The sequence below is a fragment of the Phyllobates terribilis genome, unplaced genomic scaffold (assembly GCF_046119375.1).
Source record: "Phyllobates terribilis strain yellow unplaced genomic scaffold, ASM4611937v1 Scaffold_5__5_contigs__length_657084704, whole genome shotgun sequence".
Taxonomy (NCBI): domain Eukaryota; kingdom Metazoa; phylum Chordata; class Amphibia; order Anura; family Dendrobatidae; genus Phyllobates; species Phyllobates terribilis.
The window spans coordinates 101581577-101725755 of record NW_027362765.1 but is presented as its reverse complement, the minus strand read 5'-3'; the positions used below and the strand labels follow the sequence as shown (position 1 = coordinate 101725755).

Here is a 144179-nt window from a genome sequence, read left to right as displayed (position 1 = left end):
TCAGGGGGACTATTTATTCAGTGTGAGGGGGGCTATTTATTCAGTGTGAGGGGGGGCTATTTATTCAGTGTGAGGGGGGGGCTATTTATTCAGTGTGAGGGGGGCTATTTATTCAGTGTGCAGGGGACTATTTATTCAGTGTGAGGGGGGCTATTTATTCAGTGTGAGGGGGGGGCTATTTATTCAGTGTGAGGGGGGCTATTTATTCAGTGTGCAGGGGACTATTTATTCAGTGTGAGGGGGGGCTATTTATTCAGTGTGCAGGGGGACTATTTATTCAGTGTGCAGGGGGGCTATTTATTCAGTGTGAGGGGGGGCTATTTATTCAGTGTGCAGGGGGACTATTTATTTAGTGTTCAGGGGGACTATTTATTCAGTGTGAGGGGGGGGGCTATTTATTCAGTGTGAGGGGGGCTATTTATTCAGTGTGCAGGGGACTATTTATTCAGTGTGAGGGGGGCTATTTATTCAGTGTGCAGGGGACTATTTATTCAGTGTGCAGGGGGACTATTTATTCAGTGTGCAGGGGACTATTTATTCAGTGTGAGGGGGGCTATTTATTCAGTGTGAGGGGGGGGGCTATTTATTCAGTGTGAGGGGGGCTATTTATTCAGTGTGCAGGGGACTATTTATTCAGTGTGAGGGGGGCTATTTATTCAGTGTGAGGGGGGGGCTATTTATTCAGTGTGAGGGGGGCTATTTATTCAGTGTGAGGGGGGGCTATTTATTCAGTGTGAGGGGGGGGCTATTTATTCAGTGTGAGGGGGGCTATTTATTCAGTGTGCAGGGGGAATATTTATTCAGTGTGAGGGGGGCTATTTATTCAGTGTGAGGGGGGGGCTATTTATTCAGTGTGAGGGGGGCTATTTATTTAGTGTTCAGGGGGACTTATTTATTCAGTGTGCAGGGGGACTATTTATTTAGTGTTCAGGGGGACTATTTATTCAGTGTGAGGGGGGGCTATTTATTCAGTGTGCAGGGGGACTATTTATTTAGTGTTCAGGGGGACTATTTATTCAGTGTGAGGGGGGCTATTTATTCAGTGTGAGGGGGGGCTATTTATTCAGTGTGAGGGGGGGCTATTTATTCAGTGTGAGGGGGGCTATTTATTCAGTGTGCAGGGGACTATTTATTCAGTGTGAGGGGGGCTATTTATTCAGTGTGAGGGGGGGCTATTTATTCAGTGTGAGGGGGGCTATTTATTCAGTGTGCAGGGGACTATTTATTCAGTGTGAGGGGGGCTATTTATTCAGTGTGAGGGGGGGGCTATTTATTCAGTGTGAGGGGGACTATTTATTTAGTGTTCAGGGGGACTATTTATTCAGTGTGAGGGGGGCTATTTATTCAGTGTGAGGGGGGGCTATTTATTCAGTGTGAGGGGGGGGCTATTTATTCAGTGTGAGGGGGGCTATTTATTCATTGTGCAGGGGGGCTATTTATTCAGTGTGCAGGGGGACTATTTATTTAGTGTTCAGGGGGACTATTTATTCAGTGTGAGGGGGGCTATTTATTTAGTGTTCAGGGGGGCTATTTATTCAGTGTGAGGGGGGGGCTATTTATTCAGTGTGAGGGGGGCTATTTATTTAGTGTTCAGGGGGACTTATTCATTCAGTGTGCAGTGGGACTATTTATTTAGTGTTCAGGGGGACTATTTATTCAGTGTGAGGGGGGCTATTTATTCAGTGTGAGGGGGGGCTATTTATTCAGTGTGCAGGGGGACTATTTATTTAGTGTTCAGGGGGACTATTTATTCAGTGTGAGGGGGGCTATTTATTCAGTGTGAGGGGGGGCTATTTATTCAGTGTGAGGGGGGGGCTATTTATTCAGTGTGAGGGGGGCTATTTATTCATTGTGCAGGGGGGCTATTTATTCAGTGTGAGGGGGGCTATTTATTCAGTGTGAGGGGGGGCTATTTATTCAGTGTGAGGGGGGCTATTTATTCAGTGTGAGGGGGGCTATTTATTCATTGTGCAGGGGGGCTATTTATTCAGTGTGAGGGGGGCTATTTATTCATTGTGCAGGGGGGCTATTTATTCAGTGTGAGGGGGGCTATTTATTCAGTGTGAGGGGGGCTATTTATTCATTGTGCAGGGGGGCTATTTATTCAGTGTGAGGGGGGCTATTTATTCAGTGTGAGGGGGGGGCTATTTATTCAATGTGCAGGGGGGCTATTTATTCATTGTGCAGGGGGGATTTATTTATTCAGTGTGCAGGGGGGACTTATTTATTCATTGTGCAGGGGGGCTATTTATTCAGTGTGAGGGGGGGCTATTTATTCAGTGTGCAGGGGGACTATTTATTTAGTGTTCAGGGGGACTATTTATTCAGTGTGAGGGGGGCTATTTATTCAGTGTGAGGGGGGGCTATTTATTCAGTGTGAGGGGGGGGCTATTTATTCAGTGTGAGGGGGGCTATTTATTCAGTGTGCAGGGGACTATTTATTCAGTGTGAGGGGGGCTATTTATTCAGTGTGAGGGGGGGGCTATTTATTCAGTGTGAGGGGGGCTATTTATTCAGTGTGCAGGGGACTATTTATTCAGTGTGAGGGGGGCTATTTATTCAGTGTGAGGGGGGGGCTATTTATTCAGTGTGAGGGGGGCTATTTATTTAGTGTTCAGGGGGACTATTTATTCAGTGTGAGGGGGGCTATTTATTCAGTGTGAGGGGGGGCTATTTATTCAGTGTGCAGGGGGACTATTTATTTAGTGTTCAGGGGGACTATTTATTCAGTGTGAGGGGGGCTATTTATTCAGTGTGAGGGGGGCTATTTATTCAGTGTGAGGGGGGGGCTATTTATTCAGTGTGAGGGGGGCTATTTATTCATTGTGCAGGGGGGCTATTTATTCAGTGTGCAGGGGGACTATTTATTTAGTGTTCAGGGGGACTATTTATTCAGTGTGAGGGGGGCTATTTATTCAGTGTGAAGGGGGGGCTATTTATTCAGTGTGAGGGGGGCTATTTATTTAGTGTTCAGGGGGACTTATTTATTCAGTGTGCAGGGGGACTATTTATTTAGTGTTCAGGGGGACTATTTATTCAGTGTGAGGGGGGCTATTTATTCAGTGTGAGGGGGGGGGCTATTTATTCAGTGTGCAGGGGGACTATTTATTTAGTGTTCAGGGGGACTATTTATTCAGTGTGAGGGGGGGCTATTTATTCAGTGTGAGGGGGGGGCTATTTATTCAGTGTGAGGGGGGCTATTTATTCATTGTGCAGGGGGGCTATTTATTCAGTGTGAGGGGGGCTATTTATTCAGTGTGAGGGGGGGCTATTTATTCAGTGTGAGGGGGGCTATTTATTCAGTGTGAGGGGGGCTATTTATTCAGTGTGAGGGGGGCTATTTATTCATTGTGCAGGGGGGCTATTTATTCAGTGTGAGGGGGGCTATTTATTCAGTGTGAGGGGGGCTATTTATTCATTGTGCAGGGGGGCTATTTTATCAGTGTGAGGGGGGCTATTTATTCAGTGTGAGGGGGGGCTATTTATTCAATGTGCAGGGGGGCTATTTATTCATTGTGCAGGGGGGACTTATTTATTCAGTGTGCAGGGGGGACTTATTTATTCATTGTGCAGGGGGGACTATTTATTCATTGTGCAGGGGGGACTATTTATTCAGTGTGCAGGGGGGCTATTTATTCATTGTGCAGGGGGGACTTATTTATTCATTGTGCAGGGGGGACTATTTATTCAGTGTGCAGGGGGGTATTTATTCAGTGTGCAGGGGGACTATTTATTCAGTGTGCAGGGGGGATTATTTATTCATTGTGCAGGGGACTATTTATTCAGTGTGAGGGGGGCTATTTATTCATTGAGCAGGGGGGCTATTTATTCATTGTGCAGGGGAGCTATTTATTCAGTGTGAGGGGGGGCTATTTATTCAGTGTGCAGGGGGACTATTTATTCAGTGTGCAGGGGGGCTATTTATTCAGTGTGAGGGGGGGCTATTTATTCAGTGTGCAGGGGGACTATTTATTCAGTGTGCAGGGGGGCTACTTATTCAGTGTGAGGGGGGCTATTTATTCATTGTGCAGGGGGGCTATTTATTCAGTGTGAGGGGGGCTATTTATTCAGTGTGAGGGGGGCTATTTATTCAATGTGCAGGGGGGACTTATTTATTCAGTGTGCAGGGGGACTATTTATTCAGTGTGCAGGGGGGGTATTTATTCAGTGTGCAGGGGGACTATTTATTCAGTGTGCAGGGGGGACTATTTATTCATTGTGCAGGGGACTATTTATTCAGTGTGAGGGGGGCTATTTATTCATTGAGCAGGGGGGCTATTTATTCATTGTGCAGGGGGCTATTTATTCAGTGTTCAGGGGGACTATTTATTCATTGTGCAGGGGAGCTATTTATTCAGTGTGCAGGGGGCTATTTATTCAGTGTGAGGGGGGCTATTTATTCATTGTGCAGGGGGGCTATTTATTCATTGTGCATGGGAGCTATTTATTCATTGTGCAGTGGGCTATTTATTCATTGTGCAGGGGGGCTATTTATTCAGTGTGCAGGGGGGCTATTTATTCAGTGTGCAGGGGACTATTTATTCATTGAGCAGGGGACTATTTATTCATTGTGCAGGGGACTATTTATTCAGTGTGCAGGGGGCTATTTATTCAGTGTGAGGGGGGCTATTTATTCAGTGTGCAGGGGACTATTTATTCAGTGTGAGGGGGGCTATTTATTCATTGAGCAGGGGGGCTATTTATTCATTGTGCAGGGGGCTATTTATTCAGTGTTCAGGGGGACTATTTATTCATTGTGCAGGGGGCTATTTATTCATTGTGCAGGGGGGCTATTTATTCATTGTGCAGGGGAGCTATTTATTCATTGTGCAGGGGGCTATTTATTCATTGTGCAGGGGGGCTATTTATTCAGTGTGAGGGGGGCTATTTATTCATTGAGCAGGGGGGCTATTTATTCATTGTGCAGGGGGCTATTTATTCAGTGTTCAGGGGGACTATTTATTCATTGTGCAGGGGAGCTATTTATTCAGTGTGCAGGGGGCTATTTATTCAGTGTGAGGGGGGCTATTTATTCATTGTGCAGGGGGGCTATTTATTCATTGTGCAGGGGAGCTATTTATTCAGTGTGAGGGGGGCTATTTATTCATTGTGCAGGGGGGCTATTTATTCATTGTGCAGGGGGGCTATTTATTCAGTGTTCAGGGGGACTATTTATTCATTGTGCAGGGGAGCTATTTATTCATTGTGCAGGGGGCTATTTATTCATTGTGCAGGGGGGCTATTTATTCAGTGTGCAGGGGACTATTTATTCAGTGTGAGGGGGGCTATTTATTCATTGAGCAGGGGGGCTATTTATTCATTGTGCAGGGGGCTATTTATTCAGTGTTCAGGGGGACTATTTATTCATTGTGCAGGGGGCTATTTATTCATTGTGCAGGGGGGCTATTTATTCATTGTGCAGGGGAGCTATTTATTCATTGTGCAGGGGGCTATTTATTCATTGTGCAGGGGGGCTATTTATTCATTGAGCAGGGGGGCTATTTATTCATTGTGCAGGGGGCTATTTATTCATTGTGCAGGGGGGCTATTTATTCATTGTGCAGGGGAGCTATTTATTCATTGTGCAGGGGAGCTATTTATTCAGTGTGCAGGGGGGGCTATTTATTCAGTGTGCAGGGGACTTATTTATTCAGTGTGCAGGGGACTATTTATTCAGTGTGCAGGGGGGGCTATTTATTCAGTGTGAGGGGGGGGCTATTTATTCAGTGTGCAGGGGGCTATTTATTCAGTGTGCAGGGGGACTATTTATTCAGTGTGCAGGGGACTATTTATTCAGTGTGCAGGGGGGGCTATTTATTCAGTGTGCAGGGGACTATTTATTCAGTGAGCAGGGGGGGCTATTTATTCAGTGTGCAGGGGACTTATTTATTCAGTGTGCAGGGGACTATTTATTCAGTGTGCAGGGGGGGCTATTTATTCAGTGTGAGGGGGGGCTATTTATTCAGTGTGCAGGGGAGATATTTATTCAGTGTGCAGGGGGGGTATTTATTCAGTGTGCAGGGGGACTATTTATTCAGTGTGAGGGGGGGCTATTTATTCAGTGTGCAGGGGGGGCTATTTATTCATTGAGCAGGGGGGCTATTTATTCAGTGTGAGGGGGGGCTATTTATTCAGTGTGCAGGGGGGGTATTTATTCAGTATGCAGGGGGGCTATTTATTCAGTGTGCAGGGGGGGCTATTTATTCATTGAGCAGGGGGGCTATTTATTCATTGAGCAGGGGGGCTATTTATTCATTGTGCAGGGGGGCTATTTATTCATTGAGCAGGGGGGCTATTTATTCAGTGTGCAGGGGGGCTATTTATTCATTGAGCAGGGGGGCTATTTATTCAGTGTGCAGGGGGGCTATTTATTCATTGAGCAGGGGGGCTATTTATTCAGTGTGCAGGGGGGCTATTTATTCATTGTGCAGGGGGGCTATTTATTCATTGAGCAGGGGGGCTATTTATTCAGTGTGCAGGGGGGCTATTTATTCATTGAGCAGGGGGGCTATTTATTCAGTGTGCAGGGGGGCTATTTATTCATTGAGCAGGGGGGCTATTTATTCATTGTGCAGGGGGCTATTTATTCATTGTGCAGGGGGGGCTATTTATTCATTGTGCAGGGGAGCTATTTATTCATTGTGCAGGGGGGGCTATTTATTCAGTGTGAGGGGGGGCTATTTATTCAGTGTGCAGGGGAGATATTTATTCAGTGTGCAGGGGGACTATTTATTCAGTGTTCAGGGGGACTTATTTATTCAGTGTGCAGTGGGGGCTATTTATTCAGTGTGAGGGGGGGCTATTTATTCAGTGTGCAGGGGAGATATTTATTCAGTGTGCAGGGGGACTATTTATTCAGTGTGAGGGGGGGCTATTTATTCAGTGTGCAGGGGGGGCTATTTATTCATTGAGCAGGGGGGCTATTTATTCATTGAGCAGGGGGGCTATTTATTCAGTGTGCAGGGGGGGTATTTATTCAGTGTGCAGGGGGACTATTTATTCAGTGTGAGGGGGGGCTATTTATTCATTGAGCAGGGGGGCTATTTATTCATTGAGCAGGGGGGCTATTTATTCAGTGTGCAGGGGGGCTATTTATTCATTGTGCAGGGGGGCTATTTATTCATTGAGCAGGGGGGCTATTTATTCAGTGTGCAGGGGGGCTATTTATTCATTGAGCAGGGGGGCTATTTATTCATTGTGCAGGGGGCTATTTATTCATTGTGCAGGGGGGCTATTTATTCATTGTGCAGGGGACTATTTATTCAGTGTTCAGGGGGACTATTTATTCAGTGTGAGGGGGGGCTATTTATTCAGTGTGCAGGGGGGGCTATTTATTCATTGTGCAGGGGGGCTATTTATTCATTGAGCAGGGGGGCTATTTATTCAGTGTGCAGGGGGGCTATTTATTCATTGAGCAGGGGGGCTATTTATTCATTGTGCAGGGGGCTATTTATTCATTGTGCAGGGGGACTATTTATTCAGTGTGAGGGGGGCTATTTATTCAGTGTGAGGGGGGGCTATTTATTCAATGTGCAGGGGGGCTATTTATTCATTGTGCAGGGGGGACTTATTTATTCAGTGTGCAGGGGGGACTTATTTATTCATTGTGCAGGGGGGCTATTTATTCAGTGTGAGGGGGGGCTATTTATTCAGTGTGCAGGGGGACTATTTATTTAGTGTTCAGGGGGACTATTTATTCAGTGTGAGGGGGGCTATTTATTCAGTGTGAGGGGGGGCTATTTATTCAGTGTGAGGGGGGGGCTATTTATTCAGTGTGAGGGGGGCTATTTATTCAGTGTGCAGGGGACTATTTATTCAGTGTGAGGGGGGCTATTTATTCAGTGTGAGGGGGGGCTATTTATTCAGTGTGAGGGGGGCTATTTATTCAGTGTGCAGGGGACTATTTATTCAGTGTGAGGGGGGCTATTTATTCAGTGTGAGGGGGGGGCTATTTATTCAGTGTGAGGGGGGCTATTTATTTAGTGTTCAGGGGGACTATTTATTCAGTGTGAGGGGGGGCTATTTATTCAGTGTGAGGGGGGCTATTTATTCAGTGTGAGGGGGGGCTATTTATTCAGTGTGAGGGGGGGGCTATTTATTCAGTGTGAGGGGGGCTATTTATTCATTGTGCAGGGGGGCTATTTATTCAGTGTGCAGGGGGACTATTTATTTAGTGTTCAGGGGGACTATTTATTCAGTGTGAGGGGGGCTATTTATTCAGTGTGAGGGGGGGGCTATTTATTCAGTGTGAGGGGGGCTATTTATTTAGTGTTCAGGGGGACTTATTTATTCAGTGTGCAGGGGGACTATTTATTTAGTGTTCAGGGGGACTATTTATTCAGTGTGAGGGGGGCTATTTATTCAGTGTGAGGGGGGGCTATTTATTCAGTGTGCAGGGGGACTATTTATTTAGTGTTCAGGGGGACTATTTATTCAGTGTGAGGGGGGCTATTTATTCAGTGTGAGGGGGGGCTATTTATTCAGTGTGAGGGGGGGGCTATTTATTCAGTGTGAGGGGGGGCTATTTATTCAGTGTGAGGGGGGGGCTATTTATTCAGTGTGAGGGGGGCTATTTATTCATTGTGCAGGGGGGCTATTTATTCAGTGTGAGGGGGGCTATTTATTCAGTGTGAGGGGGGGCTATTTATTCAGTGTGAGGGGGGCTATTTATTCAGTGTGAGGGGGGCTATTTATTCATTGTGCAGGGGGGCTATTTATTCAGTGTGAGGGGGGCTATTTATTCATTGTGCAGGGGGGCTATTTATTCAGTGTGAGGGGGGCTATTTATTCAGTGTGAGGGGGGCTATTTATTCATTGTGCAGGGGGGCTATTTATTCAGTGTGAGGGGGGCTATTTATTCAGTGTGAGGGGGGGGCTATTTATTCAATGTGCAGGGGGGCTATTTATTCATTGTGCAGGGGGGACTTATTTATTCAGTGTGCAGGGGGGACTTATTTATTCATTGTGCAGGGGGGACTATTTATTCATTGTGCAGGGGGGACTATTTATTCAGTGTGCAGGGGGGCTATTTATTCATTGTGCAGGGGGGACTTATTTATTCATTGTGCAGGGGGGACTATTTATTCAGTGTGCAGGGGGGGTATTTATTCAGTGTGCAGGGGGACTATTTATTCAGTGTGCAGGGGGGACTATTTATTCATTGTGCAGGGGACTATTTATTCAGTGTGAGGGGGGCTATTTATTCATTGAGCAGGGGGGCTATTTATTCATTGTGAGGGGGGGCTATTTATTCAGTGTGCAGGGGGACTATTTATTTAGTGTTCAGGGGGACTATTTATTCAGTGTGAGGGGGGCTATTTATTCAGTGTGAGGGGGGGCTATTTATTCAGTGTGAGGGGGGGGCTATTTATTCAGTGTGAGGGGGGCTATTTATTCAGTGTGCAGGGGACTATTTATTCAGTGTGAGGGGGGCTATTTATTCAGTGTGAGGGGGGGGCTATTTATTCAGTGTGAGGGGGGCTATTTATTCAGTGTGCAGGGGACTATTTATTCAGTGTGAGGGGGGCTATTTATTCAGTGTGAGGGGGGGGCTATTTATTCAGTGTGAGGGGGGCTATTTATTTAGTGTTCAGGGGGACTATTTATTCAGTGTGAGGGGGGCTATTTATTCAGTGTGAGGGGGGGCTATTTATTCAGTGTGCAGGGGGACTATTTATTTAGTGTTCAGGGGGACTATTTATTCAGTGTGAGGGGGGCTATTTATTCAGTGTGAGGGGGGGCTATTTATTCAGTGTGAGGGGGGGGCTATTTATTCAGTGTGAGGGGGGCTATTTATTCATTGTGCAGGGGGGCTATTTATTCAGTGTGCAGGGGGACTATTTATTTAGTGTTCAGGGGGACTATTTATTCAGTGTGAGGGGGGCTATTTATTCAGTGTGAAGGGGGGGCTATTTATTCAGTGTGAGGGGGGCTATTTATTTAGTGTTCAGGGGGACTTATTTATTCAGTGTGCAGGGGGACTACTTATTTAGTGTTCAGGGGGACTATTTATTCAGTGTGAGGGGGGCTATTTATTCAGTGTGAGGGGGGGGCTATTTATTCAGTGTGCAGGGGGACTATTTATTTAGTGTTCAGGGGGACTATTTATTCAGTGTGAGGGGGGGCTATTTATTCAGTGTGAGGGGGGGGCTATTTATTCAGTGTGAGGGGGGCTATTTATTCATTGTGCAGGGGGGCTATTTATTCAGTGTGAGGGGGGCTATTTATTCAGTGTGAGGGGGGGGCTATTTATTCAGTGTGAGGGGGGCTATTTATTCAGTGTGAGGGGGGCTATTTATTCATTGTGCAGGGGGGCTATTTATTCAGTGTGAGGGGGGCTATTTATTCATTGTGCAGGGGGGCTATTTATTCAGTGTGAGGGGGGCTATTTATTCAGTGTGAGGGGGGCTATTTATTCATTGTGCAGGGGGGCTATTTATTCAGTGTGAGGGGGGCTATTTATTCAGTGTGAGGGGGGGGCTATTTATTCAATGTGCAGGGGGGCTATTTATTCATTGTGCAGGGGGGACTTATTTATTCAGTGTGCAGGGGGGACTTATTTATTCATTGTGCAGGGGGGACTATTTATTCATTGTGCAGGGGGGACTATTTATTCAGTGTGCAGGGGGGCTATTTATTCATTGTGCAGGGGGGACTTATTTATTCATTGTGCAGGGGGGACTATTTATTCAGTGTGCAGGGGGGGTATTTATTCAGTGTGCAGGGGGACTATTTATTCAGTGTGCAGGGGGGATTATTTATTCATTGTGCAGGGGACTATTTATTCAGTGTGAGGGGGGCTATTTATTCATTGAGCAGGGGGGCTATTTATTCATTGTGCAGGGGAGCTATTTATTCAGTGTGAGGGGGGGCTATTTATTCAGTGTGCAGGGGGACTATTTATTTAGTGTTCAGGGGGAATATTTATTCAGTGTGAGGGGGGCTATTTATTTAGTGTTCAGGGGGACTATTTATTCAGTGTGAGGGGGGCTATTTATTCAGTGTGAGGGGGGCTATTTATTCAGTGTGAGGGGGGGCTATTTATTCAGTGTGAGGGGGGGCTATTTATTCAGTGTGCAGGGGGACTATTTATTTAGTGTTCAGGGGGACTATTTATTCAGTGTGAGGGGGGCTATTTATTCAGTGTGAGGGGGGCTATTTATTCAGTGTGAGGGGGGGCTATTTATTCAGTGTGCAGGGGGGCTATTTATTTAGTGTTCAGGGGGACTATTTATTCAGTGTGCAGGGGGACTATTTATTCAGTGTGCAGGGGGGCTATTTATTCAGTGTGAGGGGGGCTATTTATTCAGTGTGAGGGGGGGCTATTTATTCAGTGTGCAGGGGGACTATTTATATAGTGTTCAGGGGGGCTATTTATTCAGTGTGCAGGGGGAATATTTATTCAGTGTGAGGGGGGCTATTTATTCAGTGTGAGGGGGGGGCTATTTATTCAGTGTGAGGGGGGCTATTTATTTAGTGTTCAGGGGGACTTATTTATTCAGTGTGCAGGGGGACTATTTATTTAGTGTTCAGGGGGACTATTTATTCAGTGTGAGGGGGGCTATTTATTCAGTGTGAGGGGGGGCTATTTATTCAGTGTGAGGGGGGGGCTATTTATTCAGTGTGAGGGGGGCTATTTATTCAGTGTGCAGGGGACTATTTATTCAGTGTGAGGGGGGCTATTTATTCAGTGTGAGGGGGGGGCTATTTATTCAGTGTGAGGGGGGCTATTTATTCAGTGTGCAGGGGACTATTTATTCAGTGTGAGGGGGGCTATTTATTCAGTGTGAGGGGGGGCTATTTATTCAGTGTGCAGGGGGACTATTTATTCAGTGTGCAGGGGGGCTATTTATTCAGTGTGAGGGGGGGCTATTTATTCAGTGTGCAGGGGGGACTATTTATTTAGTGTTCAGGGGGACTATTTATTCAGTGTGAGGGGGGCTATTTATTCAGTGTGAGGGGGGGCTATTTATTCAGTGTGAGGGGGGGGCTATTTATTCAGTGTGAGGGGGGCTATTTATTCAGTGTGCAGGGGACTATTTTTCAGTGTGAGGGGGGCTATTTATTCAGTGTGAGGGGGGGGGCTATTTATTCAGTGTGAGGGGGGCTATTTATTCAGTGTGCAGGGGACTATTTATTCAGTGTGAGGGGGGCTATTTATTCAGTGTGAGGGGGGGGCTATTTATTCAGTGTGAGGGGGGCTATTTATTCAGTGTGAGGGGGGGCTATTTATTCAGTGTGAGGGGGGGGCTATTTATTCAGTGTGAGGGGGGCTATTTATTCAGTGTGCAGGGGGAATATTTATTCAGTGTGAGGGGGGCTATTTATTCAGTGTGAGGGGGGGGCTATTTATTCAGTGTGAGGGGGGCTATTTATTTAGTGTTCAGGGGGACTTATTTATTCAGTGTGCAGGGGGACTATTTATTTAGTGTTCAGGGGGACTATTTATTCAGTGTGAGGGGGGGCTATTTATTCAGTGTGCAGGGGGACTATTTATTTAGTGTTCAGGGGGACTATTTATTCAGTGTGAGGGGGGCTATTTATTCAGTGTGAGGGGGGGCTATTTATTCAGTGTGAGGGGGGCTATTTATTCAGTGTGAGGGGGGCTATTTATTCAGTGTGCAGGGGACTATTTATTCAGTGTGAGGGGGGCTATTTATTCAGTGTGAGGGGGGGGCTATTTATTCAGTGTGAGGGGGGCTATTTATTCAGTGTGCAGGGGACTATTTATTCAGTGTGAGGGGGGCTATTTATTCAGTGTGAGGGGGGGGCTATTTATTCAGTGTGAGGGGGGCTATTTATTTAGTGTTCAGGGGGACTATTTATTCAGTGTGAGGGGGGCTATTTATTCAGTGTGAGGGGGGGCTATTTATTCAGTGTGCAGGGGGACTATTTATTTAGTGTTCAGGGGGACTATTTATTCAGTGTGAGGGGGGCTATTTATTCAGTGTGAGGGGGGGATATTTATTCAGTGTGAGGGGGGGGCTATTTATTCAGTGTGAGGGGGGCTATTTATTCATTGTGCAGGGGGGCTATTTATTCAGTGTGCAGGGGGACTATTTATTTAGTGTTCAGGGGGACTATTTATTCAGTGTGAGGGGGGCTATTTATTTAGTGTTCAGGGGGGCTATTTATTCAGTGTGAGGGGGGGGCTATTTATTCAGTGTGAGGGGGGCTATTTATTTAGTGTTCAGGGGGACTTATTTATTCAGTGTGCAGTGGGACTATTTATTTAGTGTTCAGGGGGACTATTTATTCAGTGTGAGGGGGGCTATTTATTCAGTGTGAGGGGGGGCTATTTATTCAGTGTGCAGGGGGACTATTTATTTAGTGTTCAGGGGGACTATTTATTCAGTGTGAGGGGGGCTATTTATTCAGTGTGAGGGGGGGCTATTTATTCAGTGTGAGGGGGGCTATTTATTCAGTGTGAGGGGGGCTATTTATTCATTGTGCAGGGGGGCTATTTATTCAGTGTGAGGGGGGCTATTTATTCATTGTGCAGGGGGGCTATTTATTCAGTGTGAGGGGGGCTATTTATTCAGTGTGAGGGGGGCTATTTATTCATTGTGCAGGGGGGCTATTTATTCAGTGTGAGGGGGGCTATTTATTCAGTGTGAGGGGGGGGCTATTTATTCAATGTGCAGGGGGGCTATTTATTCATTGTGCAGGGGGGACTTATTTATTCAGTGTGCAGGGGGGACTTATTTATTCATTGTGCAGGGGGGCTATTTATTCAGTGTGAGGGGGGGCTATTTATTCAGTGTGCAGGGGGACTATTTATTTAGTGTTCAGGGGGACTATTTATTCAGTGTGAGGGGGGCTATTTATTCAGTGTGAGGGGGGCTATTTATTCAGTGTGAGGGGGGGCTATTTATTCAGTGTGCAGGGGGGCTATTTATTTAGTGTTCAGGGGGACTATTTATTCAGTGTGCAGGGGGACTATTTATTTAGTGTTCAGGGGGACTATTTATTCAGTGTGAGGGGGGCTATTTATTCAGTGTGAGGGGGGGCTATTTATTCAGTGTGAGGGGGGGGCTATTTATTCAGTGTGAGGGGGGCTATTTATTCAGTGTGCAGGGGACTATTTATTCAGTGTGAGGGGGGCTATTTATTCAGTGTGAGGGGGGGGCTATTTATTCAGTGTGAGGGGGGCTATTTATTCAGTGTGCAGGGGACTATTTATTCAGTGTGAGGGGGGCTATTTATTCAGTGTGAGGGGGGGGCTATTTATTCAGTGTGAGGGGGGCTATTTATTTAGTGTTCAGGGGGACTATTTATTCAGTGTGAGGGGGGCTATTTATTCAGTGTGAGGGGGGGCTATTTATTCAGTGTGCAGGGGGACTATTTATTTAGTGTTCAGGGGGACTATTTATTCAGTGTGAGGGGGGCTATTTATTCAGTGTGAGGGGGGCTATTTATTCAGTGTGAGGGGGGGGCTATTTATTCAGTGTGAGGGGGGCTATTTATTCATTGTGCAGGGGGGCTATTTATTCAGTGTGCAGGGGGACTATTTATTTAGTGTTCAGGGGGACTATTTATTCAGTGTGAGGGGGGCTATTTATTCAGTGTGAAGGGGGGGCTATTTATTCAGTGTGAGGGGGGCTATTTATTTAGTGTTCAGGTGGACTTATTTATTCAGTGTGCAGGGGGACTATTTATTTAGTGTTCAGGGGGACTATTTATTCAGTGTGAGGGGGGCTATTTATTCAGTGTGAGGGGGGGGCTATTTATTCAGTGTGCAGGGGGACTATTTATTTAGTGTTCAGGGGGACTATTTATTCAGTGTGAGGGGGGGCTATTTATTCAGTGTGAGGGGGGGGCTATTTATTCAGTGTGAGGGGGGCTATTTATTCATTGTGCAGGGGGGCTATTTATTCAGTGTGAGGGGGGCTATTTATTCAGTGTGAGGGGGGGGCTATTTATTCAGTGTGAGGGGGGCTATTTATTCAGTGTGAGGGGGGCTATTTATTCATTGTGCAGGGGGGCTATTTATTCAGTGTGAGGGGGGCTATTTATTCATTGTGCAGGGGGGCTATTTATTCAGTGTGAGGGGGGCTATTTATTCAGTGTGAGGGGGGCTATTTATTCATTGTGCAGGGGGGCTATTTATTCAGTGTGAGGGGGGCTATTTATTCAGTGTGAGGGGGGGGCTATTTATTCAATGTGCAGGGGGGCTATTTATTCATTGTGCAGGGGGGACTTATTTATTCAGTGTGCAGGGGGGACTTATTTATTCATTGTGCAGGGGGGACTATTTATTCATTGTGCAGGGGGGACTATTTATTCAGTGTGCAGGGGGGCTATTTATTCATTGTGCAGGGGGGACTTATTTATTCATTGTGCAGGGGGGACTATTTATTCAGTGTGCAGGGGGGTATTTATTCAGTGTGCAGGGGGACTATTTATTCAGTGTGCAGGGGGGATTATTTATTCATTGTGCAGGGGACTATTTATTCAGTGTGAGGGGGGCTATTTATTCATTGAGCAGGGGGGCTATTTATTCATTGTGCAGGGGAGCTATTTATTCAGTGTGAGGGGGGGCTATTTATTCAGTGTGCAGGGGGACTATTTATTCAGTGTGCAGGGGGGCTATTTATTCAGTGTGACGGGGGGCTATTTATTCAGTGTGCAGGGGGACTATTTATTCAGTGTGCAGGGGGGCTACTTATTCAGTGTGAGGGGGGCTATTTATTCATTGTGCAGGGGGGCTATTTATTCAGTGTGAGGGGGGCTATTTATTCAGTGTGAGGGGGGCTATTTATTCAATGTGCAGGGGGGACTTATTTATTCAGTGTGCAGGGGGACTATTTATTCAGTGTGCAGGGGGGGTATTTATTCAGTGTGCAGGGGGACTATTTATTCAGTGTGCAGGGGGGACTATTTATTCATTGTGCAGGGGACTATTTATTCAGTGTGAGGGGGGCTATTTATTCATTGAGCAGGGGGGCTATTTATTCATTGTGCAGGGGGCTATTTATTCAGTGTTCAGGGGGACTATTTATTCATTGTGCAGGGGAGCTATTTATTCAGTGTGCAGGGGGCTATTTATTCAGTGTGAGGGGGGCTATTTATTCATTGTGCAGGGGGGCTATTTATTCATTGTGCAGGGGAGCTATTAATTCAGTGTGAGGGGGGCTATTTATTCATTGTGCAGGGGGGCTATTTATTCATTGTGCAGGGGAGCTATTTATTCATTGTGCAGGGGGCTATTTATTCATTGTGCAGGGGGGCTATTTATTCAGTGTGCAGGGGGGCTATTTATTCAGTGTGCAGGGGACTATTTATTCATTGAGCAGGGGACTATTTATTCATTGTGCAGGGGACTATTTATTCAGTGTGCAGGGGGCTATTTATTCAGTGTGAGGGGGGCTATTTATTCAGTGTGCAGGGGACTATTTATTCAGTGTGAGGGGGGCTATTTATTCATTGAGCAGGGGGGCTATTTATTCATTGTGCAGGGGGCTATTTATTCAGTGTTCAGGGGGACTATTTATTCATTGTGCAGGGGGCTATTTATTCATTGTGCAGGGGGGCTATTTATTCATTGTGCAGGGGAGCTATTTATTCATTGTGCAGGGGGCTATTTATTCATTGTGCAGGGGGGCTATTTATTCAGTGTGAGGGGGGCTATTTATTCATTGAGCAGGGGGGCTATTTATTCATTGTGCAGGGGGCTATTTATTCAGTGTTCAGGGGGACTATTTATTCATTGTGCAGGGGAGCTATTTATTCAGTGTGCAGGGGGCTATTTATTCAGTGTGAGGGGGGCTATTTATTCATTGTGCAGGGGGGCTATTTATTCATTGTGCAGGGGAGCTATTTATTCAGTGTGAGGGGGGCTATTTATTCATTGTGCAGGGGGGCTATTTATTCATTGTGCAGGGGGGCTATTTATTCAGTGTTCAGGGGGACTATTTATTCATTGTGCAGGGGAGCTATTTATTCATTGTGCAGGGGGCTATTTATTCATTGTGCAGGGGGGCTATTTATTCAGTGTGCAGGGGACTATTTATTCAGTGTGAGGGGGGCTATTTATTCATTGAGCAGGGGGGCTATTTATTCATTGTGCAGGGGGCTATTTATTCAGTGTTCAGGGGGACTATTTATTCATTGTGCAGGGGGCTATTTATTCATTGTGCAGGGGGGCTATTTATTCATTGTGCAGGGGAGCTATTTATTCATTGTGCAGGGGGCTATTTATTCATTGTGCAGGGGGGCTATTTATTCATTGAGCAGGGGGGCTATTTATTCATTGTGCAGGGGGCTATTTATTCATTGTGCAGGGGGGCTATTTATTCATTGTGCAGGGGAGCTATTTATTCATTGTGCAGGGGAGCTATTTATTCAGTGTGCAGGGGGGGCTATTTATTCAGTGTGCAGGGGACTTATTTATTCAGTGTGCAGGGGACTATTTATTCAGTGTGCAGGGGGGGCTATTTATTCAGTGTGAGGGGGGGGCTATTTATTCAGTGTGCAGGGGGCTATTTATTCAGTGTGCAGGGGGACTATTTATTCAGTGTGCAGGGGACTATTTATTCAGTGTGCAGGGGGGGCTATTTATTCAGTGTGCAGGGGACTATTTATTCAGTGAGCAGGGGGGGCTATTTATTCAGTGTGCAGGGGACTTATTTATTCAGTGTGCAGGGGACTATTTATTCAGTGTGCAGGGGGGGCTATTTATTCAGTGTGAGGGGGGGCTATTTATTCAGTGTGCAGGGGAGATATTTATTCAGTGTGCAGGGGGGGTATTTATTCAGTGTGCAGGGGGACTATTTATTCAGTGTGAGGGGGGGCTATTTATTCAGTGTGCAGGGGGGGCTATTTATTCATTGAGCAGGGGGGCTATTTATTCAGTGTGAGGGGGGGCTATTTATTCAGTGTGCAGGGGGGGTATTTATTCAGTGTGCAGGGGGGCTATTTATTCAGTGTGCAGGGGGGGCTATTTATTCATTGAGCAGGGGGGCTATTTATTCATTGAGCAGGGGGGCTATTTATTCATTGTGCAGGGGGGCTATTTATTCATTGAGCAGGGGGGCTATTTATTCAGTGTGCAGGGGGGCTATTTATTCATTGAGCAGGGGGGCTATTTATTCAGTGTGCAGGGGGGCTATTTATTCATTGAGCAGGGGGGCTATTTATTCAGTGTGCAGGGGGGCTATTTATTCATTGTGCAGGGGGGCTATTTATTCATTGAGCAGGGGGGCTATTTATTCAGTGTGCAGGGGGGCTATTTATTCATTGAGCAGGGGGGCTATTTATTCAGTGTGCAGGGGGGCTATTTATTCATTGAGCAGGGGGGCTATTTATTCATTGTGCAGGGGGCTATTTATTCATTGTGCAGGGGGGGCTATTTATTCATTGTGCAGGGGAGCTATTTATTCATTGTGCAGGGGGGGCTATTTATTCAGTGTGAGGGGGGGCTATTTATTCAGTGTGCAGGGGAGATATTTATTCAGTGTGCAGGGGGACTATTTATTCAGTGTTCAGGGGGACTTATTTATTCAGTGTGCAGTGGGGGCTATTTATTCAGTGTGAGGGGGGGCTATTTATTCAGTGTGCAGGGGAGATATTTATTCAGTGTGCAGGGGGACTATTTATTCAGTGTGAGGGGGGGCTATTTATTCAGTGTGCAGGGGGGGCTATTTATTCATTGAGCAGGGGGGCTATTTATTCATTGAGCAGGGGGGCTATTTATTCAGTGTGCAGGGGGGGTATTTATTCAGTGTGCAGGGGGAGTATTTATTCAGTGTGAGGGGGGGCTATTTATTCATTGAGCAGGGGGGCTATTTATTCATTGAGCAGGGGGGCTATTTATTCAGTGTGCAGGGGGGCTATTTATTCATTGTGCAGGGGGGCTATTTATTCATTGAGCAGGGGGGCTATTTATTCAGTGTGCAGGGGGGCTATTTATTCATTGAGCAGGGGGGCTATTTATTCATTGTGCAGGGGGCTATTTATTCATTGTGCAGGGGGGCTATTTATTCATTGTGCAGGGGACTATTTATTCAGTGTTCAGGGGGACTATTTATTCAGTGTGAGGGGGGGCTATTTATTCAGTGTGCAGGGGGGGCTATTTATTCATTGTGCAGGGGGGCTATTTATTCATTGAGCAGGGGGGCTATTTATTCAGTGTGCAGGGGGGCTATTTATTCATTGAGCAGGGGGGCTATTTATTCATTGTGCAGGGGGCTATTTATTCATTGTGCAGGGGGACTATTTATTCAGTGTGAGGGGGGCTATTTATTCAGTGTGAGGGGGGGGCTATTTATTCAATGTGCAGGGGGGCTATTTATTCATTGTGCAGGGGGGACTTATTTATTCAGTGTGCAGGGGGGACTTATTTATTCATTGTGCAGGGGGGCTATTTATTCAGTGTGAGGGGGGGCTATTTATTCAGTGTGCAGGGGGACTATTTATTTAGTGTTCAGGGGGACTATTTATTCAGTGTGAGGGGGGCTATTTATTCAGTGTGAGGGGGGGCTATTTATTCAGTGTGAGGGGGGGGCTATTTATTCAGTGTGAGGGGGGCTATTTATTCAGTGTGCAGGGGACTATTTATTCAGTGTGAGGGGGGCTATTTATTCAGTGTGAGGGGGGGGCTATTTATTCAGTGTGAGGGGGGCTATTTATTCAGTGTGCAGGGGACTATTTATTCAGTGTGAGGGGGGCTATTTATTCAGTGTGAGGGGGGGGCTATTTATTCAGTGTGAGGGGGGCTATTTATTTAGTGTTCAGGGGGACTATTTATTCAGTGTGAGGGGGGGCTATTTATTCAGTGTGAGGGGGGGCTATTTATTCAGTGTGAGGGGGGGCTATTTATTCAGTGTGAGGGGGGGGCTATTTATTCAGTGTGAGGGGGGCTATTTATTCATTGTGCAGGGGGGCTATTTATTCATTGTGCAGGGGGACTATTTATTTAGTGTTCAGGGGGACTATTTATTCAGTGTGAGGGGGGCTATTTATTCAGTGTGAGGGGGGGCTATTTATTCAGTGTGCAGGGGGACTATTTATTTAGTGTTCAGGGGGACTATTTATTCAGTGTGAGGGGGGCTATTTATTCAGTGTGAGGGGGGGCTATTTATTCAGTGTGAGGGGGGGGCTATTTATTCAGTGTGAGGGGGGCTATTTATTCATTGTGCAGGGGGGCTATTTATTCAGTGTGAGGGGGGCTATTTATTCAGTGTGAGGGGGGGGCTATTTATTCAGTGTGAGGGGGGCTATTTATTCAGTGTGAGGGGGGCTATTTATTCATTGTGCAGGGGGGCTATTTATTCAGTGTGAGGGGGGCTATTTATTCATTGTGCAGGGGGGCTATTTATTCAGTGTGAGGGGGGCTATTTATTCAGTGTGAGGGGGGCTATTTATTCATTGTGCAGGGGGGCTATTTATTCAGTGTGAGGGGGGCTATTTATTCAGTGTGAGGGGGGGGCTATTTATTCAATGTGCAGGGGGGCTATTTATTCATTGTGCAGGGGGGACTTATTTATTCAGTGTGCAGGGGGGACTTATTTATTCATTGTGCAGGGGGGACTATTTATTCATTGTGCAGGGGGGACTATTTATTCAGTGTGCAGGGGGGCTATTTATTCATTGTGCAGGGGGGACTTATTTATTCATTGTGCAGGGGGGACTATTTATTCAGTGTGCAGGGGGGGTATTTATTCAGTGTGCAGGGGGACTATTTATTCAGTGTGCAGGGGGGACTATTTATTCATTGTGCAGGGGACTATTTATTCAGTGTGAGGGGGGCTATTTATTCAGTGTGAGGGGGGACTATTTATTCATTGTGCAGGGGGACTATTTATTCAGTGTGCAGGGGGGCTATTTATTCAGTGTGAGGGGGGGCTATTTATTCAGTGTGCAGGGGGACTATTTATTCAGTGTGCAGGGGGGCTACTTATTCAGTGTGAGGGGGGCTATTTATTCATTGTGCAGGGGGGCTATTTATTCAGTGTGAGGGGGGCTATTTATTCAGTGTGAGGGGGGGCTATTTATTCAATGTGCAGGGGGGACTTATTTATTCAGTGTGCAGGGGGACTATTTATTCAGTGTGCAGGGGGGGTATTTATTCAGTGTGCAGGGGACTATTTATTCAGTGTGAGGGGGGCTATTTATTCATTGAGCAGGGGGGCTATTTATTCATTGTGCAGGGGGCTATTTATTCAGTGTTCAGGGGGACTATTTATTCATTGTGCAGGGGAGCTATTTATTCAGTGTGCAGGGGGCTATTTATTCAGTGTGAGGGGGGCTATTTATTCATTGTGCAGGGGGGCTATTTATTCATTGTGCAGGGGAGCTATTAATTCAGTGTGAGGGGGGCTATTTATTCATTGTGCAGGGGGGCTATTTATTCATTGTGCAGGGGAGCTATTTATTCATTGTGCAGGGGGCTATTTATTCATTGTGCAGGGGGGCTATTTATTCAGTGTGCAGGGGACTATTTATTCAGTGTGCAGGGGACTATTTATTCATTGAGCAGGGGGGCTATTTATTCATTGTGCAGGGGACTATTTATTCAGTGTGCAGGGGGCTATTTATTCAGTGTGAGGGGGGCTATTTATTCAGTGTGCAGGGGACTATTTATTCAGTGTGAGGGGGGCTATTTATTCATTGAGCAGGGGGGCTATTTATTCATTGTGCAGGGGGCTATTTATTCAGTGTTCAGGGGGACTATTTATTCATTGTGCAGGGGGCTATTTATTCATTGTGCAGGGGGGCTATTTATTCATTGTGCAGGGGAGCTATTTATTCATTGTGCAGGGGGCTATTTATTCATTGTGCAGGGGGGCTATTTATTCAGTGTGAGGGGGGCTATTTATTCATTGAGCAGGGGGGCTATTTATTCATTGTGCAGGGGGCTATTTATTCAGTGTTCAGGGGGACTATTTATTCATTGTGCAGGGGAGCTATTTATTCAGTGTGCAGGGGGCTATTTATTCAGTGTGAGGGGGGCTATTTATTCATTGTGCAGGGGGGCTATTTATTCATTGTGCAGGGGAGCTATTTATTCAGTGTGAGGGGGGCTATTTATTCATTGTGCAGGGGGGCTATTTATTCATTGTGCAGGGGGGCTATTTATTCAGTGTTCAGGGGGACTATTTATTCATTGTGCAGGGGAGCTATTTATTCATTGTGCAGGGGGCTATTTATTCATTGTGCAGGGGGGCTATTTATTCAGTGTGCAGGGGACTATTTATTCAGTGTGAGGGGGGCTATTTATTCATTGAGCAGGGGGGCTATTTATTCATTGTGCAGGGGGCTATTTATTCAGTGTTCAGGGGGACTATTTATTCATTGTGCAGGGGGCTATTTATTCATTGTGCAGGGGGGCTATTTATTCATTGTGCAGGGGAGCTATTTATTCATTGTGCAGGGGGCTATTTATTCATTGTGCAGGGGGGCTATTTATTCATTGAGCAGGGGGGCTATTTATTCATTGAGCAGGGGGCTATTTATTCATTGTGCAGGGGGGCTATTTATTCATTGTGCAGGGGAGCTATTTATTCAGTGTGCAGGGGGGGCTATTTATTCAGTGTGCAGGGGACTTATTTATTCAGTGTGCAGGGGACTATTTATTCAGTGTGCAGGGGGGGCTATTTATTCAGTGTGAGGGGGGGCTATTTATTCAGTGTGCAGGGGGCTATTTATTCAGTGTGCAGGGGGACTATTTATTCAGTGTGCAGGGGACTATTTATTCAGTGTGCAGGGGGGGCTATTTATTCAGTGTGCAGGGGACTATTTATTCAGTGAGCAGGGGGGGCTATTTATTCAGTGTGCAGGGGACTTATTTATTCAGTGTGCAGGGGACTATTTATTCAGTGTGCAGGGGGGGCTATTTATTCAGTGTGAGGGGGGGGTATTTATTCAGTGTGCAGGGGAGATATTTATTCAGTGTGCAGGGGGGGTATTTATTCAGTGTGCAGGGGGACTATTTATTCAGTGTGAGGGGGGGCTATTTATTCAGTGTGCAGGGGGGGCTATTTATTCATTGAGCAGGGGGGCTATTTATTCAGTGTGAGGGGGGGCTATTTATTCAGTGTGCAGGGGAGATATTTATTCAGTGTGCAGGGGGGGTATTTATTCAGTGTGCAGGGGGGCTATTTATTCAGTGTGCAGGGGGGGCTATTTATTCATTGAGCAGGGGGGCTATTTATTCATTGAGCAGGGGGGCTATTTATTCATTGTGCAGGGGGGCTATTTATTCATTGAGCAGGGGGGCTATTTATTCAGTGTGCAGGGGGGCTATTTATTCATTGAGCAGGGGGGCTATTTATTCAGTGTGCAGGGGGGCTATTTATTCATTGAGCAGGGGGGCTATTTATTCAGTGTGCAGGGGGGTATTTATTCATTGTGCAGGGGGGCTATTTATTCATTGAGCAGGGGGGCTATTTATTCAGTGTGCAGGGGGGCTATTTATTCATTGAGCAGGGGGGCTATTTATTCAGTGTGCAGGGGGGCTATTTATTCATTGAGCAGGGGGGCTATTTATTCATTGTGCAGGGGGCTATTTATTCATTGTGCAGGGGGGGCTATTTATTCATTGTGCAGGGGAGCTATTTATTCATTGTGCAGGGGACTATTTATTCAGTGTTCAGGGGGACTTATTTATTCAGTGTGCAGTGGGGGCTATTTATTCAGTGTGAGGGGGGGCTATTTATTCAGTGTGCAGGGGAGATATTTATTCAGTGTGCAGGGGGACTATTTATTCAGTGTGAGGGGGGGCTATTTATTCAGTGTGCAGGGGGGGCTATTTATTCATTGAGCAGGGGGGCTATTTATTCATTGAGCAGGGGGGCTATTTATTCAGTGTGCAGGGGGGGTATTTATTCAGTGTGCAGGGGGACTATTTATTCAGTGTGAGGGGGGGCTATTTATTCATTGAGCAGGGGGGCTATTTATTCATTGAGCAGGGGGGCTATTTATTCAGTGTGCAGGGGGGCTATTTATTCATTGTGCAGGGGGGCTATTTATTCATTGAGCAGGGGGGCTATTTATTCAGTGTGCAGGGGGGCTATTTATTCATTGAGCAGGGGGGCTATTTATTCATTGTGCAGGGGGCTATTTATTCATTGTGCAGGGGGGCTATTTATTCATTGTGCAGGGGACTATTTATTCAGTGTTCAGGGGGACTATTTATTCAGTGTGAGGGGGGGCTATTTATTCAGTGTGCAGGGGGGGCTATTTATTCATTGTGCAGGGGGGCTATTTATTCATTGAGCAGGGGGGCTATTTGTTCAGTGTGCAGGGGGGCTATTTATTCATTGAGCAGGGGGGCTATTTATTCATTGTGCAGGGGGCTATTTATTCATTGTGCAGGGGGACTATTTATTCAGTGTGAGGGGGGGCTATTTATTCAGTGTGCAGGGGGGCTATTTATTCATTGTGCAGGGGTGCTATTTATTCATTGTGCAGGGGACTATTTATTCAGTGTTCAGGGGGACTATTTATTCAGTGTGCAGGGGGGGCTATTTATTCAGTGTGCAGGGGACTATTTATTCAGTGTGCAGGGGACTATTTATTCAGTGTGAGGGGGGGCTATTTATTCAGTGTGCAGGGGGGGCTATTTATTCAGTGTGCAGGGGGGGCTATTTATTCAGTGTGAGGGGGGGCTATTTATTCAGTGTGCAGGGGGGGCTATTTATTCATTGTGCAGGGGAGCTATTTATTCATTGTGCAGGGGACTATTTATTCAGTGTTCAGGGGGACTATTTATTCAGTGTGCAGGGGGCTATTTATTCAGTGTGCAGGGGACTATTTATTCAGTGTGCAGGGGGGCTATTTATTCAGTGTGCAGGGGACTATTTATTCAGTGTGCAGGGGACTATTTATTCAGTGTGCAGGGGGACTATTTATTCAGTGTGCAGGGGGGGCTATTTATTCAGTGTGCAGGGGGACTATTTATTCAGTGTGCAGGGGACTATTTATTCAGTGTGCAGGGGGACTATTTATTCAGTGTGCAGGGGGGGCTATTTATTCATTGTGCAGGGGACTATTTATTCAGTGTTCAGGGGGACTATTTATTCAGTGTGCAGGGGGGGCTATTTATTCAGTGTGCAGGGGACTATTTATTCAGTGTGCAGGGGACTATTTATTCAGTGTGCAGGGGGACTATTTATTCAGTGTGCAGGGGGGGCTATTTATTCAGTGTGCAGGGGGACTATTTATTCAGTGTGCAGGGGGGGCTATTTATTCAGTGTGCAGGGGGCTATTTATTCAGTGTGCAGGGGAGATATTTATTCAGTGTGCAGGGGGGGCTATTTATTCAGTGTGCAGGGGGGGCTATTTATTCAGTGTGCAGGGGGACTATTTATTCAGTGTGCAGGGGGGGCTATTTATTCATTGTGCAGGGGGGGCTATTTATTCAGTGTGCAGGGGGGGCTATTTATTCATTGTGCAGGGGGGCTATTTATTCAGTGTGCAGGGGGGCTATTTATTCAGTGTGCAGGGGACTATTTATTCAGTGTGCAGGGGGACTATTTATTCAGTGTGAGGGGGGGCTATTTATTCAGTGTGAGGGGGGGGCTATTTATTCAGTGTGCAGGGGAGATATTTATTCAGTGTGCAGGGGGGGTATTTATTCAGTGTGCAGGGGGACTATTTATTCAGTGTGCAGGGGGGCTATTTATTCAGTGTGCAGGGGGGCTATTTATTCAGTGTGCAGGGGGACTATTTATTCAGTGTGCAGGGGACTATTTATTCAGTGTGCAGGGGGGGCTATTTATTCAGTGTGCAGGGGACTATTTATTCAGTGTGCAGGGGGACTATTTATTCAGTGTGCAGGGGGCTATTTATTCAGTGTGCAGGGGGGGCTATTTATTCAGTGTGCAGGGGGACTATTTATTCAGTGTGCAGGGGACTATTTATTCAATGTGCAGGGGACTATTTATTCAGTGTGAGGGGGGGGCTATTTATTCATTGTGCAGGGGGGCTATTTATTCAATGTGCAGGGGGGCTATTTATTCATTGTGCAGGGGGACTATTTATTCAGTGTGCAGGGGGGACTTATTTATTCAGTGTGCAGGGGGGCTATTTATTCAATGTGCAGGGGGGCTATTTATTCAATGTGCAGGGGGACTATTTATTCAGTGTGCAGGGGGGACTTATTTATTCAGTGTGCAGGGGGGGCTATTTATTCAGTGTGGAGGGGGGCTATTTATTCATTGTGCAGGGGGGCTATTTATTCATTGTGCAGGGGGGACTTATTTATTCAGTGTGCAGGGGGGGCTATTTATTCAGTGTGGAGGGGGGCTATTTATTCAGTGTGAGGGGGGGCTATTTATTCATTGAGCAGGGGGGGCTATTTATTCAGTGTGCAGGGGGGACTTATTTATTCAGTGTGCAGGGGGGACTTATTTATTCAGTGTGCAGGGGGGACTTATTTATTCAGTGTGAGGGGGGGCTATTTATTCATTGCGCAGGGGGGCTATTTATTCATTGTGCAGGGGACTTATTTATTCAGTGTGCAGGGGGGCTATTTATTCAGTGTGGAGGGGGGCTATTTATTCAGTGTGAGGGGGGGCTATTTATTCATTGAGCAGGGGGGGCTATTTATTCATTGTGCAGGGGGACTATTTATTCAGTGTGCAGGGGACTATTTATTCAGTGTGCAGGGGGGGCTATTTATTCAGTGTGCAGGGGACTATTTATTCAGTGTGCAGGGGGACTATTTATTCAGTGTGCAGGGGGCTATTTATTCAGTGTGCAGGGGGGGCTATTTATTCAGTGTGCAGGGGGACTATTTATTCAGTGTGCAGGGGACTATTTATTCAATGTGCAGGGGACTATTTATTCAGTGTGAGGGGGGGCTATTTATTCATTGTGCAGGGGGGCTATTTATTCAATGTGCAGGGGGGCTATTTATTCAGTGTGCAGGGGGGCTATTTATTCAGTGTGGAGGGGGGCTATTTATTCAGTGTGAGGGGGGGCTATTTATTCATTGTGCAGGGGACTTATTTATTCAGTGTGGAGGGGGGCTATTTATTCAGTGTGGAGGGGGGCTATTTATTCAGTGTGCAGGGGGGACTTATTTATTCAGTGTGCAGGGGGACTATTTATTCATTGAGCAGGGGGGACTTATTTATTCAGTGTGCAGGGGGGGCTATTTATTCAATGTGCAGGGGGGCTATTTATTCAATGTGCAGGGGGACTATTTATTCAGTGTGCAGGGGGGACTTATTTATTCAGTGTGAGGGGGGGCTATTTATTCATTGTGCAGGGGGGCTATTTATTCATTGTGCAGGGGGACTATTTATTCAGTGTGGAGGGGGGCTATTTATTCATTGTGCAGGGGGGCTATTTATTCATTGTGCAGGGGGACTATTTATTCAGTGTGCAGGGGGGACTTATTTATTCAGTGTGAGGGGGGGCTATTTATTCATTGTGCAGGGGGGCTATTTATTCAGTGTGCAGGGGGGACTATTTATTCAGTGTGGAGGGGGGCTATTTATTCAGTGTGAGGGGGGGCTATTTATTCATTGAGCAGGGGGGGCTATTTATTCAGTGTGCAGGGGGACTTATTTATTCAGTGTGCAGGGGGGCTATTTATTCATTGAGCAGGGGGGGCTATTTATTCATTGAGCAGGGGGGGCTATTTATTCAGTGTGCAGGGGACTTATTTATTCATTGTGCAGGGGGACTATTTATTCATTGAGCAGGGGGGGCTATTTATTCAGTGTGCAGGGGACTTATTTATTCAGTGTGAGGGGGGGCTATTTATTCAGTGTGAGGGGGGGCTATTTATTCAATGAGCAGGGGGGGCTATTTATTCAATGTGCAAGGGGGACTTATTTATTCAGTGTGCAGGGGACTTATTTATTCAGTGTGAGGGGGGCTATTTATTCATTGTGCAGGGGAGCTATTTATTCATTATGCAGGGGGGCTATTTATTCAATGTGCAGGGGGGCTATTTATTCAGTGTGCAGGGGGACTATTTATTCAGTGTGCAGGGGGGGCTATTTATTCATTGTGCAGGGGGGACTTATTTATTCAGTGTGAGGGAGGCTATTTATTCATTGTGCAGGGGGGCTATTTATTCAATGTGCAGGGGGGCTATTTATTCAGTGTGCAGGGGGACTATTTATTCAGTGTCCAGGGGGGGCTATTTATTCATTGTGCAGGGGGGCTATTTATTCAATGTGCAGGGGGGGCTATTTATTCAGTGTGCAGGGGGACTATTTATTCATTGTGCAGGGGGGCTATTTATTCATTGTGCAGGGGGCTATTTATTCAGTGTGAGGGGGGGCTATTTATTCAGTGTGCAGGGGGACTATTCATTGTGCAGGGGGCTATTTATTCATTGTGCAGGGGGGCTATTTATTCAATGTGCAGGGGGGCTATTTATTCAGTGTGCAGGGGGACTATTTATTCAGTGTCCAGGGGGGGCTATTTATTCATTGTGCAGGGGGGCTATTTATTCAATGTGCAGGGGGGCTATTTATTCAGTGTGCAGGGGGACTATTTATTCATTGTGCAGGGGGGCTATTTATTCATTGTGCAGGGGGACTATTTATTCATTGTGCAGGGGGGACTTATTTATTCAGTGTGCAGGGGACTTATTTATTCAGTGTGAGGGGGGGCTATTTATTCATTGTGCAGGGGGACTATTTATTCAGTGTGAGGGGGGGCTATTTATTCATTGTGCAGGGGGGCTATTTATTCAGTGTGAGGTGGGGTATTTATTCAGTGTGCAGGGGGACTATTTATTCAGTGTGAGGGGGGGCTATTTATTCATTGTGCAGGGGGACTATTTATTCATTGTGCAGGGGGGACTTATTTATTCAGTGTGCAGGGGACTTATTTATTCAGTGTGAGGGGGGGCTATTTATTCATTGTGCAGGGGGACTATTTATTCAGTGTGAGGGGGGGCTATTTATTCATTGTGCAGGGGGGCTATTTATTCAGTGTGAGGGGGGGTATTTATTCAGTGTGCAGGGGGGCTATTTATTCAGTGTGAGGGGGGGCTATTTATTCATTGAGCAGGGGGGGCTATTTATTTATTGTGCAGGGGGGACTTATTTATTCAGTGTGAGGGGGGGCTATTTATTCATTGAGCAGGGGGGGGCTATTTATTCAATGTGCAGGGGGGACTTATTTATTCAGTGTGCAGGGGACTTATTTATTCAGTGTGAGGGGGACTATTTATTCATTGTGCAGGGGGGCTATTTATTCATTGTGCAGGGGGGCTATTTATTCAATGTGCAGGGGGGCTATTTATTCAGTGTGCAGGGGGACTATTTATTCAGTGTGCAGGGGGGGCTATTTATTCATTGTGCAGGGGGGACTTATTTATTCAGTGTGCAGGGGGGGCTATTTATTCAATGTGCAGGGGGGACTTATTTATTCAGTGTGCAGGGGACTTATTTATTCAGTGTGCAGGGGACTTATTTATTCAGTGTGAGGGGGGCTATTTATTCATTGTGCAGGGGGGCTATTTATTCATTGTGCAGGGGGGCTATTTATTCAGTGTGCAGGGGGGGCTATTTATTCAGTGTGCAGGGGGACTATTTATTCAGTGTGCAGGGGGGGCTATTTATTCATTGTGCAGGGGGGACTTATTTATTCATTGTGCAGGGGGGACTTATTCAGTGTGCAGGGGACTTATTTATTCAGTGTGAGGGGGGGCTATTTATTCATTGAGCAGGGGGGGCTATTTATTCATTGTGCAGGGGGACTATTAATTCAGTGTGAGGGGGGGCTATTTATTCATTGTGCAGGGGGGGCTATTTATTCAGTGTGCAGGGGGGACTTATTTATTCAGTGTGCAGGGGACTTATTTATTCAGTGTGAGGGGGGGCTATTTATTCAGTGTGAGGGGGGCTATTTATTCATTGTGCAGGGGGGGCTATTTATTCAGTGTGCAGGGGGGACTTATTTATTCAGTGTGCAGGGGACTTATTTATTCAGTGTGAGGGGGGGCTATTTATTCATTGAGCAGGGGGGGCTATTTATTCATTGTGCAGGGGGGACTTATTTGTTCAGTGTGCAGGGGACTTATTTATTCAGTGTGAGGGGGGGCTATTTATTCATTGAGCAGGGGGGGCTATTTATTCATTGAGCAGGGGGGGCTATTTATTCAGTGTGCAGGGGGGACTTATTTATTCAGTGTGCAGGGGACTTATTTATTCAGTGTGAGGGGGGCTATTTATTCATTGAGCAGGGGGGGCTATTTATTCAATGTGCAGGGGGGACTTATTTATTCAGTGTGCAGGGGACTTATTTATTCAGTGTGCAGGGGGGCTATTTATTCAATGTGCAGGGGGGCTATTTATTCAATGTGCAGGGGGACTATTTATTCAGTGTGAGGGGGGGCTATTTATTCATTGCGCAGGGGGGCTATTTATTCATTGTGCAGGGGGGCTATTTATTCATTGTGCAGGGGGACTATTTATTCAGTGTGCAGGGGGGACTTATTTATTCAGTGTGAGGGGGGGCTATTTATTCATTGTGCAGGGGGGCTATTTATTCAGTGTGCAGGGGGGACTATTTATTCAGTGTGGAGGGGGGCTATTTATTCAGTGTGAGGGGGGGCTATTTATTCATTGAGCAGGGGGGGCTATTTATTCAGTGTGCAGGGGGACTTATTTATTCAGTGTGCAGGGGGGCTATTTATTCATTGAGCAGGGGGGGCTATTTATTCATTGAGCAGGGGGGGCTATTTATTCAGTGTGCAGGGGACTTATTTATTCATTGTGCAGGGGGACTATTTATTCATTGAGCAGGGGGGGCTATTTATTCAGTGTGCAGGGGACTTATTTATTCAGTGTGAGGGGGGGCTATTTATTCAGTGTGAGGGGGGGCTATTTATTCATTGAGCAGGGGGGGCTATTTATTCAATGTGCAAGGGGGACTTATTTATTCAGTGTGCAGGGGACTTATTTATTCAGTGTGAGGGGGGCTATTTATTCATTGTGCAGGGGGGCTATTTATTCATTATGCAGGGGGGCTATTTATTCAGTGTGCAGGGGGGCTATTTATTCATTATGCAGGGGGGCTATTTATTCATTGTGCAGGGGGACTATTTATTCAGTGTGCAGGGGGGGCTATTTATTCATTGTGCAGGGGGGACTTATTTATTCAGTGTGAGGGAGGCTATTTATTCATTGTGCAGGGGGGCTATTTATTCAATGTGCAGGGGGGCTATTTATTCAGTGTGCAGGGGGACTATTTATTCAGTGTCCAGGGGGGGCTATTTATTCATTGTGCAGGGGGGCTATTTATTCAATGTGCAGGGGGGGCTATTTATTCAGTGTGCAGGGGGACTATTTATTCATTGTGCAGGGGGGCTATTTATTCATTGTGCAGGGGGCTATTTATTCAGTGTGAGGGGGGGCTATTTATTCAGTGTGCAGGGGGACTATTTATTCATTGTGCAGGGGGCTATTTATTCATTGTGCAGGGGGGCTATTTATTCAATGTGCAGGGGGGCTATTTATTCAGTGTGCAGGGGGACTATTTATTCAGTGTCCAGGGGGGGCTATTTATTCATTGTGCAGGGGGGCTATTTATTCAATGTGCAGGGGGGCTATTTATTCAGTGTGCAGGGGGACTATTTATTGATTGTGCAGGGGGGCTATTTATTCATTGTGCAGGGGGACTATTTATTCATTGTGCAGGGGGGACTTATTTATTCAGTGTGCAGGGGACTTATTTATTCAGTGTGAGGGGGGGCTATTTATTCATTGTGCAGGGGGACTATTTATTCAGTGTGAGGGGGGGCTATTTATTCATTGTGCAGGGGGGCTATTTATTCAGTGTGAGGGGGGCTATTTACCATTGTGCAGGGGGGCTATTTATTCAGTGTGCAGGGGGGACTTATTTATTCAGTGTGCAGGGGACTTATTTATTCAGTGTGAGGGGGGGCTATTTATTCATTGAGCAGGGGGGGCTATTTATTCATTGTGCAGGGGGGACTTATTTATTCAGTGTGCAGGGGACTTATTTATTCAGTGTGAGGGGGGGCTATTTATTCATTGTGCAGGGGGACTATTTATTCAGTGTGCAGGGGGACTATTTATTCAGTGTGCAGGGGGACTATTTATTCAGTGTGCAGGGGACTATTTATTCAGTGTGCAGGGGGGGTTATTTATTCAGTGTGCAGGGGGACTATTTATTCAGTGTGAGGGGGGGCTATTTATTCATTGTGCAGGGGGACTATTTATTCAGTGTGCAGGGGGACTATTTATTCAGTGTGAGGGGGGGCTATTTATTCAGTGTGCAGGGGGGCTATTTATTCAATGTGCAGGGGGACTATTTATTCAGTGTGCAGGTGGACTATTTATTCAGTGTGCAGGGGGCTATTTATTCAGTGTGCAGGGGGCTATTTATTCAGTGTGCAGGGGGACTATTTATTCAGTGTGCAGTGGGGCTATTTATTCAGTGTGCAGGGGGCTATTTATTCAGTGTGCAGGGGGACTATTTATTCAGTGTGCAGGGGGCTATTTATTCAGTGTGCAGGGGGGCTATTTATTCAGTGTGCAGGGGGCTATTTATTCAGTGTGCAGGGGGACTATTTATTCAGTGTGCAGGGGGGCTATTTATTCAGTGTGCAGGGGGGCTATTTATTCAGTGTGCAGGGGGACTATTTATTCAGTGTGCAGGGGGGCTATTTATTCAGTGTGCAGGGGGGCTATTTATTCAGTGTGCAGGTGGACTATTTATTCAGTGTGCAGGGGGCTATTTATTCAGTGTGCAGGGGGCTATTTATTCAGTGTGCAGGGGGACTATTTATTCAGTGTGCAGTGGGGCTATTTATTCAGTGTGCAGGGGGCTATTTATTCAGTGTGCAGGGGGACTATTTATTCAGTGTGCAGGGGGCTATTTATTCAGTGTGCAGGGGGGCTATGTATTCAGTGTGCAGGGGGCTATTTATTCAGTGTGCAGGGGGACTATTTATTCAGTGTGCAGGGGGGCTATTTATTCAGTGTGCAGGGGGGCTATTTATTCAGTGTGCAGGGGGGCTATTTATTCAGTGTGCAGGGGGGCTATTTATTCAGTGTGCAGGGGGGCTATTTATTCAGTGTGCAGGGAACTATTTATTCAGTGTGAGGGGGGGCTATTTATTCATTGTGCAGGGGGGCTATTTATTCAATGTGCAGGGGGACTATTTATTCAGTGTGCAGGGAGGCTATTTATTCAGTGTGCAGGGGGGACTATTTATTCAGTGTGCAGGGGGGCTATTTATTCAGTGTGCAGGGGGGACTTATTTATTCAGTGTGCAGGGGACTTATTTATTCAGTGTGAGGGGGGGCTATTTATTCATTGTGCAGGGGGGCTATTTATTCATTGTGCAGGGGGGACTTATTTATTCAGTGTGCAGGGGACTTATTTATTCAGTGTGAGGGGGGGCTATTTATTCATTGTGCAGGGGGGCTATTTATTCATTGTGCAGGGGGGACTTATTTATTCATTGTGCAGGGGGGGCTATTTATTCAGTGTGCAGGGGGGCTATTTATTCATTGTGCAGGGGGGACTTATTTATTCAATGTGCAGGGGGGCTATTTATTCAGTGTGAGGGGGGGCTATTTATTCATTGAGCAGGGGGGGCTATTTATTCATTGTGCAGGGGGGACTTATTTATTCAGTGTGAGGGGGGGCTATTTATTCATTGAGCAGGGGGGGGCTATTTATTCAATGTGCAGGGGGGACTTATTTATTCAGTGTGCAGGGGACTTATTTATTCAGTGTGAGGGGGACTATTTATTCATTGTGCAGGGGGGCTATTTATTCATTGTGCAGGGGGGCTATTTATTCAATGTGCAGGGGGGCTATTTATTCAGTGTGCAGGGGGACTATTTATTCAGTGTGCAGGGGGGGCTATTTATTCATTGTGCAGGGGGGACTTATTTATTCAGTGTGCAGGGGGGGCTATTTATTCAATGTGCAGGGGGGACTTATTTATTCAGTGTGCAGGGGACTTATTTATTCAGTGTGCAGGGGACTTATTTATTCAGTGTGAGGGGGGCTATTTATTCATTGTGCAGGGGGGCTATTTATTCATTGTGCAGGGGGGCTATTTATTCAGTGTGCAGGGGGGGCTATTTATTCAGTGTGCAGGGGGACTATTTATTCAGTGTGCAGGGGGGGGCTATTTATTCATTGTGCAGGGGGGACTTATTTATTCATTGTGCAGGGGGGACTTATTCAGTGTGCAGGGGACTTATTTATTCAGTGTGAGGGGGGGCTATTTATTCATTGAGCAGGGGGGGCTATTTATTCATTGTGCAGGGGGACTATTAATTCAGTGTGAGGGGGGGCTATTTATTCATTGTGCAGGGGGGGCTATTTATTCAGTGTGCAGGGGGGACTTATTTATTCAGTGTGCAGGGGACTTATTTATTCAGTGTGAGGGGGGGCTATTTATTCAGTGTGAGGGGGGCTATTTATTCATTGTGCAGGGGGGGCTATTTATTCAGTGTGCAGGGGGGACTTATTTATTCAGTGTGCAGGGGACTTATTTATTCAGTGTGAGGGGGGGCTATTTATTCATTGAGCAGGGGGGGCTATTTATTCATTGTGCAGGGGGGACTTATTTGTTCAGTGTGCAGGGGACTTATTTATTCAGTGTGAGGGGGGGCTATTTATTCATTGAGCAGGGGGGGCTATTTATTCATTGAGCAGGGGGGGCTATTTATTCAGTGTGCAGGGGGGACTTATTTATTCAGTGTGCAGGGGACTTATTTATTCAGTGTGAGGGGGGCTATTTATTCATTGAGCAGGGGGGGCTATTTATTCAATGTGCAGGGGGGACTTATTTATTCAGTGTGCAGGGGACTTATTTATTCAGTGTGCAGGGGGGCTATTTATTCAATGTGCAGGGGGGCTATTTATTCAATGTGCAGGGGGACTATTTATTCAGTGTGCAGGGGGGACTTATTTATTCAGTGTGCAGGGGGGGCTATTTATTCAGTGTGGAGGGGGGCTATTTATTCATTGTGCAGGGGGGCTATTTATTCATTGTGCAGGGGGGACTTATTTATTCAGTGTGCAGGGGGGGCTATTTATTCAGTGTGGAGGGGGGCTATTTATTCAGTGTGAGGGGGGGCTATTTATTCATTGAGCAGGGGGGGCTATTTATTCAGTGTGCAGGGGGGACTTATTTATTCAGTGTGCAGGGGGGACTTATTTATTCAGTGTGCAGGGGGGACTTATTTATTCAGTGTGAGGGGGGGCTATTTATTCATTGCGCAGGGGGGCTATTTATTCATTGTGCAGGGGGGGCTATTTATTCATTGTGCAGGGGACTTATTTATTCAGTGTGGAGGGGGGCTATTTATTCAGTGTGGAGGGGGGCTATTTATTCAGTGTGCAGGGGGGACTTATTTATTCAGTGTGCAGGGGGACTATTTATTCATTGAGCAGGGGGGACTTATTTATTCAGTGTGCAGGGGGGGCTATTTATTCAATGTGCAGGGGGGCTATTTATTCAATGTGCAGGGGGACTATTTATTCAGTGTGCAGGGGGGACTTATTTATTCAGTGTGAGGGGGGGCTATTTATTCATTGTGCAGGGGGGCTATTTATTCATTGTGCAGGGGGACTATTTATTCAGTGTGGAGGGGGGCTATTTATTCATTGTGCAGGGGGGCTATTTATTCATTGTGCAGGGGGACTATTTATTCAGTGTGCAGGGGGGACTTATTTATTCAGTGTGAGGGGGGGCTATTTATTCATTGTGCAGGGGGGCTATTTATTCAGTGTGCAGGGGGGACTATTTATTCAGTGTGGAGGGGGGCTATTTATTCAGTGTGAGGGGGGGCTATTTATTCATTGAGCAGGGGGGGCTATTTATTCAGTGTGCAGGGGGACTTATTTATTCAGTGTGCAGGGGGGCTATTTATTCATTGAGCAGGGGGGGCTATTTATTCATTGAGCAGGGGGGGCTATTTATTCAGTGTGCAGGGGACTTATTTATTCAGTGTGCAGGGGGGCTATTTATTCATTGAGCAGGGGGGGCTATTTATTCAATGTGCAGGGGGGACTTATTTATTCAGTGTGCAGGGGACTTATTTATTCAGTGTGAGGGGGGCTATTTATTCATTGTGCAGGGGGGCTATTTATTCATTATGCAGGGGGGCTATTTATTCAATGTGCAGGGGGGCTATTTATTCAGTGTGCAGGGGGACTATTTATTCAGTGTGCAGGGGGGGCTATTTATTCATTGTGCAGGGGGGACTTATTTATTCAGTGTGAGGGAGGCTATTTATTCATTGTGCAGGGGGGCTATTTATTCAATGTGCAGGGGGGCTATTTATTCAGTGTGCAGGGGGACTATTTATTCAGTGTCCAGGGGGGGCTATTTATTCATTGTGCAGGGGGGCTATTTATTCAATGTGCAGGGGGGGCTATTTATTCAGTGTGCAGGGGGACTATTTATTCATTGTGCAGGGGGGCTATTTATTCATTGTGCAGGGGGCTATTTATTCAGTGTGAGGGGGGGCTATTTATTCAGTGTGCAGGGGGACTATTCATTGTGCAGGGGGCTATTTATTCATTGTGCAGGGGGGCTATTTATTCAATGTGCAGGGGGGCTATTTATTCAGTGTGCAGGGGGACTATTTATTCAGTGTCCAGGGGGGGCTATTTATTCATTGTGCAGGGGGGCTATTTATTCAATGTGCAGGGAGGCTATTTATTCAGTGTGCAGGGGGACTATTTATTCATTGTGCAGGGGGGCTATTTATTCATTGTGCAGGGGGACTATTTATTCATTGTGCAGGGGGGACTTATTTATTCAGTGTGCAGGGGACTTATTTATTCAGTGTGAGGGGGGGCTATTTATTCATTGTGCAGGGGGACTATTTATTCAGTGTGAGGGGGGGCTATTTATTCATTGTGCAGGGGGGCTATTTATTCAGTGTGAGGGGGGCTATTTACCATTGTGCAGGGGGGCTATTTATTCAGTGTGCAGGGGGGACTTATTTATTCAGTGTGCAGGGGACTTATTTATTCAGTGTGAGGGGGGGCTATTTATTCATTGAGCAGGGGGGGCTATTTATTCATTGTGCAGGGGGGACTTATTTATTCAGTGTGCAGGGGACTTATTTATTCAGTGTGAGGGGGGGCTATTTATTCATTGTGCAGGGGGGGCTATTTATTCAGTGTGAGGGGGACTATTTATTCATTGTGCAGGGGGACTATTTATTCAGTGTGCAGGGGGACTATTTATTCAGTGTGCAGGGGACTATTTATTCAGTGTGCAGGGGGGGTTATTTATTCAGTGTGCAGGGGGACTATTTATTCAGTGTGAGGGGGGGCTATTTATTCATTGTGCAGGGGGACTATTTATTCAGTGTGCAGGGGGACTATTTATTCAGTGTGAGGGGGGGCTATTTATTCAGTGTGCAGGGGGGCTATTTATTCAATGTGCAGGGGGACTATTTATTCAGTGTGCAGGTGGACTATTTATTCAGTGTGCAGGGGGCTATTTATTCAGTGTGCAGGGGGCTATTTATTCAGTGTGCAGGGGGACTATTTATTCAGTGTGCAGTGGGGCTATTCAGTGTGCAGGGGGCTATTTATTCAGTGTGCAGGGGGACTATTTATTCAGTGTGCAGGGGGCTATTTATTCAGTGTGCAGGGGGGCTATTTATTCAGTGTGCAGGGGGCTATTTATTCAGTGTGCAGGGGGACTATTTATTCAGTGTGCAGGGGGGCTATTTATTCAGTGTGCAGGGGGGCTATTTATTCAGTGTGCAGGGGGACTATTTATTCAGTGTGCAGGGGGGCTATTTATTCAGTGTGCAGGGGGGCTATTTATTCAGTGTGCAGGTGGACTATTTATTCAGTGTGCAGGGGGCTATTTATTCAGTGTGCAGGGGGCTATTTATTCAGTGTGCAGGGGGACTATTTATTCAGTGTGCAGTGGGGCTATTTATTCAGTGTGCAGGGGGCTATTTATTCAGTGTGCAGGGGGACTATTTATTCAGTGTGCAGGGGGCTATTTATTCAGTGTGCAGGGGGGCTATTTATTCAGTGTGCAGGGGGCTATTTATTCAGTGTGCAGGGGGACTATTTATTCAGTGTGCAGGGGGGCTATTTATTCAGTGTGCAGGGGGGCTATTTATTCAGTGTGCAGGGGGGCTATTTATTCAGTGTGCAGGGGGGCTATTTATTCAGTGTGCAGGGAACTATTTATTCAGTGTGAGGGGGGGCTATTTATTCATTGTGCAGGGGGGCTATTTATTCAATGTGCAGGGGGACTATTTATTCAGTGTGCAGGGAGGCTATTTATTCAGTGTGCAGGGGGGACTATTTATTCAGTGTGCAGGGGGGCTATTTATTCAGTGTGCAGGGGGGACTTATTTATTCAGTGTGCAGGGGACCTATTTATTCAGTGTGAGGGGGGGCTATTTATTCATTGTGCAGGGGGGCTATTTATTCATTGTGCAGGGGGGACTTATTTATTCAGTGTGCAGGGGACTTATTTATTCAGTGTGAGGGGGGGCTATTTATTCATTGTGCAGGGGGGCTATTTATTCATTGTGCAGGGGGGACTTATTTATTCATTGTGCAGGGGGGGCTATTTATTCAGTGTGCAGGGGGGCTATTTATTCATTGTGCAGGGGGGACTTATTTATTCAATGTGCAGGGGGGCTATTTATTCAGTGTGAGGGGGGGCTATTTATTCATTGAGCAGGGGGGGCTATTTATTCATTGTGCAGGGGGGACTTATTTATTCAGTGTGAGGGGGGGCTATTTATTCATTGAGCAGGGGGGGGCTATTTATTCAATGTGCAGGGGGGACTTATTTATTCAGTGTGCAGGGGACTTATTTATTCAGTGTGAGGGGGACTATTTATTCATTGTGCAGGGGGGCTATTTATTCATTGTGCAGGGGGGCTATTTATTCAATGTGCAGGGGGGCTATTTATTCAGTGTGCAGGGGGACTATTTATTCAGTGTGCAGGGGGGGCTATTTATTCATTGTGCAGGGGGGACTTATTTATTCAGTGTGCAGGGGGGGCTATTTATTCAATGTGCAGGGGGGACTTATTTATTCAGTGTGCAGGGGACTTATTTATTCAGTGTGCAGGGGACTTATTTATTCAGTGTGAGGGGGGCTATTTATTCATTGTGCAGGGGGGCTATTTATTCAGTGTGCAGGGGGGGCTATTTATTCAGTGTGCAGGGGGACTATTTATTCAGTGTGCAGGGGGGGGCTATTTATTCATTGTGCAGGGGGGACTTATTTATTCATTGTGCAGGGGGGACTTATTCAGTGTGCAGGGGACTTATTTATTCAGTGTGAGGGGGGGCTATTTATTCATTGAGCAGGGGGGGCTATTTATTCATTGTGCAGGGGGACTATTAATTCAGTGTGAGGGGGGGCTATTTATTCATTGTGCAGGGGGGGCTATTTATTCAGTGTGCAGGGGGGACTTATTTATTCAGTGTGCAGGGGACTTATTTATTCAGTGTGAGGGGGGGCTATTTATTCAGTGTGAGGGGGGCTATTTATTCATTGTGCAGGGGGGGCTATTTATTCAGTGTGCAGGGGGGACTTATTTATTCAGTGTGCAGGGGACTTATTTATTCAGTGTGAGGGGGGGCTATTTATTCATTGAGCAGGGGGGGCTATTTATTCATTGTGCAGGGGGGACTTATTTATTCAGTGTGCAGGGGACTTATTTATTCAGTGTGAGGGGGGGCTATTTATTCATTGAGCAGGGGGGGCTATTTATTCAGTGTGCAGGGGGGACTTATTTATTCAGTGTGCAGGGGACTTATTTATTCAGTGTGAGGGGGGCTATTTATTCATTGAGCAGGGGGGGGCTATTTATTCATTGTGCAGGGGGGACTTATTTATTCAGTGTGAGGGGGGGCTATTTATTCATTGAGCAGGGGGGGCTATTTATTCAATGTGCAGGGGGGACTTATTTATTCAGTGTGCAGGGGACTTATTTATTCAGTGTGAGGGGGGCTATTTATTCATTGTGCAGGGGGGCTATTTATTCATTGTGCAGGGGGGCTATTTATTCAATGTGCAGGGGGGCTATTTATTCAGTGTGCAGGGGGACTATTTATTCAGTGTGCAGGGGGGGCTATTTATTCATTGTGCAGGGGGGACTTATTTATTCAATGTGCAGGGGGGCTATTTATTCAGTGTGCAGGGGGACTATTTATTCAGTGTGCAGGGGGGGCTATTTATTCAGTGTGAGGGGGGCTATTTATTCAATGTGCAGGGGGACTATTTATTCAGTGTGAGGGGGGGCTATTTATTCATTGTGCAGGGGGACTATTTATTCATTGTGCAGGGGGACTATTTATTCAATGTGCAGGGGGACTATTTATTCAGTGTGAGGGGGGGCTATTAATTCATTGAGAGGGGGGGGGCTATTTATTCATTGTGCAGGGGGGACTTATTTATTCAGTGTGCAGGGGGGACTTATTTATTCAGTGTGAGGGAGGCTATTTATTCATTGTGCAGGGGGGCTATTTATTCATTGTGCAGGGGGGGCTATTTATTCAGTGTGCAGGGGGGCTATTTATTCAATGTGCAGGGGGGCTATTTATTCAGTGTGAGGGGGGGCTATTTATTCATTGTGCAGGGGGGCTATTTATTCATTGTGCAGGGGGGCTATTTATTCAATGTGCAGGGGGGCTATTTATTCAGTGTGCAGGGGGACTATTTATTCAGTGTGCAGGGGGGGCTATTTATTCAGTGTGCAGGGGGGCTATTTATTCAATGTGCAGGGGGGCTATTTATTCAGTGTGAGGGGGGGCTATTTATTCATTGTGCAGGGGGGCTATTTATTCATTGTGCAGGGGGGCTATTTATTCAATGTGCAGGGGGGCTATTTATTCAGTGTGCAGGGGGACTATTTATTCAGTGTGCAGGGGGGGCTATTTATTCAGTGTTCAGGGGGACTATTTATTCAGTGTGCAGGGGGGGCTATTTATTCAGTGTGCAGGGGGACTATTTATTCAGTGTGAGGGGGGGCTATTTATTCATTGTGCAGGGGGGGCTATTTATCCATTGTGCAGGGGGGCTATTTATTCAATGTGCAGGGGGGACTTATTTATTCATTGTGCAGGGGGGCTATTTATTCAATGTGCAGGGGGGACTTATTTATTCAATGTGCAGGGGGGACTTATTTATTCAGTGTGCAGGGAGGCTATTTATTCATTGAGCAGGGGGGCTATTTATTCATTGTGCAGGGGGGCTATTTATTCAATGTGCAGGGGGGACTTATTTATTCAGTGTGAGGGGGGCTATTTATTCAGTGTGCAGGGGGGCTATTTATTCAGTGTGCAGGGGGGGCTATTTATTCATTGTGCAGGGGGCTATTTATTCATTGAGCAGGGGGGCTATTTATTCATTGTGCAGGGGGGGTATTTATTCAATGTGCAGGGGGGACTTATTTATTCAGTGTTCGGGGGGGTATTTATTCAGTGTGCAGGGGGGCTATTTATTCAGTGTTCGGGGGGGTATTTATTCATTGTGCAGGGGGACTATTTATTCAGTGTGCAGGGGGACTATTTATTCATTGTGCAGGGGGGCTATTTATTCATTGAGCAGGGGGGCTATTTATTCATTGTGCAGGGGGGCTATTTATTCATTGAGCAGGGGGGCTATTTATTCAGTGTGCAGGGGGGCTATTTATTCATTGTGGAGGCGGCTATTTATTCAGTGTTCAGGGGGACTATTTATTCAGTGTGCAGGGGGACTATTTATTCATTGTGGAGGCGGCTATTTATTCATTGTGGAGGCGGCTATTTATTCAGTGTTTAGGGGGGTTATTTATTCAGTGTGCAGAGGGGCTATTTATTCAGTGTTCAGGGGGGTTATTTATTCAGTGTGCAGGGGGGCTATTTATTCATTGTGGAGGCGGCTATTTATTCAGTGTTCAGGGGGGTTATTTATTCAGTGTGCAGAGGGGCTATTTATTCAGTGTTCAGGGGGACTATTTATTCATTGAGCAGGGGGGCTATTTATTCAGTGTGCAGGGAACTTATTTATTCAGTGTGGGGGGGGCTATTTATTCAGTGTGTAGGGTGATATTTATTCTGTGTGCAGGGGGACTATTTATTCATTGTGGAGGGGGCTATTTATTCAGTGTTCAGGGGGTTATTTATTCAATGTGCAGGGGGGGCATTTATTCAGTGTGCAGGGGGGGCTATTTAGTCAGTGTGCAGGGGGGTTATTTAGTGTGCAGGGGGATATTTATTCAGAGTGGAGGTGGGTTTATTCAGTGTGCAGGGGGATATTTGACGCGCCCCCTGGGCCGTGTGTGTAGGGGAATACCCGGAGCCGGGTCTCTGTGCAATGCTGGGGGTTGTAGTCTCCGTGGCGGCGACCCGGTCCCGTGGCTCAGGGTGGTCAAACCAGTGGCGGATCTGTTTCTTTGGTTTTGTAATGTTTAAATGTCCGACTACACCACCTGTGGATTGTGGTCACTGAGAACCGCCGCTGCGGGCAGACAGCTGAGGCTGATGTGTGCGCAGCAGAGGGTAGTATAACTCCCCACGGGAGGAGTATAGCCTCAGGGCAGTGCGTGCAGATGGTGGGGGTAATGGTGCGCGGGAGCAACAGTAATGACTCAGAGTCCAGTGATGCAGTCCAGGGTCTTTACTCACAGTTTTACACTCCAAGCCACTTCTGCAGGTAACGGTTGCCAACGTCGTGCTGTGCTCACCAGGTGAGGGGCTCGGTCAACTCCCAGGTACCTTTGGAACGCTTTTCAGGACCCCCTTCGTGTGTCCTTTCTCTGGCCTGTCTTACCCCACAATTGACCACGTTTCTGTCCAGCTGCCTCGGGCCTTGGCGGGCAAACGTATATTCCGTTTCCTTGGGTCCTATATGGTGCCTTCCTAACGGGTGTAGTGAGGGGCCGTGCACGTACAATGCCACGGTCTCCGGTTACTAGCTGAGGGTAGTTGCTCTCCTCCACTAGATGAGGGATTCGGTTCCCTTTCTTGGCCTGACCCCCCTACTCTGGTAGCGGCGGGCGTGCGGTGGCGGCTGGCCGGTAAGCACCCCTGCGGTCCCTTCACTCCACTCCTGGAGCCTCCTCCATTCCTCTCCTCTCCTTTCTTCTCCTCCAGGCTCAGGCCTTTAGACTTGGCCTGCCTGCGGAGCAGAGCCCATGCAGAGTCTCTGCTCCCAGCCTCCTTCTCTCTCTGCTCTCTCCCACTTTCTACCACTGACTCTAAGATGGTGCCCACCATATATACTCCCCTATACAGTGCACCCTGGATCTACTCTCCCCACCCACACGTTACCGGGTTCCCCCTTTCTAGGTGTTCCCTCCCCCCACTCCAGCCAGGGACAGGGGCAGTTGTGCTCACCCTTGGGAGCATTGTCGCCCTGTCCCCCGGAAATGTGGTGTAGTGCATATGGGTGTTAGGGTCCTGAGCCACACTGTAGCAACCGAACCCTCGGGGCGCTACATATTTATTCAGTGTAGGGGGGATTTATTCAGTGTGGAGGTGGGTTTATTCAGTGTGCAGGGGGGATATTTATTCAGTGTAGCCGGGATTTAAATATTCAGTGTGGATGGGGGTTTATTCAGTGTGCAGGGGGATATTTATTCAGTGTAGGGGGGATTTATTCAGTGTGGAGGGGGGTTTATTCAGTGTGGAGGTGGGTTTATTCAGTGTACAGGGGGATATTTATTCAGTTTGGAGGGGGGTTTATTCAGTGTGGGGGGATTCATTCAGTGTGGAGGGGGGATTTATTCTGTGTGGGGGGATTTAGTCTGTGTGTTTGGGTGAGATTTATTCTGTGTGGAGGGGGAGATTTAATCTGGGGAGTGGGTACAGACACATTATGGGGAGCGAGGGTGATGGGATGTGTGTGGACACTGTATCGGGAGCAAGGGTGATGTGTGCACAGTATGGGGAGCGAGGGTAATGGGATGTGTGTGGACACTGTATCGGGAGCAAGGGTGATGTGTGCACAGTATGGGGAGCGAGGGTGATGGGATGTGTGTGGACACTGTATGGGGAGCAAGGGTAATGGGATGTGTGCGGACTCAGTATGGGGAGCGAGGTTGATGGCATGTGTGCGAACACAGTATGGGGAGTTGGGGGGATGTCTGAGGATGAAATATGAGGAGGTAGGGGGAAACATGTAAGGAGACTATTGAGGGGAATAGTGGGAGGAGAGTATGGGGGAAGAAAAGTGTGAGTGGGCACAGAATAGAGAATGAGTAGTAGGTGGGGGTAGCATGAGGGGACAGTGTAAGGTCACAGCCAGGAGGGAACAGTATGCTAAGGGGGGGGGGGGGGAGTGTGCTGAGGGGGCACAATAAAGAGACTGGGCCCTATAGGGGGAACACAATGTGAGAGGATAGTGTGAAGAGGGGGCCCAGTATGGAAAGAAGGCAGTGTGAAGAGCATGTACCATAAGGGGGGTAGTGTGTGGGTCATATTTTGTGCAGGGAATATAGTCAGGCGCAATTATATATTCAAGGGCTCAGCGTAGGGCAGATATTTTTATTCAGGAGCATTATAATGACACTGCTATCTTTATAGGCATTGTGTGGGGATGTGCTGCAGAAGACCGGAAAAGATGGAAAAGATGGAAGTCTGCAGAGATGGGCTGTGGATGAGAAAAGTCATCATGGCGTCTGGACAAGAGGAAGAAAAGAAAAAGAACGACTCCAGAGACAACGTCATCTATAAGGTACCTGGATGTAAATGTTTTCTGTGATGCTGACATTTTTATTTATGTTAGGAGCATTAAAGTTGTTGTCCACGTTTGTGATAAGTTTGCAGTAGTGATGAGTGAGTATGTTCTGTTAACCCTTTCGCCGAGTATGCTCGGATGAGCACCGAGTATTTACAGCGTGCTCGGTGATATGTTTGAATCACTTCCGTGTGCATGATTTGCGACGATTTAACAGCTTTAATACATATGAAGAATGTGTAAGAAGCAGACATTCCTCACATGTATTAAAGCTGTCAAACCGTCGCAAATCATTCACACAGGAGTGATTCAAACATATCACCGAGCACGATGTAAATACTCGGAACTCGCCCGAGTATACTCGTCGAAAGGGTTAACAAAACATACTCGCTCATCACTAGCCTGCAGTCATTCTATGTGACTGCACACTTCTGAATTCTCACAGTGCGCACTGCATGCTGTCAGGATTCTCTGGTGCCGGCAATTTACATACATGCATTCACATGCTGACTAGACATGCGTGGTCTTACTCAATGAAAATGAATCGAGTGAGGCCGGACACATCTAGTATGAATGTGGCCAGAAGTATACAAATCTCATGCTTGTGCTAACATGACTGTCCACTCTTGCCACGGCAAGGGAGAATCCTAAAAGTGTGCAGTGCATGTGCTGTGAGAATTCAGAAGCCTGCAGTCACAGAGTAACTGCAGACTTTCATCTTAAACCTGGACAAGCCCTTTAATTATAAAATGAAGCCCTGTAGCATGCCAATTCTAACAGCGTGTAATATATTCACTGTCAGGATTCAGCTCTGCTTGCAAGTTACATCAGTCATCACATGGCCACTTCACTCACATGCGATTTTCATACTTACGGTCACGTGACAACAAGCTTTTCTTCCTGCTTCTCTCAGAGAGAATTAGGAAAAGCAGCTTGTTGGCATGTGACTAAGGCCATGGCCCCATTATCAGTATTTGGTCAGTAATTTTTCTCAGGAGTGGGAGCCAAAACCAGGTGAGGAACAATCAGAAAAAAGGTATAAGGCTGCGTGCCCACTATGCGTTTTTCAAGAGTTTTCGCCGCGGAATTTCCACAGCAAAAACGCTTAAAAAACGCTTGGTAATACGTGCACCATGGTCCCCAATGATAATTCGCATGTCCTGTGCACATGCTGCGGAAATTTCCGCTGCGGATTATCATTGCGGAAAAATCCACAGCACGTCCATTAATTTTGCAGAAACGTGGCGTAATTGCCACCATTAACTTGCATTGAGTCGCTTAATATCCGCATGACTACATGTGCACACGCGGATATTAAGCGATTCAATGCGCGGATGGTACCCGGGTCTGGAGAAGAGGAGACTCTCATCCAGACCCGGGTACCATAGTACCTGCAGTTAAAAAAGAATTAAAATATAAAAAAACAAACATTATACTCACCTTCTGATGGCCCCCGGTCTCCTGTAGGGTTGCATGGATTTATATAGTGTGACCAAGTTGTCAATCACTTTTCCAAGTGATGCTAAAATCGCTTGGAAAAGCGCTTTACAACCCACATGCGGAAAGGCATGCAAAAATGCTTGTGTTTTTCCTGCCAGGGAGATGCAGAAAAAATCCGGAGCATTTCTGCTTCGTGGGCACTTAGCCTAATAGAAACAAGTGCATCAATTCTGCATTTATTTTCTGCATTTATCACCCACTTCTAGTTTTGGCTCCCACTGCTGAGAAAAAATACTGACCGAATACTGATAGTGGGCCCTTGTCCTTAGTGTGCAAATCGCATATGTGCTGGGGAGGGGGGCGATTGTGTGCCAAACTGAATTCTTGCCCTGGGTGCTAGAAGACCTAGATACACCTCTGGCCTACATCTTAGCAGAGGCTGCTGTATTCTTTTGTTTGCACCTGTTAACACTTGTTTATTGTGTGAACGTGCTGTTCAGTTTTTTGCAGTTATACTATTGGAGGTGGTGATTGCCTCCATATTTGACTGAGCTTTGTAGGATTTTAGTCTAGGAAATGCATATTTGACAAATATTAGGTTTAGGGTCCCATTATAAATATATTGCTTTGTCATGGCTGGTGGGTTCTCATGGATTAATAATAATAATAATAATCTTTATTTTTATATAGCGCGAACATATTCCACAGGGCTTTACATATATAATCATTGCTGTCCCCATTGGGGCTCACAATCTAGATTCCTAATCAGTATGTCTTTGGAGTGTGGGAGGAAACCGGAGGAAATCCCGCAAACACAGGGAGAACACACAAACTTCTTAAGGATGTTGTCCTTGGTGGGATTTTAACCCAGGACCCCAGCGCTGCAAGGCTATAGAGCTAATCACTGAGCCACCGTGCTGCCCATGGATTGACCAAATTGTGAGGTAAGTACCTTCATTTTATTTATGTTCTATGTAGCAGTAATGCAGTCCAAATTTCAGATTTCAGCAGCAGATGGAAGGAAGGGAGACACAGTCATTACTAGTGGGTAGGCGGAGCCCACATAGGATAGAACACCTCAGATTAAAAAAGAGTGTTGTCCGGCCCCTCCAGCTTGGGCTCCTCCTACTCCAGCTCTCCAGTCTAAAATTTGAGGTCACAGAGGATGGTCGCTGCTGGAAGCAGCTCCTCAGAATTTTTTTTTATTTTTATCGGACAGAGACTTGGACCCCCGTGGTCTTGAGGTCTCAGGGGTCTCAGCGCTGCTGGACCCCCACCCCTCCCTTGGCGGATCTGCATTACCCTTTGAGAGAGGTCCCTGCAGAACCCTGCCGGCCCCGGGGGATGAGGGATGCTTCCCTGGCGGGGACGCAAACCGCGCATCTGGGGTCACTGCGTTCTCCGCCCTGGGGGGAAGCTTGGGCACAGCGCCACAAATCCCTGGGGGTCCCTGTGGCGCTCAGCTGGGTGAGTACTCAGCATGTTAATGTGTTTTGAGTGCTTTAGCGGCTGCTGCGGCAGCCGCTGCTACATGTATTCAGGTGGTGACTTGTGTTTTTTTGTCCGCAGGTGGATGCCTGCAGGACATGGAAGCGGGGCAGGAGCGGAGAGCGGAGGAGTCGCGCGCGCTTTTTTTGAAGCCGGCGGGGGGCGTGGCTTCGCGCCTTCCCGGTCTTTCGCGGGCAGGAAGCGCTCTGAGCGCGCGCTTTCTCCTGCCCCTCCTCTTCCGGCTTCTCTCTCCTCACAGCGCGGCGGCCATTACTGAACGGCTTCCATCGGGCTCCTCACTCTCCTCTCCTCCCGACAGACCGAAGGAACACTGCACCGCGGCCAGCTGGGTGAGTCGCTTCTGCCTATCAGGGCAGAAGCTTAACCCCTCACCCCCTCAGCGCAGGGCACCTTTCTGAGGCACAATAAGGTGGCAGACTGTGCTGTCCTGCAGCTATTACCTCATATAGAGGTTCCTTTTTTTGTCTGGGGCTCGCACATCCTTTTCATTTCACAGAGGTTGTGGGGAGTCTGCGACATTAACCCCTTATTAGGCGGTTATCCCTTAATTGGGGGTCAGCTGGGGTAGCTCTCTCTTTAAGAGCTTTAACCCTTCAGCTTTCTTTTAAGAAACCACACTGTCCTATTTACTGACAGGTTTAACCTGCCATATACTGTGTGAGGGCATGTCAGATCAGGGTCCAGGAGGTGCGGACCGTCTCCCAGGTCCGCTACAGGATCAGTCTCGCGTGTCTGACACGCAGGAGTCCTCGACGGCGTCAAGCACAGCGGTCGGGGGTTTCGGTGATGGGGCAGTGGTCAAAATGGAGGAACTCACTCGTTCTATTGATGGCCTGTCTGACCTTCTAGGTTATTGGGTGTCAGCTAGATCCTCTCATGGCAGGAAGCGCCACAGGCCGGTACTGCCCTCCCCGCGCAGCGACTCGGAGATCTCTGTTATGGAGGGTTCCCCTTCAAGCTCAGATGGGGAGATGTCCGATTCGGATAAGGAGGATCGGCAGGGGCACTCTGCCTCTTTTTTGGGCCGTGCAGAGGCTTTTATTGGAGCCATGAGAGAGGCGTTACAGTTTCCGGAGGAGGTAACTAGACGTCCTGGTAAGTCGGCCCGGATGTTTCAGGAGTCGCATAGGTCGCGCTTGGCATTACCATCTCTGGATGAGCTTAATGGGGCAGTGGAGAAGGAACGCCTGTGTCCAGATAAACGTTTTCAGGGGACACGGTTTTTTGAGGCACTGTATCCGTGTTCCACGGAGTTGATTGATAATTGGATTCCTTCTCCTGAAGTGGATGTCCCTTTATCCCAGCTGAGCAAATCCTCATTACTGCCTGTTAAAGGGAAGGCGAGTCTGCAGGATCCGCTGGACAGAAAAACGGAGATGGCGGCGAAATCCATCTACGAGGCCGCGGGTCATGGATTCAGAGCGGTGCTAGGATCCATGTGTGCTTGTAAAGCTTCCCTAAGCTGGTTGGACCATCTACAGACGGCGTGGCAGGATGGATCACCGCTATCCGAGGTAGATGGGCTTTTCAAGTTGTTGGAGGATGCGGCCCGATATGGCAGTGATGCAGGTTTGGATACCGCGTCACTGCTGTCCAGGGCGCAATCCTCGGCGGTCACAGTCAGAAGAGCACTGTGGCTCAGACAGTGGACCGGGGACGCGGTTTCCAAGCAAGGTTTGCTATCTTTAGCTTACAAGGGTGGTCAGTTATTTGGATCTGACCTCACGGAGCTGATTGTCAAGGCAAAGGCAAAAGAAGCGGCCTTACCACAGCGAAGAACTGTGGCTTCTGCGTCGGGCAGGCCTAGTGCTGGTAGTAGTCGGCGGCCCTTTCGGTCCAGGGGACGGTCCGGTCAGCCCTCTTGGGGATCGGGTCGTCCCTCTTTTTCAGGAAAAAAGGCTTCTCAGAAATCCCGCACTCCCTGGAAACAGAGCTTCCGTCAAGACAAGCGGGAAGCTGACAAAAAGCCCGCTAAGGCGGACTGACGCCAGGTTTTCTCTCGAGGGCTCTCGAGTGGGGGGTCGCCTGCTCCAATTCGAATCGACTTGGGCGTCCCGCGTTTCGGACGCCTGGGTGACGCGGGTTGTGTCAGCAGGCTACTTCATAGAGTTTCTTTCTCGACCCCCGGACAGGTTTTGCCGATCTCGCATTCCGTCAGAGCCCGAGCTAGTTGCCGCTCTACGGCAGGAGGTCGATTCCCTTCTGCAGAAGGGTGTGGTGGTACCGGTTCTGCCGGAGGACCGGGGAAGAGGGTTTTATTCAAACCTCTTTGTGGTCCCCAAAAAGGAGGACAAATTTCGCCCCATTCTGGATCTCAAAAGATTGAATCGGCATGTCCGCACCCGGAAATTCCGCATGGAGTCGCTTCGCTCGGTTGTGGCGGCCCTGTCGCAGAACGACTTTTTGGTGTCAATCGACATTCGCGACGCTTATTTGCATGTTCCCGTCGGAAGGGCCCACCAACGCTTCCTTCGTTTTGCCATAGGTCAGGACCATTTCCAGTTTGTGGCCCTACCATTCGTGTTGGCCTCGGCGCCCAGAGTTTTTACAAAAATTCTGGCACCTCTCATGGCGATCCTTCGAAGACAGGGGGTTACGGTTCTTCCCTACCTGGACGACCTTTTGATTGTGGCGTCCTCAAAGGAGGAGGCGGTGACGGCTCGCAATCTATCCCTTCAGCTCCTGGAGGACTTCGGGTGGCTGGTCAATTGGAAGAAGTCGTCTCTGGAACCGTCGCAGTCAATCCTGTTTTTGGGGATGCATTTCGACACGGTACGAGCAGTGGTGTCCCTGCCTCCAGACAAGCAAGCAAGTCTTCTTCGACATGTACAGGTTATGAAGTCTTCGACAGCAATGTCCCTTCGAAGGTGTATGCGCCTTTTGGGTTTGATGGTGGCGTCAATGGAGGCACTTCCGTTTGCCCAATTTCATTCCAGGACTCTCCAAATGCTCATTCTGAACCGTTGGGATCGATCACAGGCTTCGCTGGATCGCAGTGTCATCATCTCCCACAGGGTGCGAGAGTCTCTAGAATGGTGGTTACGTCCGGAAGCGTTATCCCTGGGGAAGTCCTTCCTCCTTCCGAGGTGGTCGGTCATAACCACCGATGCCAGCCTGTCAGGCTGGGGGGGTGTCTGGAACGATCTCTGGATTCAGGGAGTATGGTTGTCGGAAGAGTCTGTCCTGCCGATCAACATCCTGGAATTGAGGGCGATTTTCCTTTGCCTCCAACACTGGACGGTCCCTTTAAACGGTCTGCCAGTCCGAGTGCAGACAGACAACGCGACGGCGGTCGCGTATATCAACCATCAAGGTGGAACGAGGAGCTCCAGGCTCATGATGGAAGTGTCTCGGATCCTGGTATGGGCCGAGGCCAAGGTGCCAGCCATCTCTGCGATTCACATTCCGGGAGTTCAGAATATCACGGCGGACTTCCTCAGTCGCGAGAAGGTGGATCCCGGAGAATGGAGTCTTCACCCAGAAATTTTTTCACAGCTGTGCTCCCGTTGGGGAACTCCTCAAGTGGATTTGATGGCATCAAGGTTCAACACCAAGTTACCGACGTTCATGTCCAGGTACAAGGACCCGAAGGCTGTGGCGGTGGATGCTCTGGTGGCTCCGTGGGACCAATTCGAGCTAATCTATGTGTTCCCGCCGATATCCTTACTTCCTCTGGTGTTGCGTCGGATCAGACTGGAAAGAGTCCCGGCTATGTTAGTAGCCCCAGACTGGCCAAGGAGGACGTGGTTCTCGACGCTGGTGTCGCTTCTGGCTGCGCCTCCACTTCCTCTCCCTCTTCGCCCGGACCTGTTAACCCAAGGGCCCGTTCGTCATCCGGACCTGAAGTCTCTGCGTTTGACGGCGTGGCTCTTGAGACCGAAATCTTGACTCGTCAAGGTTTTTCAGCCGAAGTCATTGCCACTCTGCGAGCTGCCAGGGGTCCTGCCACTACTAGGATCTATCACAAGACTTGGGAGGCCTTCTTTTCATGGTGTTCGGGTTCTTCAAGGAACCCGAGGATTTTTTCCATTCCCAATTTGTTGGCCTTTTTGCAGTATGGCCTGGACAAGGGTTTGGCAGTTAGCACTCTGAGGGGTCAGGTTTCTGCTTTGTCCTTGCTGTTTCGGAAGGCTATCGCCTCGCGTAGGGACGTTCGTTCCTTTTTTCGCGGGGTAACCCGTCAGTTTCCGCCGCGGAAGGCGCTTGTGTCCCCTTGGCGGCTCAATCTGGTCTTGGAGGCTCTTCAACATGGGCCTTTTGAGCCTATGGACTCCGTTAGCCTTTCTTTGCTTTCTTGGAAGGTTGCCTTTTTAGTGGCAGTCACCTCTTTGAGAAGGGTTTCTGAACTGGCGGCTCTTTCTTGCTCGCCTCCTTTTCTGGAGTTTCTCCCGGATCGCGTGGTGCTTCGCACACGGGGCGACTTTCTACCTAAGGTGGTGTCACAATTTCATGTTAACCAGGATATTGTGTTGCCCTCGCTCTGTCCGGAACCGAGGAATGCGAAGGAACGGGCCTTGCACTCATTGGATTTAGTGCGGGCTTTGAAGTTCTATTTGTCTATTACTCAAGGTTTTCGGAAATCGGACTCTCTGTTTGTGATTCCAGCAGGTCGTCGGCGTGGTCAACGAGCTTCCAAGGACACTATAGCTCGATGGATTCGGTCGGCCATTTTAGAGGCTTACCGACTCAAGGGCGAATCTTGTCCAATTAAGATTCGAGCTCACTCCACGAGAGCTGTGGGTTCATCGTGGGCTTTTCATCAAGGGGCCTCGGCAGCTCAACTCTGCCGGGCGGCTACCTGGCGCTCCGTCCACACTTTTACAAAGTTTTATAAGGTGGACGTCAGTGCTTCCGCTGATGCAGCCTTAGGACGTAGGGTCCTGCAGGCGGCTGTAGTTTAAGTTATCGTTAACTTGTATTTAGCGCTAGTTGCGCATTTTTCTAGGTTGTTGGGATTCTGCCTCTGTTGGTTTTTTCCCACCCTTAATTTTTGGACTGCTTTGGGACGTCCCACTAGTAATGACTGTGTCTCCCTTCCTTCCATCTGCTGCTGAAAGACGGATTTTGGTAAGACCTTACCTGTAAAATCCTTTTCAGCGAGGGAAGGAAGGGAGACACAGCTCCCTCCCATGGCAGAAGTGTGTTGCTGTGTTTTCAGATGCAGCGTGACCCTTCTCTGATAGCGATTATCTGGGCTGAGGTCGGCGCGCTAAGGCTCTGTTCCAGCATTGCCAGCTCATCTCAGTGGTCAGGTCCAGTGAGTAGTACCTGGGACTGTGTGGTTTTTCTGTTATATGCATAACCTGTCTCTTGTTTTTTCTCTGAAGTTCTTCAGAAGGGGTTATGTTGCTCCGCTGGTGATATTTGCTCTTCCTTAGCTTGTGTACGGACTGGAGAGCTGGAGTAGGAGGAGCCCAAGCTGGAGGGGCCGGACAACACTCTTTTTTAATCTGAGGTGTTCTATCCTATGTGGGCTCCACCTACCCACTTATAATGACTGTGTCTCCCTTCCTTCCCTCGCTGAAAAGGATTTTACAGGTAAGGTCTTACCAAAATCCGTCTATTCAATGTTTGCATATATCTTACCACTTACAGAGATTGCTGTATTTTGTTTGTTTGTTTAATCATTTCAAGACGAGGCTATTTACTCCAATCACTGACCAGGTAAATTTTCGTTTTTTCTTATACATACAGTTTAAAGAACTGTAACATTTTTCTCGTCTTTTTTTCCCCGCAATACATGGGGCTTTATTTTTATGTCACTGTCAGATGTTCTCTTTTTTTTTTGCTGATATCTGGTAATATTGGTGGAAAAATAAGTGTCTGCTTTTCCCATTTTTTTTTTATTACCACACTGGACCAATAAAATATAGGTCACACTCAGGCTCAGTCACATCTTTCCTGCGGTTCTGTTTGGCCCAATGCCTGGAGAACACATCTGTGAAGTTCTGATAAGAGGCAGAAAATTTAGAGTCAGCAGATGCAGAGCATGAAAACAAGATGATCTCCATTAGGCGATCTGGTCGGACAATCAGTCAATGACCGGAGCACACAGCTGTAGACACGGAAGCACCGATGCATCAGGAAGTGGCAAAATTAAAAAAGAAATGTCCTCAACGTGTAGTGTGCCAAAATCAGGGCTGTGGAGTCGGTAAGTCAAACCTGCGACTCCGACATTTCCCTTACACCGACTCCAACTCCACGACTCCCACATATATTGCTTATATTTAAGTGAAAAAATTTATTGTAGTGCAATGTGAACATCATACATTTAATCATTTTTATGATACAATAATGAAGATATTTAGATAGAACATAATATATATTTATTGGAATACAACTTTAAAACACAAAAAACTGTAATAAATTGTAAATATGTAATGCACTATGTAATATCGATTACATTATATATATATATATATATATAAAAAACACTATGTAATAAACTATGTAAGTGGCAAAAAACAGTTTTCAACAAAAACATACTAAATAACATTTGTGCAGTCTATGAATTTGTTCTAAGAAATAGAATTGCCTCCCTCAGATCCTCCTTCATAGATTACCTCAAATCTGACCTAATAATTTTAAGGCTAGAGAACAACCTCTCTACACTAACTTGGGTTGGAGGCAAAGCCGTAACCACATGGGCAACATCTCTAACAATTTCCGGGTATAAAGGAATTGCCTCATGCACAATCAGTTTTGATGAACGGTTGAATTTTTCTATTTCTTTGAGAGCAAGTGAAACATTTTGCTGAAATATGGTCAATCTGCTTGCTATAGGAGATGGAGTGAAATCTTTATCCTTGCGGCAAAGCTTTGCCTGCTCCATGTCATCCAAATACTTGTCAAAGTCAAACTCCTCATCTGATGAGGATGAAGATATGGCAGCAGTAGCACTGTCAGGACCCAAGTCCTCTTGCGCCTGGCAGTCCTCCTGTAGGCCACTCACCCTAACTGCTACCTCAGTCAGAGCTTCTTTTCCTTTAGTAAGCTGTTGATCATCAAGCAGTATACGATGACTTGGGTCCACGTAAACAGCTGCCAGAAAAATTTTATTTTCCAATAGCTGTGTCTCTCTCTGTTTCATTGAAGCAGAAATGCCATCTGCGATTAAACCTCCTCTTTGGGACAGGCAAAATAGCAAGTTCTTCCACTCCCTTATGAAAATGCCAGGAGTTAAATCCTCAGCTTGTAATTTTTTAGTCACGGTAAATGGGTGATTAAGCAATTCCTTTAATTCAGCCACCTGTGTCCATTGACCTTCATTTAGGGTTACCTGAGGGTTCGCCATATCTATAAGAAACCGTTTTAGTTCAAGCAATCGCTCAATCATTAAATAAGTGCTGCCCCGCCGAGTGGCTTGATCGACAATTGCCCCTTTCCCAGCACGTCTCTTCAAGATGGAATCAATTTTAGGGGTTCTGGCGGCAATAACCAATTTCCTCACTTTTCCAATCAGATTTCCAGCATGTCCCTCTTGCAGACTATCTCTTATTGCCAGCTGAAGCGTGTGCACAACACAGCGCATGTGATGAATAGGAAAGTCTTTTGAAGCAGCTTCAACAAGATCATCTATTTCTAAAGTATAATTTTGCTGTTCTTCTGTTGTAATATCTGTTTGTTCCTCAGTTACATGAACAGCACTGTGGCCTTCCATCTTAAACATACTGAATCCTACATTTTCTTCTAGCTGTTGTTCATTCCTCTCATTCATCAGTTTAATTGAACTTATCATGTTTGAAGCATTGTCCGTTACAATAGCAAGAACCTGTTCTTTTTTTGAGTTCGTAATCTTGCAGAACTTTTTCCACTAAGGCCTTGAGAAACTGGCTGGTGTGATGAGCTTTAGTATCTTTTACTGCCAGTGTCTTGGTAACAATTTCTTTGTTGTCACAAACATATCGAACATTGATGGCAAAATAGTTCACTCTGTGACGCGTAAAGCATCCATTTTAAGAAACATGAAGCGTCTTTTGAGAGTCTTTTTAAGATCTTCCTTTTGTTTAAGGGCTTCTTCAATCACTAATTTTCTAATACTTTCTCTTTCCAGAGAAACACCAAGTTTGCGGGCCATTTCTCCATTAAGAGCTGTAAAAGCTGGTCGTGCAAATAATGATAATGGTACACCGTCCTTCACAACAAGCTGTATGAGCTGTCTTTTAAACATATCTGCTGTCATTACAAAATATCTTGTTAATGATGTTTGAGATGCTCTTTCCTCCTCCTTTGCCTGGCAGGAAGTGCTGGGCGCGGGTTTCTTGGTGCTGCTGTTATCTTTCTCAGTCACAGCTTTGAAAACTTCTGGGTGGAAGCGTTGTAAGGCTGTGTGCCCACGATGCAGAAATGCTGCAGATTTTTTCCGCATCTCCCTGGCAGGAAAAACGCATGCGGTTTTTACATGCGTTTTTCCCACCAGGTAGAAGTGTTTGTCAAGCATTTTTGCATGCATTTCTGCATGTGGGTTATCAAGCGCTTTTCCAAGCGATTTTAGCATCACTTGGAAAAGTGCTTGACAACTTGGTCACACTACATAAATCCATGCAACCGGCATGGATTTATATAGTGTGACCAAGTAATAGTTTAAAAAAAAAAAGAATAAGAATGGTAAAAAAATAAAGATTATACTTACCTTCTGATGGCCCTCGGTCTCCTTCTCCGGTCCGTTCGGTCTCCCCGGTGTCTCGCGGTGGTGTGAAGGACCTGCGATGACATCATTGAGTCATGTGACAGGTCACGCGACCGCCGACGTCAAGAACAGGGAACCAGTACAGTGGGGAAAATAAGAATTTGATACACTGACAATTTTGCAAGTTTTCCCACCTACAAAGAATGGAGAGGTCTGCAATTGTACACTTCACCTGTGAGAGACAGACTAAAAGAAAACCAGAAAACCACATTGTATGATTTAAATAATATGCATTTTATTGCTTGAAATACGTATTTGATACCTTTGTTTGCAATTAGAGGTCAGACATTTCCTGTAGATTCTGTTTCTCTCAGTTGAAGTGTACCTATGATTAAAATTTCAGACCTCTCCATTCTTCTTCTCCGTTCTCGACAGTGTATCAAATACATACTTTCCCCACTGTATAATTTTAGATAGAAATAAAACAAACTTTGCATAAATCAATAGTACAGATGACAAATATAAAGTTTGTAAAATATGTTATTAGATAGCTTTAGTTTGAATTTCCAATCTCAGGCTTTTCTTAGGGTACAGCTCACTAAATGCTTCACAGTCTATGAAGAGGGGAGGAGGGAGGGAGCAAGTTTGTTGTGTATCATACTCCAGGAACAAAGAAACTGATAACAGAGCTAATAACTTGATGTTTTGGCTTCTATACCTATACAAGTCCTCATATAAGTCCTCATCAATCCTGTTGCTGTATTTTCCCTGTATATTGTATGTATATTGTATAGAAGCTAGCTTCCCAAAAGTATATGAGCTCAAAGAAAAAACAAACAAGCATCAAGCATACAGAGAGAACATACAGTATACTGGACTATTGATTTATGCACAGTTTATTGAAAGTTTAAATATGCTTTAAGAAGTAATTACCTTAATCTTGTTATCCTGTTCACTCTAGCAATTCTTCTGAGATGAGTGCAGGCCTTACTTCTTTCTGAGTGTGATTACTTTTTACCCTTGTCTTTAGAGGAGGAGCTTCACTGGTGCTGGAGTGCAGCACTGGCTTATCTCAGCTAAGACAAAGCCTAGATCCTCAGGCTACATTCACACCATGGGCGTAGCCAGGATCAAAACTGGGGGGGGGCAGAATCTCATACTGTTCTGCAAAACCTCATACTGCACACCTCAGCTGCTGCAGAACCTCATACTGCACACCCCTACACTTGAAAATAAAGCCTGCACCTTAAGAAGATGTGGTGAATGCAGTCTATTTATTCCATTAGAACGGAGGGCACGTGTAGGGCGATAGACAGAGATGAGAGAGGAGATATAAGGCGGTGCAGAACTGTGGAGAGCTTTGTGGGTGAGTGTGATGAGTTTATATTGGACCCTGAGGCGGAACGGCAACCAGTGTAAAGACTGGCACAAGATGGAGGCACCGGTGAAGCGGCTGGACAGAAATACGATCCTGGCTGCCGCATTCAGGATGGATTGGAGAGGAGAAAGTTTGGAAAGTGAGAGACCGATCAGAAGAGAGTTGCAGTAGTCCAGACGAGAGTGAATAAGAGCAACAGTAAGAGTTTTAGCAGTTTCAAAGGTGAGAAAAGGTTGGATTCTGGAGATGTTTTTAAGATGCAGGTGGCAGGAGGGAGTGAGTGATTGGATATGGGGGGTTAAAGGAAAGGTTAGTGTCGAATAGTTGGGTGTCGTCAGCATAGAGATGATACTGGAACCCAAATCTGCTGATTGTTTCTCCAATAGGGGCAGTGTATAGAGAGAAGAGGAGGGGGCCTAGGACTGAGCCCTGCGAAACTCCGATAGTAAGGGGACGAGGAGAGGAAGAGGAGCCGGAAAAAGATACAGTGAAGGAGCGGTCAGAGAGGTAGGAGGAGAACCAGGAGAGAACGGTTTCCTTGAGGCCTATAGAGTGGAGCATAGTGAGGAGGAGCTGGTGATCCACAGTGTCAAATGCGGCGGAGAGATCCAGGAGAATCAGCAGGGAGTAGTGATCTTAGGATTTGGCTGTTAGTAGGTCATTAGAGACTTTAGTGAGGGCAGTTTCAGTGGAGTGTAAGGAGCGGAAAGCAGATTGTAGAGGGTCGAGGAGAGAGTTATCTGAGAGATAGCGGATTAGACGGTAGTGGACCAAGCGTTCCAGGAGTTTAGAGATGAAAGGAAGGTTAGAGACAGGTCTGTAGTTAGCAGAGCAGTTCTGGTCCAGGGATGGCTTTTTAAGTAAAGGGGTTATGATGGCATGTTTAAATGAGGAGGGAAAGATACCTGAAGATAGAGAGAGGTTAAATATTTTAGTCAGGTGAGTGGTGACCACCGGTGAGAGAGACTGCAGGAGATGTGAAGGAATGGGGTCACTGCTGCAGGTTGTAGGTAGAGAAGAAATGAGGAGCTGGGTAACTTCTTCTTCTGTAGCTGGCTCAAAGATGGCTAGTGAGCTTGAAGTGCGGCAGGGACGGGGATCCAGGAACTGAGGAGATTGGGCTGAGATGTCCTGATGGATGTGATTGATTTTTTCTAGGAAATAAGTAGCCAGATCCTCCCCGCTGAGGTTGGGGGTGGGGGCCTGAGCTTTAGGTTTCAGCAGGGAGTTTAAGGTTTCAAAAAGTTGTTTTGGATTGTTGGACAGTGAAGTGATGAGAGTGGTGAAGTAGGATTGTTTGGCCAGATGAAGGGCAGAGTTATAGGTTTTGAGCATGAATTTATAGTGGATGAAGTCCTCTGCTAAAAGAGATTTTCTCCACTGCAGCTCAGCACACCTAGAGCAATGCTGAAGAAAGAGTGTTTGCATTGTGTGCCAGGGCTGCCGTTGTCTGTGTCGGGTCTTTCTGCGTGTAGAAGGTGTGGCTTCATCTAGGGCACTCTTCAGTGTATTATTGTAGTGTGACAATGCTAAGTCTGGACAGGAGAGGGAGGAGATGGGGGCTAAAGATGTGTGGAGATTGCCCATAAGCTGCTGGGTATTAATGGTACATGTGTTCCTATAAGTGTGGTAAGTGGGGATGTCACGGGTGAGGAGACGGTTCTTGACAGAGAAGGAAAGAAGGTTGTGGTCAGAGAGCGGGAGAGGGGAGTTAGTAAAGTCATGCAGCGAGCAGAGACTGGAGAAAACCAGGTCCAGAGTATTCCCGTCTTCATGAGTAGGAGAATTAGTAAATTGTGAGAGTCCGAATGAGGAGGTTAGAGAAAGTAGATGAGAGGCAGATTGGGAGAGGGGATCATTGATGGGGATATTAAAGTCTCCCATGATGATGGTGGGGATGTAACAGGATAGAAAGTGAGGAAGCCAGGTGGCAAAGTGATCCAGGAACTGGCGGGAGGAGCCTGGAGGGCGATACACAACCGCCACTCGCAGGAAGAAGGGTTTGAAGAGTCTGACGGTGTGCACTTCAAAGGAAGGAAACATAAGTGAGGGAACTGGGGGGATGACCTGGAAAGCACATTGTGGTGAAAGGAGCAAACCAACACCTCCACCCTGTCTATTCTCAGGTCTGGCAGTATGTGAAAATTTCAGCCCACCAAATGAGAGAGCAGCAGCTGCGGTGGTGTCTGAATGTTGGATCCAGGTTTCTGTAATAGCCAGAAGGTTAAGGGAATTAGAGAGGAAAAAATCGTGAATGTAAGTTAGTTTATTACACACAGACCGTGCGTTCCAGAGAGAGCAATGGAAAGCGATAGGAGAGGGCATGCACTGAATGTTAATAAGACTAACAGGGTTTCTATATGCAGCTGGAGAAGGGTGGTGTATGCTAGTGGAGGGAGGCCCAGGGTTGGGGGAGATGTCGCCAGCGACTAGGAGAAGGAGAAAAAAGAGAAAGAGCAGGTGGTGCAATGATTTGTATGAACATTTTGAGTGCTGTATGGAGGTGGTGGATGGTTTGGAGTGGGTGAGAAAGGTCAGTAGAGCCTCAGAGTTATACATGGGAGAGGGGAGAAGGGAGGGGTGGATATGGAGTGAGTGCACAGAATATGTTAAAGGGCGGACGAGATGAGAGAAAGCAGAAGTTAAAACAAGTAAGAAGCAGATTGCTATGACCAATGCATAATGCAATACATCTGACCAAGAAGCAGTATGTTTGTATGAATATCTTATACACCTTACCTGTCTCCTGCCCTGTCTAACTGCCATTGTATAAATGCTTATTAAACGCACGTTAAGCTATTGCACTTAAAGTCTGTTGCACGCGTGACCCAGCATGCGTGCTATCCTGAGCCAGATCTGAATATATATGAATTGAAATGTCTGCTGCTAACATGTTGCACCAATTGAGTAATTAGCCAATTAGCACAAGGCCAGAGCAGGCAATGCTATGCAGGGTAAACAAACCAATATACAACAGAGGGCCATAAAACAGTGAAAAAGAAAGCTTTGAACACTTCAAAACAGAGCCAAAAAAACAAAACAAAAAAAAACCAGCAGCAATGGATGAAATACCATGAAGAAATCTTGCTAGAATATGACCCCGTTCACACCCAGACAGCACACAAACGGAAGGATGAAATACCATGAAGAAATCTAGCTAGAATATGACCCTGTTCACACCCAGACAGCACACAAACGGATGGATGGATGAAATACCATGAAGAAATCTTGCTAGAATATGACCCCGTTCACACCCAGACATCACACAAACAGATGGATGGATGAAATACCTGTATGAAGAAAAGAGGAGAGATGAGTGTCAGCTTCGTGACATTGTATAACTGCTTATTAAACGCACTTTAAGCTATTGCACTTAAAGTCTGTTGCACGCGTGACCCAGCATGCGTGCTATCCTGAGCCAGAGCTGAATATATATGGATGGATAAATATATGGATAGATAGATGATAGATAGCCATATGGATGGATAGATGGAGGGATAGATGAAGGGATGGATAGATAGGATAAATAAAGTCATAGATAGTTGAAGGGATGGATAGATAGGATAGATAAAGTCATAGATAGATAGATAGATAGATAGATAGAGGGAGGGATGGATGGATGGATAGATAGATAAATAGAAGGATGGATAGGTAAATAGAAGGATTGATAGGTAAATAGAGGGATGGATAGATAAATAGAGGGATGGATAGGTAAACAGATAGATACAGGGATGGATAAATATATGGATAGATAGATGATAGATAGCCATATGGATGGATAGCTAGAGGGATAGATGAAAGAATGGATAGATAGATAGAGGGATAAATGAAAGGATAGATGAACGGATAGATGGAGGGATAGATAGATGGATAGATAGAGGGATGGATAGATAGATGAATACATGGAGGGATATATAGAGTGTGATAGACAGATGACAGCTACAGACAGCAAATAGTACATTGCACATATCACACATATGGTTCACACATTGTACAGAGAGCACATAATAATCACCTACAATATTAGCATTAGTTACCTTCCTGTGACAGAGATGAGCAGTAGTACTTTCACTTTCTCCAGCTCGGGGCCCAGGAATCAGATCCTGTGCAGGGCAGGCACCCCTCCCCCTCCTCTCTCTGGTGAAGACGGCAGAAGACAGGACAGAAGAGGGGAGATTGCCCCCTGCAGTCTGGAGCCGGTGCAGGACGGGAGCACTGCAGCATACAAGTTAGTTTTGATAGGTGCGTGCCCTGCTTCTAGGGGGGGGGGGGCAGCTGCCCCCCCGCCCCTCGCTGGCTACGGCCATGATTCACACACAGCGTTTTTGCGGATCCTTTTTTTGCAGTAAAATGCAGTGACTCTGGGCATCCCAGCAAAGTCAATGGGTTTCAAGATATGACATTCAGACACATCGTTTTGTGAGGATCCGTTTTTGGGCTCAAAAACGGATCCTCACAAAGAATGAGCATGTCAGTTTGTGCGGCGTTTTTCTAATCTGCTTTTGCTATTGAAAACATTATCTATGAGCTCAAAAACCTTTCAGGTGATGTGGTTTTTTAAAAAGCTGATCTGCTTTTGCATCTGAAAAACGTATCCTCAAAAAACGCAGCAAAAACGCTGTGTGTGAATGCCTTAGATCAGGAATAGAACAGCCATTTATAGGACATTTCATAACTTTTCCAAATTCCTATGAAAAAAATATTCAGCACATTCTGCATTGAACTACTGTACCCAATTTATTATATATTTTAGGAGTCGGAGTCGGTCCATTTTATACCGACTCCACAGCCCTGGTGCCAATCTGAAGAGTTAGTTTCACTATCTGGAATTGGATACGACCACCTGGAATTGTTGAGCCATTCTAAGAAAACTAAAGGAATTTTCAGCCTTTTGGCCAGAAAGAAGTCCATAAAACACCCTGCTGCTCCAGAATCAATAATTGTTTGTCCCATGAACACAGAGGAACTAGGAGAAATGGACACAGGCACAAGGAACTTCCCTTTAGTGGAGGAAAGAGTCATTCCTATAGCTAGAACTCTCTCTCTCTTCGCCTAGAGCAGGGGTCTCAAACACGCGGCCCGCGGGCCGCATGCGGCCCCTGAGGCTGCTTTATGCGGCCCGCAGGCACAGACCCCTTGACGATCCCGACCTGGTCCAGGAGGAGCCGCCGACAGCAGCGCTGAATTGCCACACAGAGACTGTTTCCCAGCACTGCATTTCCAATGCCAGCCGCTGGCCAATCAGAGGCCAGCAGCTGATATCTGCGTGTCGACGCAGCGAGTATGACGTCATTGCCATATGCAGATGTCAGCTGCTGGCCTCTGATTGGCCGGCGGCTGACATTGAAAATGCTGTGCTGGGAGACAGTCTCTGTGCGGCAATGCAGCGCTGCTGTCGGCGGCTCCTCCTGGACCAGGTCGGGATCGTCAAGGGGTCGGACTCTGTGGTGCCTGCGGGCCACATCTGCAGGAAGGCCGCCGAGGGAACGGAGGACAGGTGAGAATCATCTTTTTTTTTTTCTATTTTATGTGTGTGAAGAACAGCACAGGGGGCACAGAGCCACAACATGGGGACCGGGATGGGGCACAGAGCCACAAGAGGGGACCTGGATGGGGCACATAGCCACAAGATGGGGACCTGGATGGGGCACATAGCCACAAGATGGGGCACATAGCCCCAGGATGGGGACCTGGATGGGGCACATAGCCACAGGATGGGGACCTGGATGGGACACATAGCCACAAGATGGGGACCTGGATGGGACACATAGCCACAAGATGGGGACCTGGATGGGACACATAGCCACAAGATGGGGACCTGGATGGGGCACATAGCCACAAGATGGGGACCTGGATGGGGCACATAGCCACAAGAGGGGACCTGGATGGGGCACATAGCCACAAGATGGGGACCTGGATGGGGCACATAGCCACAAGATGGGGACCTGGATGGGGCACATAGCCACAAGAGGGGACCTGGATGGGGCACATAGCCACAGGATGGGGACCTGGATGGGGCACAGAGCCTCAAGATGGGGACCTGGATGGGGCACATAGCCACAAGAGGGGACCTGGATGGGGCACATAGCCACAGGATGGGGACCTGGATGGGGCACAGAGCCTCAAGATGTGGACCTGGATGGGGCACATAGCCACAAGATGGGGACCTGGATGGGGCACAGAGCCACAAGATGGGGACCAGAGCCACAACATGGGGACCTGGATGGGGCACATAGCCACAAGATGGGGACCTGGATGGGGCACATTGCCACAAGATGGGGACCTGGATGGGGCACATTGCCACAGGATGGGGACCTGGATGGGGCACATAGCCCCAAGATGGGGACCTGGATGAGGCACATTAGTACAAGATGGGCACCAGGATGGGGAACGTTGCCACAGGATGGGGACCTGGATGGGGCACATAGCCACAGGATGGGGACCTGGATGGGGCACATTAGTACAAGATGGGGACTTGGATGGGGAACATTACTACAAGATGTTTTCCATTATTACTATATGATGCTAATTGTAAGACAATATTACTGTATGTGGCCAATTGGGGGAAATAAAATTGTAAAAAAAATAAAAAATAAAATAAAGCATGAAAAAATATTGGGCACTAAAAATGCTGTTTTATATGTAAACTAAAGTAAACACAAAAAAGTGCACGTTTATTATCGCCACATCCATAACGACCCAAGCCATAAAAAAATAAACACTGCAAAAATGTTCAAAAGGTGTATACAAAAAAAATGGTATCACTAAAAATGTCACATTGAACAAAGAATGCGGCCCCCCAAATTCAAATTTTTTCCATGTGCGGCCCATATACCCAGCCGAGTTTGAGACCCCTGGCCTAGAGTCTGAAGTTCTCCCATTTCACCTTCAGTTTGGAACAATTTGATCCTATTCACCACAATACTGAGTCCGCCAGTAAGGTGACAGGATCTTTCAGCTGGAGATAATCTGTTCTGACCGATTGCCAAGGGTTCCAAGTTCAGCCATTCTGGGAAGAGATTTTCAAGATGTTTCCGGATGAAAGACACAGGAATACAACGTATTTTCTTCAGACCATTCATTACATCGCAAATCCTGTCGCCACCATCCTAGTATTCCTCTGAAGCTCAGCTATAGGTTGAACTTCAAAGGTGACCATAAATTATATTGCATACTGCAATACTATATTACAATATAGTACAATACTGTACTATAGTACAATATAGTGCAACACTATAGTTTAAAGTTCCCAAGGGGGACTACAAAATAAAAATAAAAAAGTTTAAAAAAAAATTTAAATTACTCCTTTTTCCCAGTTTTAAAATAAAGAAGTAAAAATAATAGTAATATTAATACTAAAAATATAATTAGTATCAATTAGTGTTCATAAAAGTCCCGTCTATCAAAACACAAAATTATTTAAAATATATGTTGAAGGCTGAAAATGACTTGAGTTTTTACAGCCAACAGTTTCCTTAAAAAAAAATGCAACAAAAAAGTGATCAATGTGTATGTACCCCATAAAAACGTCAACTCGGCATGCAAAAAAAAAGCCCTCAAACAGCTTAACAGAAAAATAAAAGACTTTTTACAAATTTTAGAATTTTTTTCACCACTAAAATATAAATAAAACTATACAACTTTGGTATTGCCGTACTCTTGCTGACCTGGATTATTATGTTGCCAGGTCATTTTTACTGTACAATGAACAACGTAAAAACTAAACCTGAAAAACAATGGTGTATTTGCAGGATTTTTTTTCACAATTTCACCTCAGTTGAAATTTCTACATTCAAGTTTCTAGACAATACATTTCTACTGGTTTTGTGTGAAAGTTGCCCATACACCTTTGATAGTTGTAAGTCCATTGCTAGTTTAGCCAAAACACTTTCAAGCGAACCCTTCCATACAGGGTCGGTCTGGGCTGGCGGGATACCGGGAATTTTCCCGGTGGGCCCCGCCCCCTGCTGCAGAGGAGAGGGGGGAGAAGAGAGCAAAAAAAAAATCCTGCGGTTTTAAGGGGCACGGGCCCTTTAAAAGCGCAGGCACAGTGTATGCAGGGACGCGCGCACGTGGCGTTCATTACCTGAACCACCACGGCTCACGTCCCAGTGAAGCAGCTGAAGCTGCACGTCTCCCTTCGCCGGCCGGCCTATGTCATCATCATGCGCCTGCTGTGAAGGAGGTGCGCAACTCAGGAGAAGGAGGACACCGCAAGGGAGCGCAGGAAGGTAAGAGGTGTGTGTGTGTGTGTATGTAATGGTCTGGGCCCCTGGCTGGACACACAAGGGGGGGCCCAGCTGGACACACAAGTGGAAGGCCAGCTGGACACACAAGGGGGGGCCCAGCTGGACAGACACACAAGGGGGTAGCCTGGCTGGACACACAAGGGGTTAGCCGACTGGACACAAAGGGGGGGTCCTGGCTGGACACACAGGGGGGGGAACCCTGGCTGGACACACAAGGGGGAACCCTGGCTGGACACACAAGGGGGGCCCGGCTGGACACACAAGGGGGTAGCCTGGCTGGACACACAAGGGGGTAGCCTGGCTGGACACACAAGGGGGAGCCAACTGGACACACAAGGGGGGGTCCTGTCTGGACACACAAGGGGGAACCCTGGCTGGACAAACAAGGGGGGGCCCAGCTGGACACACGAGGGGGAACCCCGGATGGACACACGAGGGGGAACCCCGGCTGGACACACGAGGGGGAACCCTGGCTGGACACACGAGGGGGGGCCAAGCTGGACACACAAGGGGGGAGCCCAGGCTGGATACACGAGGCGGGAGCCCTGGCTGGATACACGAGGGGAACCCTGGCTGGACACACAAGGGGGGGCCCGGCTGGACACACAAGGGGGGGGCCGGCTGGACACACAAGGGGGGGGCCTTGGCTGGACACACAAGTGGGGGCCCTGGCTGGACACACAAGGGGGAGCCCTGGCTGGACACACAAGGGGGAGCCCTGGCTGGACACACAAGGGGGGGCCCTGGCTGGACACACAAGGGGGGGCCCTGGCTGGACCCAGGCAAAAGTGGGTGGGCAGGATGGATATATGGGGGGCAGCTCCTCTGTATGTCACTGGTGATCACTGTATTACGAATACACTATATACAGAGCTTCTGTGTATAATGTCACTGGTGACCACTGTATTACCTGTACACTATATACAGAGCTGCTGTTTATAATGTCATTGGTGATCACTGTGTTACCTGTACACTGACACTATATACAGAGCTCCTGTGTATAATATCACTGATCACTGTATTACCTGTACAATGACACTATATACAGAGCTCCTGTGTATAATGTCACTGGTGATCACTGTGTTACCTGTACACTGACACTATATACAGAGCTCCTGTGTATAATGTCGCTGGTGGTAATAACAGTCTTGTTAATATTGTGGTTTGTATTCATGATCAGTATTGTGGTATTTGGTCACTTTGGGGTTGTAATATGTGGCCCCACCATTAGTATTTGGTTAGTATTTTTTCTCAGGAGTCCCTGCCAAAACAATTAGTGGGTGATAAATGCAGAATTGGTGACTTGTTTCTATTCTACCTTTTCTCTGATTGTTCCTCACCTGGTTTTGGCTCCCACTCCTGAAAAAAAATACTGACCGGATACTGACCAAATACTGATAGTGGGGCCGTGGCTTTAGAGATTAAATACTTGGACCAGAGCAGCAGAGATGCACTTACAGGGGTTCTCCGGTGAAAACAAGTAATCACCTCTCCACAGGATCAGTGATAATATTGATTGGTGGGGGTCTGACTGCTGGGACACAATTGGCAGAATGTGGAGCTTTTCTCCCCATTAGACTGGAGCGGCATGTGAGATGCGACCACTGATCCATTCATTCCTTCAGTGGCTGTGGGCGCTGCTCTTTTTTGGAAGCCCCCAAGAGAATGAATGGAGCTGCGGTCAGACGTCCCAGCTGTCGCTGCATTTTAAAATGGGGATAAGTGTCCTGTCAGGGATAAAACTTCTCCATTCTTCCGATAGGCGCGTTTTCCAATGTTCGGACCCAAACGATCAATAAGTTATCACCTATCCTGTAGAGCCCATGGATCGGTGATAACTTGTTTTAACCAAAGAAGCCCTTTAATGCAAACTACCGTAATTGTACATCCCAGTTAGTGTCGCACAGTAGATGTGCCGGAGCCGCCAGTCAATGCTCCACTATAACAGGGATAGCGGATAGCAGATATTTGCATATGGCTGTAGGTGGGCCCCTAGAATCAGTTCTCCCTGTGGGCCTCAGACACCCCAGTCCGACCCTGCTTCCATATACATGCAGCCAAGCCTGCAAATTAAATGGCAATCATGAACAACATGGGAAAGATGGCAGCTGTCATTTGGTAACTGTCCGGTGGTCAGCAGGTATCATGCATGTATCTTATTAAGAAGAATAGCACACAATATAGGCCGGGAGTCCGATGATTGCATCGGCAACTGTTCCGTCTCATGTGCAGCAGTCACTCTCAAGGTACAATTCGAAAAGTACAGGAGCTTTATCAAAAAATATAGCTTTTTCCATTTTGAGGTGCTTTACCAGGCCATAGTGTGAAATTCCACCCACCAACCATGCTGCTACGTTTCTAATACACACACACCCACCATACCGCTCCACATCTAGTACACCCCCCCCCCAAATGCCTCTAAGGCTTCTTTCCTCCGACAGTATATGAACAGTATTTTGCATCAGTGTTTGCATGCAAAAATGTCTAATACACACACCCACCATACTGCTCTGCGCTTATTACATGCATATCCAATATACCACTCCGCGTCTAATACACACACCCACCATAATGCTCTGCGCTTATTACATGCATATCCAATATACCACTCCGCATCTAATACACACACCCACCATACTGCTCTGTGTCTATTACATGCATATCCAATATACCACTCATACATGCATATCCAATATACCACTCCGCATCTAATACACACACCCACCATACTGCTCTGCGCCTATTACATGCATATCCAATATACCACTCCGCATCTAATACACACACCCACCATACTGCTCTGAACTTATTATATGCATATCCAATATACCACTCTGCGTCTAATACACACAACCACCATACTGTTCTGCGCTTATTACATGCATATCCAATATACCACTCCGTGTCTAATACACACACCCACCATACTGCTCTGCGCTTATTACATGCATATCCAATATAAAACTCCGCGTCTAATACACACACCCACCATACTGCTCTGCGCTTATTACATGCATATCCAATATGCCACTCCGCGTTTAATACACACACCCACCATACTGCTCTGCGCTTATTACATGCATATCCAATATACCACTCCGCGGCTAATACACACACCCACAATACTGCTCTGCGCTTATTACATGCATATCCAATATACCACTCCGCGTCTAATACACACACCCACCATACTGCTCTGCGCTTATTACATGCATATCCAATATACCACTCCGCGTCTAATACACACAACGACCATACTGCTCTGCGCTTATTACATGCATATCCAATATACCACTCCGCGTCTAATACACACAACCACCATACTGCTCTGCGCTTATTACATGCATATCCAATATACCACTCCGCGTCTAATACACACACACACACCATACTGCTCTGCGCTTATTACATGCATATCCAATATACGACTCCGCGTCTAATACACACACCCACCATACTGCTCTGCGCTTATTACATGCATATCCAATATACCACTCCGCGTCTAATACACACACCCACCATACTGCTCTGCGCTTATTACATGCATATCCAATATACCACTCCCTGTCTAATACACACACCCACCATACTGCTCTGCACCTATTACATGCATATCCAATATACCACTCCCTGTCTAATACACACACCCACCATACTGCTCTGCGCTTATTACATGCATATCCAATATACCACTCCCTGTCTAATACACACACCCACCATACTGCTCTGCACCTATTACATGCATATCCAATATACCACTCCCTGTCTAATACACACACCCACCATACTGCTCTGCACCTATTACATGCATTTCCAATATACCACTCCGCGTCTAATACACACACACACCATACTGCTCTGCGCTTATTACATGCATATCCAATATACCACTCCGCATCTAACACACACACCCACCATACTGCTCTGCGCCTATTACATGCATATCCAATATACCATTCCGCATCTAATACACACACCCACCATACTGCTCTGCGCCTATTACATGCATATCCAATATACCACTCCGCATCTAATACACACACACCCACCATACCGCTCTGCACCTATTACATGCATATCCAATATACCACTCCGCATCTAATACACACACCCACCATACCGCTCTGCACCTATTACATGCATATCCAATATACCACTCCGCATCTAATACACACAACCACCATACTGCTCTGCGCTTATTACATGCATATCCAATATACCACTCCGCGTCTAATACACACACCCACCATACTGCTCTGCGCTTATTACATGCATATCCAATATACCACTCCCTGTCTAATACACACACCCACCATACTGCTCTGCCCCTATTACATGCATATCCAATATACCACTCCGCGTCTAATACACACACCCACCATACAGCTCTGCACCTATTACATGCATATCCAATATACCACTCCGCATCTAATACACACACCCACCATACTGCTCTGCGCTTATCAGATGCATATCCAATATACCACTCCGCGTCAAATTCACACACCCACCATACTGCTCTGCGCTTATTACATGCATATCCAATATACCACTCCGCATCTAATACACACACCCACCATACTGCTCTGCGCCTATTACATGCATATCCAATATACCACTCCGCGTCTAATACACACACCCACCATACTGCTCTGCGCTTATTACATGCATATCCAATATACCACTCGGCATCTAATACACACACCCACCATACTGCTCTGCGCTTATCACATGCATATCCAATATACCACTCCGCGTCTAATTCACACACCCACAATACTGCTCTGCGCTTATTACATGCATATCCAATATACCACTCCGCATCTAATACACACACCCACCATACTGCTCTGCGCCTATTACATGCATATCCAATATACCACTCCGCGTCTAATACACACACCCACCATACTGCTCTGCGCTTATTACATGCATATCCAATATACCACTCCGCGTCTAATACGCACACATACTGCTCTGCGCCTATTACATGCATATCCAATATACCACTCCGCGTCAAATACACCCACCATACTGCTCTGCGCCTATTACATGCATATCCAATATACCACTCCGCATCTAATACACACACCCACCATACTGCTCTGCGCCTATTACATGCATATCCAATATACCACTCCGCGTCTAATACACACACCCACCATACTGCTCTGCGCTTATTACATGCATATCCAATATACCACTCCGCGTCTAATACGCACACATACTGCTCTGCGCCTATTACATGCATATCCAATATACCACTCCGCGTCAAATACACACACCCACCATACTGCTCTGCGCCTATTACATGCATATCCAATATACCACTCCGCGTCTAATACACACACCCACCATACTGCTCTGCGCTTATTACATGCATATCCAATATACCACTCCCTGTCTAATACACACACCCACCATACTGCTCTGCACCTACAGTGCTGGCCAAAAGTATTGGCACCCCTGCAATTCTGTCAGATAATACTCAGCTTCTTCCTGAAAATGATTGCAATCACAAATTCTTTGGTATTATTCTCTTCATTTAATTTGTCTTCAATGAAAAAAACACAAAAAGAATTGTCCTAAAGCCAAATTGGATATAATTCCACACCAAACCTAAAAAAGGGGGTGGACAAAAGTATTGGCACCCTTTGAAAAATCATGTGATGCTTCTCTAATTCGTGTAATTAACAGCACCTGTAACTTACCTGTGGCACCTAACAGGTGTTGGCAATAACTAAATCACACTTGCAGCCAGTTAACATGGATTAAAGTTGACTCAACCTCTGTCCTGTGTCCTTGTGTGTACCACATTGAGCATGGAGAAAAGAAAGAAGACCAAAGAACTGTCTGAGGACTTGAGAAACCAAATTGTGAGGAAGCATGAGCAATCTCAAGGCTACAAGTCCATCTCCAGAGACCTGAATGTTCCTGTGTCTTCCGTGCGCAGTGTCATCAAGAAGTTTAAAGCCCATGGCACTGTGGCTAACCTCCCTAGATGTGGACGGAAAAGAAAAATTGACGAGAGATTTCAACGCAAGATTGTGCGGATGGTGGATAAAGAACCTCGACTAACATCCAAACAAGTTCAAGCTGCCCTGCAGTCCGAGGGTACAACAGTGTCAACCCGTACTATCCGGCGGCGTCTGAATGGAAAGGGACTGTATGGTAGGATACCCAGGAAGACCCCACTTCTTACCCCGAGACATAAAAAAGCCAGTCTGGAGTTTGCCAAAACTTACCTGAGAAAGCCTAAAACGTTTTGGAAGAATGTTCTCTGGTCAGATGAGACAAAAGTAGAGCTTTTTGGGAAAAAGCATCAACATAGAGTGTACTGGAAAAAAAAGAGGTATTCAAAGAAAAGAACACGGTCCCTACAGTCAAACATGGCGGAGGTTCCCTGATGTTTTGGGGTTGCTTTGTTGCCTCTGGCACTGGACTGATTGACCGTGTGCATGGCATTATGAAGTCTGAAGACTATGAACAAATTTTGCAGCATAATGTAGGGCCCAGTGTGAGAAAGCTGGTTCTCCCTCAGAGGTCATGGGTCTTCCAGCAGGACAATGACCCAAAACACACTTCCAAAAGCACTATAAAATGGTTTTAGAGAAAGCACTGGAGACTTCTAAGGTGGCCAGCAATGAGTCCAGACCTGAATCCCATAGAACACCTGTGGAGAGATCTCAAAATGGCAGTTTGGAGAAGGCACCCGTCAAATATCAGGGACCTGGAGCAGTTTGCCAAAGAAGAATGGTCTACAATTCCAGCAGAGCATTGTAAGAAACTCATTGATGGTTACCGGAAGCGGTTGTTCGCAGTTATTTTGGCTAAAGGTTGTGCAACCAAATATTAGGCTGAGGGTGCCAATACTTTTGTCCGGCCCTTTTTTGGAGTTTTGTGTGAAATGATCAATGATTTGATTTTTGCTTCATTCTCTTTTGTGTTTTTTCCTTGCAAGCAAATTAAATGAAGATAATAATACCAAAGAATTTGTGATTGCAATCATTTTCAGGAAGAAACTGAGTATTATCTGACAAAATTGCAGGGGTGCCAATACTTTTGGCCAGCACTGTATTACATGCATATCCAATATACCACTCCACGTCTAATACACACACCCACCATACTGCTCTGCGCCTATTACATGCATATCCAATATACCACTCCGCGTCTAATACACACAACCACCATACTGCTCTGCGCTTATTACATGCATATCCAATATACCACTCTGCGTCTAATACACACACCCACCATACTGCTCTGCGCCTATTACATGCATATCCAATATACGACTCCGCGTCTAATACACACACCCACCATACTGCTCTGCGCTTATTACATGCATATGAGTGTATGCAGCTGAGCCTGCTCAACAGAGCGCAGGTGATCACTTACTTTGCCTACATGTAAAAAGAAAGAAATTAAAATGAAGCATATTTGATATTGCTGAGACCATAAAAGTTCAATCTGTCAAAATATACATTTATTTAAAAAGGACCCATCACCAGGTCAAAATGGTCAGTTTTTGCTCTTATTTTAATTCCCGCTGCTCCCAAGTAGTCAGTACTTTTTTATTTTTTAAATCTGCCATACTGTCCCGGAGATACAGGCCATTGTATTTAGTGCTAACTTACATTGTCTTTACTAAGGGAACGTAGCTCAAATGATCCTCTGGGGCGTGTCTTTAGATTACACTGCATAATTACCCTGTGAGTATAAAAATTAGACTTAATAAAAAAAGGCCATATCTACTGTACCATATGGCAGTTTTTAAAAAGTAAAAAAAGCAAAATACTCAGGGAAGAAGCCGGAATGAAATAAAAGCAAAAACTGGACACATTTGAAATGGTGACAGGTCCTCTTTAACTCAAATAAATAATAAAATAATAATAATAATAAAAAATAATAATAATAATAAATAATAAAAAGCAAATAAAAATAATAAAAAAACCCCCACAGAAATAGGACAATTGCCATTCTTTAGTCGCTGCACTGCCTCCCAAATATGCAATGAAAAGCAATCAAAATGTCGTATGAATCCCAAGATGGTTCGAATAGAACAGTTCGGGGGACAAAAAAATCAATACAAAAATAACCCAGCTTTGTTGATGGAAGAATAAAAAGGTTACGTTTTTTTAACCACTTAACAACATATGACATACAGGGTATGTCATATGCCCTCTCCCTGCCTTTTGGTTGTAATAATCAGCCATCATCTGCCTGTAACAGCCGTGGGTGGAGCTGTCAAATACCGTTGTCAATCTGTGACAGTGGCATTTACAGCACGTCGGCAGGAGGTAAGCAGTTCTATACGCCCATGATATGATTGTGGGATGCCAATGGGTTGCCATGATGGGCATGATGGCACTCCTATCAAAGTCAGCCAGTGTCTGGCGTTCATAGGAGGCCGTGATTTTTGCTATACATAGCAACATTATGGAATTGCTGTGTATAGTACAAGCAATTAGACAATCGCAGGTTTCTCCCTAAGTGGACTAAGGCTGTGTGCCCACTATGCGTTTTTTAAGCATTTCCGCAGCGGCAATTCCGCTGCGGAAACGCTTAAAAAACGCTTGGTAGAAGACCTGCCATGTTCCCCAATGATAATCCGCATGTGCACATGCAGCGGAAATTTCCGCTGCGGATTATCATTGCAGAAAAAAAACGCAGCACTACCAATTATTTTGCGCAAGCACTGCGTTTTCGCCGCCATTGACTTGCATTGAATCGCTTGGATTCCGCATCACTGCATCTGTACATGCGGAATCCATGCGTTTCAATGTGCAGATGGTACACGGGTCTGGGGGACAGGAGACTCTCCTCCGGACCCGGGTACCACAGAACCTGTAAAAAAAAAAAAGACTAAAATAAAAAATAAATATTATACTTACATTCTGATGGCACCCGGTGTCTTTGTCATGGCTTGCCGGCAGCTCGTGGTAGAATAAAGGACCTGCGGTGATGTCATTTAGTCATGTGACGAGTCACGCGACCGCTGACATCGGCAGGTCCTTTAGTCTACCGCGAGCTGCCGGCAAGCCAAGACAAAGACACTGGGGTAAGGTATAATATTTATTTTTTTACCATTCTTTCGGTCACACTATATAAATCCATGCCGTTTGCGTGCATTTATATAGTGTGACCAAGTTGTCAAGCACTTTCCAAGTGATGCTAAAATCGCTTGGAAAGCGCTTGACAACCCGCATGTGGAAATGCATGTGAAGAACGCTTCACATCCGCTTGTCCCTGGCAGGAAAAACGCATGTAAAATCCACATGTACAATCCGCATGTACAATGTCACGCTGTCTCTGTATACTGGAGGTAGGGGGCCTAAGCTGACCCTAAGCTGGGGCCCTGACTAATCCCTCAACCTGGAGGTACTGTTAAAGGTACAGAGGTCCAGGCCGCCAGCGTAACCCCTACCTCCTGAAGATCCCTGCACCTCAGTAATCTAGTCCTGAGAAGGACCCCGATCACAACCAAAGGGAACAAGAAATAATATGCCCAAACACAGTATTTAGACGAACGAGACAGTACAAGGGAAAAACCAAAACCACCTTGCATACAAACAACTTCTCAACTACAACAGAGGGAAAACCAAAGGGAAAGGAGATAAATGATAAAGCGAGGAAAGGGAAAAAACACTTCCAAGTACACTTATCTCAGCAACTCCAAACACCACGATCCGCTCTGTCAGTCTGAATGAAATGCTTTCACCGACACCTCCCAGACAGACCAGCAGGTATATGAAGGAGTCTCACTACAGAAGTATTGATTGCAGCTGGGCGAGGCTGGACCTCATCTAGCCCAGAGAGAGAGAGAGAATTAACTCCCTCACTGCCGAGAAACACAAAGCACCAACAAGTCAGCTGCGAGAAGTCAGGCTGTGTACTCGTGACGATCTTCGTGGCAACACACCCGTGACAGTACCCCCCCTTCTACGAGGGGCCTCCGGACCCTCAGGGCCAGGTTTATCCGGGTGAGTCGTGTGGAAGGCCCGAACTAATCGGTCTGCGTTAATATCCGACGCAGGAACCCACATCCTCTCCTCAGGACCATACCCCTTCCAATGAACCAAGTACTGAAGGGACCGGCGATTAAAGCGTGAATCAATGACCCTCGATACCTGGAACTCCAAGTTACCATTGACAACCACTGGAGGGGGAGGTAAAAGTGACGGTACCACCGGCGCCACATACCTCTTAAGCAATGATCTGTGAAACACGTTGTGAATTTTAAACGTAGGGGGGAGGTCAAGACGGAATGCCACCGGATTAATAATAGAACTGATTCTGTACGGCCCGATGAACCTGGGACCCAGTTTCCAGGAGGGAACCTTAAGTTTTATATTCCTGGTAGACAACCATACCCGATCGTTCACACTTAGGTCCGGACCAGACACTCTCCTCCTATCAGCCATACGTTTGTATCGGTTCCCCATAGTATTCAGATTCTTCAGCACCCCTCTCCATACTGAAGCGAGTGATGAGGAAAATCGTTCCTCCTCAGGAACCCCCGAAGAGCCCCCCCCACTGAAAGTACAAAACTGGGGGTGAAAACCATATGCCCCAAAAAACGGGGACTTACCAGTGGACTCGCTCCGCCTATTATTAAGAGCAAACTCTGCCAGAGGTAAGAAAGAAGCCCAGTCCTCCTGGTTCTCTGACACAAAACACCGGAGATATGTCTCCAAGCTCTGGTTCATACGTTCCGTCTGACCATTGGTCTGAGGATGAAAAGCCGATGAGAATGACAACTGCATCCCCCGCCGTGCACAAAACGCCTTCCAGAACTTAGACACAAACTGAGACCCCCGATCAGACACCACCTCGGAGGGTACCCCGTGAAGCCTCACAATCTCCCCAATGAACACCTGCGCAAGAGTTTTAGCATTAGGGAGAGCCGGAAGAGCGATAAAATGTGCCATCTTGCTGAACCTGTCCACTACAACGAGTATGACCGTTTTACCCGAAGACGGAGGGAGGTCCGTAATAAAGTCCATAGACAGATGAGTCCAAGGACGCTCCGGGATCTTCAAAGGTAAGAGGGCCCCAGACGGACGGGTATGTGAGGTCTTAGAGCGCGCACAAACCCCACAGGACGCGACAAAAGTTACCACCTCCTTATGTAAATTAGGCCACCAAAACCGACGCGAGAGGAGATCCACAGTTGCTTTACTCCCCGGGTGTCCTGCAAAAACTGAGTTATGGTGTGCCTCGATCACCTTTTGTCGCAACTGATCTGGAACAAACAATCTCCCTGGAGGTCCAACAGGGGCGTCCCCCTGAGCCTCCAATACCTCCTCCTCCAGCTCAGAGCATACTGCCGAAACCACCACCCCCTCCTGAAGGATAGGAATCGGGTCGTCCGTATTCCCGGCCCCCGGGAAACTACGAGATAAGGCATCCGCCTTTACATTTTTTGACCCAGGACGATATGTAACGACAAAATTAAACCTGGTAAAAAACAATGACCACCTAGCTTGTCTGGGATTCAGACGTTTCGCGGACTCCAGATATGGCAGGTTCTTGTGATCGGTGATGACGGTGACCGGATGAACTGCCCCCTCCAGAAAATGGCGCCACTCCTCAAAAGCTAACTTAATGGCCAAGAGTTCTCTATTGCCGACATCGTAATTCCTCTCAGCGGACGACAATTTTTTAGAGAAAAAGGCGCACGGATGCCACTTACCAGGGGACGAACCTTGTGACAATACTGCTCCCACCCCTACCTCGGAAGCGTCTACCTCTACAATGAATGGCTGAGACGCATCAGGTTGAATGAGTATGGGCGCCGAGGCAAAGCATTTTTTCAAAGAGGAGAATGCTTGACAAGCCTTGTCAGACCACCTAGAAAAATCCGTCCCCTTTTTAGTCATGTCAGTGAGAGGCTTAACCATGGACGAGAAATTACGAATGAACTTTCGGTAATAATTAGCAAACCCCAGGAAACGTTGTAGTGCCTTAAGATTCTCTGGCCGATCCCACTCAAGAACTGCCCGCACTTTCCCAGGGTCCATACGAAAACCGGACGCTGAAACCAGGAAGCCTAAAAACTGGAGTTCCTGTACGGCGAACACACACTTTTCCCACTTGGCATACAGTTTATTATCCCGCAAGATCTGTAACACCTGCCTAACGTGCTCCTGATGAGACACCAGATCCGGCGAGTAAATTAGGATATCATCCAGATATATGACAACAAACTGTCCCACCAAGCGGCGAAAAATGTCATTAACAAAGTGTTGGAACACCGCCGGGGCATTAGTCAGACCGAATGGCATGACAAGGTTCTCATAATGCCCCTCCGGAGTGTTAAACGCCGTCTTCCACTCATCCCCCTCCTTCATCCTAATCAGATTGTACGCCCCCCTGAGATCCAACTTAGAAAACCATTTGGCGCCCACGATCTGATTAAAGAGATCGGGAATAAGTGGGAGCGGATACGGATCTCGGACTGTAATCCGATTAAGTTCACGGAAATCCAGGCAAGGGCGTAGGCCTCCATCTTTCTTCTTAACAAAGAAGAACCCCGCAGCCACCGGTGAAGATGAAGGTCTAATATGCCCCTTAGCCAGACTTTCTGAGATATAATCCTTCATGGCCTGCCTCTCAGGACCAGAAAGGTTATACAACCTAGCTTTAGGTAACTTGGCCTCTGGGAGCAGTTTTACAGAACAGTCATACACGCGATGAGGAGGTAGTTCCTGACACCCTTTCTCCGAGAATACATCCTCAAAGTCCGCCAGAAATGGAGGTAAGACCCAAGGAGTAACCGCACCAATGACCGTGTTCATGCAGTTTTTATTACAGAATTTACTCCATTGGCTTATCTCCCTGGTTTGCCAATTAATAACCGGGTTATGCTTAGCTAACCAAGGAAGGCCCAACACAATAGGAGTGGGAAGACCCTCCAACACGTAGCAAGACAACAGTTCTTTATGTATTGCCCCCACTTGAAGTTTTACGTCATGCACAACTTGCAAAAAACTTCCCTGCCCGAGAGGCCTGGCATCGATCGAGAATATGGGGATGGGTTTAGCCAACTCACTCAACCGCATACCTTGAACCCGGGCAAACCGAGCATCAACCAGATTAGCCCCGGCCCCACTATCCAGAAGAACAGATATCCTCTCAGTTCTCGTACCCACCACCACCTCCGCCGGTACGAGAAACTGAGACGAACCTAGGGACGAAATACCTACTCCCAGATTGCCGTCCACCACACAACCTGGGATCAACAGTTTTCCGACGACTCTTCACTCTGCAAGCGACGGGATGGACACCCACCAATAAAATGTCCCTTTCTCCCGCAGAAGAAACACCTTCCTGCCTTATGGCGCACCACCGGTCCCCTCCCCCGAAATGATGTCCCTCCTAATTGCATAGGCTCCTCTGGACTGACCAGGGGAACCACCATATGAGGGGACCTTGTAGGAGGTGGAGTCATCACAGGGGGTAGAGTTATCCCGCACCTCTCCCGAAGCCGTCTGTCCACGCGAATAGCGAGGGCCATAGCGGCTTCCAGAGACACGGGAGAGTCATAATGTGCCAACACATCCTGTAATTTGTCGGATAAACCATGACAAAACTGGCTCCTAAGAGCCGGGTCATTCCACTGGGTGTCCGTGGCCCACCTACGGAACTCCGAACAGAATTCCTCCGCCGGACGATCTCCCTGCTGGATCCTACGTAACTTAGACTCAGCAAGGGAGATCCGATCTGGGTCATCATATACGAGTCCCAGGGCAGCGAAAAACCTATCCACTGTCTGGAGAGCCGGGGAACCCGGGGGAAGAGAGAACGCCCAAGATTGTGGGTCCCCTTGTAGGAGCGAGATGACAATTCCCACCCTTTGTTCTTCACTCCCCGATGACCGAGGCCGCAGCCGAAAGTACAATTTACATGCCTCCCGGAAAACAAAAAACTTGTCCCGCCCCCCAGTGAACCTATCAGGGAGAGCTACTTTAGGTTCTGGTCCGGCTTGCTCCTGAGGATGCCAAACCTTGGACCTAACGTCCGCCAGCTCCATGGACAAACTCTGCAATTGCCGAGCTAGACCGGCTACTGGATCCATAGTAGCTGGAGAAAAACTAAGTGGTCGGTGAAAATGTCACGCTGTCTCTGTATACTGGAGGTAGGGGGCCTAAGCTGACCCTAAGCTGGGGCCCTGACTAATCCCTCAACCTGGAGGTACTGTTAAAGGTACAGAGGTCCAGGCCGCCAGCGTAACCCCTACCTCCTGAAGATCCCTGCACCTCAGTAATCTAGTCCTGAGAAGGACCCCGATCACAACCAAAGGGAACAAGAAATAATATGCCCAAACACAGTATTTAGACGAACGAGACAGTACAAGGGAAAAACCAAAACCACCTTGCATACAAACAACTTCTCAACTACAACAGAGGGAAAACCAAAGGGAAAGGAGATAAATGATAAAGCGAGGAAAGGGAAAAAACACTTCCAAGTACACTTATCTCAGCAACTCCAAACACCACGATCCGCTCTGTCAGTCTGAATGAAATGCTTTCACCGACACCTCCCAGACAGACCAGCAGGTATATGAAGGAGTCTCACTACAGAAGTATTGATTGCAGCTGGGCGAGGCTGGACCTCATCTAGCCCAGAGAGAGAGAGAGAATTAACTCCCTCACTGCCGAGAAACACAAAGCACCAACAAGTCAGCTGCGAGAAGTCAGGCTGTGTACTCGTGACGATCTTCGTGGCAACACACCCGTGACATACAATCCACATGCGTTTTTTCTGCCAGGGAGATGCAGAAACGCTCAGGAAAAATCCGGAGCATTTCCGCATCGTGGGCACATAGCCTAACACATACCATAAAAAAATTGTTTTGAAAAATATGAAAAAAAAAAAAATATATATATATAATTTCAAATCACCCAGGGGAGAAGCAAAAGAGGATACAGACATTACAGCGGGGGATCACTGCTGATTCTTTCTGTGAGGTAAAACATTTCGCTGCCTGTTTTTAAACAATGTTTTACTTCAAAGAAAGAATCATCTGTGATCCCCTGTAATGTCTGTATACTCTTTAGCTCCCCCCCCTGCCCAGGAGATGTGGTATGATCAGACCAGGTCCCTGCACGGTCAGACACAGACATTACACAGTACACAGCAGGGACACATTTATAAGATTATCTCAGCACAGGAACATTTTATTTATACACATCCAATTGTAGAATGTATTATTATTCCAAGATCTATTGATTAAAATCAACTTTGCTTGTGGGAAACCCCTTTAACCCCTTAATAACATCTGACGTACTAATACGCGTCTGTGCCCTGGGACTTAAGAGCCAGACCCGTATTAGTACGTCATCGCGATCGCGCGCGCACACAGGCTGTGCGGGCGCGATCGCCGCCGGGTGTCACCTGATTGTCACAGCTGACACCCGGTACTATATGCAGGGTGCGGTCCTGCACCGCTCCCAGCACATTAACCCCCGCGATGCTGCGATCGAAGTCGATCGCGGCATTGCGGGGGCAAGGGGAGGTGATCGGCGATACTCACCTCCTCTTCCGGCTTCCAGCGCAGTCTGCAAAGGCTTCCCGGGTGTTGCCATGACGACCCGATGTCATCATGACAACATCCGGGTCACCAGAGAGCAGGAAGATTGCTTGGACATGCGCAGTGCATCTCCAAGCAATCTTCACACTGTGCACTTCTGACAGCCTTCATGGCATAGGGATGGTGCTCCATTCCTGTGCCATGCAGGCGATCAGAAAAAAAAAAGTGAAAGTCCCAGAGTGGGACAAAGTAATAAAGTGTATAAACTGTGTGAAAGTGGAAAAAAAAAAAATGTGTAAAAATATTATAAAAAAATAAAAAAAATAATACACCAAAAATAAAAATATAATGTACCCATCAATAAATATTATTATAAAAAAAACAAAAAAAAAACAATAAAAGTACACATATTTGGTATCGCCGCGTCCGGAACAACCTGATCTATAAAACTGTCCCACTAGTTAACCCCTTCAGTGAACACGGTAAAAAAAAAAAAAATGAAGCAAAAAACAATGCTTTATCACCATACCGCCAAACAAAAAGTGGAATAACACGCGATCAAAAAGACGCATATAAATAAAAATGATACTGCTGAAAACGTCATCTTGTCCCGCAAAAAACAAGCCGCCATACAGCTCCATCAGCCGAAAAATAAAAAAGTTATAGCTCTCAGAATAAAGCGATACTAAAAAATATTTTTTTCTATAAAATAGCTTTTATTGTGTATAAGCGCCAAAACATAGAAAAATTATACAAATGTGGTACCGCTGTAAACGTACTGACCAGAAGAATAAAGCTACCTCATCAATTTTACCACACGCGGAACAGAATAAAAAAAAAAAAAAAAAAAACAATTCCTGAATTGTTGGTTTTTGTTTATTCTGCCTCCCAAAAATCGGAATAGAAAGCGATCAAAAAATGTCACGTGCCTGAAAATGGCACCAATAACAACGTCAAGTCATCCCGCAAAAAACGAGCCGTCACATGACTGTCTGCCAAAATCTGGAAAAATTATAGCTCTCAAAATATGGCGATGCAAAAACTAGATTTTACAAAAAATGCGTCTTTTAGTGTGTAACAGCTGTCAGTCATAAAAACCCCATATGATTCTGGCATTGCTGTAATCACACCGACCCGAAGAATAAAGTCGTCTAATCACTTATACCGCAGAAGGAACGGCGTCAAAAATAAACTCTTGGGTTAGGATTGGGCTAGGGTTAGGGCTGGGTTTGGGGCTAGGGTTGTGCTGGGGCTAGGGTTGTGCTGGGGCTAGGGTTGTGCTGGGGCTAGGGTTGTGCTAGGGTTAGGGTTGTGCTAGGGCTAGGGTTGTGCTAGGGCTAGGGCTGGGGTTGGGATTTTTTTCAAAAGTAAGAAACAAAGATGACGATATGGCGACTAGTGTTGAGAGCAAGTGCTCGCTACTTGAGTTTGCATCGGGTGCTCTGGTATGCATTGAGTATCGTGGGTATTTGAGTGACATGCTCGAGTCTCTGCCCCATATGCTTCGCGGCCAAAAAACTTTAGGGGGATTGCCTGCCATGCACGAGCGATCCCCGCATGTTTTTTTTTGGGTGTCTAATAACCGTGAAACATGCGGAGCAGGGACTCGAGCATGTCACTCGAGCACACGCTGTACATGGTGCATACCTGAGTACCCGATGCAAACTCAAGTAGCGAGCACTTGCGCTCAAGAATAATGACAACTTATTCAATATGATGACCTAATGTAAACAAATTCTGTGCCGTACCTCTGGGTTCAAAATGTTCACTATACACCTTAATAAAATCCTTGAGGGGTATAGTTTCCAAAATGGGGACACTTGTGGGGGGAGCTCCACTGTTTAGGCACATCACGGGCTCTCCAAACGCGACATGGTGTCCGCTACCAAATTGAATGGAAAATCGGCTCAAATTGTTAGCGGACGCCATGTTGCGTTTGGAGAGCCCCTGTGTGCCCAAACATTGGAGCTCCCCCACAAGTGACCCCATTTTGGAAACTAGACCCCCCAAGGCACCTATCTAGATGCATAGTGAGCACTTGGAATCCCCAGGTGCTTCACAAATTGATTCGTAAAAATGAAAAAGTGAAAAAAAAAACACTTTTTCATTTTTATGAATCAATTTGTGAAGCACCTGGGGTTCCAAGTGCTCACTATGAATCTAGATAGGTGCCTTGGGGTGTATAGTTTCCAAAATGGGGTCACTTGTGGGGGAGCTCCAATGTTTGGGCACGCAGGGACTCTCTAAATGCAACATGGTATCCGCTAACAAATTGAATGGAAAATCGGCTCAAATTGTTAGCGGACACCACATTGCGTTTGGAGAGCCCCTCTGTGCCAAAACTTTGGAGCTCCCCCACAAGTGACCCCATTTTGGAAACTAGACCCCCCAAGGCACCTTTCTAGATGCATAGTGAGCACTTGGAACCCCCAGGTGCTTCACAAATTGATTCGTAATAATGAAAAAGTGAAAAAAAAAACACTTTTTCATTTTTATGAATCAATTTGTGAAGCACCTGGGGTTCCAAGTGCTCACTATGAATCTAGATAGGTGCCTTGGGGGGTCTAGTTTCCAAAATGGGGTCACTTGTGGGGGAGCTCCAATGTTTGGGCACACAGGGACTCTCCAAATGCAACATGATATCCGCTAACAAATTGTCGGCTCAAATTGTTAGCGGATATCATGTTGCATTTGGAGAGTCCCTGTGTGCCCAAACATTGGAGCTCCCCCACAAGTGACCCTATTTTGGAAACTAGACCCCCCAAGGCACCTATCTAGATGCATAGTGAGCACTTTGAACCCCTAGGTGCTTCACAAATTGATTCGTAAAAATGAAAAAGTGTTTTTTTTTTCACTTTTTCATTATTACGAATCAATTTGTGAAGCACCTGGGGGTTCCAAGTGCTCACTATGCATCTAGAAAGGTGCCTTGGGGGGTCTAGTTTCCAAAATGGGGTCACTTGTGGGGGAGCTCCAAAGTTTGGGCACAGAGGGGCTCTCCAAACGCAATGTGGTGTCCGCTAACAATTTGAGGCGATTTTCCATTCAATTTGTTAGAGGATACCATGTTGCATTTAGAGAGTCCCTGTGTGCCCAAACATTGGAGCTCCCCCACAAGTGACCCAATTTTGGAAACTAGACCCCCCAAGGCACCTATCTAGATGCATAGTGAGCAGTTGGAACCCCCAGGTGCTTCACAAATTGATTCGTAACAATGAAAAAGTGTTTTTTTTTTCACTTTTTCATTTTTACGAATCAATTTGTGAAGGGTTGCAACTGCTCACTATGCATCTAGATAGGTGCCTTGGGGGGTCTAGTTTCCAAAATGGGGTCACTTGTGGGGGAGCTCCAATGTTTGGGCACACAGGGGCTCTCTAAACGCAACATGGTGTCCGCTAATTATTCAAGCAAATTTTACAATCAAAAAGTCAAATGGCGCTCCTTCCCTTCCGAGCCCTACAGTGCGCCCAAACAGTGTTTTTTCCCCAAATATTGGGTATCTGCGTGCCCAGGGGAAATTGCACAACAAATTTTGCGGTCCATTTTTTCTTGTTACCCCTGTGAAAATAAAAAAAATTGGGTCTAAAATAACATTTTTGTGAAAAAAGTTAAATGTTCATTTTTTTCTTCCACATTCAAAAAATTCCTATGAAGCACCTGAAGGGTTAATAAAGTTCTTGAATGTGGTTTTGAGCACCCTGAGGGGTGCAGTTTTTAGAATGGTGTCACTTTTGGGTATTTTCTGTCATAAAGACCTCTCAAAGTGACTTCAAATGTGATGTGGTCCCTAAAAAAATGGTTTTGTAAATTTTGTTGGAAAAATGAGAAATCGCTGGTCAATTTTTAACCCTTATAGCTCCCTAACAAAAAAAAATTTTGGTTCCAAAATTGTGCTGATGTAAAGTAGACATGTGGGAAATGTTATTTATTAACTCTTTTGTGTGACATATCGCTCTGATTTCAGGGCTTAAAAATTCAAATTTTGAAAATTGCAAAATTTTCAAAATTTTCGCCAAATTTCCGTTTTTTTCACAAATAAACGCAAGTGATATCGAAGAAATTTTTCCACAATCATGAAGTACAATATGTCACGAAAAAACAATCTCAGAATCAGGGGGATCCGTTGAAGCGTTCCAGAGTAATTACCTCATAAAGTGACAGTGGTCAGAATTGTAAAAATTGGCCCGGTCATTAACGTGCAAACCACCCGCGGGGCTTAAGGGGTTAAGTAAAACAAAAACTATACATGTTTGGTACCTGCGTGATCATACCGACCTGGAGAATCATATTGCCAGGTCAGTTTTATCGTAAAATGAACGCTGTAAATGAAACAAACAAAAAAAATTGCAGAATTGCGCTTTTTTTGCTATTTCGCCACAATTGGAATTTTTCCCCGCTTTCCAGTGTATTACATGATACAATGAATGGTGTCATTCAAAAGTACAACTCGTCTCGCAAAATACAAGCCCTCATATGTCTATGGGGACGGAAAAATAAAAAAGATATGGCTCTTGGAAGAAGGGGAGGAAAAAACTATGAAAGACTGAGGTTAAGCCAATAAAATATAAGAAAAACAACCCATATAAACAAGTACAAGTTTACTACCCAAATATAATGGTGTCGGGTCATTTTACCACACAATGGATGCCGTAATAACAAACCTTCCCTCCTCAAAAAAAAAATTGCGGACTGGCTTTGTTTTCAACATTTTACCGCACTTGGAATCCCCCCCCACATTTTTCAGAATATTATATGGTAAAATGAACGATGTCATTCAAAACCGCAAAAAACAAGCCCTCATGGAGCTACATGGGCGAAAACATAAAAAGTGATGGCTCATCCATGACGGTGAGAAAAAAAGAAGCTTGGCTTTGCAGTGGGGGTTGGGGTGAGGTGAATTCCCCTCAGTTGACCTGCGGAGGACCATGTGGGGGCCACCAGGACTGACCAGTCACCACTCACAGCTCCTCCCACCAGGACTGACCAGTCACGGCTCACAGCCCCTCCCACCAGGACTGACCAGTCACCGCTCACAGCTCCTCCCACCAGGACTGACCAGTCACCGCTCAAAGCCCGGACTGACCAGTCACCGCTCACAGCCCGGACTGACCAGTCACCGCTCACAGCCTCTCCCACCAGGACTGACCAGTCACCGCTCACAACCCCTCCCACCAGGACTGACCAGTCACCGCTCACAGCTCCTCGCACCAGGACTGACCAGTCACTGCTCAAAGCCCGGACTGACCAGTCACCGCTCACAGCCCGGACTGACCAGTCACCGCTCACAGCCTCTCCCACCAGGACTGACCAGTCACCGCTCACAGCCCCTCCCACCAGGACTGACCAGTCACCGCTCACAGCTCCTCGCACCAGGACTGACCAGTCACCGCTCAAAGCCCGGACTGACCAGTCACCGCTCACAGCCCGGACTGACCAGTCACCGCTCACAGCCCCTCCCACCAGGACTGACCAGTCACCGCTCACAGCTCCTCGCACCAGGACTGACCAGTCACCGCTCAAAGCCCGGACTGACCAGTCACCGCTCACAGCCCCTCCCATCAGGACTGACCAGTCATCGCTCACAGCTCCTCCCACCAGGACTGACCAGTCACCGCTCACAGCCCGGACTGACCAGTCACCGCTCACAGCCCGGACTGACCAGTCACCGCTCACAGCCTCTCCCACCAGGACTGACAAGTCACCGCTCATAGCCCCTCCCACCAGGACTGACCAGTCACCGCTCACAGCCCGGACTGACAAGTCACCGCTCACAGCCCGGACTGACCAGTCACCGCTCACAGCCCCTCCCACCAGGACTGACTAGTCACCGCTCACAGCCCGGACTGACCAGTCACCGCTCACAGCCCGGACTGACCAGTCACCGCTCACAGCCTCTCCCACCAGGACTGACCAGTCACCGCTCACAGCCTGGACTGACCAGTCATCGCTCACAGCCCGGACTGACCAGTCACCGCTCACAGCCCCTCCCACCAGGACTGACCAGTTACCGCTGACAGCCCGGACTGACCAGTCACCGCTGACAGCCCGGACTGACCAGTCACCACTCACAGCCCGGACTGACCAGTCACTGCACATAGCCCCTCCCACCAGGACTGACCAGTCACCACTCACAACTCCTCCCACCAGGACTGACCAGTCACTGCTCACTGCCCCTCCCACCAGGACTGACCAGACACCACTCACAGCCCCTCAAATCCAGGACTGACCAGTCACCGCTCACAGCCCCTCCCACAAGGACTGACCAGTCACCACTCACAGCCTGGACTGGCCAGTCACCGCTCACAGCCCCTCCCACCAGGACTGACCAGTCACCGCTCACAGCCTGGACTGACCAGTCACTGCTCTCAGCCCCTCCCACCAGGATATAGGAATTACACACCAGGATCTCACACGTCACGCAGTTCCGCATCACTGACGTGTCTCCATGGTAACAAGCGACGTCTCACCATTTCCGGCACCTCAGCCTTCCCGACCCTGACTGTATGACGTCACCAGGAGGCGGCGCTCTCTACTCTGGACTCTATGACCCCGTACACCCTCGCCGAGGTGTTCCAATATGGCGGAGGCGGAGTAAGTGTTAAGCTTCTTATATGGTGTGACCCGGTAGTGGGGTGTAATGGCGGCGGCTGCGGGTGATAAGAGGACGCCACAACCTTATTATTTCTATGTTTTGCCACCCATTAAAGGCTCATTTTCTCACACTGTCCTGGCCGCTGTCAGTGTGAGCTGCTGGTTGGAAATGTGCATTGATGTCAGCCTGATCATTATCACTGGTAATGTGGAGAATGAATGGGGTCCGTGACGGCTGTACATGCCGCCTCTATGGGGCTGGGGCTTCCGAGCTGTGATCAGCCCTGCTGTAATGACAGATCTGTGTGTGACCAACACAAGTCGTTTCTTCATAAGTCGCTTTATGCAACCCGTGACCGTATATTGCACAGTGTGGTGGACCAGATTGGGTCCATATTGTGTGTACTAGACGTAGAGCGGCGTAGTGTCTGTGTATGGAGATGTGGAGCGGTACAGTGACTGTGCACTAGACGCGGAGCGGCGTAGTGTCTTCGTGTTAGACGCGGAGCGGCGTAGTGTCTTCGTGTTAGACGCGGAGCGGCGTAGTGTCTTCGTGTTAGACGCGGAGCGGCGTAGTGTCTTCGTGTTAGACGCGGAGCGGCGTAGTGTCTTCGTGTTAGACGCGGAGCGGCGTAGTGTCTTCGTGTTAGACGCGGAGCGGTGCGGTGTCCATGCACTAGCACTGTAGATATGTGTGTGTGTGTGTGTATATATATATATATACATACAGTACAGATCAAAAGTTTGGACACCTTCTCATTTAAAGATTTTCTGTATTTTCATGACTTTGAAAATTGTACATTCACACTGAAGGCATCAAAACTATGAATTAACACATGTGGAATTATATACTTAACAAAAAAATGTGAAACCACTGAAAATATGTCTTATATTCTAGGTTCTTCAAAGTAGCCACCTTTTGCTTTGATGACTGCTTTGCACACTCTTGGAATTCTCTTGATGAGCTTCAAGAGGTAGTCACCAGAAATGGCCTTCCAACAATCTTGAAGGAGTTCCCAGAGATGTTTAGCACTTTTTGGCCCTTTGGCCTTCCCTCTGCGGTCCAGCTCACCCCAAAACATCTCGATTGGGTTCAGGTCTGGTGACTGTGGAGGCCAGGTCATCTGGTGTAGCACCCCATCACTCTCCTTCTTGGTCAAATAGCCCTTACACAGCCTGGAGGTGTGTTTGGGGTCATTGTCCTGTTGAAAAATAAATGATGGTCCAACTAAACGCAAACCGGATGGAATAGCATGCTGCTGCAAGATGCTGTGGTAGCCATGCTGGTTTAGGATGCCTTCAAATTTGAATAAATCCCCAACAGTGTCACCAGCAAAGCACCCCCACACCATCACACCTCCTCCTCCATGCTTCTCGGTGGGAACCAGGCATGTAGAGTCCATCCGTTCACCTTTTCTGCGTCGCACAAAGACACGGTGGTTGGAACCAAAGATCTCAAATTTGGACTCATCAGACCAAAGCACAGATTTCCACTGGTCTAATGTCCCACTTGTGTTCTTTAGCCCAAACAAGTCTCTTCTGCTTGTTGCTTGTCCTTAGCAGTGGTTTCCTAGCAGCTATTTTACCATGAAGGCCTGCTGCACAAAGTCTCCTCTTAACAATTGTTGTAGAAATGAGTCTGCTGCTAGAACTCTGTGTGGCATTGACCTGGTCTCTAATCTGAGCTGCTGTTAACCTGCGATTTCTGAGGCTGGTGACTCGGATAAACTTATCCTCAGAAGCAGAGGTGACTCTTGGTCTTCCTTTCCTGGGGCAGTCCTCAAGTGAGCCAGTTTCTTTGAAGCGCTTGATGGTTTTTGCAACTGCACTTGGGGACACATTCAAAGTTTGGCCAATTTTTCGCACTGACTGACCTTCATTTCTTATAGTAATAATGGCCACTCATTTTTCTTTACTTAGCTGCTCTTTTCTTGCTATAATACAAATTCTAGCAGTCTATTCAGTAGGACTGTCAGCTGTGTATCCACCTGACTTCTGCACAACACAACTGATGGTCCCAACCCCATTTATAAGGCAAGAAATCCCAATTATTAAACCTGACAGGGCACACCTGTGAAGTGAAAACCATTTCCGGTGACTACCTCTTGAAGCTCATCAAGAGAATGCCAAGAGTGTGCAAAGCAGTCATCAAAGCAAAAGGTGGCTACTTTGAAGAACCTAGAATATAAGACATATTTTCAGTTGTTTCACACTTTTTTGTTAAGTATATAATTCCACGTGTTAATTCATAGTTTTGATGCCTTCAGTGTGAATGTACAATTTTCAAAGTCATGATAATACAGAAAAATATTTAAATAAGAAGGTGTGTCCAAAGTTTTGGTCTGTACTGTATGTATATATATATATATATTATAAAATATGCAGGTATGTAACTTTGAGCTTGTCCATTCTGTAGGATGAAAAATGACAGCCATGGGGATTTTAATAGCACTCTCCTTACCACATTGGCAATTACAAAGATGGTGCTCCCCACCCCCGCCAAGCCCATCATTCCTGTCCAGACTGGGGTGCAGGCGCAACAAGAGGAGCAGTCTAGCGGCATGTCCATCTTCTTCAGTCTCCTTGTCCTGGGTGAGTGTTGTCCATCTTCTGTGGTAGTGTCCAGTGTTTGGCCGTTCTATGTTGGGGTGCTTCAGTTCAGGCTGCCCCCAGCATCGTCCTTCTGGGTAAAGGTCAGTCTTCAGTATGAAAATTCATCTCCTGTCTCAAAGCAATCTTAGCTGTGATTACAAGTAGCTCTTAACATTTTCTTCCTAGATGAAGGGCAGTGGCACATGACTGCTAGGAGGCGTGGGGCTTTAGCATGTAATGGCCAATGATTGTCCCAATAGTGGCTAAAGAGGGCTTATAATGTAGGGCTGTACAGTAAGCTGTCTCCCATTAATCTCCTACTCTTTTTCTCTCAGCAATCTGCATCATATTGGTTCATCTGCTCATCAAATACAGACTCCACTTCCTACCAGAGAGTGTTGCGGTGGTCTCACTGGGTAAGAGTTCAATATAAGTAGTAGTCTGAGGGGAGGTGCTGGAATCATAGAATCATAGAATGGTAGAGTTGGAGGGGACCTCCTGGGTCATCTGGTCCAACCCCCTGCTCAAAGCAGGATTCACTAAATAATCTCAGACAGATATCTGTTCAGCCTCTGTTTGAAGACTTCCATTGAAGGAGAACTCACCACCCCTCTTGGCCGCCTGTTCCACTCATTGATCACCCTAACTGTCAAAAAGTTTTTTCTAATATCTAATCTGTATCTTCTCCCATTCAGTTTCATCCCATAGCTTCTAGTCTTTCCTTGTGCAAATGAGAATAAAGATGATCCTTCTACAATGTGACAGCCCTTGAGATATTTGTAGACAGCTATTAAGTCTCCTCTCAGTCTTCTTTTTTGCAAGCTAAACATTCCCAAATCCTGTAACCGTTCCTCATAGGACATGGTTTGCAGACCAGTCACCATTCTGGTCGCTCTTCTCTGAACTTGCTCCAGTTTGTCAATGTCTTTTTTTTAAAATGTGGTGCCCAAAACTGGACGCAGTATTCCAGATGAGGTCTGACCAAAGAGGAGTAAAGTGCGATAATGACTTCACGTGATCTAGACTGTATGCTTCTGTTAATACATCCCAGAATTGTATTTGCCTTTTTTCCTGCTGCATCACACTGTTGACTCATGTTCAGTCTATGATCTATTAGTATACCTAAGTCTTTTTCACATGTGCTGTTGCTTAGCTCTGTTCCTCCCATTCTGTATATGCTTTTTTCATTTTTATTGCCCAGATGTAGTACTTTGTATTTTTCCCTGTTAAAAACCATTCTGTTAGTTGCTGCCCACTGCTCCAGTTTATTTAGGTATTTTTGAAGCCTCTCTCTCTCTTCTCTAGTGTTAGCTATCCCTCCTAGCTTTGTGTCATCAGCAAATTTAATCAGTTTACCCTCAATTCCTTCATCTAAATCATTGATAAATATGTTGAACAATACAGGTCCCAGGACAGAGCCCTGTGGTACCCCACTTGAGACATTCATCCAACTGGATGTGAAGCCATCTACTACCACTCTTTGAGTCCGATCACTAAGCCAGTTATGAATCCACCTAACAGTTGCCTTGTCCATTCCATACTTGGTCATTTTTTCAATAAGGATGGTGTGAGATACTTTGTGAAATGCTTTGCTGAAGTCAAGATATACTATATCTACAGCATTTCCCTGATCCACCCAGTCAGTGATTCTGTCATAGAAGGAAATTAAGTTAGTCTGACATGACTTGTTAGTTTCAAACCCATGCTGACTCTGGTTAATCACTTCATTCTTATCCAGGTACTTACATACATGTTGTTTAATAATTTGTTCAAAGATCTTTCCTGGTATAGAAGTCAGACTCACCGGCCTATAGTTCCCTGGGTCCACCTTCTTCCCCTTTTTGAAGATAGGAACAACATTTGCTCTTCTCCAGTCTTCTGGTACTTCTCCTGTTCTCCAAGAATTTTCAAAGATTATGGAGAGAGGTTCTAAAATTTCTTCTACGATCTCCTTCAGTACTCTGGGGGTGTAATCAAGACGATAAGTCTCCTATACGATGCAATTACTGTACACTGGGGGCCTGGCTCCCGCTGGTCGTATTCAACATTAAAGCCGAGTTATAAGTATTTCTTCCACACAGCATCCAATAATCCAGCACATTGTAAGCTTGATTAATAGGTCGCATGGTCGGCGACATGGAGAAACTATTTAATTCTGACAGAAGCGCAAAAGGCTTAACAGAATTGCAGATCTATAGCGGAGTAGAAGAGGGCCATGTGAGCAGGCATCCTTCCCCGATGGATCCCACTTCCCGATTGGGAATTTCTCAAGGTGCCTGCACACAAGTACCCGTCTTTCTGTCTATGCTGCAGCACTGCATTATACAGAGCGTCTGTCATACGTATATGGGACTTTGTGCGACGCTAATGAAGTTAAAATCAAGATTAAATATATTAAAAGCTACACAAGAGAGCGGTCAGCTAGGACAGCGCTGTTCTTAATATTTCCCGGGAACCTAATTATCATTAAATACTTATTTTTTGGATCAATGTATCCCATGTGATGGCTGTGAATAGATAGAGATGAAACCAGAAGTTTCCATACACTATATAAAAAGACACTTATGCATGTTTTTCTCAATATCTGACATGAAATCAGAATAAACCTTTCCTGTTTTAGGTCAATTAGGATTACCATAATGTTTAATATTTGCCAAATGCCAGAATAATGAGAGAAAGAGAATGTTTTAAGGCATTTTTATTGCTTACTGCAAAGTCAAAAGTTTCCATACACTAAGATGACTATGCCTTTAAACAATTCTGTACTGCCCATATGATGATGTCATGTGTTTGGAAGCTCTGATAGGTTTTTTGGCAACATCTGAGTAAATTAGAGACACACCTGTCGATGTATTTTAATGCACACCTGAAACACACTGCTTCTTTGTGTAGTAGCATCATGAGAAAGTCTAAAGAACTCAGCCAATATATCAGGAAGAGAATTGTGGACTTGCAAAAGTCTGGCTCATAATTGGGTACAATTTCAAGATACCTGAAGGTGCCTCATTCATCTGTACAAACCATTATATGCAAGTATAAACAAGATGGAAATGTCCAGCCATCATACCGCTCAGGAAGGAGACGGGTTCTGTGTCCCAGAGATGAACAGTGCTTTGGTCCGACATGTGCATATCAACCCAAGGACAAAATGAAAAGACCTTGTGAATATGATGGTGGAAGCTGGTAAGAATGTGTCAATATCCACAGTGAAACAAGTACTGTATCAACATGGGCTGAAACGCCACTCTGCAAGGAAGAAGCGATTACTCCAAAAGAAACTTAAAAAAGCCAGATTAATGTTTGCAAATGCACACAGGAACAAAGACCTTAATTTTTGGAGACATGTCCTGTGGTCTGATGAAACTAAAATTGAGCTTTTTGGGTATAATGACCATCGTTAAGTCTGGAGGAAAAAGGGAGAAGCTTGGAAGCCTAAGAACACCATCCCAACTGTGAAACACGGGGGTGACCGCATCATGTTATGGGGTTGTTTTGCTGCAGGAGGGACTGGTGCACTTCACAAAATAGATGGCATCTTGAGAAAGGATGATTTATGTGGCAATACTGAAGCAACATCTCAAGACATCACTCAGGAAGTTAAAAATTGGGCGGAAATAGGTCTTCCAAATGGACAATGACCCGAAGCATACTGCCAAAATGGTAACAAAGTGGCTTAAGGATAACAAAGTAAATTTTTTTTTAGTGGCCATCACAAAGCCCTGATCTCAATCCTATTGAAAATTTATGGGCAAAGCTGAAAAGGCAGGTGCGAGCAAGGCGACCTACAAACCTGGATCAGTTACCCCAGTGTTGTCAGGAGGAATGGGCCCAAATTCCAACCAACTACTGTGAGAAGCTTGTGGAAGGATATCCCAAACGTTTGAGGGCGATGGGCAATGGTACCAAATACTAATGAAATGTATGTAAACTTTTGACTTTGCAATAAGTAATAAAAATGCCTTAAAACATTCTCTCTCTCATTAATTCTGGCATTTGGCAAATGTTAAAAATTATGGTAATCCTAATTGACCTGAAACGGGAAAGGTTTATTCTGATTTCATGTCAGATATTGAGAAAAACATGCATATGTGTCTTTTTATATAGTGTATGTAAACTTCTGGTTTCAACTGTATATCTTATATGGAAGAATGGAAGAAGGACGATCCAAAAGGAAAAAACTATAAAAAAAACAAAACTCTCATCTGTACACCATCTGTTATCAGTCTGTAGAGACCTGGTGGGATAAGCGGCTTTATAAACCAATATTCATGTTTTAATTCTAAGATACAGTCAATAAGGCTACATGGCACTCCTATTGTTTTGGGTGCCCAGACAGGATTCCACTCTGTACATAAAAAACAAAATGAACCTGGCACTCCAAGATATGGTGAAAAGATTGTGGGAATTTATTTACATGATTCTTCAAAATTTATTTTTGACGTTTCGGCCTCATACGGCCTTCATCAGAACTGTAAATTAATCAGCAAAATTTAATGTGAATATATAACACATCCTCAAAATATACAACATAATTTATATAAGAATTCAAGTTTGTATAGTAAGTTCATATTACATACACAAAAAATAGTAGATGAGAGCAAGTGATGAGAGAGAGGATAATGGCTGAATACATTCAGTGTGATTTGCAGACATATAACTATACATTGGAGATATCAAAAAGAAAATGGAATACATGTCATCGTTACCAAGATGTTGCCCAATGGATGGATAGGAGATCAATCAAAGGCTGTAAGAGAAAGGGGAATAGTGCAAATCACTATAACTGTGCATTCTACCACATATGAACGTGTGTGAAGGACCTCAACAGCTAAATATTACTCACCAAAATCACTGGAGAGATGGGCATAAATGTAGTGGCGCTAAATGTGGATAATGCGCTGTGGGACTGGAACGCTGAGCGTGCTTATATGTTATGCCTACATTTCCGGATCATGACGTGGATCCGGTGCTGGGAGGTCACATGATCAACTCCTGGTCGCGTCACAGGAAGTGAAGCGCCAGGAGAAATATGTCGCCACTAGGCGCCATGTTGGTGGGCTAATGGTAGAGTCACATGATCTGTAATGTGACGCGTCACCGGAAGTGACGTGCCGGGTAAGAATTGTCGCCATAAGGCGCCTTATTGGTGGGTGGAAAATACAGTATGCAACATACATGGAGTGATACGCTTGACAGCATAATAAGGGGCGCCTTTTATATGCTAATCTGAAAGTGGAATATAATTAAACCACCAAAACAAACACTGCTGATTAATGATATAATAGAATAAGGGTAGAAATTCGAGTATAATCAGAATTTTGCAAAAAGGAAGTTATAGGAAAAATAAGAAAAGTGAAAAACAAATTTAGCGCCACTACATTTATGCCCATCTCTCCAGTGATTTTGGTGAGTAATATTTAGCTGTTGAGGTCCTTCACACACGTTCATATGTGGTAGAATGCACAGTTATAGTGATTTGCACTATTCCCCTTTCTCTTACAGCCTTTGATTGATCTCCTATCCATCCATTGGGCAACATCTTGGTAACGATGACATGTATTTCATTTTCTTTTTGATATCTCCAATGTATAGTTATATGTCTGCAAATCACACTGAATGTATTCAGCCATTATCCTCTCTCTCATCACTTGCTCTCATCTACTATTTTTTGTGTATGTAATATGAACTTACTATACAAACTTGAATTCTTATATAAATTATGTTGTATATTTTGAGGATGTGTTATATATTCAGATTAAATTTTGCTGATTAATTTACAGTTCTGATGAGGGCCGTATGAGGCCGAAACGTCAAAAATAAATTTTGAAGAATCATGTAAATAAATTCCCACAATCTTTTCACCATATCTTGGAGTGCCAGGTTCATTTTGTTTTTTAATTCTAAGATACACCATGTCTAGCATGTCAAAAATCTTTGGGGGGATCTTGAGATCATCTAAGACATTTAGAAAACCTACAGGGGTAACGCTATATTATCCACACACCCGTCAGTCCAATTCTCCCGATTAGTTGAATTAGTACAGTTTTTGTGAGAACGTCACAATGGTCCAGATGGTAGTCTCCTTTTTTTTCCTCTTATTTATTTTTTTTGTTTGGTAAAGCAAAGAGATCAAGATGTTACACGCCTGTCCTGTTTCTTCTCCTGTGCATCCGTTTACCTCGGCATCCCAACTCTTAATATGTCATTTTCAATCCACTTTATTATCTACATCAATCATCAATGTTGAAGTACTGCTACATCAGTCCTGCAAACACAACTCTGCTATTCTGGTCATGCAGCAGTCACCTCCCTTCTCTAACTGTCCCTCCTGTGCTGCAGCAGTCACCCCCCTTCTCTAGCTGTCCCTCCTCTGCTGCAGCAGTCACCTCCCTTCTCTAACTGTCCCTCCTCTGCTGCAGCAGTCACCCCCCCTTCTCTAACTGTCCCTCCTCTGCTGCAGCAGTCACCTCCCTTCTCTAACTGTCCCTCCTCTGCTGCAGCAGTCACCTCCCTTCTCTAACTGTCCCTCCTGTGCTGCAGCAGTCACCCCCCTTCTCTAACTGTCCCTCTGCTGCAGCAGTCACCCCCCCTTCTCTAACTGTCCCTCCTCTGCTGCAGCAGTCACCCCCTTCTCTAGCTGACCCTCCTCTGCTGCAGCAGTCATCCCCCCCTTCTCTAGCTACCCCTCCTCTGCTGCAGCAGTCATCCCCCCTTCTCTAGCTGTCCCTCCTCTGCTGCAGCAGTCACCCCCCCTTCTCTAGCTACACCTCCTCTGCTGCAGCAGTCACTCCCCCCTTCTCTAGCTGTCCCTCCTCTGCTGCAGCAGTCACCCCCCCTTCTCTAGCTGTCCCTCCTCTGCTGCAGCAGTCACCCCCCCTTCTCTAGCTGTCCCTCCTCTGCTGCAGCAGTCATCCCCCCTTCTCTAACTGTCCCTCCTCTGCTGCAGCAGTCACCTACCTTCTCTAGCTGTCCCTCCTCTGCTGCAGCAGTCATCCCCCCTTCTCTAGCTGTCCCTCCTCTGCTGCAGCAGTCACCCCCCCTTCTCTAGCTACCCCTCCTCTGCTGCAGCAGTCACCCCCCTTCTCTAGCTACCCCTCCTCTGCTGCAGCAGTCACCCCCCTTCTCTAGCTGTCCCTCCTCTGCTGCAGCAGTCACTCCCCCCTTCTCTAGCTGTCCCTCCTCTGCTGCAGCAGTCACCCCCCCTTCTCTAACTGTCCCTCCTCTGCTGCAGCAGTCACCCCCCTTCTCTAGCTACCCCTCCTCTGCTGCAGCAGTCACCCGCCCTTCTCTAGCTGTCCCTCCTCTGCTGCAGCAGTCACCTCCCTTCTCTAACTGTCCCTCCTGTGCTGCAGCAGTCACCTCCCTTCTCTAACTGTCTCTCCTGTGCTGCAGCAGTCACCCCCCTTCTCTGACTGTCCCTCCTGTGCTGCAGCAATCACCCCCCCTTCTCTGACTGTCCCTCCTGTGCTGCAGCAATCACCCCCCCTTCTCTGACTGTCCCTCCTGTGCTGCAGCAGTCACCCCCCTTCTCTAACTGTCCCTCCTCTGCTGCAGCAGTCACCCCCCTTCTCTAACTGTCCCTCCTCTGCTGCAGCAGTCACCCCCCTTCTCTAACTGTCCCTCCTCTGCTGCAGCAGTCACCCCCCTTCTCTAACTGTCCCTCCTCTGCTGCAGCAGTCACCCTCCTTCTCTAACTGTCCCTCCTCTGCTGCAGCAGTCATACCCCTCCACCCCACCCCCAGCTATAGCTATCCCGCCTCCGCTGCAGCACTCATCCCCCTGCTCTAGCTGTCCTAGTAAGCAGGGCTGTGAAGGCGGTAAGCGAAACCTCCGACTCCTCAATTTCCCTGACTCATGACTCAGACTCCACAGCACGGCCTCATTACTGAGCATGTACATAAAGTGCAGCACAGATTCATCTTAAATAAAAGCCTAGATCCTTAGGTCAGGAACAGAGCAGACGTTTATAGGACATTTCATAACTTTCCCAAATTCTTATGAAAAAATGTACAGGTCAGACTGCATTGTACTAATGTACCCAATTTATTAAATATTTTAGGAGTCTGAGTCGGTCCATTTTATACCAACTCCACCAAAATGGACTCCGACTCCACAGCCCTGCTAGTAAGTCTTTGACTTCACACCATCATGGCAAGGGGCTACCAAATATTAATTTTACTGGTATTCACTTTATGCACACAGGAGAGGTGGTGTTATGGACAGAAGTTTATTGCAGGAGGTTGCAATGTGGATCTATATGATGTGCACATTGTCTCCCTCGGGATCTAAGGCCCCCATACACCTTAGACTAATGTCACCTGAACCCTCCAATATCAACGGGTTTGGCCAACAAACTAATGAGTTTGGGAGCACCGGCTGCCTAATGGTCGAGAGAGATATCGATTGCGCATGTCCAATTTCAGGTTGCCGATCACGTTGTTCTCACTGTGATAAACCACCTGCCAACGTGTCAGTCGATGGCTTTCTCATAGAGTATACTGGAGCACTTTTATTTCACTTTTCTGTTTAGGCGAAAATATATTTATGGAAATCAAGGAAGTAGAACGTATCTATTAAGAAACAAACTGAAATTTTTTTGGATGGAAAAAGAAAAATATAGAACTAAAATAATGTAGTTTTATAAATATGCACACCCTTGGGCCGGTTTCACACGTCCGTATATTTCCGGTACCGGAAATATCCGTGTCCGTATGTGGCAACTGTGTGCCGCCTCAGGATCACACGAAACAGCGCCTGTGAATCAGCGATGCAGTTAGCGTTGTTCCCAAGCGTCAGGTGCTGAACTCTGTCCTCATCATGGTTCCTGCTGGCGCTGTTATCAGCGCAAGCAGGGACAATGATGAGGGTAGTAGTGTCTGCTCCCGCAGTGTACATGTGTAAAAATAAGACTAAAATAATAAAATCCTTCTACTCACCTGTCCGGAGATGTCCCCCGCAGTAATCCTCTGACCGCTCACGCCGGGGAGAATGAACCACTCCAGCAAGTGGCTCCAGAGCTGAGCTCAGTGAGTGACAGGACACCGCTCCTGAGCTTAACTCCGGAGCCGCTCGCTGTAGCGGCTCTTTCTCCCCGGTGTGAGTGGTCACAGGATTACAGCGGGGAACACTTAGGACAGGTGAGTATATGGATTTTATTTTTTTAATCTTATTTTTACAGGTGGACACTGCGGGAGCAGACACTACTACCCTCATCATTGTCCCTGCTGGTGCTGATCGAAGCACTGGCTGGAACCATGATGAGGGCAGCATTCAGCACCCGGCACTTGGGAACAGCGCTAACTGTACACTGATTCCCAAGCGCCAGTACGTGTCACACTGATGACACACGGCTGTCATCCTTGTGTGTTCAGTGTGGACACTTTTGCGGTCCGTGCATCCGCAAAAAACGGACATGTCAGCGTGTGGAGCACACGGACACACAGTCCGTGGAAACACACTGACATGTGCGCAGACCCATAGATTTGAATGGGTCTGTGTGTGTCAGTGTCTCCAATACGTGTGGAAACTGTCACCGCATGTAATGGAAACATGGATGTGTGAAAGAGCCCTTAAACTAATCCTTTTTTGAAGTCCCCTTTGAATTTGTTTGCATTCACTCTTTTTTTTAGGTAGAACTTATCAGCATGGTGCATCTAGAATTGGCAACCTTTGCCCAATCTGCCTTGCAGTAGCACTCCAAATCTGCCAGATTGCGAGGGCATCTCCTGTTTACTGCACCCATTTTCAGATCAACCTACAAATTTTTAATTGGATTCTGGTCTGGGCTTTGACCGGGCCATTCCAGAAATTTCTGCAGCTCCTTTAATGTTGCTGTATGCCCCTTGGCAGCCTCCTGGACCAATTTTCTTTTTGTCTTTTTGAGGGATGTCCAGTTCTAGGTAATGTCATTGTTGTGCCAAATTTTTGCCACTTCTTGATGACCATCTTCAGTTTTCCATGGTATATCTAATCCATTGGAATCTTTTTGTACTCTTCTCCTGATAAACTTCAACAATGAGATCCCTTTGCTGTGTTGTAAGCTGTTTAAGGACCATAACTTTTGCGGTAAAATGCAACTAAACAAATGTTTGAAAAATTCTACTAGAAAAGTTAATCTCTATATGGGGTTACTCAGAATCACTGTAAATGATGGAGGCCGTGTACTGACTACTATTTAACATGAGTTTACATGTGATTGGCTAATTCTGAGCACAACCACATCCACAATTATAAGAGGATGTTTACACTTATGGAACTACATTATTTCAGTTTAATGGAGCAGGTTATGGGATGACTCGTGGTGAGGAATCTGGCACCTAGCCTGCATTCATGGCTATCCCTCTCCCTACACCTGCAGACATGGGTATGTGTGTAGCAGATCTGCATTGTGTGAACTTGTCACCTTATCGCTCTCGTCTTGTATGTTTGTAGGAATCCTGATGGGTGCCGTGATCCGAATCATCGAGTCTCAGAAACTAGCAAACTGGAAGGTACGAACGAGAATGCATCGGCACCTGTGCAGCCACCATCTGTAGGAACTGTAAACCCATTCAAATGTTGTACTCCAATCGCATCCAAAGCTGCAGATTTCCACATCGAAATCAGATTGATTTCCATTGATGCTTGGCTTTATGTTGCTGACGATGGCAGCCTCATTACTTGTGAGATTGAAGCCGCTTTCTTTTTATTTTACCCAGGAGGAGGAGATGTTTAGGCCCAACATGTTTTTTCTTCTGTTGCTGCCTCCCATCATCTTTGAGTCTGGTTACTCTCTACATAAGGTAATGCTGTGTACAGGTATGTGCCGGACTCCCCGGTAGCCATCTAGTGTTCTCTCATCAGTTTGTGACCCCCTGTCCTCTGCCGGCGCCACACACTCGTGGAGTATTTATAATGCTGAGCTCTCTGTGATGTGTAGTCGTTTCAACATCTAATTGATATCCCCTTTATTTCCTCTCTTTTTTCCCAGGGTAACTTCTTCCAGAACATTGGCTCCATCTCACTTTTTGCTGTTATCGGGACGGCGATATCAGCCTTTATTGTGGGCGGTGGCATTTTTTTTCTTGGAAAAGTAAGTGTGTATTACTTGGACAATATAATGAGGACTATAAGTGTCTATAGTCTTGTAATGGCATCACATTTAGGACTCCTTCTGTGTCTACGTGGTGGGATCCTCGCTGAGACCAGTAGCTGTACTAAGCTGGAAGGTCTGGACAACATAACACAAGTCTCTGCTCTAGAGCCCTCATTATGGCTGGTCATAGACACCACCACGAGGTCTCTTAATTGGCTCTTAAAGTTCACATAAGACCTTCTTTAGATCCCTCATCATGGGCAGTCATAGAAAACTTGGATAAGCCCTCTGACTGGCCCCTAAATGTCACATAAGACTTTCTCTATCTCACTCATCATGGCCGGTCATAGGCAACACAGATAGGCTCCCTGACCGGCTCTTAAAGCTCACATAAGATATGCTCTAGATTCCTCATCATGGTCAGTCATGGACACCACGCATAGGCCCTCAGACTGGCTTCTAAAGGTCACATAAGACCTTCTCTAGATCCCTCAACATGGCTGGTCATAGTCACCTCACATAGGTCCCCTGACTGGCTCCTAAAGGTCATATAAGACCTCCTCTAGATCCCTTGTCATGGCTGGGCATAGAGAACAAATATAGGCCCCCTGATGGGCCTTTAAAAGTCACATAGGACTCCTCTTCTTTACTTTCCTCATCATGGCCGGTCATGGAGATCACATACAGGTGTCTCAACTGGTTCCTCAAGGTCACACGAGCCAATCTCTGTCCTCTAAGACCTATAAATGTTGTAGATGGACAATGCAAGCTTTTACCCATTGTAATTCAGAGTGTAATCCCTTGCAAAATTATCCACTTTTTTTACGACTGCATCTAAACTCTGTTTCTCCACAGAGGCCTCTTGTGGCCCGGGGCAAATTTTATCCACATGTATGTGGTTAGTGTGGCAGACCAGAAGCCTTTTCTTTTAATATTTTGTGTTCTTCTCTCTTCCTGCAGGCTGATGTAATTTACAAGCTAACAATGACTGACAGGTAATCTCAGGCATGTGGATGATGTGGCGGTAACATGAGATGTGGCATGGTGCCAGCATACAGCCGTCGTTAGGGAGTTAATGGGATGCAGGGGGGTGAATACACAAGTGTGTGTGTGCCAAGCACAAGCGTGGCATGGTGGTCACTTGGTAACACTTGTAATTGTTGCTCTTGGTACGCTCTCCGCCAACCTCAGCCCCTGTCGAGCAAAAATAATCAAACTTCCACAATAGAGGAAGTTCTCTCTTTACTTCTTAGCAAAAAGATAAATCTCAGTTAAGACGTAAAGCAATGTTTAACAAGTGAACCCGGCCTAAAGGGGAAGTGTGTGCAGAGCTTTACCAATAGTACTGGAAAGAAAGCGTGGCACCGATGAGAAACAATGGAAAGGATCATGAGGTCGGGTCCACGCGAGACCTTTCCCTGAAATGCGGGGGAAGTCTCCAGTGCAGATAGAAAACGTGTAGATCTGCTCCATTTCCATTGCAGATTTTCCCATAGCGTAGGGGACAGGCTTGGTATCTCTGACCCTTATGTACGAGTACATACCCTTAAAGGAGTTGTCCAAGATTAGAAGAAGATGGCTGATTTCTATCAGAAACAGCACCACCTCTAATAATGGGTTGTATTTGGTATCATCTTTAAGGAAAATCCAGCTTCACAGAGTAAAATCTTCTTTATTGGTGAATTATATCAGCATAGGGGTGAAGTTAAAAATACTGTATTTTTCGGACTATAAGACGCACCTAGGTTTTAGAGGAGGAATTAGAAAAAAAATGTAAGCAAAAAATGTGCTCATTATGCACTGCTAATGGGGAGGGGGGCTGCTGACACTGTTATAGGGGTAATTTCCCCTAATTCTGTTAATATCCCCCATCCTGATATCTATGGCCCCTATCCTGGTATGCATGGCACCCCTTATCCCCATCCTGGTATGCATGGCACCCTTTATCCCCATCCTGGTATGCATGGCACTCCTTATCCCCATCCTGGTATGCATGGCACTCCTTATCCCCATCCTGGTATGCATGGCACCCCTTATCCCCATCCTGGTATGCATGGCCCCCCTCATCCTGGTATGCATGGCCCCCCTCATCCTGGCATGCATGGCCCCCCTCATCTCTCTTCCTGGTATGCATGGCCCCCCTTATTCTGATATGCATGGCCCCCCTTATTCTGATATGCATGGCCCCCATCATCCTGGTATGTATGGCCCCCTTCCTCCCTCATCGTGGTATGCATGGCGCCCCTCATTCTGGTATGCATGGCGCCCCCATCCCCATTACGCTGCACACAAAAAAATAAACGATTCTACTCACCTCCCTTCCCTCTGCTCCAGTGCTGCGTCCTGTTCTGCTGCCAACACTGATCTCATCGTGTGAGTCGCGCATGACATCACTGCCATGCGCCCTCACACGGTGAGATGATCTGACGGAATAGTCACTGCTCACCGCGCCGGAACTCTAGACGTGGGGAGCAGTGACTACTCACTTCACTTAATAGCACGCACAGTGTAGCCGCAGCGCGGCTCCTGCTTTGGCTCGGTTATTACATGTGCCTGCTGTTAAAGAGCATGAATATTCACTATTCCCCACGCCCATGGGAGTGAGGAGCAGTGAATATTCATACTCTTTAATAGCGGGCACACGTGACCGCCGAGCTGCAGCAGGAGCCGCGCTGCTGCTACACTGTGTGCGCCATTAAGTAGAATGAATATTCACTGCTCCTCACGTCCATGGGCGTGGGGAGCAATGAATGTTCATTTTCTTTAGCAGCGGGCATGGTGTAGGCTGCAGCAGACGGCTCCTTCCTCCTGTGCCCCACTCCTCCGCCGCTGCCGCTCCCCCCACTTCCCCCACCATCCACAATGTGTGTGTGTGTGTGTGTGTGTGTGTATGTGTATATATAGCTCACATTCTGACTATAGGACACATACCCCACTTTCCTCCCAAAATTTTGGAGGAAAAAAGTGCGTCTTATAGTCCGAAAAATACGGTAAGTCAAGATAACGACATGTGCACAGTCCATGGTCGGACACCAACCCGGCTGTCGATAGGTTTCTGGTGTTTCCAGCCTTAATCATGATGACAGAATTATAGCCATGGGAAGTTAAATTGTAGATTGTTCCTATGTGCACAGCCAGTGCCCGATTAATTCATTCTACTATATTTGAATTCATAGTTGTTTTAAATAGGTTAGTTGTAGTGATGAGCGAGTATGTTCTGTTAACCCTTTCGGCGAGCATACTCAGTTGCTCGCCGAGTATGTTCCGCTGTTATTTCAGTCACTCAGTGCTCATGATTTGCGACTGTTTGACAGCTTTAATACATGTGAGGAATGCCTAAGAAACAGGCATTCCTCACATGTATTAAAGCTGTCAAACAGTCGCAAATCATGAGCACGGAGTGACTGAAACATAACACCCGAGCACGCTGAAGATACTTGGAAAACACCCGAGCATGCTCATAAATCTTGAGTAATGAGCATGCTCGCTCATCACTAGTTAGGTGTAATACTATAAATAAGGCACCCCAGTGTGCACATTTGAAAAAGTATATGCAATAATATATTCATTGTGAAAAAAAACAGATACTTATGAAGGGAAATTACATATGTTGCTAAATGAACAAATCTACATTATGAATAAAAACAGAGCATGATTGGCAGGCTAACTCATAGAAAAAACTTGGGAGTCTGAACTGAAACGTAAATTGATGTGCATGCAAAATGTAAATGCATGTTCAGATAAGGCCACTAGACAGAGAAAAGCCAAAAACAAGCAAAATACCCCAAAAAATGGAAGTAAATGGGTAAATCGCACAGTGCAAAAATAATGATAAATAATAAAGGGTATTTAGTTAACATAATTTTGATCAAAATAATGTAAAAGCCATCCCACCACGTCACGGTACCTTATGGGACAGTCCTAACTCTAATATTAAAGCCTTACCATTTGTCAAGTGACATACATATGGATAAGGGCAGAGAGACTGAACCCGGTGTAGAAGCATAGACCTAAGAGGCAGAATGAACCTTTCAGCTCAGACAATGGGCGGCCACACCCTTATATGCAGTAAAGCACACTAAACTGCAAAGAAAAAACCTGGGAGTCTGAACTGAAACGTATCCATATGTATGTCACTTGACAAATGGTAAGGTTTTAATATTAGAGTTAGGACTGTCCCATAAGGGTTACCGTGACGTGGTGGGATGGCTTTTACATTATTTTGATCAAAATTATGTTAACTAAATACCCTTTATTATCTATCATTATTTTTGCACTGTGCGATTTATCCATTTACTTCCAGTTATTTGGGTATTTTGCTTGTTTTTGTTTTTTCGCAGGCTAACTCATGTAGTATTCACATTTGCAGGAAAGCAGCACTAAAAAGCGTGTCTCTGTATCAAATAGCATTTAGGGTCTATTTAGTAATTTAGTTTGAATGAATTGCTTCAAGTGATATTTGTATCAGAAGCAGAACAAATGACATTGAATATATTTCTATTTGGAGATTCATAAAGACTATAATTTCTTACTCTGAGAAAAAAAGGGGAAATATTAAAGCACCACTCCTGCGCTTTTTTTTCACCACTGGAGTGGTGCTTTAAATCACCCTCTGGCGTCTTCACCGCTTTTCGGCGCCACCCTGGGTTCTGCGGCGTCATCTTGTGAGCGCAGCTTCTGAGTAGCTGTAAGTCAGATGCTACGTCACAAGCTCCCAATGCAAGTCTGTAAATCAGAATGAGGCCAGATCAAGGCTCTCATAGACTTACTTTATATACTCGAGTATAAGCCGACGCGAGTATAAGCCGAGGTACCTAATTTTACCACAAAAAACTGGGAAAACTTGTTGACTCGAGTATAAGCCTAGGGTGGGAAATGCAGCAGCTACTGGTAAATTTCCCCATCCTGGTAGGTATTGCCCACTCATCCCCAATCCTGGTATGTATGGCCCCCTCATTCCAATCCTGGTATGCATGGCCCCCTCGTCCCCCAATCCTAATATGCATGGCCCCCTCGTCCCCCAATCCTAGTATGCTTGGCCCCCTCATCCCCATTCCTGGTATGTATGGCCCCCCTCAATCCTGGTATGCATGGCCCCCTCATCCCCCAATCCTGGTATGCATGGCCCCCTCATCCCCCCAATGCTGGTATGCATGGCCCCCCCTCACCCCCCAATCCTGGTATGCATGGCCCCCTCACCACCCAATCCTGGTATATATGGCACCCCTCATCCCCCAATCTTGGTTTGTATGGCACCCCTCATCCCCCAATCCTGGTATGTATGGCACCCCTCATCCCCCAATCCTGGTATGCATGGCCCCCTCATCCCCCCAATGCTGGTATGCATGGCCCCCCCTCACCCCCCAATCCTGGTATGCATGGCCCCCTCACCACCCAATCCTGGTATATATGGCACCCCTCATCCCCCAATCTTGGTTTGTATGGCACCCCTCATCCCCCAATCTTGGTTTGTATGGCACCCCTCATCCCCCAATCCTGGTATGCATGGCCCCCTCATCCCCCCAATGCTGGTATGCATGGCCCCCCCTCACCCCCCAATCCTGGTATGCATGGCCCCCTCACCACCCAATCCTGGTATATATGGCACCCCTCATCCCCCAATCTTGGTTTGTATGGCACCCCTCATCCCCCAATCCTGGTATGTATGGCACCCCTCATCCCCCAATCCTGGTATGCATGGCCCCCTCATCCCCCCAATGCTGGTATGCATGGCCCCCCCTCACCCCCCAATCCTGGTATGCATGGCCCCCTCACCACCCAATCCTGGTATATATGGCACCCCTCATCCCCCAATCTTGGTTTGTATGGCACCCCTCATCCCCCAATCTTGGTTTGTATGGCACCCCTCATCCCCCAATCCTGGTATGCATGGCCCCCTCATCCCCCCAATGCTGGTATGCATGGCCCCCCCTCACCCCCCAATCCTGGTATGCATGGCCCCCTCACCACCCAATCCTGGTATATATGGCACCCCTCATCCCCCAATCTTGGTTTGTATGGCACCCCTCATCCCCCAATCCTGGTATGTATGGCACCCCTCATCCCCCAATCCTGGTTTGTATGGCACCCCTCATCCCCCAATCCTGGTTTGTATGGCACCCCTCATCCCCCAATCCTGATATGTATGGCACCCCTCATCCCCCAATCCTGGTTTGTATGGCACCCCTCATCCCCCAATCCTGGTTTGTATGGCACCCCTCATCCCCCAATCCTGGTATGTATGGCCCCATGACTGCACACATAAAAAAAAAATAAACACTTATACTCCCCTTCCTTCCTCACCAATGCTCCAGCGCTGCGTCCTGTTCTGCTGCAGGTATAAGTATATTAACCGGTTCCCGACCGCCCACTGTAGATAAACGTCGGCGCTTGCTGGGCTCTGTGCAGCGCCGACGTTTAAAAACGGTGGGTGGTCTCGCAGCGCTCAGGACCCCCAGGGTCCTGAAAGCTCTGCGATTCCGGTGCAGAGCGTTAGCTCTGACAGGGGACATCATCGGGACCTGATTGGATCAGGTCCCAATGATGTTAACCCTTTGCTATGTTCTATATGCCGCGATCTATAGTGATCGCGGCATATAGAAGATAGAAGGAGGAGAGGGGGTCGTCTTACTTACCTCTCCGACGACCCCTGATAGCTTCCAGGACCTGGGGTTGCTATGGCAGCTGGAGGTCACTTGACCGCCTACAGATCTGCCATATATGGTGTCCTGCCTGGCTCAGCCTGCAGCTGAAGCCAGGCAGGAGACTGACTGTGAAACAGTCAGCGAAGATCTCATGTAATGTAGTACATGTCTATTACATTACATGAGATCAGTGATCAGAAAAATAAAAATTAATGTCCCATACAGGGACTAAGTAAAAATGTAAAAAAAAAGTTTTAAAACTGTTAAAAAAAATCACAAAATAAATAAAAATAAATAAATAAAATATTAAACCAATAAATCCGTATATTTTTACAAAACCAAAAAAAGTACACATATTTGGTATCGCTGCGTCCGAAACAACCCGAGCTATAAAACTGTCACACTAATTAACTCCTTCTGTGCACACCGTAATAAAAATAAATAAAAAACGGAGCAAAAAAATATGCTTTTTCATCATATCGCCAAACAAAAAGTGGAAAAAAATGCGATCAAAAAGCAAAATAGAAATAAAAATGGTACCGCTGAAAACGTCATCTTGTTCCGCAAAAAAAAGCCGCCATACAGCTCCATCAGCCGAAAAATAAAAAAGTTATAGCGCTCAGAATAAAGCAATGCAAAAAAAAATATTTTTTTCTATAAAATTGTTTTATTGTGTAAAAGCGCCAAAACATTAAAAAAAATACAGTAAGTGTAGTATCGCCGTAAACGTACTGACCCGAAGAATAACGCTGCCTGATCACTTTTACCACACGCAGAACGGCATAAAAAAAAACTCAAAAACCAATTCCTGAATTGTTTGTTTTTGTTAATTTTACCTCCCAAAAAACGGAATAGAAAGCGATCAAAAAATGTCACGTACTCAAAAATGGTACTAATAAAAATGTCAACTCGTCCCGCAAAAAACAAGCCGTCACATGACTCTGTCGGCTGAAATATGGAAATATGATAGCTCTCAAAATATGGTGATGCAAAAACTAGATTTTGCAAAAAAAAGTGTCTTTTAGTGTGTGACAGCTGTCAGTCATAAAAACCCGATATAAATCTGGTATCTCTGTAATCGCACCGACCCGAAGAATAAAAATCTAATCAGTTATATCACACTAGGAACGGCGTAAAAAATAAATAAAACCAATTCTTCACCTGCTACTGATTTGTTTATTATGTCTCCCAAAGATCGCAGTATGGCTCGGCACACATTTATCCTGCGCTATGCGCTGAGCACTTACACCAGAGTTTCCGTGTAAATCTCTGAAGTACGTGATTCAGCCGGAACCCATGATGGAAGATTCCCTGTAATGAGGCAGATATAGGCCACTGTGGATGCCGTCTGGCCTGTGATCCCACGGTGTCATTTGTTTTAGGCGTGCATAAAAGTGCGGTTGACCACAGTTTTGTGCACTTCTGAAAAAAAGGACACCGCTAAACAGAGGCCAGACGGAGTCCAGAGTAACTCTGCTGCCTCATTACAGTGAATGGATCCCACAGGGGTTTCATCTGAATTACATCATTTGGAAATTTAGATGGAAACCCCGATGTAAGTTCTCAGCCTAGAGCGCCGGATAAATGTTACGTAAAATGTTCCCAAGAAAAGCTTCAACTCAGTCCTCAAAAAAAGCTGGTCCCCACTCAGGTCCGTCATCTGTTAAAAATATGACTTCCAAGTTACTGGTAGCAGAAAGGCTCTGGAAAAGCAAAATGGCCCTTGCCCCCCAAAAGAAATTCAGAAAATTTTGTGCTCCCAAATCCAAATGCTATACTACAATAATTTGTTCTCCAATTGTCAAATAGCACTCCGTCCCCCCCAGATCTCGCCGTATGGCTGAGCGGTACGATACAGCCACATATGGGGTATTGCCACTTTTAGAAGAAATTGTGTGACACATTTCGGCACCATTTTTACCCATTTCCCTGTGTGAAAATGTAAAATCTGAGGGTAAAACATTTTTTGTGGTAAAAATGTAATTATGCTTTTTTTTCACTGCCCAGTGGTATAAATTAAAAAATACTCACTACTTCCCTAGATGAATTCCTTGAGAGGTGTAGTTTACAAAATTGGGTCACTTGTGGGGGTTTCTGCTGTTTCGGCATGTCAGCGACTCTTCAAATATGACATGGTGTCTGCTGCCTATCCCAGCCAACATAGCGCTCCTTTCTCTTCCGAACCCTGCCGTACACCAAAGCAGTGGTTTCCCCCCACATATGGGGTATCTGCGTACTCAGGAGAAATTGCACAACAAATTTCATGGTGCAATTTATCCTGTTACCCTTATGATAATACAAAATTAGGGAATGAAAAACATTTTTTGTGGGAAAAATGTGAAAATTTTATTTTTACGGCTCAATATTATAAACTTCTGTGAAGCAGCTGGGGGTGCAAGGTGCTCACCACACATCTAGATAAGTTCCCTAAGGGGTCTAGTTTCCAAAATGGTGGCACTTGTGGGGGGGTTCCACTGTTTAGGCACATTAGGAGCTCCCCAAATGCAACATGGCGTCTGCTAATTATTCAAACAAATTTTACATTCAAAAAGTCAAATGGCGCTCCTTCCCTTTCAAACCCTGCCATGCGCCCAAACAGTAATTTGCCTCCACATATGGGGTATCGGCGTGTTCAGGAGAAATTGCACAACAAATTTCATGGTGCAATTTTTCCTATTACCCTTATGATAATGCAAAATTAAGGGATGAAAAACGTTTTTGTGGGAAAAATGTGAAAATTGTATTTTTACAGCTCAATATTATAAACTTCTATGAAGCACCTTGGGGTTCAAGGTGCTCACCACACATCTAGATAAGTTCCCTGAGGGGTCTAGTTTCCAAAATGGTGTCACTTGTGGGGGGTTTCCACTGTTTAGGCACATCAGGAGCTCTCCAAACGCAACATGGGGTCTGCTAATTATTCAGACAAATTTTACATTCAAAAAGTCTAATGGCGCTCCTTCCCTTCCGAACCCTTAAGTGCGCCAAAACAGTGGTTTTCCCTCACATATGGGGTATCAGCACGCTCAGGAGAAATTGCACAAAAAAATTTGGGGTCCATTTTTTCCTGTTACCCCTGTGAAAATAAAAAAAATTGGGTCTAAAGTAACATTTTTGTGAAAAAAGTTAAATGTTAATTTTTTTCTTCCACATTCCAAAAATTCCTGTGAAGCACCTGAAGGGTTAATAAAGTTCTTAAATGTGGTTTTGAGCACCTTGAGGGGTGCAGTTTTTAGAATGGTGTCACTTTGGGGTATTTTCTGTCATAAAGACCCCTCAAAGTGACTTCAAATATGATGTGGTCCCTAAAAAAATGTTTTTGTAAATTTTGTTGGAAAAATGAGAAATCGCTGGTCAACTTTTAACCCTTATAGCTCGCTAACAAAAAAAAATTTTGGTTCCAAAATTGTGCTGATGTAAAGTAGACATGTGGGAAATGTTATTTATTAACTATTTTGTGTGACATACAGTACAGACCAAAAGTTTGGACACACATTCTCATTTAAAGATTTTTCTGTATTTTCATGACTTTGAAAATTGTACATTCACGCTGAAGGCATCAAAACTATGAATTAACACATGTGGAATTATATACTTAACAAAAAAGTGTGAAACAACTGAAAATATGTCTTATATTCTAGGTTCTTCAAAGTAGCCACCTTTTGCTTTGATGACTGCTTTGCACACTCTTGGCATTCTCTTGATGAGCTTCAAGAAGTAGTCACCGGAAATGGTCTTCCAACAATCTTGAAGGAGTTCCCAGAGATGCTTAGCACTTGTTGGCCCTTTTGCCTTCACTCTGCGGTCCAGCTCACCCCAAACCATCTCAATTGGGTTCATGTCTGGTGACTGTGGAGGCCAGGTCATCTGGCGTAGCACCCCATCACTCTCCTTCTTGGTCAAATAGCCCTTACACAGCCTGGGGGTGTGTTTGGGGTCATTGTCCTGTTGAAAAATAAACGATGGTCCAGCTAAACGCAAACCGGATGGAATAGCATGCCGCTGCAAGATGCTTTGGTAGCCATGCTGGTTCAGTATGCCTTAAATTTTAAATAAATCCCCAACAGTGTCACCAGCAAAGCACCCCCCACACCATCATACCTCCTCCTCCATGCTTCACGGTGGGAACCAGGCATGTAGAGTCCATCCGTTCACCTTTTTTTCATCGCATAAAGACACGGTAGTTGAAACCAAAGATCTCAAATTTGGACTCATCAGACCAAATCACAGATTTCAACTGGTCTAATGTCCATTCCTTGTGTTCTTTAGCCCAAACAAGTCTCTTCTGCTTGTTGCCTGTCCTTAGCAGTGGTTTCCTAGCAGCTTTTTTACCATGAAGGTCTGCTGCACAAAGTCTCCTCTTAACAGTTGTTGTAGAGATGTGTCTGCTGCTAGAACTCTGTGTGGCATTGACCTGGTCTCTAATCTGAGCTGCTGTTAACCTGCGATTTCTGAGGCTGGTGACTCAGATAAACTTATCCTCAGAAGCAGAGGTGACTCTTGGTCTTCCTTTCCTGGGGCGGTCCTCATGTGAGCCAGTTTCTTTGTAGCACTTGATGGTTTTTGCAACTGTACTTGGGGACACATTCAAAGTTTGCCCAATTTTTCGGACTGACTGACCTTCATTTCTTAAAGTAATGATGGCCACTCGTTTTTCTTTACTTAGCTGCTTTTTTCTTGCCATAATACAAATTCGAACAGCTTATTCAGTAGGACTATCAGCTGTGTATCCACCAGACATCTGCACAACACAACTGATGGTCCCAACCCCATTTATAAGGCAAGAAATCCTACTTATTAAACCTGACAGGGCACACCTGTGAAGTGAAAACCATTTCCGGTGACTACCTCTTGAAGCTCATCAAGAGAATGCCAAGAGTGTGCAAAGCAGTCATCAAAGCTAAAGGTGGCTACTTTGAAGAACCTGGAATATAAGACATATTTTCAGTTGTTTCACACTTTTTTGTTAAGTATATAATTCCACATGTGTTAATTCATAGTTTTGATGCCTTCAGTGTGAATGTACAATTTTCAAAGTCATGAAAATACAGAAAAATCTTTAAATGAGAATGTGTGTCCAAACTTTTGGTCTGTACTGTAGCTCTCTGATTTAAGGGCATGAAAATTCAAAGTTTTAAAATTTTCAAAATTTTCGCCAAATTTCCGATTTTTTCACAAATAAACGCAAGTGATATCGAAGAAATTTTACCACAATCATGAAGTACAATATGTCACGAAAAAACAATCTCAGAATCAGGGGAATATGTTGAAGCGTTCCAGAGTAATTACTTCATAAAGTGACAGTGGTCAGAATTGAAAAAATTGGCCCGGTCACGAAGGCAAAAACAGGCTCTGGTGCGAAGTGGTTAAGTATAAATATCCACCATTCTCCTCTATTTTTTAAGATGCATTCTTTATCTCCTCTTTCTTTTTTAGTGTAAATTTGTTCTATAGCACATATTTTTATGGATGACATTGATCTTTTATGGTAACTAATAAAATGCTCTGAGGCTTGAGACATGTTTCTATTTCCATTTTTTATAATCAATAAACTTTTATTGAATACCAAAAACATAGTTTATAGCAGAATAATTATTTTACATGTTGCCATACAGTACGTGTACAGGAATAGAACCTATATAAACCATTTGTTCATTCAAATAACCAACATATAGTTCTCCTCTTCCCAACCCAGATTGAATATCCACCCTCCCCACTTTCTCCCACAGTGTGCATTACAAAATGATCTGGCGGTGTACGTTTTTTTAAGCGTGTATAAAAGTTTGGTCGACCACCGTTTTGTACACCTCTGAAAACAAGGACAACGCTGAACAGACACATATGAGGTATTGCCACGTTCAGCAGAAATTGTGTGACAAATTTTGTTGCCAGTTTTACTCATTTCCCTGTGTGAAAATGTAAAATTTGGGGCTAAAATAAAATTTTTGTGGTAAAAATGTAATTATTTTTTCTTCACTGCCCACTGGTGTAAAATTCTTTGACATACCTGTGGTGTCAATATGATCACTGTACCTTTAAATGAATTCATTGAGAGATGTAGTTTGAAAAATGTGGTCACTTATGGGTGGTTCTGCTGTGCTGGTACCTCAGGGGCTCTGCCAATGTGACATGGCACCCACAAACCATAATAGCCAAATCTGCACTACAATATGGCGCTCCTTCCTTTCTGAGCTTGCCACTGTGCCTCAAAAGTAGTTCTCGATTACTTGTAGGGTATTGGCGCACTCAGGAGAAATTGCACAACAAAATGTGAGGTCCATTTTTTCCTATTAGCCCTTATAAAAATTAAAAACTTGGGGCTAAAACAACATTTTAGCATTAAAAATGTAATTATTCTTTCTTCACTGCCCAATGGTATAAAATTATGTGACAATCCTGTTGTGTCAATATGATCACTGCACCCTTAGATGAATTCATTGAGAGGTGTAGTTTGTAAAATGGGGTCACTTATGGGGGGGGCGGGTTCTGCTGTTCTGGCACCTCAGAGGCTCTGCCAATGTGACATGGCACCCTCAAACCATTTCAGCAAAATCTGAACTCCAATATGGTGCAACTCCCCTTCTGCCCTTTCCATTATGCCCCAGAAGCAGTTTTTGACTACATATGGGGGAGGAATTGCAGAACAAATCGTACAGTTCATTTTCTCCTATTATCCGTTTTTTTCTCATTTAAAGTTTTATTGATTTTTGCAACAATAAAGAAGAAATAACAATCAGTATACATCAGACAATAAAATCACAGAATAATAGTATTGAACATGAACTGGGTTACTGCTGAAATATACACTTACATGAAATAATTGAATAGAACTAATATCCTATTATCCCTTTTGAAAACTAAAAGCTTGGGGCCAAAGCAGCATTTTAGTGAAAAAAATGGTAATTTTCCATTGACTCAGCCCAATGTTATACAATTCTGTGAATCACCTGAGAGTTGAATATGCTCACCACACCCCTAGATGAATTCCTAAAGAGGTGTAGTTTCCAAAATGAGGTCACTTGTGGGGTTTCTGCTGTTTTGGCATGTCCTAAGCTCTACAAATGGCATCCGCAATCTATTCCAGCCAAAATTGTGCTCCAGAATTGAATTAGCGCTCTTTCCGAGCCATGCTGTGCGCTTAAACAGTAGTTTTCCACTACGTGTAGGGTATCGTTGTACTCAGGAGAAATCGCACAACATATTTTGGTATCCATTTTATCCTCTTACCCTTGTGAAAAGGCAAAATCCAGGGCTAAAGCAACATTTTTGTGGGAAAAATATATTTTTTCATTTTCACGGCTCAACCTTATAAAATTCTGTAAGGCACTTTCCAAAATGGGGTCACTTATGGAGGGTTTTCCACTGTTTAGGCACATCAGGGGCTCTGCAAATGTGACATGGTGTCCACTATCTATTCTAGCCAATTTTGCGCTCCAAAAGTTGAAGGGTGGCCCTTCCCTTCCAAGCCCTGCCATACGCCCAGACAGTAGTTTTCCACCACATTGGGGTATGGGCTTTCCTAGGAGAAACTGCACAACAAATTGTATAGTCCATTTTCTCCTCCTACCCTTTTGAAAATGCAAAATTTGGGGCTAAATCAATATTTTGGTGCGAAAAAGTAAAATTTTATTTTTTTTCCTTCCACATTGCTTTAATTCTAGTGAAGCCCCTAAAGGGTTATTAAACTTCTTGAATGTGGTATTGAGCATTTTGAGGGGTGCAGTTTTTAAAATGATGTAGGTATTTTCTGTCACATAGGCCCCCTCAAAGTCATTTCAAGTGTGATGTGGTCCCTAAAATATTGGTTTTGTAAATTTTGTTGGAAAAATTAGAAGTTACTGATAAACTTTTAACCCTTCTAACTTCGTAACAAAAAAAATATGTTTCAAAAATGATGTTTATGTAACACAGACATGTGGGAAATGTTATTTATTATCTATTTTGTGTGGTATAACCATCTGGTTTAAGGGCATAAAAATTTTAAAGCTTGAAAATTGCAAAATTTGCAATTTTTTTTTGTCCAAATTTTTGATATTTTCATAAATAAACGGAAATCATATCGACCTAAATTTACCACTAATGAAGTACAACATGTCACGAAAAAAAACATTCTCAAAATCACTTGGATTCATTAAAGCCTTCCAGAGTTATTACCATATAAAGTGACACTGGTCAGAATTGAAAAAATTGGCCTGGTCAGGAAGGTGAAAACGGGCTAGGAGGTTAAGAGTGGAAACACCAGAAATGCGTCGGGTTGGTCTTTGACCGCTCAGTCATGGACTGTACACATTTCATTATCTTGACTTGTTTTTAGCTTCACCACTTTGCTGATATAATTCACCAATAAAGAAGATTTTACTCCGTGAAGCTGGATTTTCTTTTAAGCTGCTTTTTTTGCGTCCAGGCAAAGACGTTTGTCTGTGCTCCGGGACACTTGGGACATAGGTGACGGTGAGCTGGTCTTTCTCAATTCCTTGCGGATTGGTTTCATTCACGTTAATGGGGCTGAGCAAACACATCACAGAAAAAAAGCCATAATACCCAATACCTGGCCACAATCTATTATATAACCGGAGATGCTTGTCTCTGTCTGAAGCCTTTATAGACTGCGCAAGCGCGACACGTCTGCGCAGTCTGGCTCCAGACAGAAGAACACATCGAGCCGTTACAGGTAAGAGGAGTGTGTATGGCGCCGAAGATCACGGTATGCATAGACACTGAACGCATACCGCAATCTCCGGTGCCATACTTACATACTTACCTGTTGCCGCGGCGCCTCTCTTCGTCGGAGACCGGGGCAGGAGTGAGGTGTCGGAATCGGCGCGGCGCATGTGCATAGCGCTATCTGGCGCCATTTCACTGAAGACACCTTTGCAGTGTGTCTTCAGCAAAATGGCGCCGGACAGCGTGGTATAGGATAGGGATGAGGGATGGGGTAGCATGCATACCAGGAATGGGGATGAGGGGTGCCATGCATACCAGAATTGGGGATGGGGGGTACCATGCATACCAGGATGAGGCATGGGGTGCTATGCATACCAGGATAGGGATGAGGGGTACCATGCATACCAGGATTGGGGATGAGGGGTGCCATGCATACCAGGATTGGGGATGAGGGGTGCCATGCATACCAGGATTGGGGCTGAGGGGTGCCATGCATACCAGGATTGGGGATGAGGGGTGCCATGTATACCAGGATTGGGGGGTGAGGGGTGCCATGCATACCAGGATAGGATGATGGGGACAGGATGGGGGCAGCGCATACCAGCATGGGAGACCATATACCAATAAAATGCTCGCCACCCAGGAGTAGAATGGGTTCAATAGCTAGTACTAATATACTGCAGGGTGCAGCAGGCCTCTGTGATAAAATGCAGAGGTAGCACAAGTGCAAAATACTAATGAACAGCCATTCACACACCTAGCATCTACGGCGGGGGTGATTGTCTAGAATTATTAATTCTCTTGTATCAGGATTGTATAAGGTGTCAGTTACATGGGTAAGTGTAGTGCACCACGTCGGCTTACAGCCTATTGGTCGTGCCCATACTATTACATCCGGCATGCCTGATTAGTGCACCTTCAAGGACAAATGCCCTATTTTCTCTGGATTCTTGCTTGTTTGTCAGCTGCGGGAGGGATCTTACATGGGACAGTGATCGGGAACAGGCACTACGAATAGCCTGTACAACCATCAATATAATATAGCCAGCACGTTTGTAACCCCCCAGGATCCTGTATGTCTAAATCAGACCCAGATCGTGTGATGACAATATTTGGATCTCGCGGCACTTTTATTGACGACCTGTTTGGATGCCCCATTACTCTCTGCGGCATCCGGATGCAACATTGGCATTGATGTCTCCCTTTCTGTGCTCTCCTGTTTAACTTAGCATGTTTTCAGAAAGCCGTTCGGTACATGCTCATTTGAAGATAAGGGGAGTCCAGCCCAGAAAGCTGACATCATTGCCGATGCTGCGTTCGGATGATGCATCCAAACATGTCATCAGTAGAAGTGCCGCCAGACCCAAATAGTGCCGTCGCACAACTTGTGGGTGCTTTAGACAAACACTGGGGGTAATAGGTATATTAATATAATAAACGTGCAGGCTATATTAGTGTGCTGGGCAGCCCCTTTTCTCATATACACGTGTACATTCACAAGAAGGCACATACGCTAACATACATGCACACAATTTTATATCCACACATAGTTTACAGCTACGTTGTAAAAGACAAAGAATAGGCTTATTCTATGTGTCATGAAATAAGGTCGATGTGTAGGGGAAAGTGGAATTTGGGGTGGCTTGTGAGGGAGACTAATGTTTTTTTCTGCCATTTTTCTTCCAGCTTTGCCTTTGGTTCACTAATCTCTGCTGTGGATCCCGTTGCAACAATCGCAATATTTAACGCTCTGAGTGTGGATCCTGTGCTGAACATGTTGGTGTTTGGGGAGAGCATCCTAAATGATGCCGTCTCCATTGTCCTGACCAAGTAGGTTTTACTGACACATGAGTGATGTTCATGTTACAATCTGTCAGACCCCTCATACATAATCTGACCATTGTCTCCATACATGACCTTTCATACACTGGTTGCTACAGTTCTTCAGAAAACTCGGTGTACTCCTGCAATTCATACATTCCTCATACACAGTCAGGTCCTGCTCTGATTACAGATTTCACACAATCTACTTCTGCTCATCCTATAACCCTCATACAGTCTGCTTTTGCACATATTCCAGACCTCACACAGACTGCTCCCACTCCTCATACAGCTCTTATACACAGTCTCCTGCTCTGCATACACGACTCTTCATGCAGTCTGCTCTTCATACAATTCTCCTGCACAGTCTGCTTTTTGTACAGACTTCATAAATACTCTATTATGAGAACTGTATGAAGAGCAGGAGCATAGTGCTCGGTATACTGACCTGATATACTATCTGATTCTGGTCTTTGTACAGTCCTCATACACATTTTACAACACTCTTCATTCAATTTCTTTCATACAGTCTGCTCCTACTCTTCATAGAGTGCAAATACACAGACTGAGCCTTCTTTTTGTACATGACTCTTCAAACACAGCCTGCTTCTCCTTTTCATACAAGACCCTTCGTACAAAGTCTGCTCCTGATCTTCATACATGACCTTTCATACATGGTCTGCTCCTACTCTTCACACAAGACCTTTCATACATGGTCTGATCCTACTCTTCACACAAGACCTTTCATACATGGTCTGCTCCTACTCTTCACACAAGACCTTTCATACATGGTCTGCTCCTACTCTTCATACAAGACCTTCCATACATAGTCTGCTCCTACTTTTCATACAAGACCTTTCATACAGTCTGCTCTTTCTCTTCATACAAGACCTTTCATACAGGTCTTCAACGAAGAGTAGGAGCAGACTATGTATGAAAGGTCTTGTATGAAGAGAAAGAGCAGACTGTATGAAAGGTCTTCAATGAAGACTAGGAGCAGACTATTTCATACATAGTCTCCGCCTACTCTTCATACAAGACCTTTCATACAGTCTGCTCCTTCTCTTGATACAAGAGACTTCATACACAATCTGCTCCTAATCTTCATACAAGACCCGTCATATACAGTTTACTTCTGCTCTTGATAGAAGACCTCATACACAGACTGCTTCGGCTTTTCATACAAAACACCTCATACATAGTGTGACCCTACTCATCAGATAGTTCCCCTACTGGGTCTGCTATTGTCTTTTATGTCTTATCTCATTGGCAGCACAGCAGAAGGACTTAACAGGGGCCATGTATCGGAGGTGAATGGATGGCAGACCTTCCTCCAGGCTTTGGGTTACTTCCTGAAGATGTTCTTTGGTTCTGCAGCTCTTGGGACACTGACCGGTCTTATTTCTGCATTAGTATCCTCCTTCATGCTTAGACAATGTGTTCCTTCCAGGGCTTGCCTCCATCATCACAAAACTCCTGTTATTTGTGAAAGATTTCACTTTCTCGTCAGAGACATGATATCCACCTGTTTATAGTATTTAGAGATGTATACAAGACATATACACCCACATAAATCCAGGGCACATAGGAACCCTATAGAGCTGAACTGATACACAGTTCTGTCCCTCATTACTGTGATCGCTCTCTAAGAAATGGATGGCTTTCCAATGGCCATCTCTGGGGAAGATGTCCTTGTGGCCTTTGCTTATTGCCCTGCACTCAGACAATTTTTGACTGTAACTGTATGAGCTGGCGGTGAGGACTTGTGGGCAGCAGTACTTTTGGTGCTGACTTCATCAAGTCAGAGTCAATGTCCTGTTAGTCCTTACTTTTCTTTATCCTCCCTGACGATAAAGGCTCAACACAGGGAAACTCTGCGGGTGATGTCTGTGCCTTTATCCCATACATCCCGGTGCCTATTTCTCTTGACTCCATATCAGGTTTTGAAGCATCTCGACTTAAGAAAAACACCGTCCCTGGAGTTTGGAATGATGATCATTTTTGCCTATCTTCCGTATGGATTGTCTGAGGGTATTTCACTGTCAGGTGAGTGCTGGTGCTTGCTCTCATGTCAGAAACAGATGCAAAATAAATGGAAAATGTCTGTCCATGAAATCAGCCGAGATGCAAAGTCTGCCAACTATATGTATATGATAACCATAAGTGTAATGTAAAAGGAGCCAGATGTGTCGGCCATTCTGGCCTGGGAACAGTGTAGTCTGTCTGATACGGTGTATTCTGGCCTGAGCACAGGGTCATCTCTGGTACTGTGTATACAGGGCTGGATATAGTGTATAGTCAAGGCCAAAACTTTTGATACTGACACAAAAATTTTTTTTCACAAAGTTTAGTTTTTCATTGTTTATAGATCGTTTAGACAGATGTTTCTCTGGTTGCTGAAGTACAGTTATCAGCATTTCATAAGATTTTACACTTTTACTGACAAATTCATCATCTTTATGGAAAGACTCATTATTTACTGTGTTGTTTCTTATTTTTCAAGATTTCTGCCTTCACCCTGGCAGCTGGATATCAGCTTCTGCGGCAAATCCTGACTGATGGCCATCCATTCTTGTCTCATCAGTGCTTGGAGTTCATCACAATTTCTGTGTTTTTTTTTTTGTCCTTCCGCTATTTGAGGATTCACCACCGGATCGCAAGGGGATTGAGATCTGGGGAATTTCCTGTCCAAGGACCTAAAATTTCAATTACTTGTTCTCTGAGCTATTTAGTTATTTTTGTCTTGTAAAATGGTCTCCATCTGCTGCGAAAAGCATTGTTCATCACCAAATTGCTTCAGGATGGTCAGGAGACGTTGCTCTTGGAGGATGTCTAGATCCCATTCTCTATTCATGGCTGTGTTCTTGGGCTAAATTGTGAGGGAGCCCCCTCCATGGATGAAAAGCCCCCACACATGAATGTTCTCAGGATGCTTTACTGCTGACATGATATAGGACTCACGGTAGTGTGCACCTTTTCTTCTTCTGACAATTCTTCTTCTAGATGTCCTAAACAGTCTGATGGAGCAAAAAGAACTTTACCCCAGTCCTCTGCAGCCCAATTCCTGCACTTTATTTATTTTCTGTGATGAAGCACCCTTCAGACTGTTTGGGACATCTAGGTAAGCGCTACCATGAGTCCTGTATCATACCAACAGAGAAGCATCCTGAGACCATTCTTGTGTGGGGGCTTTTCATCCATGGAGGGGGCTCAATCACAGTTTTTCCTAAGATCACTGCCATGAATAAAGAATGGGAACTAAACATCCTCCAAGAGCAACTTCTCCCTACCATCCAGGAGCAATTTGGTGCAATGCTTTTTCTAGCATGGCTGAGACTATGTCACAAGGCAAAAGTGAGAAATTGCCCATTGAACAAAACATTGAAATGTTAGGCTGGAAAACTTTCCAGATCTCAATTCCAATGAGAACCTGTGGTCAATCCTGAAAAAGCAGGTGGACAAAACAAGATACAGAAATTGTGATAAGCTCCAAGCACTGATGAGACAAGAATGAGTGGTCATCAGTCAGAATTTAGCACAGAAGTTGATATCCAGCAGAAGTATTGAAAAATAAGGGAAAACACAGCAAATGTTGGGTATTTGCAAAAACTTGATGTTTTAGTCAATGAATGTGTAAGACCTTTTGAAATGCTGATAATTGTACTTCAGTAACCAAAGAAACATCCGACTGAAAGATCTATAAAGCTATGTGCCCACGATGCAGAAATGCTCAGGATTTTTTCCTGAGCGTTTCTGCATCTCCCTGGCAGAAAAAAATGCATGCGGATTGTACATGCGGATTGTACATGCGTTTTTCCTGCCAGGGACATGCGGATGTGAAGCGTTCTCCACATGCATTTCCGCATGCGGGTTGTCAAGCGCTTTCCAAGCGATTTTAGCATCACTTGGACAGTGCTTGACAACTTGGTCACACTATATAAATCCATGTAAACGGCTTGTATTTATATACTGTGACCTTAAAGAATGTTTAAAAATAAAAAATAATATCTATACTTGCCTTCCGATGGCCCCCGCAGTCTTGATCCCCTCCTTCCCGGCTGCCGGCAGCGGTACACTGAAGGACCTGCCGACGTCAGGATCGCGTGACCCGTCACATGACTCTGACGTCAGCACAGATCCTTCATTCCATCGCGATTTGCCGGCATGAGAGGACGAGCGCACCGCGGGCCATCAGAAGGTAAGTATATATTTATTTTTTATTTTATTATTTTTTTTCACAGTTTCTATGGTACCTGGGTCCGGAGGAGAGTCTCCTTTCCTCCACACCCGGGTACCATCCGCACATTAGAACGCATGGAATGCCCATCTACATATACAGTGATGCGGATTCCATGCGTTCTAATGCAAGTCAGTGGCGGCGAAAACGCAGCGCTTCCGCAAAATAATTCGTAGTGCTGCGTTTTTTCCCGCAATGATAATCCGCAGCGGAAATTTCCGCAGCATGTGCACAGCACATGCGGATTATCATTGGGGGACATGGCAGGCCTTCTACCATGAGTTTTTTAAGCGTTTCTGCAGCGTTTTTGCCGCTGCGGAAACGCTTAAAAAACGCATCGTGGGCACACAGCCTTAATACTGAAGTAGTAAACTGCATGATAACCAAAATTTGTGTCCGTCTCAAAGCTTTTGGCCACGTCTATAGTCTGTCTGATATGATGCATCTCGGCCTGGATACCGTACAGTCCGTCTGATATGGGCTATCTTGGCCCTGGCTCGGTGTCGTTTGTCTGATTCCATGTATTGTGGGTGATAGCTGTATATCTGGGGTCTGGGTGCTGAATAGTCTTTCCGTTATGATGAATTCTGGCTTTGGGTGTGGTATATTCTTAATGATGATATTCTAACAGCTGCACCCAAGATATGCCCTCTGGTATAATGACACAATTATTTACAAATTGCAATAGGGTAGAAAATGACCATCCTGCCACCTAACTGATAAAACTTCACTTTTTCCACAATTATTAAAACTTACAATATTTCAGTTAATGCGGGACAGTTAAAGTATAGCTGGTACCTTTCCCTATATTATCCTATTTTTAAACATGTATTCTAATCACTATTCGTGGATGGGTAGCAGAAGGTAGGATATAATCAGTATTTGTAGTATGTCTGCAGTACACAACTAATTCATTGTATGGGAAACACAATTTGTAAATTCACTGACACCGACCTCTTCCCAACATGTTTCGCTGTGTCTTCAAGGGGATCCTTATGATATGGGGTATTTGGCCTTGGTACTGTGTAGCCTGTGTACTGTGGTGTATTTTGGTTTGGCTGTGGATTTAGTCTGTATTATATGGTGTATTCTGGGTTGGGTGTGGCATAATTTGTTTGATACAGTCTATTCTTGTCTGGATGTGATGTCGCTTTCCCAGCCATATACGCTGAATATATTCATATCATGATAGGAGACCGAATCTAACAAGTCAGCATAATTTATTTCAGGTATTATGGCCATCCTCTTCTCGGGGATTGTGATGTCTCATTATACTCACCACAATTTGTCACCAGTTACTCAGATTCTTATGCAACAGACGCTGAGGACGGTGGCCTTCCTATGTGGTGAGTGATGGCTGTGTCCTCCTGAGTTGGGCACCGGGTTTCTTCTATACATTGGTGATTTTTAATGTTGCATGTCTCTCGTGATTTAACTGGGTTTGTTCTTGTCACTTCTAGAAACCTGCGTCTTTGCTTTCCTCGGCCTGTCAATATTCAGTTTTCCGCACAAATTTGAGATCTCCTTTGTGATCTGGTGTATTGTAAGTATGTGCAATGTATGAATATACAGTATATATAGTATATGTATGTACATACACATCCTCTCATTCATTGGCATGCACCACAGACTTGGCCATTTTCTGGATCTCAGCATGCCTTACTAAGCGAATAGTCATAATTTCCAGGGAGGTTTTTTTTTAAGTCACTTTGTGGAATTCATTGCCTTCAAAATGGCGCAAGTGGTTCATAACTTTTGTGCAAAGTCAAAATTTCTCTTAATTTTTTTCTTTAACCTTTTATGCGCCATTTTAGCGCAAAAGTCACATGTTCCACAAAATGTGCGCAAAAATGTATGGCTTAAATAAAATCTCTCTTGGGAGGGACTACAGTAAATTTGTGCAAATATTTTGTCACAGTCGCATTAATGAATTGGTCTAAAACATCTAGAGAAAAGACATTAATGTAAAAATCAGAAAATTGACTGAACCACCATAGTCTTTGAACGTCTGGGCGGTCCCAACTTTACTTTGCAGTGATGTTCTAAAATGTCAATGCAGAGTAAGCTGTTTTCACACGATCGTGCAGCTGCAGGAGTGGGGATCTTGTGGAGAGAGACAGCTGGACTTCCCGTAGAGAAGGCAGAGGTAGTTTATTACCATCTCTGCCTTCCAAATTGCTGTTTACACAGTGCTGAAGAAGTGCTGCATATACAGTATAGGAAACGCTGTCAGCGCTTCCTCTTCTGTACCCAGTATTTATCTGATCGCTGGGCATAGGGAGGCAGCCGTAGCTGTTACGTCTCAGATAGACCCAGTCAGCTCTGCTATAGAGCCAGGAGGTTACATTTTCCTTGTAATTGTACCTCTTATACCAGCCCCAGTTACAGGGGAAATCAGCAATTAAACAAATGTATTATGTTAAAATCCCCTTCTTATTGTCTTTTAAGTCCTCATGAGAGCACAATGTGTGAAATAAAACAAACAAAAAAAGAAATAAAACTTAAAAGAAAAAAAGAGACATTGTAAGGGTATGTGCACACGATGCAGAAATGAAGCAGAAAATTTCTGCATCATTTCTGCATCTCCCTGGCAGAAAAAACGCATGCAGATTGTGCATGCGTTTTTCCTGCAGAATACATGCGGATCCACATGCAGATTCACATGCGTTTCCGCATGCAGATTGACAAGCGCTTTCCAGGCGATGTTAGCATCACCTGGAAAGTGCTTGATAACTAGGTCACACTATATAAATCCATGCAAACAGCATGGATTTATACAGTGTGAACCGAGAGAGTGTATATACTTACCTCCGATGGCCCGCGCTGTCCTGCTCACTCCGTTCTCCCGGCTGCCGGCAACTTTGAATTGAAAGACCTGCCGACGTCAGCGTCACGTGACCCGTCACATGACTCTGACGTCACCGCAGGTCCTACAACTCACTGCAAGTGCCGGGAACCAAGCGGGAGCGCTGCGCGGGCCGACAGAAGGTAAGAATACATTTATTTTTTATTTTATTCTTCTTTTTATAGCTTTTTCAATGGTACCTGGGTGTGGATGAGACTCTCCTCTCCTCCACACCCGGGTACCATCCGCACATTAGAACGCACCAATTACGCAAGTACAAATGCTGTCTTGCGGAATTGGCGCGTTCTAATGCAAGTCAATGGCGGCGAAATCGCCGCGTTTCCGCAAAATTAATTGACATGCTGCGGATTTTTGACCGCAGCGTTAACGCTGCGGAAAAATCCGCATCATGGGCACAGCACATGCGGATTTCCATTGGGGAACATTGCTGCCCTTCTACCATGCGTTTTTCATGCGTTTCCGCGGCGTTTACGCAACTGCAAAAACGCCGCGGAAACGCATGAAATACGCATCGTGTGAACACAGCCTAAGTCTGAAGTGCTGTCTGTAATCCGGCCTCTGTTGAAAAAAAATGTCCAATTTAGAAAAATAATTTCTGTGGAAAATGGAGCAGAATTTAAAATATTTCTTGATGGTCCTTTTTGGTCTTAAAAAATATCAAAAATAGACATGTATTTCCTATTATCAGCAAAAAAGCGGAACATAAAAATGACAAAACAATTACGCCAAATGTATCTTGATAAAAAAGGCAAAAATTCTTTGAATTGAAGCAACAAGAACGTTTTTTTGAGCCGTTTAAAAGCACAAGGAAAAAAGCCCTGAAATTGTTGGGATATGGCCCAGTGCTGAACTGGAGATATACAAGTCGTAAATCCTTTTATGTATTTGTCGCAAATCAAAAAGTCACTGATTGAGAGTTATTCACGACAAATAGCTGGTAAAAAGGCAGTGATCTACCGGGCCATACGTCTCTCCTACATCTGTAATTTCGGACAGGGTATTACTTCTATGCTGATGACAGTCAAGTCTACATTTCTGGCCCAGAATCGATCCCGGTTATCAACTGAAGCTTCACACACAGAACATTGGATCAGTGGGGACTGAGACCATGAATTTATCTTGAACTTTAGTTATTATTCTGGATCAATACTTCCTGATAACCAAACAAGACTTTATCATGTGGAAAAAAGTTACCACATTGTTGCAGGTAGATGATGGACAGGTTCCGGCTTTAATCAGGAAAGAAAATGAGTAATATAATGTACATACAAGTATAAACTGCACTAGTCTGTGATTCGTATTTTGTGATACACTTTCCACTGTTTTAAGAATATTCTAACTAACCTGAAATCTTCAGTGGATGTCGCTTCTGCAAATCCTTCCGTCTCTTCATGTAATCCCAGACAGACTTTATGTTGAGATCAGTGCTCTGTGGAGGCCGTATCACTAAAGCCAGGACTCCTTGTTAATCTTTACGCTGAAGATAGTTCTTAAAGAATCTCTCCCATCAATGTTTTTATCTTCTTCATATATTGCAGTCATCAGATTATATAGCACTGTGTACTTACAATTGCTCATTTTGCCTTTCTACCCAGCTAATTCTTCTTTTTGCTCTATGTACAAACAGGAAGTTTCTTGTCCTTGCAGAAATCATTCCTCTGTTCTATTTCTGACCCAGTTTCTCCTTACTGTCCCCTGCAACGGACTTGAGTCATACAAGGAGAACTGACCTCCTACATAGAGCTTAGAAAGATTCAGCTAATCAGTTTTTAATCACGTAATGTCATAGACCTAATGGAAAAGAGAAGAATTAACTGGGTAGAAAGACAAAATGAGCAATTGTAAGTAAACAGTGCTATATAATATGGTGACTGCAATATATTGAGAGGATAACAATTTTGATGGGAGTGCTTCTTTAATGACATTGTCTCCAAATTTATTCAGCCAATCAGAAGCCTCTTTGATGAATAAGTATCTGCCTGTATTTCTCATCATAGAGGACACCATTAATCTAGACCAAATTCCCAACTCTATTTGCTGAAATGCAGCCCTAAACTTACAGAACCCTCCACCATGCTTCACTGTTCCTGCAGACACTCATGATTGTGCTGCTCTGTGACCCTTTGGCGACAAACTGCTTTCTACAGCCAAATTTTTCACATTTTAGCTCATCATTCCAGAGCACCTGATGATATTTTCCTAGTCCCCCAGTGTCTATGTATTCATACATAGTTGAGTCACTTGGCTATTTCTTTCATGTGGAACTTATAATTTTTGGCCACAATTCTTCCATGAAGACTACTTCTGTCCTGACTTCTCCAAACAGTAAATGTTTGTAGCTGGGCCCCTCTGGTTGCTGTCAGCTCTGAACTGATGGCACTGCTGGACATCTTTTGATTTTGAAGGGAAGTAAGCATGACATGTATTTCATCTGCTGCACTGTTTCCTTAGCTGAGCACTGTGTCTACAGTCCTCAATGTTGCCAATTACTTGGTGTCCTCGTTGCTAAGAAATACAGGCAGATACTTATCCTTCATACAATACCATCAGGGAGGCGTCTGACAGGCTCCAAATTTATTCTGCAGCAGGATAACGACCCCAAACATACAGCCAATGTCATTAAGAACTATCTTCAGGGCAAAGAAGAACAAGGAGTCTTTGAAGTGATGATATAGCCCCACAGAGCCCTGATCTCAGCATCATCCAGTCTGTCTGGGATTACATGAAGAGGGAGAACGATTTGCACAAATGACATCCACAGAAGATCTGTGGTTAGTTCACCAAGATGTTTAGGACAATCTCCTTGCCAAGTTCCTTCCTTTTGTGCAAGTACAAGTGTACCTAGAAGAACTGTGACACCGAATATTGATGAGATTTAGATTTTTGAAGCTTTTGACACTATTGTTCAGTCACTTTTCATTTTGTTAGTTGGTACAAATAACCTATTAACATTTCTATTTTTTAAAGGATTCTTTCTTTTGCTGCATATTTTTCACACCTGCCTAAAACTTTTGCACAGTACTGTATATAAACACTTTTCACATGTAGAGCACCCTGGAATTTGATGCTTAAAAAAATAATATAATGTCCTCCTTCTTCTGTTATGTTGTGACTTTGCACTTACACGCTGCTTGTCTTTGCCGCAGGTGCTGGTGCTGCTGGGTCGTGCCGTTAATATTTTCCCCTTGTCCTATCTGCTCAACTTCTTCCGGGACCACAAGATCACCCCAAAGATGATGTTCATCATGTGGTTCAGTGGTAAGATGTCACCAGTTATATTGAGTGATAATGGGCATAGCTGACTTGTTAGGGGGGCACACAGTATGAATTGTCTTAGGTGACTAGATACTCGGTACGTTTATTGACATGATGATTTGGGTGTTTCTCTTGTCAGGTTTACGAGGGGCCATTCCATATGCCCTGAGCCTTCACTTGGAGCTGGAGCCAATGGAAAAACGTCAACTGATTGGCACCACTACCATCATCATTGTGCTCTTCACTATCTTGCTGATGGGTGGAGGCACCATGCCGCTTATTCGACTCATAGACATTGAGGACTCCAAAGCTCGGAAGAAAAACAAGAAAGATATCAACTTGAGCAAGACTGAAAAAATGGTGGGTGAATTGTGAGTGTTAGTGGGTGGTAAAGCTGGTGTTGCTCTTCATTACTGCTGATCGCTGCTTTAGCGGATAAGTGTGCCCTCACTGAAGGGCACTATAGTCATGCTGATAACAAGGAACAGTAGCCAGCAGTCACTGCATCTCTACTTCTATTGTACAGCAAGATTTCTGGCATCTTAACAGCACTAGCTTATTTTTGAGACATTGGGACTGTAGAATCTGCTGAGTTTTGGGGTGCCAGTTAATATATTAATTAACAAGAGTTACTGGATCTGTAAAAGGGGATTTATTACAAATAGGTTTTCCTTATGTATGTTATTGTAAATATCCTAACTAAGGGACAAGGGAACAATATAAGGTAAAAGGAGAGGGTGGTAGACAATGGGAAGTGGGAAGAAGAATACCTAACTAGCTTGATGTGCTACCTTTATATCAGTTACACAGTCAGACATGGCCCATACATTGCCCATCCCTGTAACACCTCCACATAATGGTACCATCCAATCAGGTCACAGTCTTTGGAGTTCTCCAAAAACATGCACATGGCTGCTGATGCAGACATTCTGCTGAAGGTGGCGCTCTTAGGTCCAGAATGGATAAGAGGGTCAGGGGCCATACGTAATTGCAGTGGTCTTCATCTTCATGCAGATGGGGTCTGGCATACAGCCAAAAGGTCTTTGTATCAAGTGGCCTGAGGACAGGTCCAACTGCATTTTGGTTGGAGATAAGAGGACAACTTGAAGAACAATGGTTTGTAATCCAAACACCACAGGGGTTATGTACCTTTCAGGAGGCCAGACAAGGTGTCCATCTGCCATGTAGGTGCTCTCTTTACTCTATCAACAGAACAAAAGGCACCACACCACAGGACACACAATTGCCTTCCCGCCTCACAGGTTTTATGAGTCCACAGCACATGGTCAATCTCTTTGATGTAGTCCTTTGATGAACTTTAGTGTTATACAGAGTTTGTGGATCAAATTGTGAGTTCAGTCATTCATATTACACGTACTATAGATATTGTCCATGTTGGGTTCCAACAGGGACCAAAATTTAAACAGGCCTAATGAGTTCAGTATGATGTCCTATTACTACTTTCCTGTGGTATCAGTTCAGTATGACACTCTCTTGCTACTTTCCAGTAGTATGAGTTCAGTATGATGCCCTATTGCTTACTTTCCTGTAGTATCAATTCAGTATGATGCCCTCTTACTAGTCTCCTGTAGTATCAGTTCAGTATGACGCCCTCTTACTAGTCTCCTGTAGTATCAGTTCAGTATGACGCCCTCTTACTAGTCTCCTGTAGTATCAGTTCAGTATGACGCCCTCTTACTACTCTCCTGTAGTATGAGTTCAGTATGACGCCCTCTTACTACTCTCCTGTAGTATCAGTTCAGTATGACGCCCTCTTACTAGTCTCCTGTAGTATCAGTTCAGTATGACACCTTCTTACTAGTCTCCTGTAGTATCAGTTCAGTATGACACCTTCTTACTAGTCTCCTGTAGTATCAGTTCAGTATGAGGCCCTCTTACTAGTCTCCTGTAGTATCAGTTCAGTATAACGCCCTCTTACTAGTCTCCTGTAGTATCAGTTCAGTATGACACCTTCTTACTACTCTCCTGTAGTATCAATTCAGTGTGATGTCCTCTTACTACTCTCCTGTAGTATCAGTTCAGTATGACACCCTCTTACTACTCTCCTGTAGTATCAGTTCAGTATGACACCCTCTTACTACTCTCCTGTAGTATCAGTTCAGTATGACACCCTCTTACTACTCTCCTGTAGTATCAGTTCAGTATGACACCCTCTTACTAGTCTCCTGTAGTATCAGTTCAGTATGACACCTTCTTACTACTCTCCTGTAGTATCAGTTCAGTATGACACCTTCTTACTACTCTCCTGTAGTATCAATTCAGTGTGATGTTCTCTTATTACTCTCCTGTAGTATCAGTTCAGTATGACGCCCTCTTACTACTCTCCTGTAGTATCAGTTCAGTATGACGCCTTCTTACTACTGTCCTGTAGTATCAATTCAGTATGACGCCCTCTTACTACTCTCCTGTAGTATCAGTTCAGTATGACACCCTCTTACTAGTCTCCTATAGTATCAGTTCAGTATGACACCTTCTTACTACTCTCCTGTAGTATCAGTTCAGTATGACACCTTCTTACTACTCTCCTGTAGTATCAATTCAGTGTGATGTTCTCTTACTACTCTCCTGTAGTATCAGTTCAGTATGACGCCCTCTTACTACTCTCCTGTAGTATCAGTTCAGTATGACGCCTTCTTACTACTCTCCTGTAGTATCAATTCAGTATGACGCCCTCTTACTACTCTCCTGTAGTATCAGTTCAGTATGACGCCTTCTTACTAGTCTCCTGTAGTATCAGTTCAGTATGACACCTTCTTACTACTCTCCTGTAGTATCAGTTCAGAATGACACCTTCTTACTACTCTCCTGTAGTATCAGTTCAGTATGACACCTTCTTACTACTCTCCTGTAGTATCAGTTCAGTATGACACCCTCTTACTACTCTCCTGTAGTATCAATTCAGTGTGATGTCCTCTTACTACTCTCCTGTAGTATCAGTTCAGTATGACACCCTCTTACTACTCTCCTGTAGTATCAGTTCAGCATGACACCCTCTTACTACTCTCCTGTAGTATCAGTTCAGTATGACACCCTCTTACTAGTCTCCTGTAGTATCAGTTCAGTATGACACCCTCTTACTAGTCTCCTGTAGTATCAGTTCAGTATGACACCTTCTTACTACTCTCCTGTAGTATCAGTTCAGTATGACACCTTCTTACTACTCTCCTGTAGTATCAATTCAGTGTGATGTTCTCTTACTACTCTCCTGTAGTATCAGTTCAGTATGACGCCCTCTTACTACTCTTCTGTAGTATCAGTTCAGTATGACACCTTCTTACTACTCTCCTGTAGTATCAGTTCAGTATGACGCCCTCTTACTACTCTCCTGTAGTATCAGTTCAGTATGACACCTTCTTACTACTCTCCTGTAGTATCAATTCAGTGTGATGTCCTCTTACTACTCTCCTGTAGTATCAGTTCAGTATGACGCCTTCTTACTAGTCTCCTGTAGTATCAGTTCAGTATGATGCCCTCTTACTACTCTCCTGTAGTATCAGTTCAGTATGACGCCCTCTTACTACTCTCCTGTAGTATCAGTTCAGTATGACGCCCTCTTACTACTCTCCTGTAGTATCAGTTCAGTATGACGCCCTCTTACTACTCTCCTGTAGTATCAGTTCAGTATGACGCCCTCTTACTAGTCTCCTGTAGTATCAGTTCAGTATGACGCCCTCTTACTACTCTCCTGTAGTATCAGTTCAGTATGATGCCCTCTTACTACTCTCCTGTAGTATCAGTTCAGTATGACACCTTCTTACTACTCTCCTGTAGTATCAATTCAGTGTGATGTCCTCTTACTACTCTCCTGTAGTATCAGTTCAGTATGACGCCTTCTTACTAGTCTCCTGTAGTATCAGTTCAGTATGACACCTTCTTACTACTCTCCTGTAGTATCAGTTCAGAATGACACCTTCTTACTACTCTCCTGTAGTATCAGTTCAGTATGACACCTTCTTACTACTCTCCTGTAGTATCAGTTCAGTATGACACCCTCTTACTACTCTCCTGTAGTATCAATTCAGTGTGATGTCCTCTTACTACTCTCCTGTAGTATCAGTTCAGTATGACACCCTCTTACTAGTCTCCTGTAGTATCAGTTCAGTATGACACCTTCTTACTACTCTCCTGTAGTATCAGTTCAGTATGACACCTTCTTACTACTCTCCTGTAGTATCAATTCAGTGTGATGTTCTCTTACTACTCTCCTGTAGTATCAGTTCAGTATGACGCCCTCTTACTACTCTCCTGTAGTATCAGTTCAGTATGACACCTTCTTACTACTCTCCTGTAGTATCAGTTCAGTATGACGCCCTCTTACTACTCTCCTGTAGTATCAGTTCATTATGACACCTTCTTACTACTCTCCTGTAGTATCAATTCAGTGTGATGTCCTCTTACTACTCTCCTGTAGTATCAGTTCAGTATGACACCCTCTTACTAGTCTCCTGTAGTATCAGTTCAGTATGACACCTTCTTACTACTCTCCTGTAGTATCAATTCAGTGTGATGTTCTCTTACTACTCTCCTGTAGTATCAGTTCAGTATGACGCCCTCTTACTACTCTCCTGTAGTATCAGTTCAGTATGACACCTTCTTACTACTCTCCTGTAGTATCAGTTCAGTATGACGCCCTCTTACTACTCTCCTGTAGTATCAGTTCAGTATGACGCCCTCTTACTACTCTCCTGTAGTATCAGTTCAGTATGACACCCTCTTACTACTCTCCTGTAGTATCAGTTCAGTATGACGCCTTCTTACTAGTCTCCTGTAGTATCAGTTCAGTATGACACCCTTTTACTACTCTCCTGTAGTATCAGTTCAGTATGACGCCCTCTTACTACTCTCCTGTAGTATCAGTTAAGTATGACACCTTCTTACTACTCTCCTGTAGTATCAATTCAGTGTGATGTCCTCTTACTACTCTCCTGTAGTATCAGTTCAGTATGACGCCCTCTTACTAGTCTCCTGTAGTATCAGTTCAGTATGACGCCCTCTTACTACTCTCCTGTAGTATCAGTTCAGTATGACACCCTTTTACTACTCTCCTGTAGTATCAGTTCAGTATGACACCCTTTTACTACTCTCCTGTAGTATCAGTTCAGTATGACACCCTTTTACTACTCTCCTATAGTATCAGTTCAGTATGACACCCTTTTACTACTCTCCTGTAGTATCAGTTCAGTATGACACCCTCTTACTAGTCTCCTGTATATTGATTCAGTGTGATGCCCTCTGGCAGATTAGAGGGCCTTATGGCTTGGTAGCTATTCTACTTAGAGATTGATATCATATATACCTTGCTGAAGGCACTACGTTGTGCCTAGGACGGGCACCAGCTTTTGCTGACATTTTGCAAGCACTTTTGATTATTTCTGCTGTACATATGGCTATGGAGTCTGGCCAATGAGAGACAGATTCTAACTATATGAGAGGATTATCCAACTCTGGTGTGATTGGGAAGTGACCTGCTGCCACTGGCTGTCCTATTACTCTCTGTTGTCTCTGCAGGGGAACACGGTGGAGTCTGAGCACCTGTCCGAGCTAACAGAGGAGGAGTACGAGGCTCACTACATCAAGCAGCACAATCTCAAGGGTTTCATGTGGCTTGACGCCAAATACCTGAACCCATTCTTCACACGGCGTCTGACACAGGAGGTAACGTGCATGTGTGAAATCACTGTGCCCTTTCAATTGTATCCTGTACTGGCTAGGTCTGTCCCTCGGCTATGCATAACAGACAGAGTAGGCCAGTCAGTGCTGCCACCACCACTGGTTCACATTTCCTCTGTGTACTGGTAACATAGGGGCCGCAGAGGATGCCCTGCCCTTAGCAGTTGGAGGAGCACCCATCTGTAAAGCCTTTCTGGTTGGCATTGCATGCACGGTGGGGGAGGCCTCGGTTGACACGCTCTTACTATACATCTTGTTTCACTATGTTTTTGCCCTCTACCATTCAGGATCTCCATCACGGGCGCATACAAATGAAAAGCCTCACTAACAAGTGGTATGAGGAGGTGCGTCAGGGGCCATCTGGATCCGAGGATGAAGATGAGCATGAGCTCTTATAATACCCGGAACTGAAGACTTCAGATAAAAGTGGTCATGTACATTGGGGTCTGCTCCATCAGGCCTTTTCCTGGACTATGCTGTGCCCATTCCACTTCTCTTTCTGGATTTGAATACCTTAAATCTCCCCTGTATGGCATTGGAACCATGTGATGATTATTACTAGTGATCTCAGCAATTGGCCCACATGTGCTGACTAGGGTATCATAGTTCTCACTGGAGCTGCAGACATTGAAACCTTTCTATTTTGTCCCTACCTTTGCACAGCCATCTCCATTACTTACCCTCAAATGGATCCTACCCCCTTGACACAGCTGCTGTACTGAAGTTGTGGAGCAACTTGATGTGATGTGAGAGTGGCATGCTGCAGGGTGGCAGCTGCTCACTGCGCCTTCATTGTGACAACTTTCTAGCGGTGTATGTGAAGTGAGGTCACATTCATGAGTTTGTGAGACTTATTTATAGGGTATTTATTTGTCAGCTTCTGTAGATTTGAATGAGCATGGGTCTGGGTGATTTTTCTTGATGTTGGGTGAAGGGATGTGTAACAATGCGTCCTAGCAATACAAGAATTATTTTAATTATCCTGGTAAAGAAGGAAAATCCCGTCTGATTATTTATTTACTTTTTATCTCTTAAGAAATAAATGGTTTAATTGTTTTCTTATCATTTACTCTAGATTTCGCATCAATCAAGTGTCTTAAATGGGTTTTACAAGAATGTAATAAAATGGCTCCTATCACGTAATCCATATGGCAGTCTGTGCTAGTCACGTTTCGGATGAGGCTGCTGTCTGAAGAAACATTGCTCGTGAAACCTGTGTCTCAACTGTTAGAAGAGCTGTAGATCTAAGCACACATACCAGCGCTACCGGAGAAGGGCAGTGGCAGAAGAAGAAATAAATCTTCTCGGCTGACTGAGCTTGGAGGACTGAGGCTGGGGAAAAAAATCATTTGTGCTCAGTCAATCAATGAGAAGATTTATTTCTTATCCTATCACATCCCTTCTCTGGTAGCTCATCGGTATGTGTGCTTCTGATACAGCTCCTCTGCCATTGAGACATACAGTGGTGGGAAAAAGTGTTTGCCCCCTTCCTGATTTCTTATTCTTTTGCATGTTTGTCACACTTAAATGTTTCAGATCACAAAGCAAATGTAAATATTAGACCAAGATAACACAAGTAAACACAAAATGCAGTTTTTTTTAATCAAATAATTTTTATTTAAAAACTCCAAATACAAATTTTCCATCTTTGAAATAACATAAATGACATAGTAATTCCATAGTATAAAGTATCACAGCTTCAATTGCCTAACCCACCCTAAAATCAAAATCCCAACATTACAGAGATGACCATTTTCATTTTCAGAGCAGTTCTAGAATAACGGAGTGTAAAATTCATAGAAGGGGGAAGAAGATAAAAAAAAGTGACTAACAATTAAAGGGATCGTAAATATTCTATCTCTAATTAGAAGATTTGTGGGCAGCCCTGGAGTATCCAACCAAGGACTCCATATCTTTTCAAAATGCAGTTTTTAAATGAAGGTCTTTATTAAGGAAAAAAGAAATACAAACCTATAGGGCCTTGTGTGAAAAAGTGATTCGCCCCCACCCCCCCTTCAAACATAAATTAACTGTGGTTAATCAGATCTTTGGGAACGGAGTTCAATTTCCATACACACACTGGCCTGATCACTGCCACACCTGTTCTCAATCAAGAAATCACTTAAATAGGACCTGCCTGACAAAGTGAAGTAGACCAAAAGATCCTCAAAAGCTGGACATCATGCTGCGATCCAAAGAAATTCAGGAACAAATGAGAAGCAAAGTGATTGAGATCTATCAGTCTGGAAAAGGTTATAAAGCCATTTCTTTGGGAATCCAGAGAACCACAGTGGGAGCCATTATCTACAAATGGGGAAAACATGGAACACTGGTGAAACTTACCAGGAGTGGACGACCAAAATATCCCCAAGAGCGCAGCGACGACTCATCCAAGAGGTCAAAAAAGACCCCACAACCTCATCCAAAGAACTGCAGGCCTCACTTGCCTAAGTGAAGGTCAGTGTTCATAACTCCACCATAAGAAAGAGACTTGGCAAAAATGGCATGCATGGCTGAGTTCCCAGACAAAAACCACCGCTGAGCAAAAAGAATATAAAGGTTTGTCTCAGTTTTGCCAGAAAACATCCTGATTATCGCCAAGACTTTTGAGAGAATACTCTGTGGACTGACGAGACAAAAGTTGAACTTTTTGGAAGGTGTATGTCCCATTACGTCTGGTGTAGAAGTAACACAGCATTTCAGAAAAGGAACATCATACCAACAGAAAAATATGGTGGTGGTAGTGTGATGGTCTGGGGCTGTTTTGCGACTTCAGGACCTGGAAGACTTGCTGTGGTAAATGGAACCATGAATTCTGCTGTCTAACAAAAAATCCTGAAGGAGAATGTCTGGCCATCTGTTCGTGACCTCAAGCTGAAGTGCACTTGGGTTATGCAGCAAGACAATGATCCAAAACACACCAGCAAGTCTACCTCTGAATTGGTTAAGAAAAACAAAATTAAGACTTTGGAGTGGCCTAGTCAAAGTCCTGACCTTAATCCAATTGAGATGTCGTGGCATGACCTTAAAAAGTCGGTTCATGCTTGGAAACCCTCCAATGTGGCTGAATTACAATTTTACAAAGATGAGTGGGCCAAAATTCCTCCAGAGCGTTGTAAAAGACTCCTTGCCAGTTATCGCAAACGCTTGATTGCAGTTGTTGTTGCTGCTAAGGATGGTCCAACCAGTTATTAGGTTTAGGGGGCAATCACTTTTTCACACAGGGCCCTGTAGGTTTGGATTTCTTTTTCCTTTAATAATAAAGACCTTCAATTAAAAACTGCATTTTGTGTTATCATTGTCTAATATTTAAATTTGTGATCGGAAACATTAAGTGTGACAAACGTGCAAAAGAATAAGAAATCAGGAAGGGGGCAAACACTTTTTCACATCACTGCAGGTCTCAGGAGCTGTGTTTCTTCAGACTGCGGCCCATCCTGACACATGACTAGAGCGGGCTGCCTTTTGAATTACGTGACGGGTACTGTTTTATTACATTCTTGGAGAACCTCTTTTAAGGTGTATTTATACTGCATGGTTATTGTGAGCGATTGTTCCATAATAATCTTTCAGTCTAAACAGGCTGCTGATCAACAAATATCTCTTGGTTTGCACAAAAGATCATCATTCTCAGCAGCTCATCGTCCTGTGTAAACAGCACCTGTGATGCTGAGAGCAGTGGCAAGCTATGCACACTGAACGATCTATTGCAGATTCTTCTGTACACCTCTATAGCGGTGTCAGCCTGTGTCGACAGGCGATTAAACAGCCGCTGACCGGCAAACATTTAACACTGTTCATCGCGCAGTGTAAATGGACCCTTATGGTGAGGCAAGTTACAGAGTACAGGTAGGTATAATAACCAAACGGTTCTGTGCTACTTGCTCTTTGGTGCCACAAGGGGGCAGCATATGTATGGTTATAATAATGTACTAGCAGAGGAGTGTAGTATTATATGAGTGCCAGACTCGGAGGAGTATCACTACAAGGACAATGGTCTGTGCTGTCCGTTCTCCTTTTATCTCATGTCCTCTACATGGTAATGTGAAGTAAAGATTTTTTATGTTTTTGAGAAGAGAGGCGTGTAATATTGACTATAATCATAACCTTGGCCTATGATAACACTTAAGGAGCTCACATGTTAACCAGTTCAAGACCAGGCCTTTTACCGCAGTTTTTAACCAGTCACGTTTTTTCGCAAAAGCTGTAAAAAATTTTCTCATTCAGATATTCAAATTTTTTTTTTTCATCATACGTAATAATGATACGCCTAATTTTTCTGTTATGTTCATACTCTTAATTTCTTTGCTGATCGTGGTGGGAAAAAGAAGGAAATATATGTCTATTTTTTCACATTTTTTCATTATCTTGTTATGACCAGAAAGGACCACTAAAATAAATTTAAAAATATGTTCCCCTTTCCGTAACAATTATTTTTATATATCAGACATCCTTTTTTTCTGAGGGGGGGTGGGACTAGTAACGGCAATTTTTACCCTACTTGTTATTTTTCACTTATTTCTCAAATTGTGCCCTCCCCATAAGTTCATTAAAGACCATTGGAGGGCATTTCAACATTTAAATATAATTAATATATTTTTTAATGAGAAATTCAGCCTTCTGTCTGCATAGCAGATCTAAGTGGGTCGTGAAGAACCCAGCAATTTTTTCACCCTCCCTACAGAGGAGGAAGCACTGTCCGCTTTCTAGGCTGTATACACAGTGTTTGTTCAGTGTTGTGTATACAGCGAAAGGGAAGGCTGAGAGGGTTATAAACTGTCTCTGCAGAGTAGAATATAGACCGACCAGACGATTATCATCAGCTGAAATATAGTATTAGCTAACTAGCCATTTTTTACTTAACTCTGTAATATTTAGGACAGTTGCTGCACCTCATGATAGGTCATCAGCTCAATTCTAGCGTTGCCTGCGCAACTTCTCTGTCCCCACACAGAGCAACCGCTGGTCAACCCTGATCAATTTTCCTAATAACCTGACATTATCAGAACCTGTGATTAGCTGCTCTGCCTGCGTTCCCCCATAGAGGAGAAACCATCATTGTTGCCTTACCTTTTGATAAACCTTCCCTTCCCATCTTACCAAGAACTTACCATATCGTTCTTGATGTGGTCTTCCTTGAGGTGCCTGTTACTGTTTCCAGGCTTTTTGGTGGTGCACACGTTTCTCCTGGTGCTCCTTGGACAGTTCAGTAGAAAAAGTTCGCTCATCGTTATGGTTGTAGATCTGACCTCTTACGTGTCACCTTGATTACTGGACTAGATGCTGTAATTAATACTTGTCTTAATTGGTTCAGTCACTTTTTATGGATAGGTCTTTTTGTGAGATTTTGCTTACACCGGTTACTTCTCCACATGGAACCTGAAGACCATTAGATACTGCGGTCATCACTAAGAGATTCATGTACCTAATGGCAGAACAGATGAATGTCCAGTGTTGGTCACAACATCGTCTGAAGTCTCACTTTCTGGAGTCTGCAACCGAATATATCACGTGTAATCATCAGGAGAAATGTCACCTAAGAGCCAAGCTCCTTGGACCATGGTATGACTGTTCACCGCCACCGCAGGTGACTACTGTCTATAGGAAAGAGCAACGAGGATGCAAGTGGCAGGAGCTCACCATGTTATCAAAATTGTCAAGCATCTTCTTTGGAAGATCTTGGAGCCAATTCTTGTTTTGGAATAGGCAAAGCAATTGACGCAAAGAAGGGAGGTCCAAGTGTTGTTGGAAGACAGTGGGCAGGAGGATGCAGAGATGAGAAGATATGAACCACCAAATAAGGTTTTTCAGCTTTTGTAAAAGTTTATTGCTGCAATGAACCAAAAGAAAAGCCTGTATATGTAATCCATGCAGCTTATTTCTTCAGCCGTGGACCCAAAATAAAATGTGCAAACATAATAAAAGCACGATGACTGGTTGACCCGTTCCCTAGATTATACCTTACTCTTCTGACCAAGACCTCTTTTAAATGCTACACGCCAACTTATCTGAAATTAAACATTCTCAAGGCTGAAAATGAGAAAATATGGCTTTTTCCAGCTGCAGTGGTATGGAGGAGTGGGAGCGAGAAGGAGTAAATGTGTAAGTAACTATTCTGAATCAAGGTTGATGTATTCTCAGGAAACCCAACATTAACCCCTTTCAAACTGGGTGAATTTATTTCTTTTTGTGCTTTAATTTTTTCATACCATTCTTTCAGGAGTGATATATTTTCTATATTTCTGTCGACATAGATACATGAAAGCTTGTTTTTTGCTGGACGAGTTGTATTTTTGAGTCACACCGTTCCTTTTTATCATACAATGTACTGAAAAATGAGGAAAAAATTAAAGTGGAGCGAAAAGGTGAAAAAAAAGTAAGCTTATTTTTATGTTTCATTTTTACGTTTTTTATTGTGGTGTAAAAATGCCTTGATATCATGATTACGCAGATCAGAACTATTAACAAACTTGTATAGTTTTTATATAAATTTTAGTGGTTACAAAAATTAACAACTTTGTAAAAAAAAAAATGGTTTGTGTCGCCATTTTTTCATAGGTTGAATAAAGACCTAGGTCCATCAAGTTCAACCTTCCTCCACCAATTTTACATTTTATCACTAATTTAACTATAACCCACAATGTTATGGGTATTGAGGAAATCATCCAGTCCCTTTTTAATAGCTGTTATGGTGTCAGCCATCACTACCTCTTGTGGTCGGGCATTCCACAGTCCAACGGCTGTAACTGTAAAGAACCCTTTCCTATTTAGCTGCCGGAATCGCCTTTCTTCCACCCGTCATGAGTGCCCCCTGGTGTGGTCTTTTGAAGGAATAAGTCATGTGCTAGACCGTTGTACTGACCATAAATATTTTTGTACATGTAAATGAGATCTCTGAGGCGTCTTTTTTCTAAGCTAAACAAGCCCAACTTTTCCAACCTCATCATATGAGAGGCCTTCCATCCCTTGAAATAATCTAGTTGCCCACCTTTGAACTGACTAACTTCTGAATATCCTTTTTAAAATGTGGAGCCTCAAATTGGATCCCATATTCCTGATGTGGCCTCACAAGTGATTTATAAATATGTTGGGATCGTGGGATTTTATCTCTTTTTATACATTCTAAAATCTTGTTTGCTTTTGCAGCTGCTGCTTGACATTGAGTACCTCTGCTCAGCTTACTTGTAACCAGAATACCCAAGTCCTTCTCCTGTTCTGTAGTCCCGAGTATACTCCCATTTAATGTGTATGCAGCAATAGGATTACTCCGTCCTAAGTGCATTACTCTGCATTTATCTACGTTAAACCTCATCTGCAAAGTGTTTGCCCATTCAGTCGTCATATCCAGATCGTTTTGAAATATTGTAATGCCAAGATCAGATTTTAATATTCTGCATAGTTTGGTGTCGTCAGCAAGAACTGACACTTTACTCTCAATCCCATCCCAAAGGTCATTGATAAAAAGGTTAAAAAGAATCGTTCCTAGCACAGATCCCTGGGGCACCCCACTGCTGAATATATCCCATTTAGAGAACTACCATTTATGACGACTGTTTCCTATCATTTAGTCTATTCATAACCCATCTGCATATAGTTCCCCCAAGTCCTTGCTTCTGTAGCTTCAGTATAAGGCTGTTATGTGGTACAGTATCAAATGCCTTTGCAAAGTCCACATAAATCATATCAGCCGCATTACCAACATCCAGATTTGCACTTATCTCCTCATAGAAACCCAACATATTGGTTAGACACGACCTATTTTTCATGAATCCATGCTGATTATCATTTACTATATGATTCTCTGTGATATAACTCTGCAGGTCATCCCTTATAATGCCCTCAAAAACTTTGCACACTACTGATGTCAGAATTACCAGACGGTAGTTACCTGGATCCACCTTCTTTCCTTTCCTAAATATCAGCTATCCTCTGATCCTGTGGCACTACCCCTGTTACAAGGGAGTCTAAGAAAATGAGATGCAGCGGTTTGTCAATTACTGAGCTCAAGTCCCTCAGTATCCGTGGATGAATGCCATCTGGGCCAGGAGATTTGTCAATGTTTAATTTGCTCAGACACAGGCGTACTTATTTTCGTGTTAAACTATTTATATCAGGTGGTGAACTTTGATTTTTACATTAGAAGCCCAGTGCAAAAATGTCATCAATCGGACCCCCTCAATTGCGTCACGTATGACGGCTGGTTTTACCTTCTGGACGGTTGAGCTTTCAGTTTCAGCTTGCGATTGCAAGGGATTTCTCCTCCTTGCAGAAGTTGATCCCGGAAACATTCACTGTCACCTCATACTTCTGCTTTTTATTGTAGTCTTCTTGCATATTCACACTTTCAGGTCATTTTGCTCTCAGGATTTTCCTATCAGAAACCCACAAATACTTTCTCTTACAATAGCTCAGACATCATTTATCCCCGTGCATCATCTTATATAAGAACAAATCCAAATCTGCACAGTCAATACTAACATGCCTCCCATCTCTAGTGATATCACATGGAATGCATTATGTGACCTGTATCAACAGCTGTGGCCGAGCTTGTCATTTCCTTCACTCAATTACTTTTTTCTGGATCCAGTACTGTTGGTGATGCCAAATATATGAATCCCCCCTTAAAGGGAATCTGTCAGCAGGTTTTTGCTTTTAAATCTTAGAGCGGCATGATGTAGGGGCAGAGACCTTGATTCCAATGATGTCTCACTTACTGGGCTGCTTGTTGTAGTTTCAATAAAATCAGTCTTTTATCAGCAGGTCATTATAACTAGAGGACTAGTTGTCTTGTGCCAAGTAGTCCTTCTGCTCTGTATAATCCCGCCCCCCACCACTGATTGGCAGCTTTCTGTGATGTGGGTGGAGTTATACACAGCTCAGCATTAAAGGGAACTTGTCACGTCCTTTATGGCTATTAAACCGCCCCCAGTGTTTTGTTAGTGATGCACAATGCATCACTAACTTGTTTGTCTCAAGCAAAATGTCAGAGTATTTAGCGCACAAATCACTTTTTACACTTTGAGTGCCCCATGTACCTCCTTATTCAGTCCTAGGGACGGGCAGCTCTAACTTTTCAGTCGCGGTGTTTTGAAATTCTCCCCGCCCATTCCATTAGCATGCCTTCCAGTCAGCTCCCTACGTCACCGCAATATCCCAGGAGATCCAGCGCTTGCGCAATGCCGCTCTGCTTTCCGGGCATGCGAACTGAATCTGGGTGTACGCCCCAGCTTCATATCCTATGTGCGCATGCTCCGGAGCCGCTGAGCGTCAGTATCCACATGAGAGTTTGTGAGCGCGCATGTGATGCACGCCTGTCTTCCCGCTAACCTCGCCGCGCTGACTCTCAGCGGCTCCAGCAGCTTGGAAATTACACCC

The 144179-nt window shown here is 45.3% G+C and overlaps 1 protein-coding gene across 1 annotated transcript; it reads left to right on the top strand.

Annotated features, from left to right (window-relative positions):
• The first annotated feature begins 87818 nt into the window (after positions 1-87818).
• On the top strand, positions 87819-135860 carry SLC9A8 (solute carrier family 9 member A8). The gene is made up of 16 exons (XM_073682630.1): positions 87819-87960; positions 90377-90552; positions 90888-90968; positions 100984-101042; positions 101250-101333; positions 101522-101623; positions 102587-102621; positions 118621-118764; positions 120029-120167; positions 120696-120801; positions 124222-124338; positions 124453-124535; positions 129005-129116; positions 129253-129473; positions 134643-134789; positions 135092-135860. Exons 1-16 carry the CDS (start codon positions 87947-87949, stop codon positions 135200-135202), a joined length of 1731 nt encoding a protein of 576 aa, XP_073538731.1. The 5' UTR covers positions 87819-87946; the 3' UTR covers positions 135203-135860.
• The last annotated feature ends 8319 nt before the right edge of the window (positions 135861-144179 follow it).

Bases quoted from the DNA above. Each gene is read 5' to 3' on its own strand.
- SLC9A8 (XM_073682630.1), top strand. The intron at 90,553-90,887 runs GTGAGTGTTGTC...TTTTTCTCTCAG, and splicing joins CTTCAGTCTCCTTGTCCTGG to CAATCTGCATCATATTGGTT. The intron at 120,802-124,221 runs GTGAGTGCTGGT...AATTTATTTCAG, and splicing joins TGAGGGTATTTCACTGTCAG to GTATTATGGCCATCCTCTTC.